The sequence below is a fragment of the Rhineura floridana genome, chromosome 3 (assembly GCF_030035675.1).
Source record: "Rhineura floridana isolate rRhiFlo1 chromosome 3, rRhiFlo1.hap2, whole genome shotgun sequence".
Lineage (NCBI taxonomy): Eukaryota > Metazoa > Chordata > Lepidosauria > Squamata > Rhineuridae > Rhineura > Rhineura floridana.
In genome coordinates, this window is record NC_084482.1 from 127,083,984 (window position 1) to 127,228,162 (window position 144,179).

At 43.5% G+C, this 144,179-nt stretch overlaps 5 protein-coding genes across 15 annotated transcripts in view; 2 read left to right on the forward strand and 3 right to left on the reverse strand.

The window, feature by feature from the left end:
* The first annotated feature begins 6,605 nt into the window (after positions 1-6,605).
* Positions 6,606-24,563, forward strand: APEH (acylaminoacyl-peptide hydrolase). Of its 2 annotated transcripts, none has more exons than XM_061617819.1 (22): positions 6,606-6,746; positions 7,014-7,143; positions 8,497-8,623; positions 9,632-9,722; positions 10,113-10,218; positions 10,509-10,669; positions 11,686-11,823; positions 12,284-12,375; positions 12,768-12,808; positions 12,897-13,018; positions 14,134-14,194; positions 15,541-15,638; positions 16,011-16,062; positions 17,307-17,395; positions 18,121-18,259; positions 18,418-18,501; positions 18,607-18,687; positions 19,169-19,257; positions 19,748-19,938; positions 23,465-23,567; positions 23,701-23,807; positions 24,024-24,563. In XM_061617819.1, the coding sequence occupies exons 1-22, from the start codon at positions 6,699-6,701 to the stop codon at positions 24,124-24,126; spliced, it is 2,253 nt and encodes a 750-aa protein (XP_061473803.1). In that variant the 5' UTR covers positions 6,606-6,698; the 3' UTR covers positions 24,127-24,563. The 2 variants fall into 2 exon arrangements, with proteins under 2 accessions (XP_061473803.1, XP_061473804.1); XM_061617820.1 differs by having other exon boundaries at positions 6,608-6,746; positions 10,113-10,188.
* Positions 24,564-46,210: 21,647 nt separating this feature from the next.
* On the forward strand, positions 46,211-104,201 carry LOC133380482 (acylamino-acid-releasing enzyme-like). 8 transcript variants are annotated; one of them, XR_009761451.1, is made up of 23 exons: positions 46,211-46,324; positions 46,477-46,606; positions 48,565-48,691; positions 49,383-49,470; positions 50,520-50,598; positions 55,207-55,346; positions 58,321-58,458; positions 61,504-61,595; positions 62,193-62,233; positions 63,246-63,367; positions 63,745-63,805; positions 64,118-64,212; positions 64,893-64,944; positions 66,169-66,257; positions 68,202-68,340; positions 72,302-72,388; positions 72,754-72,834; positions 77,692-77,780; positions 78,474-78,664; positions 78,982-79,084; positions 79,845-79,951; positions 87,400-87,519; positions 88,234-88,308. XR_009761451.1 is itself a non-coding variant. In XM_061617825.1 (22 exons), the coding sequence occupies exons 1-22, from the start codon at positions 46,292-46,294 to the stop codon at positions 101,018-101,020; spliced, it is 2,238 nt and encodes a 745-aa protein (XP_061473809.1). In that variant the 5' UTR covers positions 46,211-46,291; the 3' UTR covers positions 101,021-104,201. The 8 variants fall into 8 exon arrangements, 7 of the variants coding, with proteins under 7 accessions (XP_061473809.1, XP_061473810.1, XP_061473811.1 ...); XM_061617825.1 differs by lacking the exons at positions 87,400-87,519; positions 88,234-88,308 and adding an exon at positions 100,867-104,201; XM_061617826.1 differs by lacking the exons at positions 87,400-87,519; positions 88,234-88,308 and adding an exon at positions 100,867-104,201 and having other exon boundaries at positions 50,523-50,598.
* On the reverse strand, positions 87,948-88,859 carry LOC133380483 (taste receptor type 2 member 1-like). The gene has a single exon (XM_061617832.1). It carries the CDS (start codon positions 88,857-88,859, stop codon positions 87,948-87,950), a length of 912 nt encoding a protein of 303 aa, XP_061473816.1.
* Positions 104,202-119,074: 14,873 nt separating the features above from the next.
* LOC133378792 (taste receptor type 2 member 1-like) lies at positions 119,075-119,980 on the reverse strand. The gene has a single exon (XM_061613415.1). The coding sequence runs from the start codon at positions 119,978-119,980 to the stop codon at positions 119,075-119,077; it is 906 nt and encodes a 301-aa protein (XP_061469399.1).
* A 3,651-nt stretch (positions 119,981-123,631) lies between these two features.
* MST1 (macrophage stimulating 1) overlaps positions 123,632-144,179 on the reverse strand; it is an 80,494-nt gene continuing 59,946 nt past the window's right edge. For all 3 annotated transcript variants that reach the window (XM_061617835.1, XM_061617834.1, XM_061617833.1), the window contains exons 10-18: positions 143,664-143,766; positions 141,981-142,117; positions 140,555-140,590; positions 140,264-140,375; positions 139,726-139,803; positions 138,320-138,466; positions 134,823-134,929; positions 125,880-126,019; positions 123,632-125,421 (exon numbers count right to left, since the gene is read on the reverse strand). In XM_061617835.1, the coding sequence (XP_061473819.1) occupies positions 125,260-125,421; positions 125,880-126,019; positions 134,823-134,929; positions 138,320-138,466; positions 139,726-139,803; positions 140,264-140,375; positions 140,555-140,590; positions 141,981-142,117; positions 143,664-143,766 (1,022 nt within the window). In that variant the 3' untranslated portion in view covers positions 123,632-125,259. The remainder of the gene's footprint in view (positions 125,422-125,879; positions 126,020-134,822; positions 134,930-138,319; positions 138,467-139,725; positions 139,804-140,263; positions 140,376-140,554; positions 140,591-141,980; positions 142,118-143,663; positions 143,767-144,179) is intronic.

Here is a 144,179-nt window from a genome sequence, read left to right on the forward strand (position 1 = left end):
ATTGTTTTTAAAAAAGTACACTTGCAATTCAAAGCAGTGGTAGCCAACTCACTGAACTTCATTTAACTTCTGAAAAGATAAAATTGCTTGACTAAAGCAATTGGAAGTGGTAGGTAGTTGAACAACTCTCATAAAAACACAGGTTTTTCATGCCAAGTTCCTGGCAACCAGATGATTACAGAAACAGGCTTCAAGATTGGCTGCCTCTGTAACATCCCTCCCCCCCGCCAACCTACATAGAAAATATGAATCAAATTCATATTAAAAACAAACATGACATTTATTCAAGAAAGTAAGGAAGCAAACTGGGATGAGAAGAGAATAAGGAGAAGCAATGAAGTTGTACAGAAATAATAGTAAAATATATACTTTAATTGAGCATACTAATGGAACAACAACTTTGCTTAGTGTCACCCTTTTTCCACAGTACAACTTTGTCAACCCTAAAGATGCCCCATCTGATTTTTTCCCCTTTTTTGGCTTTTGCCTAGATATTGGAGGCATCTTGATTTGATTTAATATTTTACCCTATTCTTCTATCCATGGACACACAAAGCAACTTACAAAGTTAAGAGATACAATAGTCAGTAGAACAGGCATGGGGAACCATCATTCATATTCCCTGCTGAGGTGCTCTTCAGGAGGTTGGGGAGCGCATGTCATCAGTGGGTTTGTTTTGTTTGTTTGTTGCATTTGTATACCGCCCCATAGCCGAAGCTCTCTGGGCGGTTTACAACCATTAAAAACATTAAAAACAAATATGCTATTTTTTTCCTTTACATCTGCCGGTAAGAAAGTGGATGTGCTAGATCAGTACCTGGCTTTGGTAATGGACTGAATGAGAGCCAATAAACTGAAGCTCAATCTATAAAAGATTGAGGCACTCTTTGTGGGCAGTTCCTACACTGGATAGGACAGGTGGATTTCAATCTGTCCTCCTAAAGGACCAGGTGTGCAACTTTGGGTACTTCTTGCTGTTGCAAGAGGCCCAAGTGGCCTCAGTGGTGTGGAGTGCCTTCCACTAGCTTTGGCTGGTGAATCAACTTCAACCTTATCTGGATAGGGATAACCTAGATTCAGTTGTCTATGCTCTGGTATCCTCTAGGTTAGATTAATGCAATGTATTATACATGGGACTGCCTTTTAAGACAGTTCAGAAACTATAGCTAGTGCAGAATTCAGCTCTCAGATTGCTAACTGGGACCAGAAGGTCTAAGCATATTACACCGATTCTGGTCCACCTGCACTGTCTACCAATCAGTTTCTAGGCTCAAAGTGCTGGCTTTGACTTATAAAGCCATCATTGTTCGTTTTAGGCACCAGGCTGTTTATGTACCTAGGCTTTTGGTGGTTATGTAGCCTCTACTGTGGTGCTATCTTTCAGTGGGGTGGGATATGAGTTGTCTTTCTTACTGTATGGTTGGATGAGCATTTTAGGAATTTTGCAATGGGGATCAAAGCAGGCCACTTATCAAGTGAATTTTGGATTCAAGGAACATTTGACTATAGCTTAGTTGACTGGTACACCAACCCGATCTCTCACAATATCCTGCCTTCATCTGACCAGTAATAACAAACTCTGGCTAGCAGGCCTTTCTGTGCCCAGACAGAATAGAAGTTGACTAGTGGCTAATGGATAACCAATTGTTTTTGAAGTCAAAATATCTTTTACCAAAATGGACCACTGCAACACTCACCAACCCAAGTGTAGACACAAACAGTAAAGCAACCAGCTGGGTCAAAATCTCTGCTATACAAGCCAAGACATTTTTAAAAAGGTTATACAGCCTTAGCAGAGCTGAGCATTCCATGCAGTGCAGAAACAGTAGCAGGCTTGTGAAGATTCTCTCTTTTGCAGTTAGGGTAAAGTATCTGGAAAAACAAAGTCAAAAGAATGGGGCAGCATACACACCATATATTTAAAGCATATATAAAGTACATTCTCTTACCCCACCCCCTCAAGAATCCTGGAACTGTAGTTTATCCCACACACAGCTACAATTACCAGCACCCTTAATAGACTACAAGTCCCAGGATTCCTTGGGAGAAAATGTGCTTTAAATGTATGGTGCATACATAGCCTGGGTCAAGAGCCTGTGCCTGCACCTATGATTTGTAAGCATCAGAACACCAAATCCCACTCAGCTACAAGGCTTACTGGGTGACCCTGTTGCCATCTCTCAGTCACTCTAACCCATCTCTCATGACTGGTGTGATAACAAAGCAAGGGGGGCAGATATAACACTCTGGCCTCCTTGGAATAATGGTAGTGATTGACTGGTAGGTAGCTAGATTCTATTACCTACCAACAGCATTAATATTTTAAAATGGCTCAGAAGCCATAGACAATAGGGATGGACTTATTCTCTCTCCTCCTTGGAAGCTTCAGATGTAGAATTTTTCTACAGTACAGGGGAGAGCAAATTTCTCACTTGCCATTGAGCCCAGGTACGAACATTTCCAATGGAGTCACACACACCCCAGTTGCACTGCAAGCAACTACCTGCCTACAGGTGTCACAGGGCCACAGCTACTTTTAGCTATCCAGTAGTGCTTACTGAGAACAATTGAACTGGGACAAGGAAATGACATTACCCAGACTTAATCTCAAAAAGGAAGGAGTGGCTAGGCATGATACAGAGTAAGTGTTAAAGGAACTGGGACAAAAGAGCTGGTATTACGATCTCCAGAGAGTGAGAGACTGGAAGGGGAAACTAGAAAAATGAGTGCCAAGGATTAAAGTGATACCCCGCTCCCAAAGGATGGGGTAGAATCTTCCAGGAAAAAAGGAAGCTGCTTTCTATCATTAGGCCATTGGTTCATCAAGCTCAGTATTGTTGGCACTGACTGGTAGCAGCCTTCCAGAGTTTCAGACAAGAGTCAGCTACACACATAACAGGTGTAGGGGGAAAAGTTAAAGGAGAAATAACACAAATTAACAAGGAATAAATTAAACCCCCCAAAAGGAAGTAACCCACCTGGCTGGAGTATAACAAGACGCATGAGGAAGCTGTGCAACCCAGTAAAGCTGTCACCACCTCCTGAGACCAAAACATAACAGAAAGTCCCTTTTACCCTCCAAGATAGTCAAACATCCAGCTCTCTCCCACAGAAATGGCGGTGGGAAGTCCAATCCTGCCTCAAAGAATTAGACTTGCCATCACCATTTTACAGGGTTAGCACTGAAAAACTGGAACACAACTGTATCCAGTGAATAGAGCACAAGGTGCTAGGGTAGTAATTTAATTAGAATTATTCTTCCTGTAGCCTGGCATATTATACTTCAGGGCATTTCTCTCATGGAAACCAAAACAGCCGCAGACAGAAAGATACTAGAAAGGGAGCCATAATAACTACCAGCATTTTAAAGAACTATTTGAAATGCAAGTCTATTGTACAAAAGGGTGACTGGACTGCATTAGCTTTACACAGCAACATTGGGCTATGCTGCAAGCTTGTCATAGACTACTATCTGTGTTTTATTGTATCTAGATAATATTTTTGTCTCTAGATATTGTATCTTTTTCTGTCAGCTTGCCTTGAACTTTTTTGAAAAGTTTTGTATATAGACACAGATACCGTCAAGCTAACTTATTTTAAAAAACAAAAGATGGAATGCCAATTAAAAATAAATAAATAAGCCACTCTCTCAGCCAGTAAGAGTAGACTACACCACAGGGCTGTCCTAAAACCTTCTCCCTCAGCCTTAACTTGCAATATGGGGATAACACTGGATTACCTATAATAAGCCACTCTCCGTGAAGCCTCATTACAAGGGCCTTTCTCCATAGCACATTAAGTGTTTAAAATCTGACATTTTGTGGGCGAAGAAAAGACATTTAGAAAGAGGGACAGGCGCTTCTCGGTTAAGCTCTGTATTTGTTTCCCACGAGCAGCGACCAAAGTGGTCTTAAATGTAACACAGGAAGTCCCGTCTCCAGATAAAGGAATTATCAGACTTTCCATTTAGGAGCTTTCTCTACTTTGACGGGCAGGTCCAGAGCCAATGGTAACAGCCAGACTCAAAAGGCACAGCCCCACCCACCCTTGAGGTACCGAGCGGAAGGCTACGACATTTGGAACCGCCGGAATTGGCGCAGCAGCAAAGCAAGGAGATGGAATCACCGGTGAGGGATGAGGGGGGGGGGGTCCTCAGGTCCCCCCGGAGGAGAGGGTGGTGGACGGCGCCTGCGTTGATGGGAGGCGTGCTGAATAGTCCCCGCTATACGCTGTATGGCCCTTCCCACAATGCCCCGCTCAGGGTTTGGTGGGTGCGGTTCCTTGCGTCCCCTTGGCGGGGTTAAAAGTATGACCGGACTCCTTCTTCCCTCTCTCCTTCCCACCCACCCCCCCGCTAACTACCCGTGTATATTATTCCTGCAATGGGATGCCCGTCCCTGTCCAAAGTTACCAGCTTCCACTCTGTCCAGCAAACATTCAACAAGTGAAACTTCCCCAAATATGAGTAGGAAATGGTGGAAGCTTTGCCTCTTGGATGTGTTCCTGTTGTGGAAGTCTTGCGGGGAGGTGCCAACAACTTCTCAGTTCCATCTCTCCATTTACCAAAAAAAAGTTGATGCCTGTTAGAGTACTTCAACATCCCCACCCCCAAACACACACACAGTGTGGGAACCATCACAACTCCGAAATATTGTTTTTTTTAAAAAAGGTTTGGACCTGGAATTGCAAAACCACTGTAACAACTGAATATGGCACTAATTTAAGTTGCTACAAATGGAAACCCTTGAGGTTGAGGATAAGAAAGGATGGGTTATTTTGTTCCTTGTCCACTCCATTATTGGGATAAGGTACCTCAGCGTCCAATCTCTCCCCATTCCCCCATCATCTGGGAGATGAAGGAAGTGCTCAGCTCCCTTTATGTTATAAAGCAACTGTTGCTCAGAAGAGCATTGAACTCAAAAGTGTTGCACTGAAGGAGATCTGTTGCTTTAAAGCAGGAGTGGCTAACCTGTGGCTCTCAGGCTCTAGTCCAGACTCCCTTTGCTCTGGTCTGGGGGGGAGGGATTTAAATGGGGGGTGTCCCTCTGTCCACAGCATGGCATCAGCATCAGTCTGCCAGCCTGGAGCTCCCTGTTCTGCCTGCCTGCCAGGTGGGTGGAAGTGCCACCAGTAGGATTCCTGTCAGCAGCAGCCCACAGAAAGCCCCCAAATCGAGCATTGTGGGGACAGAGAGGGGCTGATCCAGTCCTAGATCCACAGGAATGGGAGTTAGCCTCACTGTTAATGGCATTGTGCCATTGCTGCACCAGCTCCAGGGTGGCACCCTGGCCAGTGTAAACAGTAGCCCCGCCACTCCGTTAAGCAGCACCTCTGCTCAGGGTGTGGACTGTGGTCTCAGTGATGTTGGACTCAATCTCCCATAATCTCTGGCTGTTGGGGTCTGAGAGGAGGTGGAGTCCAACAATATCTGGAAGGCCACAGGTTCCCCACGCTTGCTTTTAGAGGCAACCACAGAACAGAGAGGAAAACTAGGTGGGGAGACTTTTCTTGGACTCACTGCCCCCCACCCCCGTCCACCATGCTTCATCCCCACTGATGGCATGAAGGAACCATTCATGAGCAAGGAAGGCAAGGGGGGCTGTTCTTTCCTTCCCTCCTGCTACGTAGCTGCAAAGGCAAATGGTGCCTACATGAATGGGGAACTCCCCTCTCCTCTCCATGTGATCTTCACTCATAGATACCCTATTTTAGAAAAATACATGGTCTGAACTCACATGAGGCTAGCTCCCTGCTGAAGCTAAGCAGGGTCAGGTCTGGTCAGTACCTGGATGGGAGACCTCGTGGAAACCATATGTAAGCCGCCTTGGGTTTCTATGATGAAAAGAAAGGCAGGGTATAAATGTAATAAATTAAATAAATAAATAAACCTGGAGACAAAATGTTGGAACATGAGGTTATGAGGTTCAGTATTCCAGCTAGCTGTGTCTTGTTTCAGAATACTCCATTCCACCACCCCAAAACAGCTAGTCAGCATTCTATGCTCACTGAGTGTTCTCAGTCCTCATTAGACCATTTGGTTCCCTCCCCACTGGACAAGAGATTTTCCTAATTTTTTCTGTGTGTGAATCTGCAAACTTTTGGGGTTCTCCCATCCCTGCTGATGCCATATAAGGATCCACGCTCACTCCTGAACTTTGTAAATAAAGGGATTGATAACTTTTCTGATATTACTGCATGATGGTCTGGCCTGGCCTTCCAAAGCAGATAGTGTGCTGGATGCAGCTTTTGAAACTTTGTCCTTCCTCAGAGTGTATTTCCGTTGGTGCCAGGCATAGAGTGTCATTCATTAACTTGGGCTGGGTTAATAAATACCTTGGCAGTTTAAAGGGCACCTCTGCTGTTTAAAACCTGTAACTTTGTACAGAAGAAACTTCTTAGTTTCATCCCTTTCAAAAGCAAACTATCAAAACAGACATGAAATGCCCAACTCTGTCTTATTTTGGATTGTAAACTGGAGTTGAAACATAAAGAAGATTTGTGTCACCTTACAGACTAAGGACTCCAAAAGTTCCAAAAGAAAGGAGTTTTAAATAGTACAGGTGCTGTATCCGGGAGGGGGGGGGAAGAGACTGAAAAGGAAAACTGAGTAGAAGACAGAGAAGCATACACCCTATCTCATACGGCAGCCTCATTTGCTGGGAAGGAGGCAGTGAGCATCTCTTCTACGTACAGCAGTGATGCAGCCCTTTCCTTTGTTCACATGGTTACACCGGCTTTGGGAAAAAGTGAGGAGCAGCTGCTACAGCCATCTATCCTGCAGAAGGCACAAGGCCATGTCTGTTATGTCTCCAGCTAGCTGTGTGCTCTCTTTCCTCCAGCTCACCAAAAGGGCCCCATCTCACATGTTTCCTGCCTGCTGCTTGAGCTTCTAGCCTAGAAGCAGTTGTTTCCTGCCCTGAGCTAATTGCAAGCATGCTTGTGTTGCTTTTCCCTGGAGTCTGTCCCAACTAATTATGCCGCTGCTTTCTTTTCTCTTTTTCTTATAACTGCAGTTGCTGAATGATGCAGAGGAAGTAGCCGCTTTGTACCGTGAGCTTAGCCAGTTCCCATCTCTTTCCAGTGCCTGTATTGGGCCTGAGATAACAACTCAGTATGGTGGGAAATACTGCACCATTTACACAGGTAAACCATCTCCCTTATTCTGCTGACATCATTTGAGACCTGTATTGTTTTTAACAGTGTTGTAAGTCTCTTGGAGACCTTCGGGTAGCAAGCGACTAACAATTCAAATAAAATAATAAAACAATTTTTATTATTATCATTATTATTGCTCTGTAGAAATGAGATGTGTATTGTGGCCATGATTATATTTTTCCCCTACCTTGCTCTTGAACCATCACTCCTGTAGGCAAGGTAAACCAAGAAACTAGTTGTCAGCACCAGGCTTTCTCTAGCTTTGACTGGCGAGTTCCTGTGTTTCAATACCATCAATTTTTTACCTTTCTCGGATGATCACGAGGAATAAAGCCTAAAAGTAGTTGCTATTGGCAGTCCTGAGTGTGGACCAGGTATGGGATTGGTGGACCTTTAACTATAATACATACATACATACATACATACATATACTTCATAGGCCACCCTACAATCGAAGTTCTCTGGGCAGCTTACAGGGATTTTTAAAAAACCCTAAAATTAACAATAAAACAAAGTACAACCAGTGTGTACAGCCTTCAAGTCGATTCCGACTTATGGCGACCCTATGAATATGGCTTTCATGGTAAGTGGCATTCAGAGGTGGTTTACCATTGCCTTTCTGTGAGGCTGACTAGCAGTGACTGACCCAAGGTCACCCAGTAAGCTTCATGGCTGCATGGGGATTTGAACCCTGGGCTCCCAGGCCATAGTCCAACACTAACCACTATGCCACACTGGCTGCCTACAATACTATTATAAAACCAGAAATCACTTTAAAACAGAGGTCACTGGTGTGAAGGCACATGAGGTGAAGCTAAGGTCTGGTCAGTGCCTGGATGGGTGACTGTCTGGGTACCACATGTATAACACCTTTGATTCTGTGACGGAAGAAAGGTGGGATATAAATGTAAGGAAATATTCAGTAAATGAAACTTTGTAGCAACAAATCAGTTTGAAGCTGAGGACTGGGGAATAAGATCCACAGAAGTACAGTATAAAACCATAGCTTAAAATATGCCCAGGAAAATAGTTATTTGTCTGGTATTGGAAAAATATTAAAGTAGGTGACAGGTGAGCTTATGTAAAGGAGGGAGGCTCATCTTGTCTTCTCCTGGTTGGTCTTGCCTGCAGTGGGGAAGAGGAAGATAGGACAATGACTTCTGGTCTTTTCCAGTTTGTTGTTGTGGTTGTTTTGAGGTTTGGGTTTTTTTGTGCACGATGAAGGGAAGGTTGGTTCTCACTATGGGGTCCTGCTGGGAGGAAGGGCAGAATATCAGTCAAATAATAAATAAATAAACATGGCAGGCTAGACAGAAACTGAGTTCTTTCTCTCTGTTTCAGAGTGGTCCCAGCGAGATTTGGAAAGAGCTGAAAATGTGAAATTCTGCCGTCAATACCTCATCTTCCACGACAGCCAGTCCATTGTGTACTCAAGCCCCTCTGGCAGTTGCACTGAAATCAAGGGAGAGTAAGTCTCCATTTATTGTGTTTCACCATCCTTTCTGCAGAAATGCCAGACCAGTGCCAAAGCTGAATGTGGTCTCCTGAAGTCCCGGGGAATTCCCCCAGAGATCAGTGTAGCCTTGAGTCTCCAGTGTCAGTAGTAAGAGAAATTCCATTTTCTGCATCAAGGCAATCCAAATCCTGTATTGAGGTCAAATTGTCTTATTTTGAAAATATTGACATTCCATAATTTTGGTCCAAAGGGACCTCTAAGGCAGCTTATGGAAAATTAAAACTGTATAAAATCAGGAAAACAATTTTTAAGTGCAGTGCACCTTTATCTATCATATCCAGCAGCATCAGAAAAAAGGCTATAATAAAACGTAAATCTGTAAACCTCTGCAGCAGAAAATACTGCTTGTGCAGGTACTTCCAGAAAATCCAGATTTTCACTGCTGCTCAAAAGACAAGCAAGCAGGCCTTAGTTGGGAGGGTGCTCAATAGCTGTGGCACCAATCTTAAAAGGCCCTGTCTTCTTGTGCCTACCTGCCTCTCATCTCAAGGCAGGGGGACGTGGCTGTTGACTTGAGCATATGGGGAAATGTGTGGGATGTGGTGGTCCTTACATTACATTATATATATTTCCAAACATATACTTTATTATCAAATAACAATGGGGGTAACCCTCATAAACCACTCATCCCCTTCACTCTCTTGCTTGGTGTCCATCCAAAGCCCCTTGGGTAAGACTTCCTTGTGCGATGTATTTGCTGTCCCTTGCAGCTGCAGTAGCCCTACCTTGCTCTCAGAGCACAGGCTGTTCCTCCCAGAATAGGGCTGGGGAGAAACCAGGCCCAGCCAGCTTGGCTAGTGATCTGGTACGATGGGGAGTTGGGAGTTCAGCAACATCTGGAGGGCTGCATGTTCCTCATACCTGTCCTGGAAGGATGGTCACAGGCTGAGCTGCCTTTCCATCTCTCCTGGCACATGCCTTCATCTTTCCGTATGCTAACCACGTTGCTTTCCCTCTTAGGCTGCTCAGCCGGGACTCTCCTAGTGGAGCACAGAAAGCTGTACTGCGAAAGACTAATAACAGCAAAGGCGAGGAAAAACAGTTCCTTGAGGTATACCAGGTTGGAGGAAGGGATCCCTTCTAGACCAAAAGGACTTGCTCCTGTCTATCTAGCATTTTTGAAACATGTAATGTAGAGCCTTTAGAGATGATCAGCCCTTTCATTCCCAGAACAACATGGCTTTTTATTCTGCCCATTTTTTCAGCTGCACAATACTGATTCTCCAGCTGGTCACTGTTTACAACTGTGCCATCATCATGCTTCCAACTTAGGAGGCAGTTGTGCGGCAGCCTTTATTTGAGTGGCTTTTGTTTCTTTTCGGTGGAAGGGAAGGGATAAGCTCATGGCTCTGTCATGTGGCTTGGAATAGATCCAAGAAGATATTGGATACCTGAGCAAGGGGGCTCAGAGACTAAAGATTCAATGTCTCTGCTCCCACAGGTGTGGGAGAAGAACCGCAAGGTGAAGAGCATTGAGTTGACATCCCTGGAGAAGCACGGCCAAGTGTATGAGGATGGTGAGGCTTCCTGCAGCTCTCCTTCAGTTTGTAAGAGTCACGTGCATAGCCAGGCCCCCACACACCTCGTTTCCTTGGCACTTGTGGTGGTGATGGTGAGGTGTCCTTGAGTATTCCTAATAAGGAGAGTTCTTTTTGTCATGTTTGAAGAGAGGACTTGGGAAATCTAGACTATTATTGGGTGACTGAAAAATATGGGGGGTGATGGTTTTACGTAGGGCAGCAAGGATCAGTGGGATGCTCCTGGTCCTGGCATCTTTGGTTGAGAAGATCAGTCAGTGATGCACTTGAATCTATGGTTATGTTGTTCCCTCCCCCAGACCAATTTGGCTGCTTGGCTTGGTCACACTCAGAGACGCACCTTCTCTACGTGGCGGAGAAGAAGCGCCCCAAGGCTGAGTCGTTCTTTAAACCAAAAGCTCCAGAGCTGAGCAGTGAAGAGGAACTGACCAAGTCAGACAGACGAGATAAAGCCATTAAGGTAGGATGAGTTTCTGGTTTGCCTAGTGTCCTGCAAGCCAGTATTTCAATTTCTGTTCACTGATGTCATCATTTATTTGTATGCCATTTTTCCATGCTCAAAGCAGCTCACAACATCAAAAAGGTTTCATTAGAGAATTTGCTAACACAACACATTACAAAATTTTACAAAATTTTAATAATCATGTAAATGATAGCCTAATGAAAGCATTACATATTAGTAAATATACAATAAAATTAAACAATCCATAATTCATAATAAGGTCTAAGAATAAACATACAAGAACATAATCAAAAAAGGAAAAATAATATATTTCTAAAACCAAATCTTGATTCCAACAAAACCCTAAGCCATACCCATCCCAATGGTTTCTAGGCACCTTGAGCTGCACAAGCAGCATCTGTAGCTGGATTCACAGTGAGCGAACTTCCACACTTTTAGTGCATAGCAAGCAGAAAGGACAGGATGATTATCCTGAATATGGGACTTTTGAATATAGTTTTCAGTTTTATCATTCTCACAAACTGCTCTTGCCAGGCATGCTACTTAATAACCAAGTGCTTTGAATTCCAAGCATTGGATATCAGCCACTCCACTGACCCAGCCTGCATCCATGTTCATGGCAGATTTTTCTGCTGAAAGCCAGCCTTTTGCTGTTCATACAGCACATGACATTAGGCCCTAATGCATTTTCCCATTCCCACCATTTTGACCTATGAAAAATTGCCCTAATGTCATGGTTTGGAGGCCTCATTTATATTTGAAATGTGGTACAGCTGCTGCTTCCATCTCGAACGTTGGTTCTGAGAGAGCAGCTGCTTCCAAGGTGATACGCCTGCAGTGGAATGGCTGAATTTGTAAGCAAGCGTGTGTGCATACTTGCATTCTGTCTTGACTGATGCAAAGTTGAAAACCAGTGATGCAACTCCTGGCAGCCTGCCAGACAGCTGAGGATTCCTTTGCAAACACTCGGTGTGTCTCAGGGGGCCTCTGCATTCTCATTTCTCTTTTCCCAGGGAGAGCAGTTTGTGTTCTATGAAGACTGGGGGGAGTCCCTGGTGGCTAAAAGCATCCCTGTACTGTGTGTATTGGACATTGAGAGCAACAATGTGTCAGTTCTGGAGAGTGTGCCAGAGCACATCTCCCCTGGGCAGGTGAGTACAAGGCAACTAGGGAGATGGTTAGCACCCTGCAGCCCAATTATACTTGGATAAGGGTTTCCTTTTATTTTAAAATGTATTTATTTACAATACTTTTGCCTGCTTTATCACCCCAAGAAGCTCTCAAAGCAGCTTACAAAAAATTCTGACGAGTCTGGGAATTAGTTGGATTATTACAGACGTAGCACTTTGAACCTGTCTCCCCCTGCATGCTGGAGATGTTGTAAAATGCGAGGGTGGTATTCGGTGCTAGTAGACCCAACTGAAGGAAATATTTTATTTATTTATTTATTATTTGATTTCTATCCCGCCCTTCCTCCCAGCAGGAGCCCAGGGCGCCAATGACAGGTTCATTAATTTCAGTGGGTCTACTCTTAGTAGGACTTAGTTCTAATACAACCTCTTAGACTTAACTGCCTGTGCATGCTTGACTTTGCATTTCTTTTTCCCCTAGGCCTTCTGGACTCCTGGTGACACAGGGGTGGTGTTTACAGGATGGTGGCATGAGCCCTTCCGTCTAGGGTTGAGGCACTGCACCAATCGCAGGTAAGTTTCCTGCCAGAACCACTAATAATCCTAGTGGGCTTAACCCTCTATATTAGGAGAGGGATGGAGGATCAACTGATAGGGAAGTGTGCCTAGGGATATTAGATGCACTTGAAGGGAGGTATGATGGTGGTCCTGTGACTAAGAAGGAGCTGTGTGGCTTCCTGCAGATGAAGTAGGTTCCCAGATTAGACTTGGGCCCTCTTCCCTTCTAGGCCTTGCCCATTTTCTGTATGAGAACCACTCTGCTGCCTCATCAGGAAGAAGTTAGCTGGGCTAGTATTCCTGAGCTGAGAAGGCAGGTGCCTTTTCTTTTCTCTCCCCACCCCCCCACCTTGGCCAGTCTGCTCTCCCATGTAACCACCACTTCTGTTTTGTGCTTCTCCTTCCAGATCAGCTCTCTTCTATGTGGACCTGACAGGCGGCCGTTGTGGTGAGAGATGTGCTGCTGGTTTTTTGTTTCCCAATCATAGTCCTTCTCATAGTCCTCTCTTAATTCACTGTCTCCCTTCCTATTGTAGAGCTGTTATCAGATGACACCAAGGCCATTTGGTCTCCACGCTTGAGCCCAGACCAATGTCGCATCGTATACCTGGAGAACCAGGCTTCTGGGCCACACCAACAGTGCAGCCGTCTCTGCATGGTGAGTCCTGTGTTTGAGCCTTGGCTATTTGCATGACAGACCATTAGACTCTTGCTCTCTGTATAGGTGCAGGGAATACTTCTGAACTGGGCCCTGAGGCAGCAGGGACCCAGGTGCTGAGCTTTCATTTAAAAAAGTAAATCTCAGAAGAGTTATGAAGCAAAATGTGGAGGTATCAATCTAACCTACTGTTTTGTGAGAAATGAGCCTCCTCCTGCCTATCAGTGTTTTTAGCCAAGGGGTGAAGTCACAAATGTGAATGGCTAAGAATGTTATAGTAAAAATATTAGTCACACACAGATCAGGGAAGAGCAAATTACAGCTTCAAAATGGTTTGCATCTCATGAAAATTAAGTTATTTGCATAGTTTGGAACTGGACAGGAGGAACACAGAGTTGTTGCACGTTTAATCATTGTGTCAGGCAGAAATTCAACAGGTTAAGTCTTTTCTAGTATGGAAATACAACTGTGGCAAAAATTTCACTTGTTCACCTTCTGTCTGTCAGACAGTATGTGTGACCCCCACAGAAGAGAACGCCAATTTGCATACATGTGCATACGGCCAAAGCATATGCAAATTTATGCCCTCTTCTGCAAATGAGGCAGAAGGCCCAAACCCCATACAGAAAATCCTTGTGGAGGAGTCACTATTTTATTAAGCTGTTGGGGTTTTTCTGGGCTTTGACGTTGTGAATCTGATGTGTGAGAGATCAAAGCTCTGTGCGAGCCTGAGTTAATTCTCCCATGGTGTCAACTGCAATTGGGAATCCATATTTGCTGGCAGGGATTTTGAGGGTTGCTTCTTGAAGAACCTGGTCAGAAGAATTGAGGCAGAATTCTGTGACGAGAGCATAAAAAGAACTGGCATTGTCCAAGTAGAACCATCACGTTAGCTCTTCCTATGCTGCAAGTGATGCTTTGACACAGGCCTCCTGAATAATGAAGCGCTGCAGTGCCCCTTTCTCAGTAGCAGCATATGCTGAAAGAGACCACCTCAGCTCTAGGATTCTGAGGGGCATGTCTTGATGTTTAAAAAGACTTGTGGGGCAGGAAGATGTGCTGTGCCGCATCCTTTTCTGACTTCTTTTGATTTCTTCTCCTCCCCCCCCCCCCAGTATGACTGGTACACAAAGCTCACTTCTGTCGTGGTGGAGATTGTGCCTCGGCAGAGCCAAGGTAGGTATTATGACAGCACTGGTGCTCCCAGGATATTTAGTGGAGAAGTTTGGATAGGACTTGGAAGAGATCTGATGGAACCCTATGAATGTGCCAAGAATTCCTTATGCATCAACAAAGGCAAATATTATGATCACTGCATATTATGCATACTCGCATATCTTGTTCAAAATCCCCTACATTTATCATTGTAACTACAGGAGTGTGGACTATGAAATTCTTTAGTAGGACTTTGAGTGGTTTTGGGGAAACAAGGTAGTGTGAAGGAGAAGCTAAAGAAGGAGAATCTGAGGAAGAAGGGGAAAGCAATAAGCGTTGGGGAAATGTATTGAAGATTAACCACAGGCTGCTCATGGCTTCTTCTCAGTTAGGTTTTCTTGGGAAATATCCCTTGGAAGCAGCACCAGGATCTTTGTTTTTCTGAGGCTTGGAATCAGCTAGGGGTCCTATTGCTTGTGTAAGTGGTTTTCTGCAGGGTTTTTCTACCAATTCTTTCAGGATCTGAAAATCCACATCCTCTTTGTCATAAGAAAAGCAGGCTCGGATTGATCCTGCCTGTGGAATATTATTATTATTTTATTATTATTATTAAATTTATTTATATACCACATTTTCCACAAACGCACATGTGCTCAAAGTGGTTCATACAAATAGTCCAAATGCAATAGCACAACACATAATAAAAAGTATAATCACTACATTAAGAAAATATATATACATATACATATACATCAAAGCATAAATTAGCATAAAGCTCAACAACAAAGCCAAAGCAAAAATATTTAAAAACTAATCCCCAGGCTGATACAAAAATCTCTTCCATCACCCGAACCCCCATAGCTCAACCTAAAGGGCCAGAAAGTCTTCTGAAAGAAGCTGCGTTTGAAGGCTTCTAGGGCTGGAGGGTGGGGCAAGGCAGGTGGAAATAGCCTCCCCTGATGACAGACCAAGTCTGTCCCCTCCCTCCTCCAGACATTGAGTTATATCCAACAATATCAGGGGGGCCTGCTGCAAAGAAGGATTAGTTCACATATTTGTGAAGGGGAATGGTATCAGGGCTGACCCGACCATTAGGTAGAGTGAGGTGGGCCATCTCACGCAGCAGGTTTCTTTGGTACCATGAAAAGGCAGAAAATTGCCAATAACTTAATTTAGTTTATTTGTATTATTTTTACACCATTTGGATGTTTTGTCTTGGTTTCAGAATTTCATGGGCCATTTCTGAAGCAGCAGGGGGTGATGGAGCTTACCATGTGTACTCCACGGCCCAGTTCCCAGTGCACTCCTTGTGTCTTACTGCAGTGGGGCAGCTGCAGTTTCAGTGAACATGCTTTTATCTCTTATAGGTGAATTCACTGGAATCTATAGCACAGCGCTGTCTGAGCACTGCTGGGCAGCAGATAGCCAGAGGGTTGTGCTGGACACAATTCAGCGTAGCAGACAGGTAAGAATGGATTGCAGAATACCTTGAGCTTTAGCTTGAAGCTAGAGGTAGTTTGAGTAGGCTAATCACTATGGGCACCTCCAAACAAAGAATATCTTAGGTGTCAGGCACATTGAACGAGCACATCTGACATCTATAAGCAACGTGGGGATCTCTGACTGATCCAAATAACAAAACAGGATTATAGCACCATCAGAACATTTGGCTCATTCCAAATAGTGTTGTAGAGAAAGGATTGTCTTGAAAATCTGGTGGAGCCTTGCTCCTGTGTGTGTGCATATTGATTCATTGTGACGCCGCTTCTTGCATGAGAAGCTGCTGTCTGGAGCTGCAACCAAGAGTATATCTCTCCCATGCTCTCTTTTCCTCTAGGAGCTGATTGTGGTGGATACATCATCAGGCACTGTGTGTTCTCTCACCAAGGGTAAGTACCAACCATGGTGGCCTGGTCCTCCATAATTAGCTTCTTCTTTCCAGTAACACAAGTCTACATCGCATCCTGCTGCTGCTTAGCAGAGAAATCCCATGATGTAAGCTTTGACATAAGTCAGTGTGAGGGCTTACAAGGATTTTACAGAGCAGGAACAGAAATCGAGGCTACAAAAGGGGGGAAAGATACAACTTGATTGTACTGAATACAAAGCAAAGTTAATTGCCGCATTTTCAGCAAAGGAAGATGGCCCATCCTCTGAACTTCAGGAGAAGTGAGTCCTAAACTTTTTAGACCAGTTTAGCACAAGGCTTTGCCAATGGAACAGGCAGACTGCCTTTTGCAGTCTTTGTTCAGGGAATTCTTCAAACTTATCTTCAGTTAACACAACTGGAGCTAATTGTGTTTAATGTTATCACTTGCTTAGATTTTGATTTTTCTCCTCCGCCCTCCTCCAGACATTGAGTTATATCCAACAAATTCTGCTCATGCAATGGAACTTTCCTTTCCTCTCCTCCTCCCTCCCCCTCGCTCTAGATTACTCAAGTATTGAGTAGACCAAGCCAGTGGACTTCCACTTAGAAACCAGTCCATACCAAATTAATCAGTCAAGTCCCCTCTATTCTCAACTTGGAAGATTCTCTTTTCGTTTTATACCAAATACTTTGGATGCAACCCATTGTGTTGCATATTCCTTTTTGTTTGTTTGTTTTTTATTAACGGCAAGCATATACATAAAGCTGCACATAGATTCAGAGCAAAAGCTTTGCTCGTGTCAAGCCAGGTTTGCTCAGGCCTAAAGTTTTGCTCATGTCAGGACAGCTTGTCTGGCCCTGAGTTGTCAAATGCTAATGTACCAGGTCAGAAAAAAAGTGGTAAGTAATGTATGTTCAGCCTGAGCACGGAATACAGGGGGAAAGAGGGGCAGTGATGCTGCAGGGGTGAGACTGGGCTGGGACCATCAGGGACAAGCTTTTCCACCTGCCTTGCCCCCTCACCCCTGCTCTTAGTGATGTTTTTCTGGGGATTCTCCTTTACCAGGAAGATGAATGCTTTTGGTTTTTAGCTGCTGTTGCTAGGATTTTGTTGGCTAGAATTTTTGTAAATTGTATTGTTTTCACTTGTATTTTGTATTTGTGTTTTTCTATTTGTGTGTAAGCTGCCTTGGGGGCCTTTTTGGCCAAAAGGTGGCCTAGAAATATAACATAACATGGAACTTTGGTCTTTTACCTACCTAGGTTCCCATCCTGGAAGCTGGGCTTTGCTCACCGTTGACCGAGATCTGCTGGTGGCCAGATTTTCCACTCCAAACTGTCCTCCCATGCTAGTAAGTGCCCAATGGCTAGAGGTTTGGCAGAGGGACTTAGGTTTGACACCCCTCAGAACTGCTATTGCAGTCATTATAAAATAATAAGTTGTTTCTATCCCTATACATTTTACCTAGGGTTACCCAAATATTAAAATAAATCAAGCCAGTGGACTTAGGAACCAATCCATACCAAATTAATCAGTCAAGTCTCCTCTGTTCTCAACTTGGAAGATTCTGTTTTCATTTTGTGCCAAAAATTTGTTTGTGTGTGATTAAACAAATTTGTAGTCAGGATGCAGCATGCTGTTATATATGAGCTTAGTTTATTTTCTTTTGGTAATTCTGAGGAGGTGATGGGCATTGTGATGCCTACAACATGTGGTGTTTCCTCTGCTAAGGCATTTACAGCTAAAGCTTGAAACAGTAGAGGCTTTAGGGTCAAGGATTGTCAGTATGTGATGTTTAAGAGCAGAATACAAGAATACAGATATGAGATTGCGTGTGTACCCAAGTGTATTTGTCCTAAACATCTCTATCTTGTTAGCAATGTTGGTCTTTCTCCCCTCCATTTCCATTGGACTTGCCTCTTGTCTTCTTTTCAGACATCTGATATGTGCTGCTATTTAGAGTGATATGCTCTGTTCCTCAGATTCTAGATTACCTTCTCTAGCCAAGTCTCCTAAATGAGAGTGGTGGTGGATTCCTCTTTACTTCAGCTGAGTACATATTTCCTCTTGCTGTAGATGGTGGCCTTCCTACCTCCTTCTGGCAAGGAAGCTGAAGTGAACTGGGTGTGCCTGGAAGAAGCCAGCCCAATTCAAGAAATCACTTGGGATATCCGTACTCTGCAGCCTCCTCAAGAACAGGACAACCCCCAGTATGGTGAGTGCCTAGAGAGGAAAAATTGGGCAGATGTTGCCAGATGTCACTGGCTTTCATTCCCTGCTCTGAGCTGAGGAAGAATTTGAGCACTGGGGTTGTGATACACAGATTGTGTGTCAACTTTCACCTGGCCTACAAACGGTGGTCTTCCTTCACAGCGGGCCTCAATTTTGAATCCATCCTACTCCAGCCCACTCAGGTGCCAGTGAAGACCAAGTTTCCATTAGTGGTTTCACCTCATGGTAAGTGCTTTGTCTTCTTCCCTCCCCTCCTCCTCATTCAAGGCATGGTGTAATTCCTTTCACCATTCATCTCACCGTCACTCCCATCTTTCTTGTCCTTTGCAGGCGGGCCACATTCAGTGTTCACCAGCAGCTGGATGCTGTACCCAGCAGTGCTGTGTCGAATGGGGTTTGCTGTGCTGCTGGGTGAGTGATAGTCTGGGGCATTCCTAAGTCACCCAACGGGCTGCTGGGATCTTAGTATATCCTAGAACAGTATACCATAGTTAGGGGTGCTGAGTGTGGACTGTCACTGGATCCTCTCTCACACAGGTGGTAAATGAGTGGTAGTGCTGTTCAGATTGCTTGCTCTTCTTCCTGCCTAGTCTGTTGTTTCATTGGGGCATCCCAGCTGAGGGTGCAAGGGGAGTGAAACATGAGGAGGAATGGCACAAGAAGCATGCCCACTCCTCTGGAAAGTAGCAGTTGCACTTTGGGGGATAGGGACTGCTATGGGTGATAATAGGCTACTTTAGGTGGTAAGAGCTGGAGGTTCCTGCCATGGTGTCATCCTCCCATTAGAAGAGGCATCCCCATGCTTAGTAGTTGTGCAACTTCTTGGAGGACAGTGAGCTTGTGGCTGGCAAAGAACTGGCAGTCTCAATGAGCCTGTTTTTCCCTCCCTAAGTGAATTATCGAGGATCACTGGGCTTTGGCCAGGACAGTGTGGACTCTTTACCAGGGAATGTGGGCAGTCAGGATGTCAAGGACGTGCAGGTAAGAGGGGTCCAATCCTCCCTCCATCCCCAGTCGGAGACCGGGGGCAGGGGCAGATCTATGTATCTCTTCACTGAGTGGAGAAACAGGTACATAGCATGGTGGTTATGTTGGGAAGGAGATTCAGCCTAACCCCTGCCAAGGATGGTAAATCTTTATATTTCATGTACCTGCAGTTTTACCAGTTCAAATTATTGACAAGGCACATAGTACAATCCTTATGGGACTGTACCACTTTTGAAAATGTAATGTGCTTGTTTTGCATGTGCAGGGCCAGAGAGCTTTTAAGAAAGGGATGCATTCAAACATGTGATTTCCCCCCTCCCCCCGGCTACTTATTGAGGTGGTATAGTCCTATGAGGATTGTATCAGATATTCTGCTGACAGCCAATTCTCAGTCCAAATGTCCAGAGCTCTGATTAAGATGCTGCAACCCTGTTATTTTTTACCCCTTAGTATTGTTGCACACCACCTCTTCTCTTTTTTGCAGTTCTGTGTGGAAAGGGTGCTACAGGAAGAACTGATGGATGCACAGAGAGTAGCCTTGCTTGGTGGCTCCCATGGAGGCTTCCTATCCTGCCATCTCATTGGCCAATACCCTGGCATTTACAAGGCTTGCGTGGCCAGGAATCCTGTGGTCAATGTGGCCTCCATGGTTGGAAGCACTGACATCCCTGACTGGTGTGTACTCAAGGCACCCTGAACAGCTACACGCCCATGGCTACTGTAATGAGGACTTAAGAAGAGCCCTGCTGGATCAGACCAAAGGCCCATTTAGCCTAGCATCCTTTTCTCACAGTGGCCAACCAAATACCAATGGGAAGTGCGCAATAGCACTCTCCCCATTTGCAATTCCCAGCAAACTGGTATTTAGAGACATTACAGGCTTGTCCTACTCAGAGTAGACCCACAGAAATTAATAAACTTAAGTTAGTCATGTGCATTAACTTCAGTAGCCCTACTCTGGGTAGGGCTAGAATTGGATACAGCAGTGGAGGAAGAACATAGCCTTTGTGGTTAGTAGCCATTCATGACCTTATCCTCTGTGCATTTGCCTAATTGTCTTTTTAAAACGTTTTGAAGCCCCAAATGTTATAGTCTTCCCTCATGAGGGAGTTGTTCCAGCCCCACTATCATTTTGGTTGCCCTTTTATGAACCTTTTCTTTTACAGTATCTTTTTTGAGGGGAGGCAACAGTATTACAAGTGTGGTCTCACCATTGGTTTGAATAATGGCATGATGATATTGGCAGTTTATTTATTTTATTTATTATTTATTTTTAAAACTTATATACCGCCCGACTAGCAATAGCTCTCTGGGCGGTGAACATAGATACAATAAAATACAATATAGTACAAAAACATCAGTCTAAAATCAAATTTCACAATCTAAAAACAGCAAAGGCTAAAATCAAATTACGAACATTACAATCATTAACAAAAAATTAAAATGCCTCGGAGTAGAGAAAGGTTTTAACCTGGCGCCGAAAGGATGATAGTGTCGGCGTCAGGCGAACCTCCTCGGGGAGACTATTCCATAGTTCGGGGGCCACCACTGAGAAGGCCCTTGATCTTGTCACTGCCCTCCGGGCCTCCCTATGAGTCGGGACCCCGAGGAGGGCCTTTGTAGCAGACCGTAGTGTACGAGCCGGTTCATAGCGGGAGAGGCGTTCCGACAGATATCGAGGTCCCGCGCCGTATAAGGCTTTATAGGTTAATACCAACACTTTGAATTTGGCCCGGAAGCGTATTGGAAACCAGTGCAAGCGGTCCAAAGCAGGTGTTACATGGTCAGACCGCTTCGTTCTTGTTAGCAGTCTGGCCGCCGCATTTTGCACCAGCTGTAGCTTCCGAACCATCTTCAGAGGTAGCCCTACGTAGAGCGCATTAAAGTAATCCAAACGTGAGGTTACCAGAGCATGTACTACTGATGTAAGATCCTCCTTACTCAGGTAGGGACGTAGCTGGGCTACCAATCGAAGTTGGTAGAACGCATTCCGTGCCACCGAGGCTACATGAGCCTCAAGTGACAGGGAAGAGTCTAGAACGACTCCCAGACTACGAACCTGTTCCTTTAGGGGGAGTGTAACCCCATCCAGGACAGGATATGTATCCACCATCTGATTGGAAAAACCATCCACCAACAGCATCTCAGTCTTATCAGGATTGAGTCTCAGTTTGTTAGTTCTCATCCAGTCCATTGTCGCGTCCAGGCAATGGTTCAGCACATTGACCGCCTCACCTGAGGAAGATGAAAAGGAGAAGTAGAGCTGCGTGTCATCAGCGTACTGGTGACAACGCACTCCAAAACTCCTGATGACCGCACCCAACGGCTTCATATAGATGTTAAAAAGCATGGGAGACAAAACCGAACCCTGCGGGACCCCACATTGGAGTACCCACGGTGTCGAGCAATGTTCCCCAAGCACTATCTTCTGGAGTCGGCCTGCCAAGTAGGAGCGGAACCACTGCCACGCAGTGCCTCCAACTCCCAACTCCGCAAGCCTCTCCAGAAGGATACCATGGTCGATGGTATCAAAAGCCGCTGAGAGATGAAGGAGAATCAACAGAGTTACAGTCCCTCTGTCTCTCTCCCGACATAGATCATCAAACAGGGCGACCAAGGCCGTCTCAGTGCCGAAACCGGGCCTGAAACCCGATTGAAATGGATCTAGATAATCGGTTTCATCCAATAGCGCCTGGAGCTGGTCAGCAACCACTCGTTCCAAGATATTGCCGAGATATGGAACATTTGCCACTGGTCTGTAGCTGCTGAAATCCTCTGGGTCCAGGGAAGGCTTTTTCAGGAGTGGTCTCACTGCTGCCTCCTTCAGACAGCCAGGGACCACTCCCTCTTGCAAGGAGGCATTTATCACTTCCCTGGCCCAGCCAACTGTTCCCTCCTTGCCAGTTTTTATTAGCCAAGAGGGGCAAGGATCTAGTACCGAAGTGGTTGCACGTACCTGTCCAAGCACCTTGTCCACGTCCTCGAACTGAACCGACTGAAACTCATCCAACAAAACATGATAAGACTGTGCACCAGACACCTCACTAGGGTTAACTGCTATAAAATGAGAGTCTAGGTCCCGATGCATGCGTAAGATCTTATGCTGGAAGTGCTCAGCAAACTCATTGCAGCTGGCCACCGAAGTATCTACAGTGTCCTGAAGGCCTAGATGGAGTAGCCCTTGGACAACTCTAAAAAGCTCCGCTGGGCGGGAGAGAGATGCCTTAATAGTGGCAGCAAAATATTGTTTTTTCGCCGCCCTCACCGCTCCTATATACCGCTTGGTGAAAGCACAAACCAGCGTATAGTTGCATTCATCAGGAGTTCGTCTCCATCTCCGCTCAAGCTGCCTCCTATCTTGCTTCATCGCCCTCAACTCTGGAGTATACCAAGGAGCTGAATGAGCTCTGCAAAGGAGAGGGCGCGCAGGAGCAATCGTGTCGACAGCCCGGGCCATCTCCGCATTCCACAGATTAACCAGGGCTTCAACAGGAGCGCCAGCCCTATCAGCCGGAAAATCCCCCAGAGCCCTTTGAAAACCTTCAGGATTCATTAGTCTCCGGGGGCGGACCAATTTAATAGGTCCCCCACCCTTGCGGAGGGAAAAGGTCGCTGAAAGTCTAAACTTCAGCAAGCAGTGATCTGTCCATGACAAAGGGAGAGATGTAAAACTCCCCACATCCAGATCACTTGCATTTGCATTTGCATCAGTTGCATTTCCAATCCTTTTCCTAATTATCTCTAGCATGGAATTTGCTTTTTTCACAGCTGCCACATACTGGATCAGCATCTTCAGCGAGCTATCCACTACGACCCCAAGATCTTGTTCCTGCTCAGTCACTGCCAGTTCAGACCACATGAGTGTACATGTGAAATTTAAATATATTTGTTTCAGTGTGCATCACCTTACGCTTGCTTACATTGAATTGCATTTGCCTATTTACTGTCCATTAATCGACTTTGGAGATATCCTGTTGGAGATCCTTATAATCCCTTTTTTGTTTTAATCACCTTGAACAACTTAGTATCATCAGCAAACTTGAGTCTAAATCATGAATGAATAGATTAAAAAGCACTGGTCCCAATACTGATCCTTGGGTTACTCCACTTTTGACATTTCTCCACTTTCCATTTATTCCTTCCCTCTGCTTCCTGTTTCTTAACCTGTCCTTACTGATATTTGCTGTCCTACTTCTTCTAGGTGCCTGACCGAGGCTGGCTTGCCCTATGACCATGCTGCTCTCCCAGATCCCAGACATGGGACAGAGATGCTGCTTCGTTCGCCTATGCAGTATGTTGACAAGGTACAATATACACACACTCTCCCCTCCCATCTCCACATCCATTGGTCTGAGAATCCCCATGCTTTCGCTTTTTCAGTTTCCTGGCTTTGGTTTCCAACATCTACCTTGACAGCCTTGCACTTTTCCCCTTTAGGTTCAGACACCTGTTCTTTTAATGATAGGAGAGGAAGATAGACGTGTACCCCCCAAGCAAGGCTTGGAGTATTACCGTGCTCTCAAGGCCAGGGGCGTTGCCACCCGGTAAGCATATTAGGCATGTTTGGGAAGTAATGCAAAGGAACTGGTTGCACAAGGCTCTATGGGGCAAAGGGAGGATGGTCAAGAGACTAGAAATATATGGGATGGGACTGGGGCAGAGGGAGATAATTATGTGTGGGCAGAAGGTCTGGTAAGAGACGGTGGTATGGACAGTAATGGCATTATGGCTAATGTTTGTTTCTGTCTGTCTCTTTCTAGGATGCTGCTTTACTCAGGCAATAGCCATGCACTCTCTGGTGTGGAGGCTGAGGCAGATGGCTTCATGAATATTGCACTCTGGCTGATCCAGTACTTAAAATGATGACTACAAAAGCTGGCCTACGCCTTTTGTAACCTACTTCCATTTTAAGCAGTGCGACTAGCCAACAAAGATCCAAGTCACTTCAATTTCAAAAGCCACTGTAGATACTGGTTACTTTGGTACCTTCATTCATCATATCCAGAGCCTGAATAAGTACATGACAGTGACTCAGTACAAGAATAAGTGATATGTCCTCATTTGTGCCAGAAGTCACATTCATCACACACTTTACCAGATCTTGCACTCCTATTAATAGTTCCACCATAGTGAGTGGCTATTTGGAACTGTCCGGTGCTGGAGTCTTGAGAAATGGTCCTATTGAATGTTAATAGAATCTCTGTCTTTAGCCCTGGTCTTGGGGGACAGAACTGGAGCAGGTGAGCCACAAAGAGTCCATCTGCAAAAAGCAAATAAATAAAGCATGCTTGGTTGTCTAAGACTTCTCTCTCCTAACTTTTGAGTGGCTGGCTGGCATAGTGTATTACTTAGAGATTGTGAATGACTGGGGTTTGTCAGCTACTGAGATGCAAACTTCATTGAAGAATTGTGGATATTTTTGGAAAGAAAAAGATAGTGGGACTAGCAATTTTTAACTCGATAGAAAAAGTGATGATTCACAAAGGGATTTCTGGAATGTAATGCAGTCTTTTTAAAGATGGACACATAGTAACTATACCTTACTCTTCAGATCTCCTTCCATCCAGCCTGTAGCTACAGATGTCGCCAGGAATGAAACTGATCATAATACATATGAACCTCTTGTGCCATGTTGTCACAGAAGTAATTCCTGCTTGTCATTTTGTTGTATTTTTCCCTCTTGCATGTACTTTAGATATTGTTTTCTCTTACACATAAATTGACTCTGATACAATATCCTGGAAGCAGGCTCTACAGTTGGCCCATCACTTGAATAAAGTGGGAATGCAGGGACCCCTAACCCAAGCGGCTGGTGGTTTCTGTTAGAATAACCTACAGTCATCCCAACCTTCTTGCCACTTGCTATTTTCAGTGGTTTTCTCCAGTCCCTCAGCAGTTTTCTCCTGCTTGCTTCTGAAAAAAATGCAAGTAGTTTTTCTTTATTTGTCCACTTTTCAATTTGTCCACTTTCAATCCACTTCATTTTCCTCTTGCGCGGAATACTGACGCAAACACATTATTTATTGAATAAATAATTAGTGAGATAACAAATATGAAGCACTTTGAGCACCTGAAGTGTGTACTATAAATGCCAAGTAGTACTATGGAGAAATCTCAAATTGAGCAAGAGGGCATCTAATATCAGTGCACTTAGGTATATCATTAATTTCGCCATTCTTTTCTGGGGCTAATCCAGAAACATCCCATAAAAGTATTAACCTGTTTCCACAGTTCTGTTTCAGTAACATTAAGGTAAATCCCAATGTAGCATCATTTTTCAAGGAAGATTAGCTGCCTGTTGTTATTTCCATGCCTAGAACCACTTTGTCAGGGATGGGGCACCAGAGGCCTTCCTGATCATTGTTGGACTGCGGCTCCCATCAGCACCGTCATTCCAGCCGATAGACAGGGAGTTGTAGTCCAACAACACTGAGAGGGCCACAGAGTTGTTGGCAGGCTGGCTACGAGCCTATAAACCTGAGAGACACTCCACCCCAACACAGCCTATGTGGTTTTTAAAATGGCTTCATTTTGGTTCATTTGCAAAGAGGCTGTTCAAGACCTGGTGGAAAAAGTAGCTGAAAGAGTTACGTTTGTCATCTCATTTGAGACGATGTTGCAAGTCATATGCATAGGACATGGCCTTTGGCAATCCAATCAATGCAATCCCAAAACCAATGAGAAAAGTTTGGCCCTCAGGAAAAGAGCCCATTGTTCAAACCTGTATTTTACCAAGCTAGGTAAAAAGTTAATGCCACCACCTGTGGAAGTTAAAGAAGGACACCTGCCTGCAGGGCTGTGGAGTCGGTATGTCAAACCTTCAACTCCGACTCCTCTATTTTTCTACTGTCCGACTCCTTCATAAATGGCAAATGTATATTAATTTTTCTACTGTCTGACTCCGACTCTGACTCCTTCATAAATGGCAAATTTATATTAATGTATTAATATAAAATACTAATTTTATTTTGAACTCGGAGTCAGTACATTTCTTCCAACTCCACCCAAAATTGCTTCCAATTCCACAACTCTGACTCCACAGCCCTGCCTGCCTGATCCAATCAATTCTGCATTCTCCTGTGAAGCTTTTGTCCAGAAGGGTATAAAAACTGGACTTCTAGAGCCATTTTCTGTTCTGGGCTCTGGTTGCCCAGTTACCCTGCTAAATCGCTGTTCTGGGTTCTGGTTACCTACCTCCACTCTGCTGAATATCACTGTACCTGAAATTGCCGGCTGAATCACTTAGCCAGCCAGAACCCAGGGGTCTGACTCTCCCCTGCTTTTCCTTCACTATATCTGGACCCCTGCCTGGTGAAACAGAGGTCCCTACTTGCTGAAGCTTGTTTTAAAAGCCACTTTCAGGGATCCACTGCCTTTTCTGTTTCCCCCTGGACCTTTGCTAGCCAAAGCAGAGATCCAATAAGCCAATTCAGGCCCTGCCTGCCTGTATTTGGCTGTTTCCCTGCTTGACCCAGGAGTTTCAACGTGCTCCAGTTCTACTTCCAGATTGTCCATTAGGGCTGGGAAAGGTATATCTTGTGCTCTCTAGACTGTCTTCTGGAGATCCTTTGCCTACAAATGGTAGCCTCCACATCTGCCCCCTCTGCCTGTCTTTGTGTGTGTGACTGTGTTTCAAAAGCCATACTCTGGTCCTCCCTGCCCACCTGCAAATGACTGAGGCCTAGTCTGCAAAGGTGAGCCTAGAGAGAGACAGAGCAAGCTAGTATGCCTTCCTCAGTTGTGCTGAATTCAATCCCCCCACCCCATCTCCTCTTACACTGTGTGTGTGTGTGTGAGAGAGAGAGTTATGATTAGGTTCATTCATAACCATCATCCAGGTCTATGCTCCAACAGCAAAAGCAGAAGAGGAATTGGAAAGATTTTACACAGAAGTACAGAAAGAAATTGATCACAAACCAAAACAAGATGTGCTGATAATCATGCAAATGTATTGCAAAAGTAGGGAACAGAGAAGAACTAGAAATTGTGGGGAAATGGGGTTTAGGAAATAGAAATGAAGCAGGAGAAATACTTAATTGAATTCTATAGAGCCGATAATTTGTTCCTTTCAAACACATTTTTTGAGCAATCGGAAAGACAACTGTACATGTGGACGTCACTAGATAGTCAATATAGGAATCAAATTGATTATATAATTGGTAGAAGATGGAGAAATTCCATACTTCCTGCAAAAACAAAATCAGGAGCAGACTGCAGTACAGATCATGAACTGGTAATATTGAAAATCAGAGTAAAGCTAAAGAAGAAGAACAAAGCAATCATAATGCCAAAATACAATTTAAATAACATCCCGGAAGAATATAAAGATCAAATAAGGAATAGATTTGAGGGTTTAAACTTAGTTGACAAAGAACCAGAAGACCTATGGACTGAAGTCAGAAACATTATCACAGAAGAATGCAAAAAGGCAATACCTCTCGTTAAAAATAAAGACCTCAATGGATGACTGAAGAAACTCTTAAAATGGCTAAAAAGAGAAGGAAAGCAAAAGCAAAAGACAGAAACACAGATAGAAATCTAAATACAACAATACAGCAATTAGTACATAGGGACAAAGAGAACTATTACAATTGTTCCAGAGAGCCTTTGGGAGGGACTGAAGGTAATAATAATAATAATAAAACTTTATTTTTACCCCGCCCTTTTCCAATAGGACTCAGAGCGGCTTACAACTAAAAACAACATCATTAAAACATACAGAGTATATTATTAAAAAAGAATTAAACTATAAGGGAAAATTAAAAACTATAAGATAAAAGTTAAAACAGCGAACAATTTAAAATAATAAAATCATATAATATGATCACCAAGCCTATAAGACATTAATCCTGGTCGTTCTCTGTCCCAAATGCCCGCTGAAATAAAACAGTCTTTACTTGTCGCCGAAAAGACGGCAAGGAGGGAGCTGATCGTACTTCACTCGGGAGGGAGTTCCACAACCTAGGGGCGACCACCGAAAAGGTCCTATCTCGTGTCCGCGTCAAATGTGCTTGCGAAGGTGTAGGGAACACAAGAAGGGCCTCACCTAAAGATCTCAAATCCCGGGCAGGTTCATGTAGGGAGATACGATCTGTCAAATAGTCTGGACCTGAGCCATATAGGGCTTTGTAGGTCAAAACCAGCACTTTGAATTGTGACCGGAAACAAATTGGCAGCCAGTGGAGCTGTTGTAACAGAGGAGTTGTATGGTCCCTGTAACCAGCCCCAGTTAGTACTCTGGCTGCAGCTCTTTGTACCAATTTAAGTTTCCGAACAGTCTTCAAAGGCAGCCCCACGTAGAGCGCGTTACAATAGTCTAAGCGGGATGTAACCAAGGCATGCATCACCCTGGTCAGATCAGGCAGGTCCAGGAACGGGCGCAGCTGGCGCACCAGTTTTAATTGGGCAAATGTGCTCCTGGATACTGCAGCAATCTGGGCCTCCAAATTCAAAGCTGAGTCCAGGAGTACACCCAAACTGCGAACCTGAGACTTCAGGGGGAGTGCGACCCCATCCAGTACCAGTTGAACCCCTATTCCCTGATCTGCCCTCCGACTGACCAGGAGTACCTCTGTTTTGTCAGGATTTAATCTCAACTTGTTTACCCTCATCCAGTCCATCACTGATGCCAGACACTGGTTTAGGGTCTGTACGGCTTCCTTGGCTTCAGGTGGAAAAGAGAAATAGAGTTGAGTATCATCAGCATACTGATGGCACCGAACACCAAAACCCCGGACAACCTCTCCCAGCGGTTTCATGTAGATGTTAAATAACATGGGGGACAAAACAGAACCCTGAGGGACCCCATAGGTCAATGGCCAAGGGGTCAAGCAGGAGTCCCCCAGTACCACCTTCTGGGTTCGATCCTCCAGGAAGGATTGGAGCCACTGTAAAACAGTGCCCCCAAGTCCCATCTCGGCAAGGCGGCCCAGAAGGATACCATGATCGATGGTATCCAAAGCCGCTGAGAGGTCCAGTAGAACCAGCAGAGACACACTCCCCCCGTCCAGTTCTCTGCGTAGGTCATCCACCAAGGCAACCAAAGCCGTCTCTGTCCCATAGCCAGGTCTGAAACCAGATTGAAATGGATCTAGATAATCTGTATCATCCAGGAATCTCTGGAGTTGGGCGACCACCACACGTTCTATGATCTTGCTTAAAAATGGAACATTGGAGACTGGCCGGTAGTTGCCCAATAAAGAGGGATGAAGGGAGGGCTTTTTCAGCAGTGGTGTTATAACTGCCTCCTTTAAGCATGATGGAATTCTGCCTTGTTGTAGAGAGGCATTAACTATTCCCCTGATCCAATCGACCAGTCCCCCTCTGGTACTTCTAATGAGCCAGGAAGGGCAAGGGTCCAATACACACGTAGTGGCGCGCGCCACTCCAAGGATCTTGTCCACATCCTCGGGTAGAACAAGTTGAAAAGAATCCATTTTAATTGGACAAACAGGCGCCAAAGTTACATCCTCAGAGACTGTATCAATTTTAGCGTCCAAATCACAGCGAATCTGAGCAACTTTGTCCGCAAAGTGCCATGCAAATTCTTGACAGCAGACTGCTGAGTGGTCAGAATTACCTTCACGGGGGCTAGTAGTTAAAAGCCCCCTAACCACTCGAAATAGTTCCGCTGGACGCCTCCCAGCAGATGCAATGGAGGCCGAGAAGAAAGATTTCTTCTTAGCCTGTACTGCCTCGGAGTAGGCCTTCAAGTAGGCTCTAGCCCGAGATCGGTCAGATTCGCTCCGAGTTTTCCGCCAACGTTGCTCTAGTCCCCGTCTGACATGTTTCATCACCACCAGCTCCTTGGAGAACCATGGAGCTGGTTTGGCTCCACTCCGAAAGAGGGGACACTCGGGAGTGATTGTGTCCACCGCCCTGGTCATTTCTCTATTCCAAAGATCAACCAGGGCTTCGACAGGATCGCCTGCCAAGGCAACAGGGAAATCTCCAAGAGCCATCAGGAAGCCATCCAGATCCATCAGCCTCTTGGGACGGACCATTCTAATCGGTCCCCCACCCCTGCAGAGGCTCTGAGTCCCAGTGAGTCTAAACCCAACCAGGTAGTGATCTGTCCTTGACAACGGAACCACCGCAAGTTCTTCCACACCCAGATCACTGTCATCCCGACCAACACAGAAAACAAGGTCGAGGGTGTGACCAGCAATATGAGTGGGGCCAGATACTACTTGGGACAGACCCATGGTTGTCATGGAGGCCATGAAGTCCTGAGCCACTCCCAACAGAGCAGTCTCAGCATGGATATTGAAGTCACCCAGTACCACAAGCCGAGGGGACTCCAATACCAACCCCGAGACTACCCCGGCTAGCTCAGGTAGGGAGACAGTGGAGCAGCGGGGTGGACGGTACACCAACAGAATCCCTATTCTGTCCAGGCCACCTAACTTCAGGTATACACACTCGAAACCTGAGAACTGCGGGAGAGGACACCTGGTCAGGGGGATAGTATCACGATAGACCACTGCGACCCCACCTCCCCGTCCCCCAGGTCTCGGCTGGTGTTGTACTGAGAAACCAGGAGGACAAAGCTGGGAGAGATTAACCCCCCCAGGTTCATCCAACCAGGTTTCCGTGATACAAGCCAGGTCAGCATGCTCATTGAGGATCAAATCCTGAATGAGCATCGATTTTCCATTCACTGACCTAGCATTCACCAGCATCAGTTTTAACCCAGGGGCACTGTCACCAAGGGCATCCAGATTGTTTGAACGGGAAGACAGCTTGGGGGTTATCAACAGTTGGTTACACTTTACCCTCCCATGATAGCATGGCTGTCTCCCAACTTCATATCTTCCTCTGCCTTCAACAACATTAATGGCAACCCATTGGAATCCCTCCTTCACCCCGTGGATCCCTTCCTTTGCTATGTATAGCAAATCCTCGGACTGGGGAACTTTACGTCAAATTGTGGAATTCTTCACATTATCAAGGGAAGCAAGGGCGCCATCAATAGGGCCGATGGAAGTTGGGAGAGATCTGAGTTGGATTGAAGTATTCAACCGTGTACTGGAGGCATTAGGGGAAATGATGGGAGGGCTTTGCGAAGTAGGGCCACCGTAAGCCCTCATTTTGTCCTGGCTCCTAATGGGGGAACCTATAGTCTCCTGGAACTGTTCGAGATCGAGAAAGAAACTTCCCTTCACTGTATCATGGGCAGAAGAACCCAGAAAGTTCAGTGTAAGATGCTTATCAGCTACGGGGTTGATTTCCGCCTGGATAACCAACTTAGAGTCTTTGGTAGGTTGGAATAAAGTAAAGAGCCGAGATCTGAGGGAGTCCAGTCTCGAAATTATATTCTCTTGAGCTTGAACAGGTAGGTCCCCAAAAGACTCAAAAAGATCATTTTCTTCCACAACAAATGACTCATTTGCCAGTACTGTATTCAGCGGTTCTGAAAGATGTGGAACGAAAGTTGCAACTTGATCATACTCCGCGTTGATAGGGGCTTCTATCTCATTGTGGACAGATGCAGACCTCTCCTCGGGTAAGGCCACGACACATGGTGAAGATTTAACCTTGGGCTTGGGAGGAGATAGGTAGGCGTTCCTGTTAGGAAGCAGAGGCATAGGTGGGGCCACGTTAAAACTCTGTGAACCCCAATGTTGTTAAAATTCAGGACGCCTCTGCAAGCAAGCAGTTTCTTAGCTATTTCAGCCTCCTTGAAACATACCTTTACTCGGGACGTGGCACCGAAGTTGGGCAAATAATTTACATGTTCTAATTCCTCCACCAACAATTTTTTTATAGAAATGTTCCTCAAAAAATTGGTTAGGAGGAGTTTGCATTGCAACTGCGAGCTAAAACTTCTAGGTTTAGGGAGATTGGTTAGAATCAGAGGTCTGTTAGAGCCTGACACTGATTTTATGCCTTCTACGTTAAATTTTACCCTTGTAGTACCCTTTAGTACCACTCCCTATATATATGTATATATGTGTGTGTGTGTGTATATATATTGTATTTTATGTATTTTAATGTTTTGTGAATTTATTGTTTACAATTTTATTGTGTACGTGTTTGATTTTATTTTTGTAAGCCGCCCTGAGTGCCCTATTACAGGATAGAAGGGCAGGATAGAAATATTTTAAATAAATAAATAAATAGTTATTGTATAGGAATAGAAGAGGACAACAAAAAGGGTAGAACAAGAGCCCCATTCCAAAAGATTAGAGAAATGAAATGGAAATTTAAACCAAGAGTAGGGATGTTGAATATCAACCGGAATACACTGACTGACCAAGGTGAAATAAAAGGAAGATGGAAGCAATACACTGAAGAATTCTATAAACGAGATGCCCAGATGACAGATTCATTCACGGAGGAAGCATATGATGAAGAACCAGACATTTTAGAATGTGAGGTAAAAGCTGCTCTTAAAATACTTGGAAGAAACAAATCACCAGGAACAGATAGCATACCAATAGAGTTGCTACAAGTGATTTGAGACTGAGTCTGTCCAAATTTTAACAAAAATTTGTCAACAAATATGGAAAATAAAATAATGGGCCACAGACTGGAAGCGTTCAATATGCATCCCAATTGCAAAGAAAGGGGATCCCAGGGAATGCAATAATTATCGAACTATTGCCTTAATATTCCATGCAAGTAAAGTAATGTTCAAGATTCTACAACAAAGGCTCTTACCATATATGGAGCGAGAAATGCCAGATGTCCAAGCTGGATTTAGAAAGGGAAGAGGTACCAGAGATCATATCGCAAACACACATTGGATAATGGAGCTGACCAAGGAATTTCAGAAGAAAATACCCTGTGCTTTATGTGTGTGCGTATGAGTTGACTGCCTTCAACTCGATCCCGACTAATGGCGACCCTATGAATAGGGTTTTCATAGTAAGCAGTATTCAAAGGGGGTTTACCATTGCCTTCCTCTGAGGCTGAGAGGCAGTGACTGGCCCAAGGTCACCCAGTGAGCTTCATGGCTGTGTGGGGATTAGAACCCTGGTCTCCCAGGTCGTAGTCAACAGCAAAGCCTTTGACTGTGTAGATCATGAAAAACTATGGAATGCTTTAAAAGAAATGGGGGTGCTACACCATCTGATTGTCCTTGATGTGCAACCTATACTCTGTACAAGAGGCTACTGTAAGGCCAGAACAGAGAGAAATTGATTGGTTCCCAGTTGGAAAGGGTGTGAGGCAGGGGTGTATTTTATCACCCTATTTGTTTAATCTATATGCAGAACATATCATACGGAAAGAGGGATTGGACCAAGATATAGGAGGTGTGAAGAGTGGAGGGAGAAATATCAATAATTTAAGATATGCAGATGATACTATACTACTAGCAGAAACCAGTAATATTTGAAATGAATGCTGATGAAAATTAAAGAGGAAAGCACAAAAGCAGGACAGTGAAAAAAGTGGATAAGAGAAAAATCAACTCATTTGAAATGTAGTGTTGGAGGAGAGCTTTGCGCATACCATGAACTGTGAAAAAGACAAATAATAGGGTGTTAGAACAAATTAAACCAAAACTATCGCTAGAAGCTAAAATGATGAAACTGAGGTTATCATACTTTGGACACATAATGAGAAGGCATGATTCACTAGAAAAGACAATAATGCTGGGGAAAACAGAAGGGAGTAGAAAAAGAGGAAGGCCAAACAAGGGATGGATTGATTCCATAAAGGAAGTCACAGACCGGAATTTACAAGATCTGAACAGGGTGGTTTATAGCAGATGCTATTGGAGGTCGCTGATTTATATGGTCGCCATAACTTGTAATCGACTTGAACAACCACAAGGTTTATTTAGCTAATACCTTCACACATTTTGTTACTGAGCTATCCCCACTGATGTTAATAGATATGTATTGGTACTGAGCTATTCCCCATTGAAGTGTTAAATATATACATTTTGATTCTGTGTACGTATGTTTAATAAATATACCCATGTTTTAGGCCTGTGTGAATGTAAATTACTGGGTAAATCTGCCAAGACACACTATTGCCAATGTGTAAAGATCCTAATCAACAAGACTCCTAGAGTGTGTGAATGTGAAACAAGTGTCTAAAGAGGACTCTTGCTAATAGAGTGCTCATCCCTGCATTAGTTTTGTGTTTTGTGCTGGAGGGCAACTAACCAGGTTTTGAATTCCTGCTAAGCGGAAGATGGGACAGGATTAATCATTTGACAAAATTCCTCAGTAGTTTTGCCAATTTCTTTTCATTTCAAGGGCTTTAATCTGTACCTCTTACAGATTAAAATACGTTATTCTCATACTGTGTAAGGTTGGTTAGGTTGTCACTTTTCAAAGGCCTTAGGGCAGGGAACCAAGCAAGAATTTAACTTTAACCTCCTATATTCACAGTCACACTCGGCTCACACTGATTTTTCAGCAATGTTATGCTGAGTAATTCATTGCAGCCTTTGCCTCCTCTATGGAGTGTAATGAAAGTGTTGAAACAAATGAAATCTTGCCAGGACTGTTGCTGAAATCATCACCCTGGTCTTGTCACCTTCCTCTAATTCTGCGCCAGAATTCTAATTCCAAGGGATTGACTTCTGTGGAAAAAATGAGTTGAGGGGCTACACACTACAGTATTATGACTTGTTAAATTGAGTGCAGTTGTGGATGAGACAGTACAAACGTATGAGATATAAGTAACAAAGTTCCTTAACACAGAGTGACTTTAATACAAGATGGAGTGGGTCTATGCAGCTGGGTGTAAGTTTTTTTCTCAATAGCTGGTATTTAAATCCTTTCCGAATTACATTCTTAAGACCATCTCTATATTTTCCTTTTATCACATCCGGCCCTTCCTCCAAGCAGTTCAGGGCACCAAAAAAAATAAAACTCTGTTGTTGGGGGTTATTTTTATCTTGGGGGGGAAATTGTTGACACTGAGCTTCTCAGTCAGTTCTCAATTATAGGTATCCTGCAGAGCACGCTGGGGCACACAGCATTATGTGTGTATTAGTTTATTGCGTTACAGCCATAGGCCATTGCAATGGCATGCAGATAAAAGGTAAGACTTAAAACTAAACATAAAAGAGTACATGGTACACAAGATTTAGGGAGATACATGATGCATAAAATTTGGTATGTTACACAAGAGGCCGCAAGGCAAGCAGAAAGACTCTTTCCTGCTTTATCTCGGAACGGTTTTTGCATATGCGGCTCTCAGTTTCTTAGCCGCAAAGGCAAAGTTAGCTACGGCCAGTGTAATATAGCTAGTTGTGTCACCCAGAAGGATGTTAACTAATTCCCCGGGGTGCCCGCCCCCGTGAGAGTTTATAATTGAAGCTAAAATTTTTCTTCTGGGGTCATCATATAAAGGGCAGTGCAGCATATAATGAATGATGTCCTCAACTGCCCCACAGCCTAAAATACAAAGCCGCTGAGAGTGGGGTATCTTCTGGTATTGCCCTTCCAGGAACGCTGAGGGCATTGTTTGGAACCGAAGTTCCGTAAAAGCTTTCCGGAAGAGGGGGCGCGTGATTGTCTCAAAATATTGACAGAGAACATGGTTTGGCTTAGAGTCTGGGTACCATGGACAGAATGGGGAGGTAGCGATCGTGGCCCTGTCTTGGTTTGCATCCAGATCAAAAACTCGATTCCGGAGCGCAATGGGAGGGAGAGTTAGAAAATCCTCCCCGTTGAGTTCATATGCGGCCAAAAGGGCTTGGTAGCGTTGGCTCTCCAGTTTAAGCTGCTCCTGCCAACAGAGCCTGGCTATGGTGGCATCATCCCTTAAAAGGGTTTTGCGCCAGAATCTCAATGTGGCCAAGTCGGCTCTAGCCGACAAGGAGGGGAGGCCTAGCTCGGCTCTCACGTGGGCTGAGGGCACTCCAGGCGGAAGCCCGGTGATCTGCCTTGCTACAGAATTTTGAAGAAACTCGAGTTTCGACTTAACTGCCGAGCCCCAAAGTTCTACACCATAGAGAATCATTGGCAGTACTTTGGCTTGGTAGACTTTTAACATAGGTTTAACCAGTTGGCCCCCACGAGAGTAAAAATATCTGCGAATTTGGGCGCAGGTTCCGACACTTAGGAGTTTGGTTTCGTCAAAATGCTTCTTCCAATTGGCGTTGTGGCTAAAATGTAGGCCCAGATATTTAAAGGACCTAACTTGCTCTAGCCATTGTCCATTTATTTGCCATCTAGGGGTAGACTTCCTATTCTTCCCACACACCAAAATTTTGGTTTTAGAGTGGTTTTTGGTTTTAAACCAAAAATTTTGGTTTTTATCACAAGGGAATGTTCCTTGCAATAATCAGTCAGCCGCAATAATGCTCTTTTTATGCCGATTTCGGTTATGGACAGTAGCGCTAGGTCATCTGCATATAACAGGATGGAAATTTTCCTGGCGCCAACTGCAGGGGGAAAGTGGGCTGGGGAAGATAGGGTGGGAACTATCCCGTTCATATAAAAATTGAATAGAAAGGGGGCTAATACACATCCCTGTTTTACTCCCTTTCCCACGGGGATTGGATGGGAGAGAGCTCCACTAAGTCCCAGGCGTACTTGCAGATAGTTATCCTGGTGCAATGCCTTTATTAACCAAAGGAGCCTCTTATCCACATTTGTTTGGCCCAGCTTGGACCAAAGTAGGTCTCTATCTATTAAGTCGAAGGCCATTGAGAGATCCACAAAAGCGACATAAAGGGAATTTGATGGCGCCAATGCTGACTTCCTAATTAGGTGGTGTAAGATGTGCGCTTGATCTATTGTGCTTCGGGCGGCCGGTGAGGATCCTCCCCCGGGTAAGACACTTATCCAGCAGCTCGTGGAGCTAGTAGCAATTATATCTGAAATAATACCCGACATAACTTGGAATTTTGAATTTTGAGTCTCCTTTGCCAAGCTGATTTGCTGAGGTTCTTTATTACTCAAGACAGGTTAAAAGTAATAAAAGAGAGGCAGCAGAGCGAAGCCTCATATACTTGGACTAATTGCCGCCATTAACCTGACTAACTGCTGCAATTCACTGCTATAATCTATGCTGCAATCTATGCGAGAGTAATTAGAACGCCTTCTAATTTGAGTACAAAGCGGTGTGAGGCAAACATATCAACAGATAGATTGGAGTGAGGGGTGTAAGAACCCCAGTGCATTGACTGCAAGTAACGATTTAAAGGAAGATCTTTGCTAGTATAAATATAAGGAAGTGGGGAAGTGCTCAGTTATGGAGGACGGAACTGGATTAAAGGATCGACAAACAAAGATAACTAATTATTTTCCCCGTGCTCAAGAAATACCCTGTCCTTTTAGGACTACACAAATCTCTCAGTTAAAATACCCTACACGGGCAATGCCTCATGAATGGCCATTGGGAAAATCCTTCTTAGTAAATAAATATACAGAGAATGCTGCTAGAATATCAGTTACAAACTTAGAGGAGGAGCTCATAGATGCAGGCTTCAAATGTTCTTATGACCCTTTTAACTTATCTGACGATCTACCACCTTCGGAACCTGTCACTATTGACTCTTATCATGAGCCACTCAGTGGAAACTCCTCCATTTTCAACTCTCCTGGATCCCTTGAATTATGTTCGTCAGTATCTGCGGCACTTGATGATTCTAAACCAGCAGAACCTGACTGGCAACACATTATCTTTCAGGAACTGAGATTAATTAAATCCTTTATCACTGAAACTAACAACCTACTTACCACCCTGGTGAAATATAAGGGGTCTCTTACTGCATGTGATAATGTGGAGCAGTCATTGCCGCCCGTGGTGGATCCTGTCTCTTCACAGCAGCAGCCATCTGTAAAAGAAACAGATAAAAATAAAAAAAAGAAGAAGAAGAACAAACATCAGCAGCCCAAGGTCATTTCTGGTGGGAGAGGAAAGTTAAGGCAAACAAAGAATACAAAGAAATCTAAAAACTACAAAAACTCAGAAACCCCAGCACCGGCAAAAATGAACTTTAAACCTTTATTTAAACTGCTTGAACAACCAAGACCGGATCCCAAGCTAAGACAGCATGTTTTATCTAAACAAAACAATCATCAGACTGTACCCTCCACATACTTCATGGATAACTCTGCAAGCGAAACTACAATAACATCGGGGAACGAGAGCCTTACCTTAGAGCTCACTCAACTGGACAAAAAGACATGCTGTACCAAAACGTATTCCAGACCTTGGGAACTAGTTTTGCAACCTGATAAATTGGCAATAACGTACAACTCTAGGACTTTAAGAAGATGCCCCCCCTTTCCAAGTGTGCCCTTTCTGGACAATTATTTTGCTCGCTTTTTACACCCTGGACAACCCACTAACTATGTCAGATCTTTGATTAATGAATCTTCTAAATCTGGAGTGTGGCGTTTGATTGTGACATTCCATTCCTCGATAATAGCTAATCAGATATATCGTGTAAGAGAGGAGCTACACTATAGCGGCCTCTTAATACAACGTTATTACATTAACGCCTCTGCCCCAGTACCCTTATGGACTCACACAGGGAGATCAGTGAGTTCTTCCTCCGCAGAATCAGAGATAGATATGAACTATGCTTATTCTCAAGACAAGGAACGATCTCCTGTTGCACCACCTGTTTCGGCCCTATCGTTTTCGACCTTGCTGGGTGAATTGGAACCGGAAGAGATCCAACTTACTGCATTATGTTCTCAAATATCAGATCTGGAAAGAGACATGGTTATCCAAAGACTATATGGCCTGATACAACGTCTTACAACTACGAACCAACAAAAGGGCTCCATTGGGGACAAGTCTACTTCTTGCAATTCTGGGAGGACTACGCCCTCATATGTAGTACCCCGATCCCAGGTTGCAACTCGGAAAATGTGCCCATCTTCAGGGGCGGTATTTAATGACAATCTGGGCATTCTGAATCACATAGAAGAGTTACATTGACAGCCCCAGATTATATCACCCTTGCCAGCTGGGGACTCCAAGCCCATCCGTAAGTGTATTACCTCAGTGATGAATGACACTCCATTACACCTGCTGTCCTGGAATATAGCAGGATGGTCATCCAAACAAAATATTCCAGATTTTATTGATTTTTTAAATCATCAAGATGTAATTTGTTTACAGGAAACTTGGTGTATTAATGACCTAAACTTAGATGGTTTTAACTCTACAACTTTACCAGCTGTTAATCAAATAGACAAAACGAAAGGACGCCCTAAAGGAGGTCTGGCAATCCTCATCTCTACAGGGCTAAATGTACACTGTAACAGTATCCCAGCATGCCATAACTTAGCTATGGCAGTTCACTTGACGTTTGACAAACTAGCCTTTCTATTAGTAAACGTCTATATTCCCCCTGCCACTTCCAGAATAATTATGGATCAAATATGGGAAGAATTAGACCACTATATCACGGAGCTGGAGTCCCGATTCCCCAGAGCCTTGGTAATCATCATGGGTGATTTTAATGCTAGGATCGGCCAGGATAATGAGAGTCTCCTGTCCTCCAGATTATGGAGGGGGGAAACTAACTCTCATTTAGTTATGGACTAGAGAGAACCTCAAAAGATCATACTGTGAATTATCAGGGAATTTGTTTAACTCGTACTGTCGGTAGCCACAACCTTGTCATCTTAAATGGACTAAAGCCCCTTGATGCCTGTGCGGAATATACATACATTTCAAATAGAGGAAGCAGCGTGATCGATTATGCTATCACGTCCCCCCATCTCCTGAATTTAATTACAAAATTCTCGATTGGCAAGAGACTAGACAGCGACCACTTACCTATTACCCTTCTACTACAACCAAAGGTGAACTGTAGGTTAGTGGCAGAGTATAACCCGGTTATTAACCAAATGTATTTTAAATACAAACGGCCCATGTGGACCTCATTAGTTGCCGCCAAAATTGAGAAATTCATAGATTCTCCCCTGGCCAAGAATATACAAGAGTCTATTGAGAATTCTTCCAATCTTTCTCAAACTTTAATTATATTTGACTCCTTGGTTGAGACTCTCCAACCTTTGCTAATCCCGAATAAAGTGCCCAGCAGAGCAAATATTTACAATGGCCCACATAAATGGTTTGACCAAGATTGCCTAAATCTAAAAAGACAACTCAGAAGCATATATCTATGCTATCGCCATCAAAATGCTAAAATCTTGCCTGAGGCCTACTATAAAACCAAAAGGATCTATAAAGCCCTTATAGCTAATAAAAAGAGACAAGCATTACAGCTGGGATGGGAGTCCTTAAGACAGGCAGCCAAAGATAAAAATTCAAAAAAGTTTTGGTCACTAGTTAATGGCTCTATCAGACCCTTTAACCTTGCCACCTGTAACATCCTCCCAAGTGTTTGGGAACAACATTTCGCCGACTTCCAAATGGACTTTCATTATTTTCCTTTAAAGTCCCCTCCTGTAGCTGATCACGGATCCCTTCCCATCTGGCCGCCGGTCACACAGATAGAAATACTCGATTTGATTAAAAACTTAAAACTGGCTAAAGCTCCTGGTGGAGATAATCTCCCCCCTGAGCTTTTAAAAACACATCCAGATTGGTGGGCGCCTATTTTAGCAAATTTATTTACTTTGATTAATAACAAGGGTCACTTCCCACAGTCCTGGAAGGAAGCCATAATTGTGCCAATCTATAAGAAAGGTTCCAGGACCGACCCTGCCAGTTATAGACCAATCAGCTTACTTTCTGTGATTGGAAAGCTATATGCTAAATATTTAAAGAACAAATTGGCCAACTGGATGGAGGAAGAAAATGTCCTGGGTGCGGAACAGGCAGGCTTTAGGAGTGGTAGATCGGTTATGGACCATTGCCTCCTTCTTAATCACCTTGCGGAAAAATATAGCAATCACGTAGGGAGTGGTTTATACGTCGCTTTTATTGACCTGAAGGCTGCGTTTGACTCAATTCCACGGGATTTGCTGTGGGCAAAACTGGCTAAAACATCGATGGATAAAAGATTACTGTTTTTGATATATAAGTTACACCAGAACACTTCCCTCCGCGTTCGCTGCGGCCAAAATGGTGATCTCTCCAACTCAATCATCACATCAAAAGGGGTCAGACAAGGCTGTGTGTTGGCCCCGCTCCTTTTTAATCTTTTCCTTAATGATTTGGCCTCCAATTGTCTCTCTGCTGACCTTCACTCGCCTAAAATTAAAGGAAGTAGATGCCCCATCTTGCTTTATGCTGATGATGCAGCCTTGCTCTCCTTTTCAAAAGTTGGCCTAAAACGTTTGATTAGAATTTTTATGAAATATTGTTCAGAGAATGTATTAACAATCAACTTCTCCAAAACTAAAATTCTAGTCTTTGCAAAATCATCATTAACTCCGGAATGGAAAATCAATGGCCATGTAATTGAGCAAGTTAGAGCATATAAATATTTAGGCATCTTATTCCATTCTTCCCTTTCCTGGGTGCCTCACATCAGTGCGGCTGTTGCAACGGCCCGAACAGCGATGAAGAGCATTGTCCGATATTATTATAATAATGGGGGGCAATACATTCCAGCAGCATTACAGGTGTTCAGAGCTAAAATATTACCCCAACTTTTGTATGGTGTCCAGATTTGGATATATGCTTTCAACCCTAAAGTGGAGTCAGTGCTATCTATTTTTTTGCGTCGAATTTTTGGAGTCCAAAATTGTGTTCCTAACGCCGCCTTGAGAATGGAAGCGGGATCTTACTCAGTTGAATGCTTAGCATGGTTATTTTCCTTTAAGTTTTGGACCAAAATCATGTATGCATGCCCGACAGGTTATCTTTCATCTCTTGGGGAAGAAGGTCACCTATCCACTTGGATGAAATGCTTTTTGGACAAACTACCCTATTTAGGCCTTTCGATTGAATTTCTTTCTTCTATAGAGTTTAGTAAGGCCAGACAGATTATTAAGGATAGGCTTAAGGATATTGATAGACAATCCACAACACAGGCGGCAGCTAAAACATGTTCCCCTTCCCAGCATAATCTCGGTTTTCACTTTCCAAAATACGCCCCATACCTAGATGTCCTAACGAATCCTACTTTACCAAGGCTCGTTTCAACTGCCTGGAGTCTGCGCTCTTGGAGGGCAGATTCAAGGGCATGCCCTTAGCCCAACGTTTCTGTATATGCAGAAAAGGACACTTAGAAACACTTCACCATGTCCTGTTTGCCTGCCCACTTTATATTGAGGAAAGGGACTTATATATTGCACCCCTTATACAAAAACAATCCAATAGATCTCCAGAACAGTGGTTAACATGGCTTCTATCTGGCAAAAATAGCTCTTATTTGATTCCAGTCGCTAAGTTTTTTTATACAGCACAACGCAAACGTATGTTATCTAATCCTATATTGTAATGTCTATTGCTTTTTTATCTTGTATGTAACTGGCTGTAATTTTATTTTCTTGACGGGTCATTGACCGTAATAAACGTAACGAACTATTGTGCTTCTCCCTTCCCTGAAGCCAGCTTGTTCTTCGTGGATTACGTTATTGTGGGTGTCCCATGAGAGTAATTTATTTAATAGATAGCGGGCGTATAATTTAGATGTTATGTCGAGTAGGCTTATTGGCCTGTAGTTCCGGGGGTCAGTTGGATCACCCTTTTTGTATATCGGGACTACGATACTAGTGCGCCACCCTTTTGGGATGTTAGCAGTAAAATTAATTGCAGAAAAAAGGGTGGCTAAAATGGGGGTCCACCAGGAGGGATCTAATGTGAAGATCTCTGGGGGCAGCATATCCTCTCCCGGGGCCTTGCCTGTCCGGAGGGTTGCAATTAACTCTTCGATCTCAGAGCAGGTAACCGGGGGCCAAGTTGGAAGGGGGATGGGAGACGTATCTTCGAAAGGGCTGTAGGGAGGAGGAGTGAGGGTCTCGAAGATGGCGTGGAAATGCGCCACCCAGACTTCTGGAAGAATGGGGGGGATATTTACACACGAATTTTGACAGAGCCCCTCGTGGATTATCTTCCAGAAGTTTATGTCATTATTTTGAAGAAGGGCTAAGCCAAGGGCACGCCAGTTGTTGGCGATGAAGGCTTGTTTCTTGTCCCTGAGCAGCTCTTTATATTGTTTTTTAATTAATATCAGGGACTCTATTGGGTTGCGTTTTACCTGTCTAATTTGGGCCTGGATTTCTTTTTTCTTCGTTCTGCACTCGGCGTCAAACCATGTCCTAGGATTGGCTGACTTTTTTTTTTTTGCCTTGGGTGGTTACAAAGGTCTTTAAATCTACTGTGATCTGGTCATATATTCCAAAAATGGTCTGTGCGCTGGCCGTGGCTGCCAGGCGCATATCTAGCATGTGCTGCGACCGCAGGTATTGGACTACGTTAGACCCAATTGTAATTGACCACTTAAGACGGGTTCGGCCAATAAGAGAGCCCACTTGGGAATTTGGGGACATATGTGGGGACGGATAGGTGTTGTTATTAAGGGCTAGCCTCAGCGGGAAGTGATCGCTATCTGCTCTAGGGTCAACTGAGAATTCCTTGACCAATGGGGCCAAGGATGGAGATCCCAGGACATAGTCCATGACACTCGCCCCTTTGTCGGTGACGTAGGTATAGAAGCCCCTTGAGACATCAAGCGCTGAGCCATTCAGGCACAGCAATTGGAAATTTACTAACCAGTGCGCTTGTGCTTGCCCCATCCTATTTGCAATTTTGTCCCAGGATTTCCTCACTGGGTGAGTACTAGGGGGCCAATAGGGGGTACCAGGATCCAGGGCAGAAATGCCCATTCTAGCGTTGAAATCTCCGCAGATGAGTAGCTGGTATTGGGGATATTGGCTTAGCAGGCCTTCAATGTAATTTTCCATTTCCAGCCACATGGGGGCTGCACGACAATAGGGTTGAGGAGGAAAATAAACATTGAGGCAAATAATGGTGGGTAACCCAGGGAGAGAAAGAATTAGTGGCAAACAGATATCTGGGGGTGTGCCGGGCAGCGTGGCTATGCGGCTGTCCATGGTTGTAATAACCATGGTTGCTAGGCTGCCACTCCCTCGGCCTCTGGCACAGGTCTTTTTAGCTGGTTTTTCCCATACCTTGTAACCCTGTAGGGTAAGAGTGAAAGAGTCCAGGAGCCAAGTCTCTTGTAAACAGATAATTTCAAAGTGGTGGAGGTAATCTATAAACTCCTGATCGTTCATCTTATTCCTCCAGCCGTCTATGTTCCATGAAAGTAAATTCACTGTACTTCACTGTGCTTCAGCGCTGAGTAAGGGGGGACTCAAATTGACAGGCGACAGTGTCGAGCATGGCCATGGGGAGATGGTGTTTATTTCAGGTGTTATAGTACTCACATTAGAGATGACCCGGGTGGCCGGGAATAGCGAGCTTGGCTGGTGTAACATTACCTAGTTTGACTTATTCGGAGAGCCTAATTCCTCTGGCTCTAGGTAGCACATTTCGAGCCAAGTAGGGTCTCTCGGTTTCACTGAGGCTGCTTTGCAAGAGGTACATCTATCTATTTCCTCCATGCCACCCATTGCTGGGTGATTTTTGGCCTGAAGCCAAGGTTGTGATGTTGGAGAAAATAGGTTGTCTGGATGTGGTGGTGGCATTTCAGTTTGCCCCTCTAGATTTGTGTTTGAAGGTAAAGGAGAGTTCAGCGGGCTTGTGTCTGGTTGGACCTCTGCTAAGCATTCTATCAGCTGGCATAGTCTATTGATGGTAGATGCCCGCTCTGGGTTTGACAGGTTCCTGAACAAGTCCAGCAATTGCATTTCTTCTATCTCAAGTTCCTGTGGTGAAGATGGTTTCTCTTTTGCAGGAGTAGAAGGCGGAGAAGTTTAAAGGACTTTTGTGGTTTTTAGGTCTCTGGTCTGGATAGACTTGCTGTTTGGTGGGCGATTGAGGAACATCTCTGAGGTGGTGCAGGCTTGACTAAAATGCTCAGGATAGTAAAATAGCGGCGTAGGAGGGGCTACATTAATGAAGTAACGCTGTACCACTATGCCACGGAGTCTTAACTTCATCCTTTCTTGATAGATCTGTTTGGAAATGGACGGAGATTGAAATGTGACTATAAGGTACCAGCGATTTAGGGTGGAAGATAAATTGGTCATATGCTTGATATAGTTCACACGGTATGGAGCAGATAAGGCCGTGCTGAGGCAAGTGTCCAGGTGCGATATGCTTGGAAAACAGGGCCAATATCCAGGTGCCCAGGGAAGGCACGTAACCGCAAGCTTTTCTGGGCACTGCTTGAGTTTCCACGCAGTTGGTTTGCGTAAGCTTGTAGAGGCTGTTGAAGCAAAAGGGGATTACACTCTGCACAGGCGATGGAGACAAAGAGGTGTCCCCAAAAGGAGATTTTCCATGGGCGTAGGGAGGGGTTTTAATCCCTTCCACCTAGGTTGGGTCCCTTTTTGATATCGCATTTTTATGAGCTTTGACACAGGGCTTGTCCAAATCTCTATTGGAGCTTGTTACCTTGTGCACAAGCCGGACAAGAACTGCTGCCTTATTCTGTCCTATCTCCAGCTTGCCTTAAAAACCAACACGGACTGAAGTTTATATTACCGTGGGCGGCACCCCCTCCCTTCCCCCTCCTTTCCCCTTTGAACTGCACAATTTACGGCGGTTGTTGTTGACTAAATGACTCCTAAAATCTCGAATTTGCAATTAAGGAATAACATCACTTGGCACAAACCTTAAATTCCTTCCTTGGAAGGAAAGGCTTATTGCCACGGAGGCGAGCAAACCCCTCCTAAAAGCAATATAAAGCAACCCAAACACCAACAGCCAGTTTCATATACAGGAGGCTACTTTGCTTTGTGAGCTTCAAGTTGTTTAAAGCCCAGTAAATGGTATATACAAGGAAGAAATGCCAGGAGCTTGGTATATCCCTTGGGGAGGGGGAATCCTCGCCAGCAAGCAAACAGGCAAAAATTACTCGGTATCCTTCCAGCCTTCAAAGAAGGACTTGCAGAAAAAATAGGAAGAAAGCAATACAAAGCCTCGCCACTCCCCTTCCCGCCCAGCCGGGCCAACCGCTGTAGGCGGTTTCAAGCCCGTGTGCTATAGGGAGGGACCCCTGCCGGGACTAGCGTCTCCTGCTGCTTGCTACCAGCTGCTTCGGACAATCATGGCTTACAGGCCGGAACGTGCAAAAGAGGCGGTGGGGCTAGTGAGGGGGTTCCTTTGGGACGGGGTAGATGAGGAGGGGGAAGAATTTGGGGTGGTAAGAAGTGGGAAACTAGGAAAGAGTCCCTCCCTGGGTGTGTTGTCGCTTTTGTCACAGCCATGAAAGACGTTTCTGCTGTCTTCTAGCTGCCAGGCGACTTCGGTCCTATCGGTGACCTGTACCAGGAGCTGAGCCAATTTCCTTCGGTAGTTTATGCCAGTGTAGGAGTTGGATTTGCTGCTTTTGGCGGTGCCGAGTGCCTGCCTCTCTACACGGGTGAGCCAATTGCAAGGCTGGTCTTTGCTCTCCCGATCCCCACTTCAAAATAACGTGTTGTGTGGGCAAATAACCACCAGAGGTTGGGCTGAGTGATGAGTGGCGTGCAGTTTCCCGTCCCGGCCTGCTTTCTGCATGCTTCATCACGGCCTTTTTGAGAAACGCACGTATGGACTTGAAGTACTTAACATTTTGTTAAGTGACTTCAGGCCACGCAGTCTAAACGAATAAACCTAATGATTAGCAGTGTAGCTGTGCAGCAACATTTCTAGTACACTTTAATATGCTGAAGAATAAGTGAGGCTCCCACTTTGATAACTAACTTAAGTAAATGCTAAGGGAGAACGGTTTGGTTTAGTTTTTTGGTGGAGGGAGAATCAGAGGTGCAAATTTGGTATGTGTGGGGATTATAATGTTTGTGTGTGGTGTTGGAATCTGATTTTAAATAACAAGAGAGCAAGAAAAAGGCCATACTAATCTTTGCTGTTAGTCAGCTATTTTAAAAGCAAATATTTACATGCAGTCTTCCCTGCTTTGTGCATCCCCAGAGGCTGAATTTCAGACCAGGTAGTGCTGGTTAAACATGGGGCTCTAACAGCCTCCCATCTGAACTGTGCCATAGACACTTGATGACCGAAGACAGCCAGTGCTGTGTACCTCTTATCTGCTGCTGAGAAAAAATATTGGATTGTCCTCCCTGTCCCTTGCCTGTTCCATAACTGGGATTATAGATGTCATTGAGGCATGTTGCCTTTTAACAACCTGCATCTTTTGGGACCTGGTGTTAGTGGAGGAGATGGCCCAGTCTTGCATAAACTCACACGTCTATTATAATCATATGCACTGCAAATAGCTGACTTGACTGTGTTAAAATAACACTATCCCAACCCAAACATCTCAGCTTTGCTGTTAGTTCCAAGCTAAAAGATGCTGTGTAATTTATAAAAAGAAAAACAATTATCACATATGCTGAAAGCAAAAAAATGTGGCTGCCCCCTGTGTATAATGACAGGTTAAGAGCCAAATATTAAACAAAAGTATGGATGGAGTCTCCATGGCCAGAAAAAATAACATGATATCAGGCCTTGCACCATTTCATGCAAACTGGCCAGTTTAAAAAACAACAACAAAACCCTGAAGGTTAGAAAATACACATTATGGGGGAAAGGGCTATCGGCTCCAGAAGACGGCATTGAATCCAGTCCAGGGTGTCCAATGCCAGAATCATGAAGGTTGTTTGATGCTCTCTTTAGGCTGCAAACATACTTGGGTGTAAGTCTCACTGAACTTAATATGACTTTTTTGTAAGTAGATATGTAAGTTAAATCCCACTGCAGTTAATGGGACAGTTAGGATAAGCAGACTGCAAAATTAGCCCAGAATCTTAGCCTAATTTGTATCTAATGTTGGAGTATGTTTTCCAGCTATTTATTTTGGCTTCTAGAATGTCAAATGTCTGTTACTCAGTTTTTAAAACATCAAGGCTATCCTGAATTTCAAGCATGAAAGGAAAATAGATGTATAACATGTGACCACTAAACAGTGATGAGGAAATATACCTCTTGAAATTAAGGTTTCCAAAAGTCTCTAGTGAGATGTCTTATTCTTCAGTTTCAGTTGTGATAAGCCACATTCCCCCTAAATGTCTTCAAACTCAACTGTGATCTCTCACATTAACTCTAGCATAACAGTTTTTGTGCCAATTAACCTTTATTCCCAGATTAGGTGCTCTTTCCTCCTGTAGCTCTACAGTTGGGCTCCGTTTCTGGACTCAACTTATTCATGATGTCCTGGAGTAGAATCAATGTCTTCTGTCTTGCTGGCTTTCTGGACTTTGTGCTTTCCACAGTTTTCCATATAAAGCAGTATCAATCCTTTCAGAGACAATAGTATTATGCTGTGGGGTGGGAAGATTCCCAGGCTCAGAAACCCAGTTTTACCTTCCGCCTTTCTTGCAGAGTGGTGCCAGCCTGACCTGGGGCGCCATCAGAAGCTGCAGTTCAGTCGCCAATATATCCTGCACCATGATGGCACAGCAGTTGTCCCAGTTACTCCTGTTGGCGTTCCAGTTGAGATCCGAGACCAGTACGTAGAACATCCAGTTCAAGCCAGGCTTGGATTGAGACAACCTGGCACAAGATAGGATAGAAACCAAAATAAGGATAATCTGTTTTTCTTAAGTTTTGAGACACATGAGAATGGGCTGTGTTCAAAGCATGTACTATCCCAATTACTGTCAACTATAATTGGCATCAGTTCACAAAGGTCACATGCAAAGAACTTTCCCATGCGTGCAACGTGAAATTCTTCAACTGGAGGGATGGGGGATCATAGGACTGCATATGTACCAAAGATATTCAGTCTTTCATGAACTATAACTCCTTTTCATGTAGAAGGGTTTTCACTAAAGCAGGTGGAAAGGAATGGGCTTTTCCAGATGACTTCTTTATTGAGTATTTATCCTGGTTTGCTTGTACAAAATTTACAGGGATGTTAGATTGTATCCAGTCTTTATCCAGTTTACAGGGCAGTTAAACAATAATGAACATTCATCCTGATTTGCTTGAAAAGTGTTTTCCGTGTCTTCTTCTTTTTTAAAGTGGATTTGTTGTGCTAAGGCAACAGAGCAATTTAATCCACTTTAATTGTGCAAACCTAAAGTTCCAGTATGCACTTGAATCATTCCTGCAAGATACCTACAGCTTGGGGGGGGGGCTTTGCTAACAGTGCTCTCAGAGCTGGCTCTGCCGCTCATGCTATCTCCTCCTATCCACAGACTGCTGATCAGAATGTCACCTACTGGGATGCGCAAGGCTGTTCTCACCCATCACTTGGAAATGGGGCAGAAACAAGAAGTGCTGGAGGTAAAATACTGTGCAATCACAGCTACTATTTAGGCAATGCCCTGCTATCCCTATAGAGCAAGGATAGTGCTGCAAACACTTATGAAATTCTTTTATGTTGGGTGTGGGGAACCTTTGGCCCTCAAGATGTTGCTGAACTACAGCTTCCTTCTTCCCTGGCCATTGGCCATGCTTGCTGTGGGAGTTGTTGCTCAGCAGCAGCTGGTGGACCAAAGGTTCCCTACACCTGCTCTAAGTAGATAGAGCAGGAATAGTGTTGCTGCACCTGGGCTTGCTCATTTTGTAGCACTATACTTTTAAGATGATTTACATCCATTCACATATTTTCTGTATCATAATTTTTTATAAAAAAATAAGTTTAATATTGGGATTTTTTTGTTTTTATATTTTAGACTGGGTGGCTGTTTTATTGCTGGTTCATTTCGCACTGTGGGTGTAGAAATTAACTTGTATTTTACAATTTTGGATTGCTGCTGCTCTTATTTTTTATCATATAAGCTGCCTTGAAAATGTTATACTCAGAAAGGCAGCCTATAAATATTTTAAATAAAAACAAATAGGCAAAGCTGGTTACTACAGATCTCACGATATAATGGAAGAACTTAATAATCGTCTTTAACACAAAAGTCTGAAATTGAGACACAGGTGAGGATGAAGAAAAAATGCGGTACTCTGTGTGCAGCATCTAAGGTAATCTAGGACATCTGCCTATGTGGAGGATGCCTGGACAGGCCCAAAGTGGAGGACTATAGGCACAAGCCCTTCAGAATGGTTTTACTGAACAGATAACTCTGTGCTGGGCCCCAGCAGGAATTGTAATTGTTTTAGTAGGGACTTGGGATTCTTCTACTGACCAAGATCCAAGTAGCTTCTTACAATCTGGGGTCACCATCCCTCACCTTTGAACATCTTCATCTCTCCTATATTTTTTCATTCCTAGCAGTGGAACCAGGAAGGAGAGCATATGCAGGGCTTGAGGGAATGTAGCAGGCCTATTGATTATTACATCTGTGGGTGGTGGTTGCCTTTTACTGATTTCTGTATCCCAGCAGGTCTGGAGCAACAGTGGGAGGGTAAGAAGCATCAATCTCACAGCACTGGATAAGCATGGCAGAGTATACACAGATGGTAAGGGCAGCAGAAGTGGGCTTGGCTGTATGCTGCTACTCTGCAGGCAAAGCAAGAGATGCTCTTTCTGTCCTGTGTACTCTGCTCTCTGCCAGCACAGCACTTGTTTGTGCTTCTTCCTATTAACATTCTCTTCCTAATCCCAAAACAGAGTTACCTCTGTTATTCTATGCTCTGTACTTTCCTCTTCATTTCTCTTTCAAGCCTTTGCAGGTGGTATTTGTGAAAGTCCTTCCTGGGTATCACTGCAACTTGGAGTTCCAGGAGCACCCCAAGATTTCAGATATTAATGACAAGGCTAGGCTGGACTGCTGTGATGAGCATCACGCCTATCTATGCCCCTAGGTCACAGAGCTCTCCTGCTGCTGCTGCTAACTTAGAACAATAACCCTGCTGATTATAATTATTCCAGGCTATTATCCTTTGTTCAGTGGAAGTTACACTACTTGAGAGTAAGTCCCATTGAACAAATTACTGAGTAAACAAGCATAGGTTCGCACTGTCAGTCTTGTCTGGATTTAGTCTGTTAGCTTGTAGGTAACCTGTCCTCTATTATAGCAAGATGTTAAGTAATAGGCTGAGACTGGATACAAATCAGAGAGACAACTGTTTGTTATCAACAGGCTTGATACAACTACTACCATTCTTTCCTGTGACCTTGTGCAGTGGTATCATCTGTCTTGGAGGGAATACAGAGTTGGCTCAGGAGACATGGTAGGGAAGGTCCCATAGAAGCAATAAGCAGTTGCCCATTATCACCCTTTGAGACTTCCCCATTTCAAATGAGCAGCAGAACCATTCAGAAGTAGTCCCATGAATCATCATGAGGCCTATGCTTGTATCACCAGCACCTTACAATCAACAATATTGGAGTTTTTTAAGGATCAATAAGGTGCAATTTTCCCTGTTGCTCTCTCATGACCACAAAATTGTCATTCATTGTAATATTTAAAAAGGCATACTATCATACCTGGGCAAGGTCCTGGAACGAGTGGTTGCCAACCAGCTCCAGACATTCTTGGATGAGACCAATTATCTGGATCCATTTCAGTCGGGATTCAGGCCTGGTTTTGGTACGGAGACAGCCTTGGTCGCCCTGTATGATGACCTTTGTCGGGAGAAAGACGGGGAGTGTGACTCTGCTGATTCTCCTTGATCTCTCAGTGGCTTTTGATACCATCGACCATGGTATCCTTCTGGGGAGACTCGCTGATTTGGGAGTTGGCGGCACTGCTTGGCAGTGGTTCTGCTGCTACTTGGCAGGCCGTCTCCAGAGGGTAGTGCTGGGGGAGCATTGCTCGACATCCTGGGCCCTCCAGTATGGAGTTCCGCAGGGGTCAGTTCTGTCCCCCATGCTTTTTAATATCTACATGAAGCCACTGGGTGCGGTCATCAGAAGTTTTGGAGTGCGTTGCCATCAGTATGCTGATGACACGCAGTTCTACTTCTCTTTTTCATCTTTTTCAGGTGAGGCTGTCAATGTGCTGAACCAATGCCTGGCTGCGACAATGGACTGGATGAGAGCTAACAAACTGAGGCTCAATCCAGACAAGACTGAGATGCTGTTAGTGGGTGGTTCTCCTGACCGGATGGTGAATGTTCGCCCTGTTCTGGATGGGGTTGCACTCCCCCTGAAGGAGCAGGATCGTAGCTTGGGAGTTCTTTTAGAACCATCCCTGTCACTCGAGGCACAAGTAGCCTCGGTGGCACGGAGTGCTTTTTATCAACTTCGGATGGTGGCCCAGCTACGTCCCTATCTGGACAGAGAGAACCTCGCTTCAGTTGTTCATGCTCTGGTAACCTCTAAATTAGATTACTGCAATGCGCTCTACGTGGGGCTGCCTTTGAAGATGGTTCGGAAACTGCAGCTCGTGCAAAATGCAGCGGCCAGATTGATAACAGGGACCCGGCGGTCCGAACATATAACACCGATTCTGGCCCGTTTGCATTGGCTGCCTATATGTTTCCGGGCCCAGTTCAAAGTGCTGGTGTTAACCTATAAAGCCTTATACGGTTCGGGACCACAATACCTGATGGAACGCCTCTCCCGATATGAACCTACCCGTACACTACGCTCAACATCGAAGACCCTCCTCCGGGTGCCTACTCATAGGGAAGCTTGGAGGGTATCAAGAAAAAGGGCCTTTTCAGTGGTGGTCCCCGAATTATGGAACAATCTTCCTGATGAGGTACGCTTGGTGCCAACATTATTATCTTTTCGGTGCCAGGTCAAAACTCTCCTCTTCTCCCAGGCATTTTAGTATGTGTTACAATTGTTTTTTAACTTTTTTAAGAATTTAAAAATTTTAAAGTTGTTTTAAATTGTCTAAATTATGTGGTTTATTGTATTTGATGTATGACTGTTGTGAACCGCCCAGAGAGCTTCAGCTATGGGGCGGTATATAAATTTAATAAAATAAATAAAAATAAATAAATATGTGTAAAAGACATAATACCGTGTAAGAAGAGGCCCTAAATCAGGGAGGCCACAATAGAACCTGAGAGATGGTTGCTTCCATGTAAGCCCCTTTAGCACTGCTCTTCTGTAATTAGCTGAAACTAGAATCAAAACTGTGGTTGTACATGGCACTTATAGTGCTAATAATATACCTCATAACAATCTGTAATGCCTGTCAATATGGGCAAGATCCTAATACATATATTATTTATTATTTGATTTATATCCTGCCCTTCCAGTAGGAGCCCAGGGCGGCAGGATATTTTCATCAAAGTAAGTCAGTGACAGTCCTGCTGTTCCCTACTAATAGTCCTTCGTTACTTGTTTCCTCCTTGCTTCTGCGCCAGTGCAGTAATAAGGAATAAAATAAATGATTGAGCAAATGCTCAGGCTACGAGAAGGAAATGCATCCCCACCACCACTTGGGCAGGAAACAGGTACAATTAAAGAGCCAATTCATTATTCCTATAGTTTATGTAACCAAAACAACTAAATAAAGGGCTAGTATTTGAAAAACAAAAGCACTTTAAAAGAAAGAGAAAATGTCTGATAAAGAGCCAGTTGCAGGGAGAAGCCTCAATAGCACTTTGTTAGTCAATCCTGAAGATGCTAGCTCTGCAATTATGTTTTCAGTTTTAAAAGTCACAAATGATATAAAAAACGGGAGGCAGAAGAAAATGGAATGCAGTGATATGACAGCAGCACTGTTTGGGCTCTTTATTAAATAAATAGACCAACTTTGTCTATTCTTGAGAAAACATCTACTTCCTAACTGTTAGAACAGTATGACAATGGAACCAATTACCTAGGGAGGTGGTGGGCTGTCCAAAACTGGAGGCATTCAAGAGGCAGCTGGAAAGCCACCTGTTGGGTATACTTTAAGTTGGATTCCTGCTTTGAGTAGGGAATGGGACTTGATGGCCTTATCCAACTCAACTATTCTATGATTCTGTGATCTGGTGTGGAAACAATCTGACTGATAGAGTGGTTGTTCTGTCAGGAAATCACCTCCAGTACCAGAGACACATTACTTATTGGTCAGAGTCTGCACTGGATTCCTTCCATGAGCAAATATATAATTTTATGAATCGCTTCCATTTTGCCCCTTCCCCTGATGGATGTTCCACAGACTACCAGCAAGAGCTGTCTGGTCAAATACTGGCACAGACTCATCATCCAGTCAAGTCTGTGTGAAGCACATAGTATGAATGGGGCCTGTTGGCTGTTCCTTGGTGATGAAGATGTTCTGCACATGCTCAGAGACACATTTCTCTCTAGTCAGCTTGCAAGTGCAAACATAAAACTACCGCATACTGGGGAAATTGGGTTCCATGTTTTGAGTTCTACCTAAAATAGATTTTTAGGGCTGATACCTATGATTCTCAGCTAAAAGCAAACACTGGAGCTGATTGTTTCTACCAGGAGTAAAGAAAAAGTTACCTGTCAGCATAAACTGGAATATATGCTATATTTCTGGAAAGGGAGCAACCTATGTGGCAGACTGTATCTCAGAATATGAATTGCTGTATCTGGAAGAGGTGCTAGGCCTGGCAAAGTGTCTTGGTTTAACAGGATAGATATTAATTTACTGACACACTCACACAATTCTGGCTGTGAAACAGTCTGAGGCAGAATTCTACTGAGACCACATTCAAGTTTAAATAGCACAATTTAAGACCCTCTCTAAAACACAGTCTACACTACTTGACATTTCACTGTCTATGCTACTGCTTAGCTTGTTGGTCTTTAGTTAGTAAATCCTGAGCTCTTTATATCTTAAATATGAAACTTCCACACCAGTGTGGAGCTTGCTTTCTGGGCAGAACGAATGCGTGTAACCCCACAAGTGCAGCAGGGTTATCTTAGGCTGGTAATTGCATGCTATTTAGTAACTTGTGACTGCCTTCATTAATCCTCAACAGAGCACAGTCATTTCTTAATAACAGGAGAGCCTGCTGTCTCATCTTCAGAAGCCTTAATTCCCCCTCAATGCCTATGGGAAATAGATCAGTCATTCAAACAATTACCCACAGTGGTGTGGTCAGCGTTGTGAGCTACTTCTCTTTCCCCACTTGCATTCTGATTTGGTGAGATTGGTCAGCCTAAGGAGGGTCATTACCTATTTTCCCATCTGTTCTTCTGCCACCCAGGGCAGTTTGGGTGTTTTGCCTGGTCCAGCTCAGAAACACAGATACTATATGTTGCGGAAAGAAGACACCCCAAAAGGCAGCCACTTTTCTCTCAAGACAGCCCCCCACAAGAAGGAGAGAAACCAGTTGAAGCAAGAAAGGTATCCACTTTTTATTATTTAGTACTAATATTTGGCATTATTTGGCATGTGTACTGTGCCACATTCTTTACCATCTTTATCCTGGACCAATCGTAAAGGAAGGCTGGCCAGAACAACATATTCTACTACATTTCTCAGAATGACATTTGTTTTTCATTAAATGAATAAGGAGTTATAAGGAGTGAGCAACCACTTCTGTGAAGTCTAGTGATACTTGATTGTTAACATTGTATTTCTGTTTGCTGGGTGGGGGAAAATTTCTTAACTTTAGCTGGTTATTTTAATGATGGTTATGGTTAGGGTGTTGGAGGGAGATGGGTATGATTACTGGGAACTGGTATGATAGCTTATAATCACTATGGTGTTACATTTTTTATTTTTCTGTTATATCAAATACTATTGTCTGTTTTGTAAATCACCTTGTGGCTGTAAGGCAATGAATAAGTAAAATAAGTAATAATGATACTCTGCAAAATAATATTTTTAGATCATTTAAGTTCCCATTCACCAGGGCAAATTCAGTGCATGGACACTAGCAAAGGTCTAAGAGCCAATTTCCAAGCAACACCATATTGTGCTATTGTTTCCTCAGTACAGCTGTAAAGTACAAAGTCAGCACATACCATCCTAAAGATATAATGAATAGAGAGGGGCCTGTGACTTTCATATAGGAACAGTTGGAAGATATGGACCTGTTTGCCCCAAGGTATTCAGTACTTAGAAAAGAGTCAGACTGAGCGCTGCAACTTGAGTACCAGATAGGTGGTCTGTAGTAGGAAATGGATTCTGGGTGCTCAGAGGCTCTCATTATTCTGCCAAAAAAGTTCAGCTCTTCTACTGAAAATGGATTCTAGTGCAATATTCCCTCACCATAGTAACCCAGAAAGGCAGAATCTTCCCTGTACTGTACACAGTGTACAGTGCACTGTACCCAGAACCTGGTGTGAGTTAATTGAATCATTTGGGAACTGTGATCATAGTGCCATCATATTCAACGTATATAAGTGGACAATTCGCCACAAGAAAGCCCAAAATAGTCATATTTGACTTTAGAAGAGGAAACTTCCTAAAATTGAGAAGATAGGTAGAAAGGAAGTTGAAAGGGAAAATGAGAAGGGTCAAATCTCTCCAGATTGCACAGGGATTGTTAAAAACCAGAATAATAGGAGCTCAGATAGAAAGTATACCACAGATCAGGAAAGGTACCACCACAGCCAAGATTATGCCAGCATGGTTGACAAGCAGAATCAAGAAAGCAGAGGCAAGAAGACTTCCTTCAAAAACTGGAAGCCTTGTCCAAATGAGAACAAAAAGGAACACAAACTTTGGCAAAAGAAATGCAGACAATAAGTGATGCAAAAAAAATGTCAAGAATCACATCACTAAAAACACTGAAGGCCAACAATAAAAAATAGATCAATAAAGGTGTCAACCCAGTGTGCAGCATCTGTGAGAAAGGCAAATTCCATGTAAAGGATAATCTGAAATAGGATTGAAAATAAAACTGCCAATATGATCTCCACCATGCCCCTTCTATGATGAGCTTCCGCCGGGCCATGAAGACCTGGCTCTTCAGGCAGGCTTTTGGGGTGGGTTAGGTTTTTACTGTTATGGTTTTAAATTTTAACGTTTTAATGTATTGTTTTTTATCTTGTACGTCGCCCAGAGTGGCTGGACAACCAGCCAGATGGGCGACTAATAAATTTAATAAATAAATAAATAAATAACTATCATAATGCCGTTACAGAAATCTATGCTGTAACTACAGCTGAAGTAGAGCATACATTTCTAGTTGTCTCACCTCAAAAAGGATATTATAGAGCTGGAAAATGGTCAGAAAAGGGCAGACAAAATGATAATGGGGTGGAACAACTCCCCTATGAGGAAAAGTTGTATTTGGGGCTTTTTATTTTAGAAAAAACATAAATAAGAGGAAGGATGGCAGTGGTGTATAAGATTATGCATGGTGTAGAGATAGTAAACAGGGAGAAGTTTTTTTTACCTCTGTCATAATACTAGAACCCAGGGCCATCCAATGAAGCTGAATGTTGGAAGATTGAGAACAAACGAAAGAAAATACTTCACACAGGACATATTCACACAAGATGCAGGGATGGCCACCAATTTAGTGGCGTTAAAAACAGATTAGACAAATTCATGGAGGATGAAGGCTATCAGTGGCTATGAGACATGATTACCATTTTCTACCTGCACTGTTGGAGGCACTATCACAAGTTAGGAGAGTGCTGTTGCACTCTCAGGTCCTGCATGCAGGCTTCCCATCAGCATCTGTTTGGCCACTGTGGGAACAGGGTGCTGGGCTAGATTGGCCTTTGCTCTGATCCAGCACAACTTTTCTTATATCCTTATGTATTCTGGATGCAGAAATGGCTGTTTCAACCCTCTGGCCCCTCTCTTTCTAGGTATGCTAAAGAGCATAATAGAGCCTCTTTCAGGACAAATTCACATTGAATTTCTCCATGTGGTTGCAGGCAAATGCAAGCCTAGGGAGAATCATGCAGAAATAATTCGGTGCCTGTGTTTTGTGTGAGCGATCAAGAGCTTAAAGATTAGTTTATGACTTTTAAACTACAGGTAGAGGCATGTTTATGGAAGCACGTCATTAGGCCCCACTTACCTTAGCCTACTGGCAGATTGTCTGTGGCAAATCCTGAAGAGTGGAGAAAGCCTGCACATGATGTTGAGGCCTACATTTGTTTGTTTGTTTGTTTGTTTGTTTGTTTGTTTATTGTATTTATATACTGCCCCATAGCTGAAGCTCTCTGGGCGGTTTACAATAACTAAAAACATTAAAAACAAATACACAATTTAAAAATGCATCTTTTAAAAACAATTTAAAACACAATTTAAAATACATGCTAAAATGCCTGGGAGAAGAGGAAAGTCTCATGGAAAACTGCAGATATTCACATCAGTATTCTTCACACTACTTTTCCCTCTGCTTTTGTCCTAGGATGAGCAGTTTTTATACTATGACAATTGGGGAGAGGCGCTAAGTGATAAGAGCTTCCCTGTTTTGTGTGTGCTGAACATTGAAACCAGTAAAGTTTCAGTGCTAGAGGGCATCCCAGAACACATCTCCCCTGGGCAGGTTAGTACAATGCAACATGGGAAGTTAATGGGACACTACTCAAGCCTGGACAGATCACAAGCTTTTCAAAATAATGAAGCAGGATTGAAATAGATTGGGGGGAGAAAGTCCCTGACTTAGATGTACTCGTATTTATTTTTATGTCTTGCAGAAGCATACATGAAGGAGCATATTGGGGCTCCTGGGTCCTAGAGTTGGTTTTGGGGTCTCAAGACTCCATTTCTCTTGATGGTTTTTGCACCTTTTGCAAGAACAAAGTGTCTCTCTGTGATCCTTAAGCCCCTGAATCCAGTTTCAGTGCTGAACTGAACAAGGGAGTCAGACAAAATCCTTCTGTATCCTCGAAACTGGTGCTGTGGGTATTCAGAGCCCACTTTGCCTCTACCCAGATAGAGGAAAGATTTCCACCCAGTTTCAAAATTAGGCAAACCACCTCCAAACTCATCCTGTTGCCAACTGCATTGCCTGTTGTAGTAGATAATCTGTTTGGGACAACATGCTGTCACATTAGCTCCCCACTAAAATGTGAAAGTTCATGAACTTCCGGGAAGGGTGACTTAGCCTGTGCCTGCTTTTGAGACGGGCTCCTGCCTCAAAAGAAGCTTATTCAGATATATCAGTCAGTTTTTTCTTTTTTTTTGACTGATTAAACTTCTCCCGGGTAGGGAGAAACGAAGAGATTAACCTCAAAGCCTATTTTTGTTGGGACGACCAGATCTCATTAATTTATGGGACGAGGTCCAGCCGACGAAGGTGGGACGGATTTTCAACAGCAAGCTCTATCTGTTAAAGCGAACGTTCATCTTATCTTCTAAGAGAGAACGCATTAACAGGCAAGCACCCTTCTTTCTATATTTTTCTTTTACTTGACTTAAATTGTTGCTGTTTAAAAGAGATTTGCCAGATTGATCGGTTTTTGACATCTCACTGGGGAGCCGTAACTTCTCTCTGCTACGCACTAATTAATAGCTTATCTCTGTTTTTGTTGCAAAAAGCTGTCCTGGATTTGCATTCTAAAGATACACACAGAAGAGGGATTTCTATTCCAGATTTTTATTTTGAAAAATATTATACTGTTTTGAGACTACTCTCTTTTTGGTCTATTTTATTTTGACGAATCTGTTTCTTGACGATTGCCATTAATTGTTTCGATCCTGGGAACTGCATTTTGTTTACTTAACTATTGGAGAGATAAGGCTGTCTGCTCTGTTTATACTGTGATGTCACCAAGTTTGGAGTATTAACCCAATTGTTGCTGAAATAAGAAGTGGTTTTCCTATATTTTTCTTTTAAAATGGCAATTAAGAAAGTGGCTGAGAATCTGGAAATAACTATGTTTCAGAAAATAATGGATGAGATTGAGATAACGAAAATTGAATTGAGTAAAATGAAGCAGGAGATTAAAGATATAAGGGTCCCTGTGAGAGAGGTGACCCTGGAAGGGGTCCCTGTGAGAGAGGAGACCCCGGAGATTGGAACAGGGGTCCCTGTGAGAGAGGAGACCCTGGAGACTGGAATAGGGGTCCCTGTGAGAGAGGAGATCCCGGAGATTGGAACAAACGTGGAACAGGAACAAGATTTGGAGTCTATGGACTTTAGAAATAAAATCTATTGTTTGGAACTCAATGTTATCTCTGAAGAAATTAATGAAGATTCTAGAGATAAAGTTATCAATGGCATGGATTATCTTCTGGACTGGAATGATGTGATGGAGCCCAATATAGAGAAAATCTATGGAATTAACTGCAGCCATGTGACAATGGAAAAACTTTTAAGAGATGACCCAGTGTATTTTGAAAAAAAGAACAGAGATATGATTTTACAGCAGTATTTCAGCAACCTATTCAGAATGGATGGCAAGAAAATATTTGGGATAGAGGTAATTCCCATCAGACTCTTACTATATGACTATGGCTTTGACAGCAAGATTATTATGGAATACTGATAATGGAAGATTGGATATTGAAATTACTGGACTTAACAAGACTACTGAAGATGGAAGATGGAAAATGGAACTAATAGAGATAATAGAACAATGGCTACTGAAATTACTGAACCTAACAGATTCTGATGTGATGGATTAATTGAAATGTTTATTTTGACTATGGTTATGACAATAAGATTATCATAATTAGTAATGAGATGGATTAATCGATATGCTTATCTGGAAAAAAAAATTGATAGATATATTTCTTAAAGAATTGAAATCTCTCTTTGACTTTTTGTGGAAAGAATAAAGTAATGTTTATGAGATTTGATGATTAAGTAAGATAACTACTGGAGGAAAGTGATTTTATAATATGACTTAAGAGACAGGATTGCTATATATTATAGACTTATAACTGATTTGATCTTTGACAAATGGGAAGTCAATATTTTACTCTTTATTTTTTATTTTTGTTTTTTTTTCTCTTTTTTTCTTTTTGTTTAACTATTTTTGATTTTGTTTTTTGTCTTTGAATGTTTTATGATTTTGTCTTGTATGTTTTATGAAAATTTGAATAAAAATTATTGAAAAAAAAAAATAAAATGTGAAAGTTCATGTTCTCTCTGTTTACTGCAAACAGCATCTTTGCAAGGGATTTGTGGAGCCGGGGGGAGCCATGCACACTGCTAAATTACTAAAGGTAGCAAGTCGCTATTTAAATCCATTGGTGCTGGAATAAAGGGGCTTATTCATTCATTAATATCAACTCGAGTACTAGAGGCTGGAGAGCATCAGAAGCCTGCTGGAGAAAATGCTACTCTCTCAGTTCCATCTCCTGACCCTTCATCAGCTGCAGAAGCAGACACATATATCCTATGCATTTTGCTTACAAATATTTCTCATCATGAAGTAGTCTATAATCCAGCCCTTGGGGAATTCCTGGCTTACATGGCCTTGAAGATTGCAACAGGTATCAATAAAGGGCTTTGATGAAGAATTTGATCATCTGCTGTGACATTGTGTGCATCATATGGGGAGACAATGGAGACCTAGCGTAGCCCATCATACAGTACACCCAGATGCAGCTGGCTTATACTTTGCTTTGCTTCCCTGGCCAGGCCCTGTGGTCCCCAGATGACAAGGGTATCGTGTTTGTGGGCTGGTGGCACGAGCCCTTCAGACTAGGTTTGAATGCTTGCTCCAACAGAAGGTAAGAAAGGTCTCATTGGCCCTTAAATGTGAAAGAACATACTATTCTTGTATAGTATCCTACTCTCCAATTGGCTATGCCTGAAGCTATTGTTTCAGGGACACTTCTGAAGGCAAATTTTAGCTCAGTTTGGAGAAAAAGGTGAAGACGGGAAAACCATGTCCTCAACAATAAAGAGTTCTCAATCAATGAGCTCGGTTATCATTTCTGAAATGATCATCATAGGTTTGGAAGAAGCCCAGTGGGTTATTTATTAGTACAGCTCCATCCCTGCCCTTCTTAAGACAGATAACCCATGCCTAAATTATTCCTGATGGGGGCCAGCCCACATTTTCCTTAAAAACCTCTAAGGAAAGACATTCCACGGCTTCTCTAAGTTTGTTCCATGGAAGACAAATAACCCTGATGATTTTCCTAATCAATGTAGGATGAAGGGAAGGCTTCCAGATTCTTGGTTTCACTATCTTTTAAGTGCAGAATAGGAAAATTTGATCCTACACTACAGTGACTAACATAACTTAATTCATCATGGGGTTGGTGGTAAAAAACCATGTTCCCTGTTGGAGACTTCTCACCATTCCCTTGCCCCTCCCATAGGTCAGCCCTATTTCTCTTGGATCCCTCTGGAAGTAGCTGTGGTAAGTCATCTTGGACTAGGCAGCTTCTCTCTTGTCCTACCGAGCAATGCCATTCCTTTCAGAATTTCTCAGGGAGTGAGGTGTATCTGTGGCTTCTCACTCACATGAAGCCCAGAGTGGATTTCCTGACCCTGACACAAAAGGTTTTGCACAATTAGTTAGGACTATTGCATTGGAAATGAGAGCCAGTGTGCTGTAGTGGTTAAGGTATTGGACTACAACCTGGGAGACCAGGGTTCAAATCCCCACGTAGCCATGAAGCTCACTGGGTGACCTTGGGCCAGTCACTGCCTCTCAGCCTCATGAAAACCCTATTCATGGGGTTGCCACAAGTTGGAATTGACTTGAAGGCAGTACATTTACATTTTATTGCATTTGAACACATGTGAGATTATTTGCCTGTAAATTGCACAAATGAGAGCATTTCAGCAGATACAACTTTTCCTGTCTTAGTACTGCAAAGAAAGAACAGTGACTACCAAATTTACCACCTGTGCATATGTGAAAGCCACAAGAGTCTGTGGGATTCTGCAGCCTAGCAAGGCTCAGTTCTGATCTTAGTTTTCCCATACTTCTCTTTTGGAAAGGAGCTAGAAAATGTCCAGAGACATGTCTTTCTAATATCTCAATAGTCAGCTACAAGTCTAAGTCAGTTAGCTTGCAAAGATCTTAGACCTTCTCTACAGATCACTTGCTTCAGATTTACAGTATTTGGCATCCCAAAGATGTGTATAGCTTCTTCAATCATCGTATTACTCCTTTCCAATATGTTTTCTATTGTCAAAATATGAATTAAAATGTGTTGTCAGAAGAAGCCCTGGAAGTATCCCTGCAGGGGTTTTCAGAAGATAAATTCAGATGACCCGACCATTCATGTTCTGATAATTTCATCACCTGAGAACTTTTGGCCAATTGCTTTTATGAGATTAAAAGGCTCTCATGATCTTTACATCTGTCACGCCACTTAGACTGGACTCTGTTCCCTGACACTGCATTATGTATATGGTTGCAGAGCTACTATCCTCAGATTCCCAGGCTATCTCCTCTCCCAGGCTCAGCCCTGACAGAACTCACCTGGTATACCTGGAGGGTCCAGTATTTGGTCCTCATCGCCAGTGCCTGAAGCTACAGATGGCAAGTGTGACACTCCTCATAAATAGCTGCTCTGAAGTGTGGAGACTATGGGGGAAGGGCGGGTCATAATAGCAAAGGAACTGTGGAGTCTGAAATAAGTATACAGGGGGGGAAGCATTTGGAGTGTAGAAAAGCTGAATTTGCCGTGATCCTATTGTTCAAGGTAAAAGGTTAAAATGATACAATTGTTATATGCATCTATTACTGCAAAATTAAAACATTTGTTTAGAATTTAGCATTTCTTGAAAGGGTCTGGAAGAGAGATTCGCTTGGAATCCACTACTGAAAAGATGTAGAGCAACTGTTATCTGTGGGATTGAGGTGAAGGAGTAGTGTGAAGATTGCTGCTACATCTTATCTTCTCTCCTGTCTTCTAGCTCAGTTGGCAAACAAAGCTCACATCTACAGTGGTGGATATAGTCAGGACTGCCACAACTGGTAAGTCCCAATTCTAGAGACAGAGTATACAAAATAGGGTTACTTTTTCCGATCACCCTGCCTCTTCAGTTTCCACACTTCTGCCTCTTGGCTCCTGCTACCACATAAAAAAAGCGCAAACATTTGCTTTTGTTACCTGAAAATGGGGTGCCTTTGGGTCAGACATATACACCATATTCTCACATATGGTATCTTTTTTATGCTACATGTTTTATTCTGTTCTCCAACAGTTCACCCAAAACTCCTGACTTTGTCCACTTTTTACTTCAGCTTTCTCAGAAGTCTCCACAAACTCTGTTTTCTTCCTTTAAGGTTTTTTCGGGATTTACTCAGGGGCACTGCCTCTGCATTGCTGGGCTGGTGACAACCATAGAGTCCTGCTTAGCACTCCTCAGAGGAGTAGAAAGGTATGTTGAGACCAGCAAGGAAGGCCTTGGACGTGAATTTAATGGGCCAAAAAAAGTCTACAAATCTCTTATCACCTTCCACCAACCCTGAAAATTTGCAATATCATGAAGAAAAGCCAAAGAAAAGAGTATAGGCAAGATGTTTAGGTTCATGTGGTGTGAATTTGCAACAATTGGTCTTTGAGAAAATGTGTGTATGTATTTACTTCTCACATTTGTATTCCACCGATAGACTCACTGTTACTAGATTCACAAGAACCCCCATGAAGAAGGTTAGGTTGAAATATTGTTGTGACCTGCTCACTGAGCTTTATAGCTAAACAAGGATTTGAACCTGGATTCTCCATGTCCTGATAAATGTTCTGATAAAGTACATTTGTCACTCAGCTATACGCTTCAGAAATGTGAGAACCAAGGTTTATTTACAGCTAGGGAAGGTTATGTGTACTGAACCTGAAATGGCTTATATGGTGTGGGTTTAAAGAGAATCCATTGAAATTATAGAGGAGGAAACTGACTGAGAGGCTGGGTGGCATGCAGGAGGTCTGAAGACAACAACGGGCTAACTTGCCCCGCTGCCATGGATAGGCAGGGGCATGTGATCTAACTTTGGACTAATTTGGTCTTGTAGCTGAGCAACCACTTTTCCAGTCCTCATCTTCCTTTATCATCTCTTGCAGGAGCTGCTTGTTGTGGATACCAAATTGGGGAGTGTTAAGTGTATTACAGCAGGTACAATCAAATCTTAGTTTGTAGGATACAGGCACTATATTGTTTTTGCTCAGATCTGTTCCAAAGACCAGACACAGTAATTGGAAGGTCTCCCATATCTAATACGTCTTACCATTTCAGAGATCTCCTGGAAAAAGCTGAGACTAGAATGGCCACAACGTAGCTTCTTGCTACATTTTCAACAAGAGGCAACCAGCCTACTGCTTATCCATGCTAGATCTAGTTCCCTTGCCTTATGAGTCTCCTTCTAAGGCAAATGAAGCTAGAAACTTGGTACTGTACCAGTAATATTCACTATGCATATAGAGATGTGAAGACCTGGAAAATTTGGGGGATTTTTTTGGGGGAGGGGGGTATGGAAAAAACACGGGTGGGTCTGATTTTTCAGGGTTGTTTTTCTGGGTCTTCACATCTCTATATGCACACAGTTGCTACAATATGTGCATGCTCCTCCAGGCCTAGCCTGTCCTGTACCTTATATCACTCCTTGCTAGGATCAGTAGGCCTCTTGAGTAGCTGCTGCTTGCTTACTTTTTGCTTCTTGAACAGATTAATCAGCTTTTTGTTACAATACATTTGTAACTTGTAACCCTGTTGTATGGAGTCCTGATAGTTTTCCTTGGGATTATGATCGCCATATGGGATCCCATTGAGATCAAATTGGAATGTGTGCATGATATACATAAATAAAAAGATCTGTCAGAGCCGCCTTTGCTGTTCAGAAATGGAAGGGGTTAGAGTCCTTTGCCTATGCTTCAGCTCCCAGCAGACTTGGTCAATGGGTGGCATTAACACTGTTGGCTTTTCAGCACTTGCTCCATTCAGAATACAGTTGCTGTTAAATGTTAGTAGCTGACCAGGCTGATCCCTTCTCCGCAATATTACTTGAGCATGCAACTGCTCATCTAGCCTTAAAATAAAACCAGCTCTCCCCTTCCCCTGCAACAGCCCCTCTTCCCTTTGTGAATATTTGCATTTTAGACTCTGCCCTCCCTCTTCAGGAAAAGAGCACACATCCACCCTATTATTTCCTCCCCCCCCCAATAAGCAGTGTGGCAGAACCAGGATATCTTCCCTCAAAGCCAGGTGCTCTCTTCCTCTCCCTTTCCTCCCAATGTCCATCTGTGGAACCTTCATGTAGGTTGGATGTTGCACATTTGATTTATTGGGTCACTGACCCATCCCAGATAACTCCTAAGCAGTATTCTCTATACCCCATTCTAGGTACACCAGAAGGTAGCTGGACTCTTTTGGGAATTCAACAGGATTTGCTGGTAATGAGCTGTTCATCTCCCAATTGCCCTCCAAGCCTGGTAAGGTCAAGTTGTGGGTTGCTTCAGCCTTCCGTCTCCCCACCCTTTTTTTCCCTGAGGGACTTTGATAAAATCAGCAGATGCCAGGAGGGAGCTTTCTTGAAGCACTCTTTTTCATAATGCATGTGTGTGTGATCTTCCTACATTAAATTTTTATTGGCCAAAAATAAATTTGATTTTTTTGTTTAGTATGACTATTCCTTTGTTTACAACACCAAGGATGGGATTCTGTGGCTCTCCAGATGTTGTTGGGCTCCATACTGCATCGCCCCAGGCAGCGTTGCCAATGGTCAGGGGTGATGGGAGTTGTAGTTGAACACTATCTGGAAAGTCATAGGTTCCCTATCCCTAGTTTTCGCTGACCTGGTTCACACATGTTGTTAAGTCATAGTTTGTTTATCCAAACTATACAGTGTGAAGCCATGGTTTGTTGTTGGCTTATGAACAGTGGCTTGTTTTATTTGTGGTCTGGTGCTCTGTCCAAATCCCACAGCCTTGCGTAGCCGTGGTTTATTTGGCCACCATACTCCACATGCTCACCAAGCTGCAGAGGAATGGGGCAAGAGTAGCTGCAAAACAAAACAAACTTATACAAGCTGTGGCTCATTTGCTTATATGTGAGATTACATGTGATTTGTTGAACCAAACTGTGGTTAAAACAATTCCTGACTTAGCACTGCATGTGAACACAGCCACTATGTATAGCAGTACTGAGACAGTCGACAATGTCACCTAGGCAATGTCTTCAGAAAGAAATCTCAGCCCAAATCTGGGGCCCATGAACCTTGTCCTTAGAATAAAAGATCATCCAAGACATGCCTCAGTCCAGACATTATGTCAAACCATGTGTAAGACTGTTGTCAAGTGACTTCAGGCCTCAGGCCTCTCTGGCTTCGTCATTGCCAAGTATGAACACTGGTGGACTGGAAATTGGCTGGCATGGGGATGGGACAGGGATGGGAGAGTTGACCCCACCCTTATTGGCAGATACAGGCCCAGACCAAACATCCAGATGGGAAACAGCATCCATATAATTGGGAAGCTCCACAGCTGATGGAGGCCAGCAGCTAGAAGCCTTTGTTTCCACTGAGGAAGAAAGCTAAACAAAAGAGAAGAGAAAAATGTTCCTGACTCGAGACAACAAAGTCAAGCAGAGACTGAATGATGGAACTCCATAGGTCTGTAGAGGGAGAGAATAAGAGAGAAAGTAAACTTTCGGACTGTATAAGAATAGACTAAACAAAGTGGCTAAACAATAATATTTGATATTTAAGTTCCTGATGATGAGAAGAGGCTGGGACTTCCTATAACAGCCTCATCAGGTCTCTTCTAAAACCCTGAAGCAGACTTGGGACTCTGAAGAAACCTAGGCTGCTATAGGCTGCCAAACCCTCTTAAAGGGGAAGTAAACTGTAACACTTTGGTGTTATAGTGAAGGCCCCATACTGTGGTTAGTATATCCAGATGATAGGCAAACCATGGTTTTGAGCTGCTTGTCTGATTTAGTCTCTCTTTTGCTCAGCATTCAGATTCACAAATTCATAAGTTTACTCATTTCTCCATGGAGCTGCTGCCTCTTAAGGTAGAGCAACACCTATAATTGTAGTTTATAACTTATAGTACAAACGGTGGTTGGCAAACCAGCTTCAAACCGTGGTTATTGATATATTGGTTTGGCAGCTCTTGTCACAAACACTGTTGTGTTCAAACATAAAAACCATGATTGAACTTAAAAACCATGATTTGGCATGTCATTTAAATACAGCCTTAGAGAAACAAACCATTACACAAGTTCCCTCATGGTTTGTAACAGACACAGACTCTACCAAAAATAAATCTTCAAGGACAAAGCTAGTGCTGCAGTGTTGAGAGAATTTGTAAGAATGTGAAACACGCTGTGTGGTTCTTCCAGTTAAGTAACAGATTATTATACCTGCTTTGCAGGTGGTGGGTGTGCTTCCCCCTGCAGGGAGTGAGCTGGAACTGCAGTGGACAAGTGTCGAGAAAGCCTCTGTACTGCCAGATACGGAATGGAAAACCCTCACAGTGCATCCTACTGTGACTGTGGAGGGCAACCATGATGGTAAGGGGGCAAGAATGTGAAGCCTCAAGGCACATCACTCACCCAGTTGGCTGGAATGTACTGTATATGAAGCAGTTATTGTTATGTGCCTTCAAGCGGATTACAACTTATGGCGACCCTATGTATCGGTGACCTCCAATAGCATCTGTTATAAACCACCTTGTTCAGATCTTGTAAGTTCGTGCAGCTTCCTTTATGGAATCAATCCGTCTCTTGTTTGGTCTTCCTCTTTTTCTACCCCCTTCTGTTTTCCCTAGCGTTATTGTCTTTTCTAGTGAATCATGTCTTCGCATTATGTGTCCAAAGTATGATAACCTCAGTTTCATCATTTTAGCTTCTAATGATAGTTTTGGTTTAATCTGTTCTAACACCCAATTATTTGTCTTTTTCACAGTCCATGGTATGCGCAAAGCTCTCCTCCAACCCCACATTTCAAATGAGTTGATTTTTCTCTTATTCGCTTTTTTCACTGTCCAACTTTCACATCCATACATAGAGATCAGGAATACCATGGTCTGAATGATCCTGACTTTAGTGTTCAGTGATACATCTTTGCATTTGAAGACCTTTTCTAGTTCTCTCATAGCTGCCCTCCCCAGTCCTAGCCTTCTTCTGATTTCTTGACTATTGTCTCCATCTTGGTTAATGACTGTGCTGAGGTATTGATAATCCTTGACAAGTTCAATGTCCTCATTGTCCACTTTAAAGTTACATAAATCTTCTGTTGTCAGCTGTAGTCCTGCTTTTGTGCTTTCCTCTTTAACTTTCAATAGCATTTGTTTCAAATCATTACTGGTTTCTGCTAGTAGTATGGTATCTCCATATCTTAAATTATTGATATTTCTCCCTCCAGTTTTCAAACCTACTTCATCTTGGTCCAATCCCGCTTTCAGTATGATATGTTCTGCATATAGATTAAACAAATAGGGTAATAAAATACACCCCTGTCTCACACCCTTTCCGATTGGAAATCAGTCAGTTTCTCCTATTCTGTCCTTACAGTAGTCTCTTGTCCAGAGTATAAGTTGCTCATGATAATCAGATGCTGTGGCACCCCCATTTCTTTTAAAGCATTCCATAATTTTTCATGATCTACGCAACCAAAGGTTTTGCTGTAACCTATAAAGCACAGGGTGATTTTCTTCTGATAATGATCTGTTCCATTATCCAACATATGTTTGTGGTATAATCTCGTACCTCTTCCTTTTCTAAATCCAGCTTGGACATCTGGCATTTCTCGCTCCATATATGGTAAGAGCCTTGGTTGTACAATCTTGAGCATTACTTTACTTGCATGGGATATTAAGGCAATAGTCTGATTAATTACTGCATTCCCTGGGATCCCCTTTCTTTGGAATTGGGATATATATTGAACACTTCCAGCCTGTGGCCATTGTTTAGTTTTCCATATTTGTTAACAAATTTTTCTCAAAATTTGGACAGATTCAGTCTCAGTAGCAACTCTGTTGGTATGCCATCTGTTCCTGGTGATTTGTTTCTTCCAGTTATTTTAAGAGCAGCTATCACCTCATATTCTAAAATTTCCCTTTCATTTTTCTGATCTTTTGGAATAGGGCTCTTGTTCTACCCTTTTTGTTGTCCTCTTCTATTTCTGTACAATAATTATTGTACTAGTTCTCTTTGTCCCTATGTACTAGTTGTTGTATGGTTGCATTTAGCGTTCTGACCATGTTTCTATCTCCGTTTGCTTTTGCTTTCCTTCTTTCTTTAACCGTTTTAAGAGTTTTGTCAGTCATCCGTTGAGGTCTTTCTTTCTACTTAGAGGTATTGTCTTTTTGCATTCTTCCCTAATAATGTCTCTGACTTCACTCCATAGTTCTTCTGATTCTCTGTCAACTAAGTTTACAGCCTCAAATCTGTTCCTTATTTGATTTTTATATTCTTCTGGGATGTTACTTAAATTGTATTTTGGCATTATGATTGCTTTGTTGTTCCTCTTTAGCTTTACTCTGATTTTTGATATGACCAGTTCATGATCTGTACCGCAGTCTGCTCCTGGTCTTGTTTTCGCAGAAAGTATGGAACTTCTCCATCTTCTGCTACCAATTTTATAATCCGTTTGATTCCTATATTACCATTTGGTGATATCCATGTGTACAGTCATCTTTTTAGTTGCTCAAAAAATGTGCTTGCAAGAAACAAATTACTGGTTTCACAGAATTCAATAAGTCTTTCTCCTGCTTCATTTCTATCTCCTAAGCCCCATTTCCCCACAATTTCTAGTTCTTCTCTGTTCTGTACTTTTGCATTCCAGTCCCCCATGATTATCAGCACATCTTGTTTTGGTATGTGATCAATTTCTTCCTGTAGTTCTGCATAAAATCTCTTCAATTCCTCTTCTTCTGTGTTTGCTGTTGGAGCATAGACTTAGATGATGGTTATATTAATGGGTTTCCTGTTTCATTGATATCACTTGCTCAGACCTTGCGTTATAGCTCTTAATTGCTTTTGCTACATCATTTCTCACTATTAAAGCAACCCTGTTTCTTAATTTTTCATTTCCTGCATAAAATATTTTGTAGTTGCCTGATTGAAAATGTCCCATTCCCGTCCATTTTAATTCACTCACGACAAGTATTGTAATGTTGATACATTCCATTTCTTGCTTGACAATTTCTAACTTTTCCTGGTTCATGCTTCTCACATTCCATGTTCCTATTGTGTACAACATACAACTCTAGACTCTCCTTTTGCATCTGTGCACATCATCCTCTGGGCTTCCTTTCAGCGTCATTAGTCACAGTGCTACTCGTACTTGTCCATTGTTCTACCCCAGTAGCTCGCTAAGTGCCATCTGACCTGAGGGTCTTATCTTTGAGTACTATCTCGTGTTGCCGTTAAGCAGTTATCTCGTGTTAAGCAGTTAGCTTGTCCTAAATGGGGCTAGACTTGGCTGTATGGCATAGTTCAAATTGTGGGGGAACAGCCTGTCTTATGAGGATCGTGAGGGCTGCTACATAGGGAAGCTGCATTCTTTATTCATTCATCTGACGAAAGATGAATCTGAGCTTCACAAAGAAATGGGGGATAGATTCATCACCTTGCCCTGACTGCTAGAACAACCCGAATAGAAATAAATAGGATGGAAGAGCTAAGAATTTGGTTGCCTGGATTTTTCGCCCAGAGCCTCACTATAATGTTTGAGCTGCAGAGCACAAATGGTAAGGACCTAGCATTGCACTGAAAGGAGAAAGAGTGGTGTATGTAGCATCTCCCATATCTGAATTTCAGGTGGGACAGGTTAGAAGGCTGTATAGTCTTACTGGTACTGCTTTGGCTGTTATGAAATAGAGTGGCTTTGAGGCAGTTGTTGGTTTATTTGTAACCAGCTCCCATTTCTTCAACCATCACATTTGGACTGATGTAGCAACAAGTAAAATGCATCAGCCACCTTCAGCAGAGATATAGGGCATAATTAAAGAGAAACGGGTTTTTGGTGTAGTATTGTTAGATTATTTTATTGGGGAGCAAGAGTTGGGATTTGAATTTTCTTGCTCCAGAGCAAAATATCTTGGACTGGCCCTGCTAAACATAAGAGAAAATCTTAAGGCTTTCCTTTGAACTTGGGACTCCGAGCAGGATTAGGTGGCAGACTATGCAAGAGGAAAGGGATGCTGGCAATGGGAGGATAAGGCTATCGATGGTTACTAGCCATGATGGCTTGATCTTCCAACATAGTCAGAGGCAGTATGCTTCTGGAAACCAGTTGTCAGAAACCGCAGAAGGGGAGAGTGGTCTTGTACTCAGGTTCTGCTTGCAGGCTTCCGTTGGGCATCTGGTTGACCACTGCATGAAAAGGAACAGGATGCTAGACTACATGGGCCACTGGCCTGATCCAGCAGGCTCTTTTGTTCTTATGATGTCTGTATAGCCCCCAGGATAGTGAAGCTTGAAGGCTGATGCTCAACAGCTAATAGCTAACTTGTGCCCTTTCTTGCAGCTGGTCAGGCATTTGAAGCCCTCTTGCTGAGTCCTCAAGAGAGCAAACGAGGAGAAAATATCTTTCCTCTTGTTGTTTCTCCACATGGTAAGTCACAACAGCCCTTCCCTGTTGCCTGAATGAGCTCTTATCTGTCCTGGTAGCTAGTTCCATTATTCCTCGGATCTTTCCCATTTTTTGTTCAAACTCTATCAACAGTAACTACAATCCCATTTTTCCTTATGGGAACATGAATCTTCTGATTGGCTTCTGAAATCTGAATAGGAAAAAATGTGTAGGCAAGGTGTTTCCAATCTTTGACCTGTTTTCTTCTTGCCTAAACTTGGACTTTTCAGCTGCTGTTTGGGAAGGGGATATATGATAGAACTGTGGTGCCTTGGTTACTCTGAGCTCTTTCCCAGAATCTGGAGATGCCCTGGGACTTTCCTTTAAAGTTGTTGTTCTGTTTCCAGGTGGCCCACATGCAGTCTTTGATGCTTGTTGGTGTCCAAAAATGGCATGTCTCTGCCAGTTGGGATTTGCTGTGCTCATGGGTAAATATCACAAGAACTCTATGCCCCCCCACACACACTCTTGCTACTCATGAGGGCTTAGTGAGAAAGTCAGTGCATGCGTTTTACTGTTTGTGCAATAGTCCTGTGTACAGTTGTGTAATGGATGGAAGTCTTGCTGCAGAAGAATAGCCATGTGACTCCCTGAGGAGGGTCCCGAGATTTCCAGTTCCCCTTCAGCCTCCCCCCTCCCCCTGAAAAAAATAATAAGCCAGGAAGTTATTCCCAACTCTGCAGAGTTGGATTCAGCTAGCCTTTTTTCTTATCTGATTCATTCTTCTGCTTGAGAAATGCCTCAACATCTTGACAAAAAGAGGGTGAGATTGCAGAAGGGGAAACTTAGCAAGAGAATCCCTATCAAATGGCTCAGAAGAAGGGTGTGTGTGTGTGAAGACCATGGAGCCTAATTTGACCTAAAACTAATGACTTAGAGAGGCAGAGTGTTCCACACCTTGCCACCTAGTGTGAAGATCCTTCCCTCCCCAGAAGCCCCACCACTTCCCCATTGTCTTTTTCCTGGCAGACTCACCCACATAGCCTCACATTGGGTTATCATCAGTCTCCTCTAGCCCAGGCAGGAAATCTCTCTTGTTAATTTGCATGCTGCTCCTCCTATCCCTCTCAGCGTCTCCTCAGTTTCGTTTTCCTGCCAGCCCAAGCAGACATCTCTCTGCTTCTCTGTCTTTTGTTTCTGGCTTATTAGTAGGCTTTAGTTGGGTTTTTTTCCCCTCAGGCGTTTCTCTTCTCTCTATTCACACTTTATTCCCTTTGTTTCACTTAAACAATCAAACCAACAACAACCTATTAGGCTTTGTTGGTTTTTCTTGTCAGGAGTATTTTCTCTCTTTAGCCCTTTACTGCAAAAAACAAACCAAAACTGTCTCCAGAAATCCAGCCTTTACCAACCCCAAACCTGGACCCAGCCAGTCCCAGCAGGGGAACAATCTCTGGTGCCATGACCCAGGAGGTTGAGGCAGGCTGCAGGAATTCAATCAGGTCTGGCAGCAGAGCACCTCATATGCATGGGTACCACACACTGTGACCCAGGGGCTCAAGTGGGAATTCTCCTCCCTCCCACGCCATCACTGCTATCACACACCTGTCCCCGAGGATCAGACCGAGGCTCACAACAGGACTCGACACATAGAACAGCTCCTATCAGCGGGGGTGAAAGGGCCAGTTCCCGAGGGAGAGAAGGGGAAGAGGCTTTACTCCCACCTGTCTGTGGTCCCCAAAAATGGGGGCACCAGGGCAGTTTTAAACCTTTGAGGACTCAGTCAATATGTTCTGTGCCAGACATTTGGGGTGGAAATGTTAAAGTCCATCACGGAGTAATGGCAGTTCTGAGACTTCATTGCTTCCATAGACCTCACGGAGGCTTCTTTACGGGCCCTAATTTTTCCAGACCATCATAAATTTCTCTGCTTTGCTTATGTGCATAGACAATTTCAGTTCAAGGCCCTTGGGCTTGCTTCACCACCTTGAGTTTTCACCAAGCCCATGATAGCACTGGTGACAAACTCAGGCAACATCATATACACCAGATGACCTTTTCATCAGGTCCCCATCACTACTTCAGGCATAAAGTGATATTCCACATACGCTGCTCTGGTCTGAGGAGTCATGGATTCCTCATCAATGCTGGTGAGAGTCATTGGGTTCACCTAGGAGCCTGGATAGACACCTCCACAGGGATTATTAACCCTGCACCAGACACATCACCAAGATCCACGCCTCAGTCCAGTCTCCCATAGTACACAGATTTGCAGACCTGATGAACCTACAACATGTGCCTGGCCTCTTGATACCTTGTATGGTCGTAATTCCGTGGGCCACAGCTCATACCAGACATACAGTGGCTCCTGCTTCCCCACTGGGTTGCAATTGCAGCCAAACTACACACATTGATCTTGCTGCCTGCAGCTCTCAGACAATCTTCCCAGTGGTCATTGCCTCTCTGACACCTTCTGAATGGAGTTCCATGCCTTTTCCCCCCAGCGAATTCTGGTCATAACATAAATAGGTTGGAGTTCAGGGCTGTTTCCCTTGCCCTCCAACACTTTAAGCACATACTCCTTCACAAGCACATATTAGACGTCACCGACAACATTTCAACCAAATGTCATTTCAACAAATAAGGATTCAGACCTCACCCAGCTAGCAGGGCATCATAACATGAGCAGAACCCTATTGGGCCTCTCTGACAGCTCAAACACATCAGAGGGGAGCTGAAAGTAACAACAGACTTCCTCAGCAGACATAAGATTCACCCGGGGGGAATGCGGTCTCAGCAAAAGAGCATTCAAACTGTCTCAAGTCTGTCGGGGGTATCCAGTCCTCCATTACTTTGCATCTTATCTCAAGACCCTCGCTCTTAAGGCACCAGATTTCACGGGTAGAAGAGACGAATGCTCTCACCACTCGGTGGCCTCATGAGTTCCCCTTTGCCTTTCCTCCGGCTCTGGTCCTTGTGAAGGTGCTCCATGAGCTCACCCTAGAACAGTTGGAGAACGTTCTGGGTCCTACATCTAGCATTATCTCCTCCACTACCATACCATCTCTCTACAGATCTTCTCACACAGCGTCCCAACACTCATCCAGATTTCGGAGGGCTCCACCCAGCTGCATGGAGACTGACCAGCAGATTCTCTGCTACGTGAACAGCCATACTCACTAAACAGGCATCCAGACGGGCTTTCACTGACAGGATTTATGAGGCACTGTGGAAAGCCGTTTTTCAGTTAGTGCAAAAGGAAGGAGACAACATGTCCTTTAAGAAGCTAGTGCTTCCAGTCACTTCGTCTTTTCAAGGATGGCTTTGACCAAGAGCTTAAGCTGAGTTCCTTGAAGTGTCAGGTAATGGCTCTGTCATCAGTTTGCTCTAGGCCTGGATGAGTGGCGCTCTCACGCCAGCCACATGTTAAACATGTTTTAAGAGCGGCAACTCTACGTTCTACACCCATGATTCACAGGTTTTCTTCATGGAACCTACACAAGGGGCTCAACGCCCTTACTAAATCTCATTTTGCACCATTGGCCTATGTCACTATGACTCCTATCTTTTAAAGTAGCAGTTTTGGTGGCTCTTATCGCAGCCAGCTGAGGAGCAGAACTCAGTGTCTGTCCGTCCCGGCTGATCTCTGCATTTTTTTGTACAGACAAAGCAGTATTCAGGACAGACGCACCTTATATTCCTAAAACCAATTCTACCTTTCTGAGGTCTGAAGAACTGATCCTCCCTTTCTGTTCCCCGAGCCATCACTTTCATTGGAAAGTTATGGCACAAAGTTGGATTTGAGGTGTGCACTTAAGATTTCCATTCAGTGCACAAAGACATTTAAGTTGACCACTTGATCAGTGCCTCTGTGGCATTAGCTTATGAATCCCAACTGCTTCGGGCTTCTGGTCACATTACAGTTCATTCCACCAGGCAGCAGCACCTTCTGCAGCTTTAGCCATCACCACCAGCATTGCAGAAATCTGCAGTACGCTGGAGATGACCATCGACATTCACTAGACACACTATAAAGTGGGCACTTAAGCTTCTTCTAAAGCGGCCTTTGGCTGTAGTGTCCTTCAATCAATACTACCTTCATAGGGAGCGGACCTGCAAGTTCCCACCCAAAACGGACTTCAGCTCTGGTAGGTCCCAGTGTGAGGCTATGTGGGGGAATCTGCCAGGAAAATGGAACATTGGTCACTTGCCGTGAAGGGCCTTTTTCTGGCAGACGAAGCCCACGTAGCCGCGCCTTACCCTGCACTCATCCGCTCACTTGGTCAACACATAGGTTCTTCCTATTACATTACATGTTCCGCTGTTCTGTTTTTTGGGGGGCACTGCCTGGTTCTGTGTTAATGTTTTTCTAAGGTTTTACTACATAGGTCCACAGGCTCTTAGGGCTGGGCCAGAAGGGAAACTGAGGAGATGCTGAGAGGGATAGGAGGAGGAGCATGCAAATTAACAAGAGAGATTTCCTGCCTGGGCTAGAGGAGACTGATGGTAACCCAATTTGAGGCTATGTGGGCTTCGTCTGCCAGAAAAAGACCCTTCACAGTAAGTGAGCAACGTTCCAATCTGCGCTTTTCCTGGTTTGAAGCCCATTTTCTAGCTGGGTAACAGAATTCACTCCACATATGCTCCTGGGTCACCAGGCTGGATCTTTTTCTGTCCCTTTTCTGAATAACTTCCCTTCAGTGTGTTAGCTTGAGATTCAAAGAATAGACAGATTTACTACTACTGTAGACTAAAGCTCACATTTTGTTCATTGGATCTGGAATCAACTATGAACTTGAGTGCTCTCAGCTGCCCTATTGCTTCTGCAGCCTGTTTTGTAAAATCAGGAATTTGTAAACCAGGATCAGGTTGTGGTTTGCAATCTGATTTTTAGGCAGCACTTAAACCAGTTTCCTGGTCCAGATATTGTGGGAAACTGATTTAAAAAACCAAGAAATACCTTCTCAAGCCGAGTGCACATAAGGAGGTGATATGGGGGGAATGCCAAAGCTTATAGCTTGTTCTCAATCAAACAAATCCATTTTATCGCATCAGCAACATTATGTCTGAACTGAGCCTACATTGCAATATACAGTTATTATGCCAGAAGAAATCAAAAGCAGCACATCTTCCTGTGCATGGCTTGTAACAGTTTCATATTCAGACACGAGTGCTCCTTGCATGGCAGGTTCCCTACGCCATTTGGTTCAGTGATGGAGCAACGGGATGGAGAGGTTCTGCTGGCAGCCACTTGCTGCCAAACAAACTTCAGGGGAGTGGGAAAGTTCTGGAAGTCTCTTGAGGCCACACCTGTTCACTCTTTTGCTTTGCCTTTTTCTGAGCAGTGAATTACAGAGGCTCCCTGGGCTTTGGGCAGGCCAGCATCGAATCTCTGATTTCCCATGTGGGAGTGCAAGATGTAGAAGATACTCAGGTCAGTCCCTTTTCTTTTCCCATTCTGAGCAAGAAAACTGAGATCGGGCCAAGTTTTGATAATAAGAGAACAAAGGGTGATACCACACTGAGTATCAGATTGACTTGTTTATAGTAGCAGGAAGCCCACCGCCCCTTTACATGGAAAGGCCATTGTCACAGATCTGGCTATAGCAAGCACAAGATGTTTTTAGTGTTTCATGGTTCGTTTGCTGCCTTGGGCTCTTTATGGGAGGAAGGGTGGGATATAAAATTAATAAATAAACAAGCAAACAAATAAATCTGGAATATACTATGAGTCCTGGCCATGCAAAAACTGTTGGCTCCACCCATTCCCTTTTTGCCTTTCATCAAAGCTCCTTGTGCAAAGCCATACCTTCCAGCTTGATGGATGGTACAGATCTTGTTGGTTGAGTGTGACCAATGTTTTTTGAACAGCAGAACCTGTACCTTGATTCCAAGAGCACTAATAGGACATCTCTGTATGCAGAGAACTGTCAACATCTCTCTGCCAGCATGTCTCTGCCAGCATCCCTCAAGAAAATGTTATCTGTGTTGTACAGTCAGTTGCTGTTTGCTGAGCTGTTTCGGATGAGATATTGGAAAGATCCTGTTGCTTAGAGCTTTTTGAACAGAGTTCTGAGCAGCAATCTCTTCAAACACACCTGCCTTCATTTTAGTTCTGCTTTGACAGCTGGCAGTGGAATTGGCACTGCAGATGGAGCCCCTGGACCCAGATAGAATCGCCTTGCTGGGAGGCTCTCATGGTGGCTTTGTCTGTTGCCATCTGATTGGCCGGTACCCAGAGATGTACAAAGCCTGTGCAGTCAGGAGCCCTGTCATCAACATGGCCACTCTGCTGGGAACCTCTGACATCCCTGACTGGTAAGGAACTTACCCGCTTCAGTCCTTCTGCCTCACCTAATCCAAGAGCCAGCCCAACCTGCCTCCAGGGCTTTTTACCCATCATAAACCATTTTCACTCACCCATTTCTCTACCATGCTACCTGTCCCCTTCCTGTGTCAGCTCATGAGTTGATTCATTCAGGTTGCATTCATTTTCTTCCTTTCGCTTTGACCCACCCCACCCCACCCCTCCACAGTTGCTACTCTCAGAGCGATCTGAAAAGAGTTTTTGTTTGGCTCCTTGGTGGAGCTCAAGAATTAGGGCATGAGACTAATAGACTACATTATTTCCACAGGCGATATGCAGTTCTAGGTCTGCCATACTGTTTTGAAAGAATTCCCACTAAGGAAGATCTGGCTGCCATGCTGCTTTGTTCCCCCATAATTCATGCTGCAAAGGTAAGAGCCACTAAATGCAACTGTTGGTTGGTTGCAGCTCGTGCACCTCTAACAGATGGTGCAGGACTATGTGCAGGACTGTGTGTGTTCCTCCAATTCAGCACCACTAGTGTCCTAGTGTCTAATTTACCACTGGGGTGAAGAATTCAGGATCCTGAGAATCTCCACATTCATTTTAAACATAGAAAGTTTCTAGCCCTTATTGCGGTAGACACACTCAACTGAGTGACAAAAATGCTTCCTGATATCTCAGCAGCCAGAAGAAATGCTGAATAGGATTTCTGGTGTATACTAGTGTATGTGTGTAATCTCATTGTCCTTACTGGCAATAGGAAGGCCCTTGATCAATCCTATTAATAGCAGAAGCCAAATAGGCAGCTATGTACCACTAGCTTAATTTGCATGGATTAATTTGCATGGATATAGTTACAGGATTCTAATTTTCTTGGCACAGCATTTTTCTTTTTACTTTAATGAAAACTATAAACAAATTTGTGTACTTGGCTCTAAGTGAGAAGCAGGATCTCATTATTATTATTATTATTATACCACCTTCCTCCAAGGAGCTCAAAGTGGTGTACATGTTTTCCCCCTCTCCATTTTATCCTCACAACAACCCTGTGAGGTAGGTTAGGCTGAGAGGTAGAGACTTGACCAAGGTCACCTGGTGAGCTTCATGGCCAAATGGGGATTTGAACCCTGGTCTCCCAGGTCCCAGTCCAACTCTCTGACCACTATACCACACTCCCTTTTCCTACAGGTGCGTACACCATTACTGATATGTGTGGGTGCCAAGGACCGGCGAGTGTCTCCGTACCAAGCTATGGAATATTATCGTGTTCTGCGAGCCAGAGAGATCCCTGTGAAGTGAGTCCTAATCCTTTGTTGACCCAAATATGTGGAAGACAATCTTGACATTCTTGCTTCAGTAGAATCCAGCAGCTAAACCATTCTCTCTTCCAAAATGTTTAGAAACTATCAATGTTTATACAGCCCAAATCTGTAGCAAAACTAATCTGAATCTGAGTGCTTGTACTGTTTGGGATAGGGGGTTGCCTGTGCAATCTCTCTGTTTCTCAAACATGCTAGCACTCTTCTTCCAAGGTTTCTCATTGTATATGCATAACTACTCTGGTTTGTCCTCTGCATTCTTCCTTACGTTTGGCCAAGGCCTTCTCTTCACCATGGAGAACGAGTGTCCTGTGGATATTAGAGATTAAGTTTCTGTATATTTGGCTACACCTTGGATTGCCATCATGGTACCTGTGGGTGCAATGGTGTGCTTGATGACTTCCCCTGGTGCCTGTGAAGCGTCTGGGCCCTTCTCCTGCTCCCTGCCCTCTTCATCATGAGATGTTGAGGGTGATTACCTTTTTCCCTCTGGGAAAGGGCATAGAATTGAAGGGGGAATCTGGAAGAGCAGCGTTTCCCGCTTTCTCTTTCAACTTTATATGATTTTTAAGACTTAGATTGGTAAGTAGAACCAAGAGAATTGGAGGAAAAGGATACTATGGGGGGGAATGAAGCAATCAGGAGGGCAGCAGAGAGGAGAAGTGGGGTGCTGCAGGAGTCAGAGAGAGAATGGAATGCCAGAGAGGGAGGCATCATTCATTCATTCATTGGTGATCACTCGTGGCCGAGTAAGATTGTCTTCCAAGATAAGTTCTTTGACGGTGGGTCCCTAAGTGACTGTGGAGGCCAATTCTGGATCCACACAGCCTCCCACAGTGAGGACGTAGGTTTCGGGAAGGATATAAATGTAATAAATAAATCCAGAAAAATGGATCCTCCTGAAATAGCATGATTTAACCATAAGCCCCACCACCAAATCACATAAGTCTGCATTGTCTAAACCATACAAATCACAGATCTGGAGCTTTCCTTGCTGCCATGGTACGAAACCATGGATCTAAGGCACAGTTCAAAGTTCATGATAATCCCTGCTTGGATCAATTTATTTTTTTTATGTTATTTTATTTTAATTGTTTTTGGCAAGCACCAGTTATGTTGATTTTTACTGTGCAGTGTACCAATATAAGCTTTAATTTGATGGTGGATTTTTAGGGACCCCATGTAAAATCATGCAAATTCCAGATGATCAGTTTTAATTCTACTGGATCTGATTTTCACCCAGATCCCATGGAAAAGCAAATTGTGTGTTTGTGTGTGCTTCTGTTGTGAGGCGGAGTGACTTGATGAAGGTGAGAAAAGAGACACACCGGGGTGTGTGTTGCCCATGACATTCTCTCATAATTCCAAATGCATCCACAGGCCCCGAAAGGTTGATGGCTCCTGGGCTATGCTGGCCTTGCCCCTTTTTACTCACTGGCTCCTGACCAAATGAGATTTCTTATTGGAGGAAGCAGCAAGCTATCCAGTAGATGGTGCTGGTGTATCATCTCCCATTTCAGTCAAAGAAAAAAAATAGCTTTTTCAGCATTATGCTAACCATACCACCCCTATTGTTAATTTGATTTCACTCATTTAAGCAATTACACACAATTTTAAGATCACCTCTTTAAGACGACTCTTTAAGATCATGTTTGTATATCTGTGTGGCATATTCCTTTTAAAAATGAAATATCCATATCCATATATGACAGATCTTAAGTTAGACAACTATACATCAGGAAAGATCATCTTCAGCATCTAACTGGCATGAGAAAAGAGGCTAAATGGCCAGGTACAAGACAACCAGTTAGTGCTAGAGGTACACAGTGGAGCAGTTCCACTGTAAACAGCAGTGTTTAGGTTCCACTGCTTAGGAACATTTATTAACAGACAAAAGGAAGTTTATGGTATATTGTTAAAGAAAAAGTTCTGTACTTAAGTAAAGATGGGATTGAGAGAAGGAAAGGAAGGATAAGAGAACATTTCAGTGTTACTTTCCTACTTGATAGCTCTGTGATAAAGAAGTGTTGGTCATCAATAAAAATATAATTGGGGGGAGAATAACGTGGGTGGAACCACATTTTTAGAATTTGTACTATTTTTACTAACCTATACAAAAAACTCAATGTACAACTAAATGAATTAATCTCATATGGTTATATAAGATCATGATATGCAAAATACTGGGGAGAAAGACTCAAGTGCCAACCATGGCAGAGTGGGAATTGAAAATGAATGAATATGAAGTAATGGCAAAATTTGCAAATTATTTAAGGGTGTACAAAGAGAAGCAAATTAACAGATTTGTTCAGAATTGGAAAATATTTGTTACTGGAAAAATAAGGCACATACATCAGGACATTACATTTTTATTTTATGCACTGTGAAGAAATGGAAATTACAAAGAAATATTTTCTAAGTATGGGTGTGCTGTAGCATTAAAGTGTTGCATAGCATTGTTGTATTTTGTTAAAATTGATTCCTAAGTAAATTCTAGTGTCAATTCTAAATGGAAGTTGTAATGTAATAGGAGACACCACATTTCATTTTTTCCATTGACACTATTACACCTGCTAAGTATAACAATAACAGAATATTTCCTGGGCCCCTAAGCTGCATATTTTCAAGCCTTGCAGGTTCTTCCTGAGGCATGGATATTCAGAAAAAACCGTGGCGCAGAGTGGTAAGCGGTGGTAACGCAGCCGAAGCTCTGCTCACAGCCGGAGTTTGATTCCAACAGAAGGAGGAAGTCGAATCTCCGGTAAAAGGGGTCGAGGTCCATTCAGCCTTCCTTCCATCCATGGTCGGTAAAATGAGTACCCAGCATATGCTGGGGGGGTAAAGAAAGGTCGGGGAAGGAACTGGCAATCCCACCCCATATATACTGTCTGCCTAGTAAACATTGCAACACGTCACCCTAAGAGTCGGAAACGACTCGCACTATAAGTGCGGGGACACCTTCACCTTTTTAATTGAGTTTTATTTTATAACAAAATAACCAAAGAGAAACAGAGTGCAAAGGGTGGTACAAGAGCTACCCCCTTGTTAAATACAGTCAGAATCTATAGGTACCAGAAATAGAATACATGGTCCTCAGGTAATACAACTAGTACAAAAGGCCCTCCATATCATATCATCTTGCAGAACAAAATTGTTCCTTCGTACCAAGCCAGGTAGATAATGGAAAACCCGCAAACCCCTTTCACAAGTTAGCAAACTCGTATGAGCTCTGTCCCAGATAATTGCGTAAATGCCTTGGGCTTCTACTTCTTTGCACTTCAGATGCAATATACAAAGGGGAGCATACATATAGGAGAAGTACAGGCTGTATGCCACATCTAAGCTGTGCACATCTTCTCATGTGTAGATTCTCTTTTCACAAGATGATTTTTTAAAATGTTTTTACATGCTTAATAGAGGATTGTCAGGACTCAAGCCCATGGAAGTTCCTGAATGTGAAGCCTGAGGGGTACCAGGCTTAATCTTAAATCCTGTCCCCCTTGCAAACAGATCCTAAAGATAGTACTTCCTAAAAGGTGATCAGATTTGGATTAGGTTGATTCTCCAGTGGCAACTCCTGAGAATGTTGACATAATGTGTTAATTTTCATTGAAATTACAATGTGAAATGCTGTTGCTCAAATGTCGCAGACCCTTACAGTATATAGCATGAAGTGTAGTATAATTAGTGGTAAGTGACATGACTTACCCCAGTCCCTGCTCAATCATACCAGCTATTCAAAACAGTAAACAACAGCAAAGGCTGAGCATGCTTATATCTATTATGTGTGGATAGGATTATAATGATGTGTCACATGCAGGAGTATCCCCATTGTGGCTGAAATGAGGTTGGAACATGATAGAACAGAAGTGTAGGCAGAGGAGGGGGGCTATTACAAGAGGTAGCAGGGACAGGCTAGGGAAGAGCTGCTAGTCAGAAGAGAGACAGGTTAAGGGTAGAGTAGGTTGGGATAGCCTTCACTAAAAAAATATTTAAAGTCCAAAGCAATACATAGACAGTGTAAACACTCAAGTCTGTTTCTTCTTTTCATATGTGTCCGTTGCAATGTCTGTGTTTCAGAAACAATTTGTAGATGTTATAATAACTTAGCCTGAAAGTCCACCATTATGAACTTGCATTACCCACAGTTTGTAAACTTGGAAGCAATGTTGTTATGTATGAATCAATTTGAAGACAGGTTTTAGGTTGTCATAGCACAGCATTTTAAACTAAGTAGTCAAAATTCATGGGTCAGTTGAATGCTGCACTTAAGGAAAATAAATAAAGTCCGCCAATACCAGCTAGAAAATAGCTCTCTTTAATGTGGATGAACCACTGAAGGCCAAACTAATTGTGAGGTTTCTCATAGTTAGTCCTGGCATGCTTGTTTCTTAAACAATAAATAGCTGGTGCAGATGGTGTGAGGAAGGCTGTACTTGATTGGGACTGAGCGGAGGAGGGGACTTTAATGCTTTGTCCCAACCATGGGCCCGATTGGAATTGCAGTCTGAATAGCAGACATGAGGTGTGATTCTGATTGGGAACTGTGAGGTACAAAGGATCACATTTGCAATGTTGGCTGTTGTAGCGCTCTGGGTTTGTATATAAATATTCTGAAATGCATAGAAAGAAAGAGACAATGAGATGACCTGAGATCCTACAAGAAGCCAGGGCATCAGCTGCAATATGCTCAGCTTGCACCAGAGGAAGAGGGACTGGGTGCTGTTCACTATCTTGATGCAATAAAACACTCAGAAACAGTCAGTGAGCCAAAATTGGGATAATACAACAAAGGTTGCAAATAGATAGAGCATTTGCCACATTAAATGGTTGCTGAAGTCACGCCTTAAGTGATAGTAAGTGGAAACTGCAGTCAGTAAAACTGTTGCACAGAACATACCCAGGGATAAAAGAAGTTGTTCATAGCCGTGAGGATCCTATATTTAGTTCATTGAGTTATTAACACTGCAACTATAAAGCCATTGGAGATGAGCCCACTGAGGCCCAAGTTAGTTAAAATCACCAGAACAGCAATGATTTGGTAGAAGGCATATCTCCTGATTCTTGCAGGCTGCTGTACAGGTTGACTTTCACTGACCAAAGTAGTGGAGCTGAAATGGAGAGTGCAGGCATGCTTTTTAAAGCATTGGGAGCTATGCAAATAAACTATGGATCAAACTATGTAAATTAATGGGCCTCTCATACTACACATTTCTCTAAAGCCTCTATCTGGGTTGGTTGTGTTGATGCAGATTGTATAGAAGGACATCCTGTCACAGAACTTTGTGTAAATCAGGGATGATGCTCCATTTCGGTGGCTCTGTGAATAAGAAAGTTTGCCATGGACTATCCTTTTAGTGGCCCAGATTTTGCTCCATAAGTAGAGCATAGCAGGAGCTAGAAATACTCCCTGTTGAAACAAGGAAGAACCACCTCAAGAAATGTGATCTGAAAGATGCCAGCTGGTTTGCTTACCCTCAGACACTTCTAGTTTTGGTGCTCAGAACTCTGTAGACAACTTTTTTTATTTATACAGTAGGGCCCCGCTTACTGGCGCTTCGCTTACCGGCATTCCACTAATGTGGCGGCTTTCATTCCCCGTTTTAAAGCCGATTTTGCGGCATTTTCACATCATTTTCACGCAACGCACCCCATTATACTCAATGGGGTTCCACTTTATGGCGATTTCCACTTTACGGCGGGGGTCCAGAACGGAACCTGCCATATAAGCGGGGCCCGCCTGTACCCAGATTATAAGCAAATGTTATTTCTATGACAGTAAGCCATCTCATGCCTCAAACCAAAAGCTTTATGCAGTTTACCTTCCTTATTGCTAGCTGCTCAGCACTCCCTGAGAACATTGTTTCTTCTTTAAGAAGAGATGCACAATTGTAGGAAACAAGATAAAAACCAGCACATGGCAATCGTGACAGGAGAGTTAGCTCAGAGATCCATCTCAACATGCCTTTTTACTTTCTTTAGTTTTACCTGGAATATTTCTTCTTATTCAGAGCACTGCGTACTTGAACTGGGCAAGCATAACTGTTGGTGGCCAGTCCTCAGATGTGTTACTGAACATCTGCTGGTGCTTGAATTAACTTTAGCCCAGGATTGGCCCACAGGGCACTCATAATGTAAAGCAGGCTTTTAATATTGTCGAGCACTTTCATTTCTTCTCTTTAGTTTATTCAAAGGAACTCAATGGGTATGTCATTCTGAGTAAAAAAATAATTAAAAAAAAGATACGGGTGTTCAAGGTTGCTGTCCAAGCAAAAGATCTTAGAATTTTGAAGTATGAGTTAGCAGCCACTTACAGTCCAACCCTATGTTTGCTTGGCATTTAATCCTACTATGCTCGGTGGGCTTATTCCTAGGTAAGCGTGCACAGAAATCTAGACCTATATAAACCTACCAGTTAATTGTTTCTTTAGCGAAGGAATGGAAAACCTATAGCCTTCAGTTGTTGGTGAACTAGAACCCCCATCAGTCCCAACCAGCATGGCTAGCGATCAGGGATGATGGGAGTTGTAGTTTGGCAGCATCTGGATGGCTGCAGGTTTCTCTCTCTCTCTCTCTCTCTCACACACACACACACACTCTCACTCTCTCTCACACACACACAAACACTTTAGTGTCTTAAGAAGCAGTCAGGTTTGTGTACAACTGTTTACCGAAAAAAAAATACAAATATATGTCTGTGAAAAAGCACAGTGATAACTGTATACATTCTTTATTTGCATCCCTGTGATTGCTGCCAAAGATTAAATAGGCTTAAGATGACAGTACCTTTATTTAGATTCCTGAAAAGTCTATTTTTTGCATTACCTCTGTACTTCAGTTACCCCTCAGGATCTGGATAACAACTTTCATCCAGGGCAGGAGAAAATGCAAACTAACATTGAAGAGTTTGTGTTCTGAGCACAGTACTGAGGGAGAAACATTTAATGTGAAACAACATAGAAACAAAATATGAAAAGAATTGATCTTGCAGGAAAGTCAGTGCAGTAAAACCATATGCATGTTTATTCAGATGTAAACCTACTATGGTCATTGATGTTTCCTTCTGGGTAAATGGGCGTAAGATTGCAGCCTCTGAGTGTGGTTTTTGTTTGAATTCATTTCCAGAGAGTAATGAAGAGGCTGAATCTCCTGTATATGAAAACTGACTTTTCAGGGTTTTTTGCATGAGACAGTAAACATTACACTCCAAGATCAAACCAAGTTATAAAATGAACATTAATCTACCAAAAAAAAAGAAATACTTTTGGTTTGCAAACTGGGCAACCTAAATTGGACAGCCTCAGTATTTATATGTTTGGCCACCCTGAAGAGACAGTTAATTTGACCAATAATGTCTTGCTTGCTTACAAGAACTAACAAATCCCAATATAAATAATATCAAAATGTTTATTTACATCTAACAGCGGACACTGAATAAAGTGGCTCTGTAGCTTGAAGCGGCAGTACAGAAATATAAATAGCAAGTTGTTACAAGTTACATATTCCACGGAAACCCATGTTGCCTTGGACAATAAGCCTAAACAGTATCCTTTTTATGTTATTGTTGGATGAGCCCTTCTGGGGTTCTTGCTTCTTGTTCTTGCTTTTGTTTTTAATCCCTGATGTATTTTAAATGCTATTAGATTTTTTAAAAAATTATAAGTCCCTTTGAGATAAAAAAAAGTACTATGCTGCCCTAGGCATAAATTTAATTTATATTAAATTACAAATGTAATAAATAAAATGAAATATTTTTTTAAATTAAAGTAATAAAATAAAATATTAAATACCATGCAAGAATTAAATATAATTAATAATTATAATAATAGGTAGAGATAGGCAGAGAGATTCCCTTATATGGAGTGGGTGGTGGGCACTAAAGAACTGGGCAGAGTTGCAATGGTTTTTAAAAATCCAGACATGACATGGCAAACTATGTGATAAATGTCACATCTTGTGTGGCCCTGAGAAGTTAAGGCTTTGTTCTTGGAAGCATCCGAGTAGCTGTCTGCTTCAGCTTGGGGTTAACCAGCACCAGGATGATAGCCTGGGCAGGGGAGTACATCATCATCACAGCTGAACACACTAACAAAGCAAATTTCTTTTGGATTTTTTCAAAATCTGCAGTTACAATCAAGGTGTGTGCAACATAAAAAGAAATGTAAAGGATGAGTAGGGAGAGCACTGTCCCAGCTGCCTTGATATGAGCTTCTGTTTGGAGGCTCCAAAGATTAGGTTCTTTACCTGACATCTTGCAGACATGCCTACAGAGTGAGGCTACAACCACAACGGAGCTAATTAAAACCACAAGAAGGGAGCATCCAGAACCAGTGATTAAAAAGAAGACTTTAAAAGAACTGGCAAGATCTGGCTGTGTCTTTCCTTGGGTCACATTTGTATTGTTGACTGCTGTGTTGCTCTGGCGTTGAATATGCTTATTCTGCATTGCAAAGAAGGAAAGTACCAACGAGAAGACTTGAGATCCCACAAGAAGCCAGGGCACCAACTTCGATATCCTCAGCTTGCACCAGAGGAAGAGGGACTGGGTGCTGTTCACTATCTTGATGCAGTAGAAGACACAGAGCCAGGCAGTGAGCCAAAATCGGGAGAATATGACAAAGGTTGCAAAGAGGTAAAGAAATTGCAACATTAAATGGTTGCCAAAGTCATCCACTAAGAAGTAATTAATGAGAAATGCAGTCAACAAAACTGTGACACAGACATTAGACATACCCAGGGACAGAAGTTGTTCACTAGTAGCGAGGGTCCTGCTTTTAGCCCATTCAGTGACTATCACTGCAACTATAAAGCCATTGGAGATGAAGCCACCAAGGGCCAAGTCAACTACAGCTACCAAAAAGGCAGTGATTTGGGGAGATGGCATGCCTCTTGATTCCTGTTGTATAGGTAAATTTTCACCGACAAAGTTGTTGAACTGAGGTGGAAAGTACAGTAAGATAGGAGATCTGTGGCATATGTTTTAATGCATTGGGAACTATGCAAACTAATGTGATTAATTCACTATTCATTTCCATAACTGCTATCTGGGCCAGTGATGTTGATACAGACTACAAAGAAGTGTACTTTGTATAAATCAGGGATAGATCAGGTACTCCATTTTGTTGGCTTTGGTTGTCATAGACAACTGCTTTAGATAGCCCAGATTTTACACTGCAAGTTAAGAATGGCAAGAGCTGGAAATATTGCTGTTGGAATAAGGAAGAAACTACCTCAAGAAAAAGGATCTGAAAGATGCCAGCTGTCTTGCTTTCTCTAGACTCCCTTAGTGTTTGTTCTCAGGACTTTGTAGGCAACTCTTTTATCTGTTCCCAGATTATACTGGGAAACATACAGAATAGAAATCCCAGCATCCTTAACAAATTTCCAGGGTTATTGTGGGGAAATTGCGTGCTTTAAAAGTGCTTTAAATGTATGGTATGGATGTGACCATAGAGAAAAGAAAACAGAGGCACAGAGTTCCTAATACACTGTATGGAGTTATGACGAGTCTTGGGACTTGTCCACATCTGAGCTGGATTTCACTTTGAATCCATGTTTTCTACATTCCAATTTGACTTCATTAATTCATTAATAAAAGTGTGCTGGATCAGACCAATAGCCCATCATCCAGCAACCTGTTCTCACAGTGGCCAACCAAATGCTTATGGGAAGCCCAAAAGAAGGACCTGTGCCCAATAGCACTCTTCCCACTTGGGATTCTCAGCAACTGGCATTCAGAGGCAGATAGCTTCTGACAGTGGAGGTAGAACATTGCCATGGTGGCTAGTAGCCATTGATAGCCTTGCTTCCATGAATTTGTCTAATCCTCTTTTAAAGCCATCCAGCTTGGTAACCATCATTACTGCTTGTGACAATGAATTCCATTGTTTAACTGCGCTGTCATTGTGTGAAGAAGTGCTTTCTTTTATCTGCCCCAAATCCTCCTACACTCAGTTTCATTGGATATTCCCAAGTTCTAGTGTCATGAGAGAAGAAGAAGAAAAATATTTCTATCCATTTCTCTATACCATGCATAGTTTTATACACCTCTACTTGCCTTTTCTCTAAATGAGAAAGCCACAGATGTTGTAACTGTTCCTCACAGGGGAGTTGCTCCATCCCCTTGATGTTTTTAGTTGCCCTTTTCTGAATCTGTGTGTTGTCTTCTGTATGAAGTTTCAGAGTCAATATTGTAATTTAGAACAGATAGTTTATTATTAAGCAAGCACACATAAAAGCACAGCCACAATCAACTGAACTTAATTTTCTCTAACTGACAAACTAACTGAACTGACTTGCTCAGTGGACTTCCAGTAAAGCTGAATGCTGGAAGAATCAGGACAGATAAAACAAAGTACTTCTTCACACAGCACATAGTGAAGCTATGGAACTCGCTCCCCAGGGAGGCAGTGATGGCCACCAACTTGGAGGGCTTTAAAGATGATTAGAAATTCATGGAGGATAAGAGTATCAAAGGCTACTCGCCACAATGGCTGTGCCCTGCCTCCACAGTCGGAGGCAGTATGCTTCTGAATACCAATTGCTGGAAACGGCAGGAGGGGAGTGTGCTCTTGTGCTCAGGTCCTGCTCGCAGGTTTTCTACAGGTATCTGGTTGGCCACTGTGAGAACAGGCTGGTAGACGGGTCTGATCCAGCAGGCTGTTCTTATGTATGTAGGCTCTTAAGATCCCATTCATCTTCAAGATACAGTGATATATATTACATCTTCTCACACACAGCCAATATTTTTAAAAAAGGTATTATAGCATATTAAGTTAGCTACTTAAACAATTATTTCATGTATCATAATCAATTAAACATTTTGGTGGTACTCTGTTGAATGTGGAATATCTTAACTCAGATTCTTGTCTTTCCATTGTACCTTGTTGCTCCAATCTGTTTCTCAATACCAAAGATAGATCTTTTCAGTCCAGTAGTCCTAACTCCTTAAAGAAATAGGTGGTGACACCAGTTTATTTATTTATTACATTTATATCCTGCCCTTCCTTCCAGCAGGAGCCCAGGGTGGCAAACAAAAGCACTAAAAACACTTTAACACATCATAAAAACAGACCTTAAAATATATTAAAACAAAACAACCATTAAAAATATATTTTAAAAAATCTTTAAAAACATTTTTAAAAGCTCAAAGAAGGTTTAAAAGCTTATTAAAAAGCAATTCCAACACAGACACAGACTGGGAGAAGATCTCTACCTAAAAGGCTTGTTGAAAGGGGACCTCAGTAGGCACCTAAAAGATAACAGAGATTGCTCCTGTCTAATATTTAAGGGGAAGGAATTCCAGTGGGTAGGTGCCACTACACTAAAGGTCCGTTTCCTATGTTGTACAGAATGGACCTCCTGATAAGATGGTATCTGCTGGAGGCCCTCACCCACAGAGGGCAGTGATCGACTGGGTATATAAGGGATAAGACGGTCTTTCAGGTATCCTGGTACGAAGCTGTATAAGGCTTTGTACACCAAAACTAGAACCTTGAACTAATAGGTAGACAGTGCAATTCTTTCAGCAGTGGACCAACCTCAAGGGTCGAGAGAACACGTTGCTGACCGCATCATTGCAAGCACCTTGTTCACATCATCAGGCCGCATCAACTGAAACCTTTTCCAAGAAGTTGCAGCAGATGTTGCACTGAACATCTCACAGTAGATGTGGATGAGGCATCAAGATTGCTATGGAGGCGAGCAACTTTACCCTCAAGGTGCCTTGCAAACAATTCACAGTGGGCCTTCGAAGGGTCTAAAACTCCATTTTCTGGAGTTGTGTCTTTGATTTCTTCTGTAAGCAATCCCATTATCACAGAATGTGATGCTACTTGCTTTGTTACTGTTGCTTCCTTACTCCAACATTTTTCGTTACACAGTCTCACTCCATCATTTTCATGCAATGTTGGTAACACCTTTGCCCCCCATCATAGTAGTTTCTTCTAACATGCTCACTTAAACCTCTTATTCATTTGATCATGACGTCCCATATCATCAACTATTGACAACTAAATATGAAAGACTCCTACTGAACAGCAACTCTGCAGAAGAAAATGTAAAGAGGCTGCCATGAAATTGAATAAAGCTAAGCAAACATCAATATTTGTTTCTTTAGCCTTAAATAATATTTGTTTAATAATTTTGACACTATTCTCTATCAACTCATTCATCTGATGATATCCTGGACTAGATGTTTCATATCTAAATTCACAATGAAAAGCATTATTATTATTCCTTACCACCAATGAATTCACCCATCTCTTGAGTGCTCAGCCTTAGCTATAATATCTAGCTGAATCAATCTGTCTAACTCATTCTTCAGAGTGAACTGTAAAGAAAATCGTTCTCTTCTGAGGCGTGTTTCACATGATAGTTTGGTACTCATAACTCTATTTTGTAAATCTTAGATAGTTTCCCTGTGCCTTTAAAAAGTTGGAAATTCTCAATTTTCTGACCATGCACAGAACTCACAGCAAATCCATCCAGGTTTCTAATCCCAAAATTGAAACCCCATTTCCAGGTACCGTATGAAAATTCACATTAAAAGTTTGTTTCCCACACAAACTTGCAACCAACAACATCCATTGAGTTCAATAGAGTTTCCTGTGTATGATTGCAAAATAACAGAATGTTGCATGTTTTCTAGACCACGCTTTAACAGCCAAACACTGTTTCAGTAGTAATATTTTTGTGTGCCCCAGTATCCAATAAAAATGTCAGAACCATTTATCTGTAAATTGTAGTCTAGTCCAGTCTAGCTTAGATTTTGACTTTTCTATGACCTTTCCTCCTCTAGCTCCTGTAGCAAACCTTGCAGCTGTTCTTCCAGATGATCTTAGCAAAACCCCATCTCCCTGCAAGCATACCACATCATCCACATTATTCACTAGTTGAGCCACTTTACCTGCAAATTTCTGCTTAATAATAATAATAAAAAAATTTAATTTCTGTGTCGCCTATCTGGCCTATGGCCACTCTAGGCGACGTACAACAGTTAAAACACAGCATAATAAAATACAATAGTACAATATAAAAACAGTATAAAACAATACAGCATACAATACAGTAGGAGGCAATTCAATCTAGTAATTAACCCTCCCCGGAAATCCCAAAGGCCTGTTGAAAGAGCCAGGTCTTTAAGGCTTTACGAAATGTATTTAGGGAAGAGGTGTGCCGTAGATCTTGTGGGAGGGAGTTCCAGAGGATGGGGGCCGCCACTGAGAATGCACTCTCTCTAGTACCCGCCAATCTGGCTGTTTTTGTTGGCGGGATTGAGAGAAGACCCTGTGTGGCTGATCTTGTCGGGTGGCATAATTGGTGGCGTTGCAGGTGCTCCGTAAGATAAACTGGGCCGAGACCGTATAGGGATTTAAAGGTTAATACCAACACCTTGAATTGGGGCCGGAAAACAACTGGAAGCCAGTGTAGATCGAACAACACTGGTGTGATGTGATCCCGGCGGCGACTGTTCGTAAGTAGTCGAGCCGCCGCATTTTGTATAAGTTGTAGTTTCCGGACCGTTTTCAAGGGTAACCCCACGTAGAGCGCATTACCGTAATCCAAACGAGAGGTGACCAGGGCATGTACTACCATTGGGAGCTGATGAACAGGAAGGTAGGGTTGCAGCCTTCGTATGAGGTGTAGTTGATACCAGGCTGCCCGGCTCACTGCCGAAATCTGAGCCTCCATGGACAGCCTGGAATCAAGTACAACCCCAAGGCTGCGGACCTGGTCCTTCAGGGGTAAACTCACCCCATTGAACTTCAAGTCAACTTCTCCCAACCTTCCTTTGTCCCCCACCAGCAGCACCTCGGTCTTATCAGGGTTCAGTTTCAGCTTGTTCCTTCCCATCCATCCACTCACGGATTCCAGGCACTTGGACAAGGTCTCCACAGCCGACTCTGGTGAAGATTTAAACGATAGAGCTGAGTGTCATCTGCATATTGATGACATTGCAGCTCAAATTTCCTAATGATTGCCCCCAGTGGCTTCATATAGATGTTAAATAGCATGGGAGAGAGGATAGAACCCTGTAGCACACCACAATTGAGAGGCCAAGGGTCTGAAACCTCCTCCCCCAATGCTACCTGTTGAAACCTATCGGAGAGGAAGGAATGGAACCACTGCAATACAGTACCTCCAATTCCCAATCCCTCCAGGCGATGTAAAAGGATACTGTGGTCGACAGTATCAAAAGCCGCTGAGAGATCGAGGAGGACAAGAAAGGAGAATTCTCCCCTATCTAATGCCCTCCTCAAACCATCTACCAGAGCGACCAAGGCTGTTTCAGTTCCGTGACCAGTCCTGAAACCCGATTGGTATGGATCCAAGTAATCCGTTTCATCCAAGTGTGCCGACAACTGGTTGGCCACCACTCGCTCAATGACCTTGCCCAAAAATGGTAGATTCGAAATTGGGCAGAAGTTATTAAAAACTTGGGGATCCAAGGAGGGCTTCTTCAGAATGGGCTTTACAATTGCCTCCTTGAAAGCTGATGGCATCACACCCTCTTCCAAGGATGCGTTTACCACCGCTTTGATCCCCTCGCCCAGTTTCTCTCTGCAGCTCATAAGGAGCCATGATGGGCAAGGATCAGTCAGACAAGTGGTAGGCTTCACAGTTGTAAGCACCTTGTCCACATCCTCAGAAGGGAGAAGCTGGAACCGATCCCAACTTACCGGTATGCAACTGGCCAACTCTGGTTCATCTACTGTATCCACGGCGCATGGAATCAAGCTCCATAAGTGTTCGATTTTATCAGCAAAGTGCTTTGCTAATATGTCACAGGAGGCCTTTGACTGTTCCAAGGGTTCCTGAGCAACTGGACCGACCAGGCTTCGGACCACCTGGAACAGCCTCCTGGGACAGCACTCCGCGGACGCAATAGAGGCAGTAAAGAAAACCTTCTTTTCTGCCTTTATTGCCACCTGGTAGGCAGCTACTGCTGCTCTAACCTGTGTCCGGACATCTTCGGAGCGGGATTTCCGCCACCGGCGTTCTAGTCGTCTCACCTCCTGTCTCAGACTACGCAACCGCGGTGTATACCATGGTGCCAGCTGAGTTCTATTCAGGGGGAGAGGACGTTTCGGAGCCACCCAGTCTAATGCCCTGGTGATACCATCATTCCACTCCTTCACCAGGGTTTCAACTGGGCGACCTTCAGCAGGTTCCAATTCCCCAAGCGCAGTCAGGAATCCATCCGGATCCATCAGGCGCCTGGGGCGGACCATTCTAATAGGTCCAGTGCCCCTGCGGAGGGGGCATGGTATCGAGAAGTTCATGCTTACCAGGTAGTGATCTGACCATGACACAGGGGTGGAATAAACCACTCCCAACTTCAGACCTCTTCTCTCCTCTCCCAGGACAAACACAAGGTCAAGAGTATGACCGGCTACATGGGTGGGCCCAATATTACTAAGGTGCAGTTCCCAGGAAGCCATGGTTTCCAGGAAATCCCGAGGGGCTCCAGTGAGAGCGGCCTCGGCATGTACGTTGAAGTCACCCAGCACTAACAATTCTGGGAACAATGCTCGTACAGCCGAGACCTTACAAGTGATGTTGTCCTTTACAGAGAAAACATGTTGCTCCATAGGCTGGACAACTTCTTGAAACATACATTCCACCACACTGTCTACAGAGAGATCCAGGCGACTGAAACTTCTTTTTAATGACTGCATGATCTTTATATTTGCCGTTCTTTTCCACAACCACTTCTACCTTTGATTCCTCCATCACTCTGAAGTGCTGCTTCTTGACACAACTGCATAGCTCTGTCCAATGTTAAGTTAGGTTCCTCCAACAAACATCTTCACAATTCAGGATTCTTTATGCCCAGCACAATCTGATCTCTTATTAAATAATCCCTAAGCTATCTAAAATTGCACATCAAACTAATTGCTCTTAAATCTGAGGGACATTCCAAAAGTTTCTCCATCTTGCTGATATATTGACCTTAATTTATATTGTTATGGGTTTGGGGTTGAGATGGATGATTTCTATGAATCCCCTTCCAGCCTCTGATTTGGAACCCTGCACCTGGGGGTGAAGATCCCACTCCACTGGTCAGATGAGTCCCCTTTTGTTAATCTAATACAGTGGCCAGGTGAGTTAATGGGTCTGTCAAGTGCCAGGGAGATCCTATTGTTATTAAAACTCTTCAGGAGAGCCCCCCCCCTCCTGAGGCCAAGGAGAGGCTTGTGTTTTGAGTTGGGTCCAAGGAAAGGTTGGGAACTGGAGGCAGGCAGAGAGACTGGCTCTCTGTGCCATAGCTTCAGGGTGCCTCCTGTAAGCGTAATGGAAAAGGCAAGATCTATTGGACTGTTGATGCTTTGAACCCTTCCATCTTAAGTTCAGGTTGGAATGTGTGTAAATTAATACATCATTTCATAAAGACACCACAGTCTCTGCTGACCTTCTTTCCAAGGAAACCAAACCCCTGGTAAGCGCAAGGACCCCTGGAAATCTCTCATCGCTCTGAGATTGGAGTGGTGCGCAAACTGGTGTTAGCAGTGGGATTGAGTTTCCTGGAAGAAGCATTGGGAACAAGGTCTGTCTGAGTTAAAATGGAGGGAGAAACAGCAACCCTCCTGGAACAGATAAAATTGATGCAGCAGGATCAGCAGGAAAGGCAACAAGAGCGTCAGGAGGACCAACAGCAAAGGCAGTGAGAGTGCCAGGAGCACTGGCAACGAATGGGGGAGATAATGGAAAGCCTCTTTGGAGAGAAAAAGGAGACCCCATGTGAGGAAGTGAGAGCCATGCCTGATCAGCCAGTACAAGGGGTCGAGAGTGACCCGGAAGTTCAGCTGCAGAGCACTCAGACTGAGGTGGCTAAAGAGATCCTGAAAGTGGATGGGCAGCTGGAAGGTTTGGACTGTGAGAAGCTGCAGTCAGTAGCGGAGGAGGAAGAAGAGACCTTGATTGTTCAGGAGCCTGCCAGGGGGAAAGACACCAGAAAGCTGGAAGTAAAGCCCCAAGAGTTGAAGGAGGACAGGCTGGAAAATGAAGAGGAAGATGCTTGGAAGAAAATGGAGTACAAGCTGGAGAAGAGGTGGTTCTCATAGATTCTCTGCTCCTTGTGTGCCTGCTGTTGAAGAAGTAGTGCAGGAGGAAGAAAAGGCCTTGGAGAAAGGTGAACTACAGGCTGGAGAAGAGCAGCTGTCGATAGATTTCTTAACCCCATATGTGCCAGCTGTGGAAGAGAAAGTGCAGGAGGAAAGGTTGGAGTGAGAGGAGCCTGGAGAAATGACTGTGCAAGTTAAAGTGCAGGATGAACAATTTTGTATCAATTTGGCATTCCTAAACCTTTGTTAGGAACGTGAGAAAATGCAGGTGTTTTAGCAAGCAGTTTTAACAACCATAGCAGATGTGTTAATCGCCATAGACCCTGGAGAAGCCCTGCTATCCTTTTGTGGAAGCAGAGAAACCAAAAAGTTTCTTCTGAAGGAAACCAGTGCTGGTCATGTGCTGCATGCTCTGTGGTGCTAGTTGTTATTGATGGAAGTTTTGTTGTTGCTATTACGTTATAATTTTTTTAAGAACGTTTGAAGTATATCTTTGACTCAAGGGACGCATACAGTCCAATCCTACTATATTCAGTGAGCTTACTTTAAGGTTAGCGTGCATAGGATTGCAAAGGTGTCAAATTATAATAGGTTCTTGTTTCTTTAGTATCTTTAAAAAGCACACAGAATTGTTTGTTGCTCTTTTACAGAACAGGAAATGCAAATATGTGCCTTTAATCTAGCACAATGGTAACTGAATCCATTCTCCATTTGCATTGCTGAAATTGCAGCTGAGGATCAAATAGGCACAGGACAGTACCTTATATTAAATTAGTGAAAAGTCTAATTTTTACATTGCCTCCCTCCTGTGTTGACAGAAGACATTTGTTCTGCAACCAAAGAGTAACAAAAACTAATGGGAGTCGAACAACATCTGCAGGACCACAAGTTAGCCACCCTTGGTTTAGAGCATGAACATCAGCAGTATGGTAGTGGGGTTGTTTAGATACATATTGCGATAATAAAAGTTAGCATTTTCTGTACAATAGATATGTTGCTGAACCTTCTGCTATTTGTGTTCTATTTGAGGAGGACAATTAAGGAATTGTTTCCAAACAATTTTTAAAGGGATGCAGCCTTAGAGTTTTGTGTTTAGGACCCTTCACTCTCTTGACCTATTATTGCAGGAACAGGAAACCTGTGTCCCCCCATATGCTGCTGGACTAAAATCACTTCTTTCCTGGCTGTTGGCCATGCTGGCTGGGCTGATGTAGTTGAAGCCCAACAGCATCTGGGAGGGATGTAGGTTCTCCATCCCCACACTATTGGATCTGATACATCTTTTGGAAATTGCCACAATACAGCTTAGCTTGCTAACAGGTGTACACGTTGAAGTGATGTGTGTCACTGCTGAAGTTCGTGGGGTTCTAGATGTTAGAGGTGGGGACTTCCTATTAACCCTAGGTTGCTATGTCACACACAGTTCAACATTATGCTGGATGGAAATCCCCATCCTTTAGATAATGCAATCAATAATAAGACCTCATAGCATTATATATCAGGGATGGAAAACCTCCATTCCTCATAGACACTATTGGGCTCCAAGTCACATCAGTCCCAGGTAGCATAGCCAATGGTCAGGGATTATGCAAGATGTAATCCAGCAACATGTGGAGGCCCATTGACTGCCTATCCCTGATTATATATTCAATGAAATGGACAGCTCTAAGAAAAACAGCAACAAACAATTCTGTGTGCTTACAGTGTAAGTGGCTGGACAGGCAGTATACAGAGGTATACTGACTCCAAGAGAGGTAAATGGGCCTCAGATCCTTAATACTCTCTGCGGGAGCATAAAGAAATAGCAGGCATACATAACATCTGAGGAGCTGTTGCTCAATACTTCCACACATGCACTGGTGGAGAAGCACCCTCCTGAGATATGTATCTTTATTTTGTGGCCTCCAAATCTCTTTAGAGAAAAAAGGGATTTAGGATGAGAGTGATAGCAGAGATTGAAACATTACCAAGAATGCAATAGCACTGTATGATAAAAAAACTCATCTACTTTAGTAATAATTTCAGACTCCATCAAGTAGCAGTCAGCCAGTTGGTTCTAGGAGCCAACAGACTGCACATGAAAATGACAGCCTGCTTGGGGGTCACCAGCCCAGACCCCCAGGTGCCATGGCACCACAAAGGCCTTCAGTGGTGCCCCTAGTAGGGGCTCCATACACTGAGCTTTTTTTTTTTTAAGCAAATCTCTAGCCTCCTAGAAAGATGGTTGTGAAGCAATGCATGCAGGTACCCTTTTAAGAAATGAATGTGAAATGAGCCAGCTTAGCAGTGCTTTTAGCTAATGAGTGAAGAACTTTGATTAATGTTAGTTTTTTGGACACTAGGCAATAGGAATCTCAGGGGTCCTAAAGAGCTGCTGTGTTCACCTCACCTGTAGTGCATCTTTCCTGCCTCTGTCTTTTTGTCTAGTCCTTAGAATCTCTGTAGCTTACCCTTGCTGTTTCCCTAGCAACCAGATGTGTCCTTCCTGTAGTGGATTCGTCTGAGATTAGGTGTGGTCCCTAGAAGTTTCTTTCTGCAAATACCACAACACAGTAAGAGTAGGTGCATGTTAAATAATCCCCCTGCCCCCCCCAAAAGGCTTAGGCCTGTTTCCTGCTGTGGAGGAGCAGAAGACCAGGCACTCATTAAGAATTCATTGTCTAGTTAACTTAAAGTATGATGGTATACATGTCTACTCAGAAGTAAGTATCTTTGTGTTTAACAGTGCTTACTCCCAGGTAAACGAGCACAGGATGGCAGCCTAGGCTTTGGGGTTGAGGGTTGGCATTGAGAAAAACAGGATTTTTTAACAGCTGTATGGCTAAGTCTTTTTTACTATAGAATTACAATTATCAAGAAAGCTTCACCATGACTACTCTCTAATTTTGTGTTATGCCATGCCCCCCATGGCAGCCATTTTGTGACTGACACCCACAGCACTTTCAAAATATGGAATGTACCCACTGGTGCAAAAAGGTTGGTGACCCCTGGCCTACTCATTCTGTCCATCTGCAGGAGGCTGAGACTGTTTCTTTACATGTGAAGACTTCATTTAGCTATTCTGTTGAATAGTCATTAAATAGTCTTGTCCTACGTAAATACATAACCCCCCCCAACTCTCAGAGGGAGAGCAAAGGGCTTAGAGAGTGGAGAAGGTCAGGGTAAAACCTCAAGGGTGAGATGAGGCTGTCGTGGAGGCAGGCCCAGTGTCCTTACACATAAAGAAATGGGCTAATGGAGTTCATAGAAGGGAAAAGAGGTACATACTTGGCTTAAAATGAAATTGAAACAGTTCAGTAGTTCTCTTTCTTAGCAGAGCATATATTTTGCAAAGTGGAATGAGAATTAACCCGCCCACCTTCCCCTCATAGACTAGCTGAATAAAAACAACAGAGCAGTCTTCTTTGGTAAAAAGTATTAAGAGTGATTACTCACAACTTTTCATACGTTCAGGAAACATAGGATCTAGCTTGCAGAGAAAAGATAGAGGTAGTACATTTAGTCCATGCTAGGGAACATCTGGCAGAGAAGCTTGTAGAGGCTTCTCTCTCCTGTGGCTTAATGGAGAATTACGCTAATAAGAGAACAACATCCTTTATACAAGAAGAGGAAGAGAAGAAAGGAAAATAACACCTATCAATAGAAAGGTACATCACAGTAAACAAGCATAGAGGTGTCCCCAAATTCTGGCTAGAAGGGACAGCTCCCTATTAAAAGCATGCAAGCTTGCTTATCCCAACAGAACATGGGCGTCTTTGTTTAGGACAGTAACAAAATAGTCCACAGGAACTTGTCTAACATAATTTCTGGCTGTTCCCTTTGCAGGCTACTATGGTATCCAGAAGAGAATCATGCTATAAGTGGAGTAGAGGCTGGAGCAGCAGTCTTTTTGAACTGTGCACAGTGGATGATACATCACCTTTCTAAGGAATCCGCAGATGCTGAAAGTCAGCAGGCAGCTAAAACATCAGAGGTCTAAAATGCTGAGAAGCAACCAGTCTGTGGAGATACATCACTTGCTGCATGAAGATTACCAGATAGAATAGATCCTAATTTTATATCCCTGACAGGACTCTCTTTTTCCTCAGCATGTTCTTGGTTCTAAAAGATGGAGCTGTGCTGCTGGTACTTAGAAAGCTGCCTTATACTGAGTCAGACCATTGGTTCATTCAGCTCAGTGTTGTATTTACTGACTGACAGCAGCTCTCCAGGGTTTCAGACTGGAGACATTTCCAGCCCTAGCTGGTGATACTATGAATTGAGCCTGAGACCTTCTGCGTGCAAGGCTATGATGCAGGTCCTTTTGGGAAGATCTAGAGCACACAGTACAACTGTGTAATTGAACTTTATCCTGGTGGCAAAGCTGACTTCTAAGAATTTGTATTGCATCTTGTAACTTCTGCCATAGGGCTCTGCTGGGCACTGTCTTCAGCCAAGGCAATTTGAATAGTCTTTTGGTTTGTTTATTTACAGGATACCAGATTTTGGAATAACAGGTTCGGGATCGGGGAGGAGGGGTTGCTGTGGTCTATAGGAGCTCCATCTCCCTCTGCAAGCACCCTGTCCATGTGACCACTGGTCTGGAGTGTTTGCACCTTGTGTTGGGTCAGCGGGACAGACTGGGGATTCTGTTGGTGTACTGCCCACCCCGCTGCCCAACAGACTTCCTAGCTGAGCTGACGGAGGTGGTCTTGGGTGTACTGTTGAGATCCCCCAGACTGTTTGTTCTGGGGGATGTCAACATCCATGCCGAGGCCACCTTATCCGAGGCGGCTCAGGATTTCATGGTCTCCATGACAACCATGCGACTGTCCCAATATGCCATTGGCCCAACACATGTAGCAGGGCATACTCCAGACATGGAGATGGTGGTCTGAATGTGGGGGGCCTTACATCAGTCCCTCTGTCATGGACAGATCACTGCTTGCTGAAGTTTAGACCTACAGCGGCTTTTCCCCTCTGCAAGGGTGGGGGACCTATTAAGTTGGTCCTCCCCCAGAGACTAATGGATCCGGATGGTTTCCAAAGGGCTCTGGGGAGTTTTCCGGCTGATAGGGCTGGCACTCCTGTTGAAACCCTGGTTGAACTGTGGAATACAGAAATGACCTGGGCAGTTGACATGATTTCTCCATGGTATACCCCAGAGCTGAGAGCAATGAAACAATATAGGAGACAGCTTGAGTGCAGATGGAGACGAACTCCTGGTGGATGCAATTACACATGGTAAGTGCCTATGATAAGCTGTATTTAGGGGCAGTGAGGGCAGCAAAAAAACAATATTTTGCGGCCACTATCAAATCATTAATCTGCCGCGCAGCGGAGCTCTTCAGAGTTGTCCGGGGGCTATTACACGCTGGCCCCAAGGACATGGTAGAACCATCTGAGGTCCACTATAATGAATTTGCTAGGCACTTCCAGGGTAAAATCTTTAGCATCCACCAGGACTTAGACTCCAGTGTTATAGCAGGTGAATCAAGCAGGGTATCCAGAGCACAGCCTTGTCCCGATTTCTTGAATGAGTTTCAGTTGATACAGCTTGAGGACATTGACAAGGTGCTTGGACAGGTTCGTGCAAGCACTTCTGTGCTTGATCCTTGCCCTTCTTGGCTAATAAAAGCTAGCAGGGATGGAACATCCGGCTGGGCCAGGAAAGTGATTAATGCCTCTCTGCAAGATGGGGGTGGTCCCTAGCTGCCTGAAAGAGGCGTTAGTGAGACCACTCCTGAAGAGAACCCTCCCTGGACCCAGAAAATCTTAATAACTATAGGCTGGTAGCAAATGTTCCATTCCTGGGCAAGGTCCTTGAACGAGTGGTGGCAGGACAGCTCCAGACACTCTTGGATGAGACCGATTATCTGGATCCATTTCAGTCGGGTTTCAGGCCTGGTTTTGGCACGGAAACAGCCTTGGTCACCTTGTGTGATGACCTCTGTCAGGAGAGAGTCAGGGGGAGTATGACTGTGTTGATTCTCCTTGATCTCTCAGCGGTTTTCGATACCATCGAACATGGTATCCTTCTGGGAAGACTGGCTGAGTTGGGAGTGGGAGGGACTGCATGGCAGTGGTTTTGCTCCTGCTTGGCAGGTTGCCTCCAGAAAGTGGTGCTTGGGGAACATTGCTCGGCACCCTGGACTCTCCAGTATGGGGTTCCGCAGGGGTCAGTTCTGTCCCCCATGCTGTTCAACATCTACATGAAACCGTTGGATGCGGTCATCCAGAGCTTTGGAGTGCGTTGCTATCAGTAAGCTGATGACATGCAGCTCTATTTCTCCTTTTCATCTTCTTCAGGTGAGGCTGTCAATGTGCTAAACCAGTGCCAGGCTGTGACAATGGACTGGATGAGGGCTGAGGCTCAATCCAGACAAGACTGAGATGCTGCTAGTGGGTGGTTCTTCTGACTAGATGGTGGATGTCCAACCTGTCCTGGATGGGGTTGCACTCCCCCTGAATAAGCAGGTTCGTAGCTTGGGGGTTCTTCTAGAACCATCTCTGTCACTTGAGGCTCAGGTAGCCTTGGTGGCAAGGAGTGCCTTCTACCAACTTCAGTTGGTGGCCCAGCTACGCCCCTATCTGGACAGGGATAACCTGGCTTCAGTTGTCCATGCTCTGGTAACCTCCAAGCTAGATTACTGCAATGCACTCTACGTGAGGCTGCCTTTGAAGACAGTTTAGAAACTGCAGCTTGTGCAAAATGCAGCGGCCAGATTGGTAACAGGGACCAGAAGGTTCGAACATATAAAACAGATTCTGGCCCGCTTGCATTGGCTGCCTGTATGTTTCCGAGCTTGATTCAGGGTGCTGGTTTCAACTTATAAAGCCTTACATGGCTTGGGACCACAATACCTGATGGAACGCCTCTCCCGACACGAACCCATCCATACACTACGTTCAAGATCAAAGGCCCTCCTCTGGGTGCCTACTCTGAGGGAAGCTGGGAGGCTAGCAACAAGGGAGAGGGCCTTCTCAGTGGTGGCCCCCAAATTATGGAATGATTTTCCTGATGAGGTGCGCCTGGCACCAACACTGTTATTTTTTTGGTGTGAGGTCAAGACTTTCCTCTTCTCCCAGGCATTTTAGTATGTGTTTTTAAATTGCTTTTTAAAAATGTGTTTTCAAATTTGTATATTTGTTTTTAATGTTTTTAATTGTTGTAAACCTCCCAGAGAGCTTCGGCTATGAGGCAGTATACAAATGCAATAAATAAATAAATAATAAAAACTAAATTTGGCTCTTGCCGTTTTTTCATGTTATATTTTTACTTAAGAAAAAAAATCAAAGTACAGCTAAGGGAATTAATGTTTTATATGATTATAGCTGCAAGACTGGTGTACAAAATATAATAATGAAATATTTAGGAATATGCAGTAATAAAGCTTATGTGCTATGTAAGAGTGAAAGAAGGGAAGTAAAAATTAACAGATTTCTTCAGGCTTGGAAAATGTTTGATTGTAATAAGGCGCGTATTTCAGAAGGTAACAAGGTTTTTATTTGACAAGTTGCAACAAGTAATAAGAACAGCAAAGAATCTTGTGGCAACTTAACGCCTGACAAATCTATGCATCCCGTTTTGCAACTACATATATACATATTTAGGTGTGGAGATTGTAAAAAGTGAAGTAAGAGGGAAATGAAGTGAAGAAATGTAGACAGTGATAATTATTTATTTAACAGTGATCATTCAGAAAAGACTTTTCTTAATATTCTGGCAGTGATAAGCACATATAATATGCTAAGAATCCTTTGTCTCAGTTCAGTTCACAAGTGATAGTACTGAAACTCCTTGATGTGTTGCAATTTAGTGGTTTCACATTGCAGTATCCCTCTGAAGTTCCTTTTCTCTGGGATGGCTACTTTAAGGTGACTTACAGAGTGTCATGGAAGGTTAAGATGTTCCACCACTGGCTTTTGAATATTGTAGTTTCTGAGGCCAGCTTTGTATCTATTTAATCTTTTGCTTACAGAGTGGCCTGCTTGTCCTATGTAGAATGCAGAAGGGCATTGCTGGCAGATGATAGTATATATCACATTGGAAGGTAAGCCAGTGAATGAACCCTTGATGTTGTGGACGACATTCTTAGGTCCTGTAATAGTGTTGCCAGAGTAAATACGTGGACAGAGCAGGGTTCTGTTTCTGCCACAGTTGATGGTCCCTGTGTCTGTATCTCTGTTATGTTTGTTAGGATTGAACTTAAACCCCCAGTGCCAGTAAAATCTATAAGTTCACTTGCCTTACCTAAACCAGCTTGAGCATCATGGGAAGTAGAACCAAAGTGGCCTTTATTTGACTTTTGATATAAAATGTCGGTTTATTTCCTGGTGACCTGACCCTTACCTACATTCCAGTGGCTCGAATAATAAAAGCCGGTTTGAGCTGGAAACTTCACTATTATGTGTTTCTCATATCACATCCATGCCTATGACCTTGTTTATTGTTATAAATGTGCCTTGCATAGAAATGTTATAAGTTGTTCCGCTGCCCCACAGATCTTGACTTGTGAAACCCTTTGATATGCAAGCATAGTAATTTTCATGTCTGTCTCCTACTCATGGGGCGCCCGGTTGCAGCCGGCCACCCCTTTTCTCTTCTCTTTATCGGTTCATGCAAAGTGCTTATCTCAAGGACATGCGAAGTATGCAGACATAGAGTCTGAGAGATAGTCTTGATGTTTCCACTTTAATCCTTCCCCCTGTACCCCTTTACCTCCTTGCATATACCCCAAAGCTATAATGTTTAGCATTTGCTTCTTTTGTATTTTATGACGTGAGCCCGATATTGTAAACTTCGGGGTAAGCCTATATAAACCCTAGAACACCAATAAACGAGGTTCCCATGCTGGCCTGCTTCGGCTTGTAAGTATTGGGTCCCCTTTGCAAAGGTTTTTGTCTCGTGTTACTTGATCTCTGATAGTGGGTTCATTTGCACTCAACTCCGCACTCTTCCCGGGTGTAATAAGCGAGTTGGGGTTGACAGGGCGACTTGCGTGTTGGGTTTGGACCTAACAATTGGGGGCTCGTCCGGGATCCCTTGTGCGGACCCCCTTTTTGCCATTGCACCCCTTAATTTGATAACAGGCGCCACGAGAGAATTTTCTTGGTTATCAATAAAAGCGGGCGGCTTTGACACTTTGGGGATAAAGCACAGTTGAGGAAAACCCGCTATCAGACATCATGGGAAATAAAGGGAGTGTGCCGGTAAAGGACAGCCCTTTGGGAATAATGTGTATGCTGTGGCAAGAGGAGGACTTGCCTGTGCGTAAGAGAGGCCTGAAAAAGAGAAAGATGATTGAGCTCTGTGCGGTAGCGAGACCGCGGGTAACTGCAGTATTGGCACCGGGTGAACGGTAGCCAAAGAGTGGCTCCTTTAAACCCGTTCCTTTAAGAGGAGTAGGGGAGCGGATTGAGGTAAAACATTCAGATTAATTGCATTTCTGGCTCCTATGGCAGATGGGAGTGCAGAGATTGCAGGGTTTTTACAATGCTGAAAGACAGATCTTTGACCGGTGAAGCCCCCCCTCCAAGTTATTTTTCTGAGGATGACTCAAATAGAAGAATGATTTTAAGTCGTTCTATTATGCTTTCCGCGCCAGCGTCGCCTTCCAGCCCCGAAGGCGGGGCTCCTCGGCCGGCGCGGAAACAAGTCTCTTCCGATTCAAGTGCTGAGACGGAAGAGAAGGATCCAGGAGAGGGGCCCTCAGGGGGGAACGGTCACGCGCTTGCGAAAAAGGAGAAAAAGAGAAACGGTTATTGACTAAGGAAACGCCATTGATTGTGCGAGACCAGCCGTACCTGGACGCCCAGGGACGGGTCAAACTCCTAGGTGTGTAAGGCTTGTGTTTTCCCGGGAAGTAAGAACGTAAGAATGGTAATAGGAAGGATTTGCATAAAAGAAATGTGTATGAGTTGGGTACCCAAGTGTCGGGAGGATGAGCTGGGCTCCTGGGGGGTTGTCAGAAGAGGATTCAAATGGCTGGCAGAGGGAGGAGGGAGGAACTTACCCTCTGTGGAGCGAAGCCGAAACAGAGGACATGCCAGAGATAGGGTTGCCTAGCAATGGGGAGCCTGAGAGCCTTGAAGTTTTAGAATCCCCCCCAGACATTCCCAGGCCCTCCCTTCTCCGCAGCTCAGAGCAAGAGGGAGGGCTGATCACAGCAGAAAGGCGGAGAGATGGTTTACCCTCAGCTCCTCCTTTATCACCCATAGGGGAATCGGACACTTCAGAAGAGGAGGAGGTGATGCCTCCCCCCTCACCACGCACACGCAGACGGTTGAAAAGACAGGAGAGAAGGGGGGAAGGCGGGCAGTACCTGAGGGGGAGTTAAGGAGGAGCGAAAGATTGCACGCCCGTTTAGCCCCTTCTTAAAGAACAGGCGGGAAGCAGCCCCTTGCTCTGTCAACTTTCTCCCAATGTCGCAGGACCTGTATCCCTGTATTGCTTCATGAGAAAGCGCAGTCTTTGTTGGACATTAATAAAACACGAATTAACTACAACCTCTGGTCTGGTTCCTGAGTCGCATCCTGGGCCTGACAGCTTGACAGAGCCACCTAAATCACCCTCAACGCTCTCTTCACTTGACTGGGACAAGATGTCAAAGGGAGCAGCGGGGGGGACGAACCCCACTTCTGAGACGGAAGAAGTGAAACTCTTGAGGACTAAGGTAGCTGAATTGCAGATGGATGTCCAAGCCCTGCTAGCAGCAGTCAAGGCGCTGAAGACGGGTAATCAAACCTTGAAGGCCACGATAGACCAGATGCAAACAGCCCCTCCAGCTGCCGCAGTAAAGGTTCCCATTGGATTGCCCCCAAAATACGCGGGACAAAGTGATCAGTTGGCAACTTTCGTGGCTCAATGTGAGTTATATCTGGATGTCAGGCACATGGAGTTTCCAGACGATGGGGCTAAAGTGGCCTTCGTGATTAGCCTCCTGGAGGGAGAAGCTGCAAAATGGGTGACTCCGTATCTCGTGAGAAAAGATACTGTCTTAAGAAGGTACAGAGGATTTATACAGGAGATGACCGAGATGTTCCAAGACCCGCAAAGAGCTGAAACAGTAGCGCGGCAACTAGGCGCTCTGAAGCAAGCTAAAGGGACTGTTTCCGAGTACACTAACGCTTTTAAAATTCTGTCCCAGGAAACTGGTTACAATGACGCCGCCCTGATGTTTATGTACCGGAGTGGATTAAATGCTGAAATCCTGGATGAGTTGGCCAGGACCTCCCCCCCCGCTGACCTACCAGGGCTCATCCGGCTATGCCTACAGATAGATCACCGGATGGAAGGAAGGCGCCTGGAAAGGAAGCAGGAGGTCCCGAGATACTCAGCCTCGGCATCTCGCAGCAAGACCCTTCCCTCTGCAGGAATGGCAGGTAATGCAGCTGAGGGACAGGGAGGGACTAGGCCAAGACTGTCGGAAGAAGAAAAGGAAAGACGCCGCCGAGAACATTTATGCTTTTATTGTTCAAAGCCGGGCCACGTGGCCAGAGACTGTGGACTAAAAGGGGGGAAAGCTGAGCTGTCGGGAAACTAGAACACCCAGTCCACGTGCAGCCCGGTGGACTGGGGGCAGCGTTGTATAAAGGCCCCCCAACGATCCAACCTCCCTCAAAGGGTGTGTTGGTCTTGCCTATTCGGATTACAACTTCCAGAGGAGTGGTGTTTAATTCCACTGCCTTAATTGACAGTGGAGCCTCCACAAATTTTATTGATGTAAAGTTAGTCAAGCGTCATGGAATTTCCCGGTGGAAACTGAACGCTCCCCTAGCTGTGGAGACTATCGATGGGAGACCCCTGAAGTCAGGAGGGGTGACACAAGCCACGGAGGAAGTGAAACTTCAAATCCCCGGGCACGAAGAGTTCATTTCACTATACGTGTCAGATCTCTCGAACTTTGAGGTGATTCTGGGAATGCCCTGGCTAGCAAAGCATGAACCCACAATAAGTTGGAAGGAGGCGGTGGTGTGGTTCACCTCACAGTATTGCCAGGAGAACTGTCAACCTGAAGGAATCAAGAACACCCTAGCGGGAGCAGTGCAAAAGATCGAGCAAGTGACCCTGCCGCCAAAGTATGAAGAATTCAAAGATGTGTTTGATGAAAAGGAGGCAGAGACTTTACCCCCCCACCACCCTTACGACTGTGTGATTGATCTAGTGCCAGGAGCCAGCATTCCATCAGGGAGAATCTACTCTCTCACAGAGATTGAGAGGGAGGCCCTGAAGGAATTCCTGGATAAAAACCTGAGACGAGGATTCATACGCCCCTCACAATCCCCTGCTGGAGCGCCACTATTGTTTGTGAAAAAGAAGGGGGGGAACTCAGACCCTGTAACGACTATCGCGCATTGAACCAGATCACCATCCCCAACAGCTACTCGCTGCCCCTGATCTCAGAGTTGTTGGACCGACTGCGCTCTGCAAAAATCTTCACGAAGTTGGATTTGAGAGGAGCGTACAATCTGATCAGGATGAAGCAGGGAGATGAATGGAAAACAGGGTTCTTGACCGCTTACGGACAGTATGAATACCTGGTCATGCCGTTCGGACTTTGTGGAAGTCCAGGAATTTTTCAAAAATTCATGAACGACGTGTTTAGAGACTTGTTGGACACATATGTAATCTGTTACTTAGATGATATCCTGGTGTTCTCAAAGAACCAGGAAGACCACGACCAGCATGTGAAGACGGTGTTGCAGAGACTGAGAGAAAATCACCTGTATGCTAAATTAGAGAAATGTGGATTTGACCTCAAGTCTCTAGACTTCCTTGGATATCGAATCTCAGCGGAAGGCGTGGAGATGGACCCAGGGAAAGTAAGCTGTATATTGGACTGGGGCCAACCCGTCACCAAAAAGGATGTACAACGGTTTTTGGGGTTTGCCAATTATTACAGAAAGTTCATTCCAGGGTTTTCCAAATTGACAGCTCCTCTGACTGACTGTTTAAGGGGAAAGAAGAAGTTTCAATGGACAGAGAATGCCACCCAGGCCTTTGAGGAGCTGAAGAGAAGGTTCGCTTCCGAGCCCATTCTGCACTTTGCTGACCCGACCCGCCCTTTCATCGTGGAAGCAGATGCTTCAGATTTTGCTATCAGGGGGGGTCCTTCTGCAATTAGACCAAGAAGGAAAGGAGCTGCACCCCTGTGCGTACTTCTCTCGGAAGTTAAAGCCTGCAGAGAAGAATTACACAGTTTGGGAGAAGGAGCTGCTGGCCATCAAGGACTCTTTTGAAAACTGGAGACAATACCTAGAGGGGGGCCCTCATCAGATCGAAGTGCGCTCCGACCACAAGAACCTGGAAAGCCTCCAAACTGCCAGAAAGCTGAACCAGAGACAAATAAGATGGTCCCAGTTCTTCACCAGGTTTAACTTCAAGATCACTTACCAAGCCCAAGCCAAAAACCAGAGAGCTGATGCCTTATCCAGCCAGCCACAGTACAAAGAAAGTGAATCCGAGGACCAGCCTCAGTACGTGATCCCGCCAGAGAAATTAATGTTGGGATCATGCCAGTCTTCGTGGGAAGAGGAACTCAAAAAGGCACAACAAGAAGATGCAGACGTACTAAAATATGGGCAGGAGACGGGACAAAGTCAAGACTCAGAAGTAACCTTTCACTGGAGGAATGGACTATTATGGTTCAAAACAGCCAGATATGTGCCAGAAGGAGAATTAAGGCTCAGAATCCTACGCCAGTGCCATGATTCCATCACAGCGGGACACTTCGGGATTTACAAGACCATTCAGAACGTGGCCAAGGACTTCTGGTGGCCTAAAATGCGTAGGGATATTGAAAGCTATGTAAAGTCCTGTTCTGTCTGTCTGCGGACAAAAACACAAACAGGAAAACCAGCAGGACTGTTACAACCGCTACCTGTCCCACATGAACCCTGGAAGGATCTCTCCATGGATTTTATAACTGATCTACCCAAATCCCAAGGAATGACAGCCGTTTTAGTCGTGGCAGATCTACTCACCAAAATGGCGCATTTCCTCCCTTGTGCAGGGGCCTTAGAGGCTAAGGAAACGGCCAAGTTATTCATCAAAGAAGTCTACCGACTGCATGGGTTGCCAAACAGTGTAGTCTCAGACTGAGGAACTCAGTTCACAGCCAAATTTTGGAGAGCAATGTGGAAACAGTTGCAGATGGAATTAAAACTCTCCTCCGCCCATCACCCCCAGACAGATGGGCAAACGGAATGCTTGAACGCCGTTTTGGAAAGATATTTAAGAAGTTATGTGTCCTATCAACAGACTGACTGGGTATCATATTTGCATTTTGCAGAGTTCGCCTACAACAATTCTCTACACTCCAGCACTCAACAAACCCCATTCTTCGCGAATTATGGATTCCATCCTAAAGTCTTTCCAAGCAGCTCAGAAGGAATGCTGGTACCGGCAGCTGAGGACTTCCTAAAAGAATTGCAAGCGGCGCAACAAACACTGAAACAGCAGTTAAACGAAGCCAAAACAGAGTACAAGCGAGTTGCTGACCTGAACAGGAAGGAGGGCCCCCCCCTTCAACCAGGAGACCAGGTATGGCTGTCCACCCGTTTCCTCCAGATGCCGGGCAAATGTAGAAAATTACAAGACAAAAGGGTGGGTCCTTTTGAAATAGAAACTCAAATTAATCCCGTGGCGTACCGGCTGAAGCTACCTGACACGTTTAAAATACATCCTGTGTTTCATCGATCCCTCTTGACGAAAGCTGCCCCTCCCAGTGAGCTGCGGCCGGAGGAGCCTCCTGGGTCCCCACTCCTGATAAATGAGCAGCTTGAGTTTGAAGTTGAGGAAATCTTGGATTCCAGGATCAGACGCCACAAGCTGCAGTATTTGATTCACTGGAAGGGCTATGGAGTGGCTGACAGATCATGGGAAAATGCAGATGATGTGCATGCTCCAGAGTTAGTAAAACTTTTCCATCAACGTTTTCCTCACCGCCCCAAGCCAGACAGGGGGAGGGGGGCACAGCTTGAGAAGGGGGATGGTGTCGGGAGGATGAGCTGGGCTCCTGGGGGGTTGTCAGAAGAGGATTCAAATGGCTGGCAGAGGGAGGAGGGAGGAACTTACCCTCTGTGGAGCGAAGCCGAAACAGAGGACATGCCAGAGATAGGGTCGCCTAGCAACGGGGAGCCTGAGAGCCTTGAAGTTTTAGAATCCCCCCCAGACATTCCCAGGCCCTCCCTTCTCCGCAGCTCAGAGCAAGAGGGAGGGCTGATCACAGCAGAAAGGCGGAGAGATGGTTTACCCTCAGCTCCTTCTTTATCACCCATAGGGGAATCGGACACTTCAGAAGAGGAGGAGGTGATGCCTCCCCCCTCACCACGCACACGCAGATGGTTGAAAAGACAGGAGAGAAGGGGGGGAAGGCGGGCAGTACCTGAGGGGGAGTTAAGGAGGAGCGAAAGGTTGCGCACCCGTTTAGCCCCTTCTTAAAGAACAGGCGGGAAGCAGCCCCTTGCTCTGTCAACTTTCTCCCAATGTCGCAGGACCTGTATCCCTGTATTGCTTCATGAGAAAGCGCAGTCTTTGTTGGACATTACTCTAATAAAACACGAATTAACTACAACCTCTGGTCTGGTTCCTGAGTCGCATCCTGGGCCTGACACCAAGTGAGAGGGTGTATGCGTATAGCTTTTTTTGAGTTTATGTATGAACGTTTTTCTGTGGGTTTGCTTTCAAGGGAACTTTCTTTCCATTACTGTCGTTCATAAATCATGCTGATTTTACCTTTTCCTCTTTTAACTGCTTGGATCAGCTGCGCTGCCCACCTGTTCTCTTAGTAGTTCTTAGCATTTTTTTTTTTAAAGAAAGTATAGGATTTGAACTAAGCGATTCCTTTTAGAATGTCAGGGTTTCTTTTTCTTTTGTTCCTGTACTGGGTTAACTCCTTCTTCCCTTCCTCCTTATTTGATATGAATTTAGATTACTAAGGGTTTTTTTTGTGTTTGTCTGTCTTGCTTGCTACAAATTACTTGTGTGCATCTTCCTTCCTGATGTAATGTTTTATATCCTCCTTATCTCAGTCCTTGCCATTGAGGAACATTTTATTTCTTTGGAGCTCCCTTCCTTTTCAAGTTTCTTAAAATTGTTTTCTCCAGTCTGTTTAAACAGTGGGATGATTGTTTTTTCTGCAGCAGTTTTATGCTTTAAGTCTAACGTGATCCCTATGGTTTACTATGTTTTATATAAAGACGGATTGGCTGTGTTTTCCTAATTATTGTGCTGTCTGTTATGTGATTGTAACTCATTAAATATAATTTCTTATTTCAGCCCTTGCCGTTTGACATTAATCCCAATAGCAGATGTTCACAGAGGGGGGGATATTTGTCTAGAATAAGTTTTGCTTTTCATTATTTGTCAGTTATTTCTTATCTTGTAAATGTTACGTTTCTTTTGACGTGGTTCTGTTTTTTGTTTGTTTGTTTGTTTTGTTACTGCATGTTGAGCCAGAATTACAGAAAAGGGAAAGAGATTGGTTCCCCCCCCCTTGTTCTCTAGATCTAGCACAAATGTATTAAGCATACATCTTGAAATCAGGAGAAGATACTAGAGTTCCTTTTGTTTAGATTAGACCTGAACCTTTGGCTGTTGCTTGTAGATAAAAGCCTGGCACAGTTAGTTTTTCTGTCAGGGCCAAAGGGGCAAAAATAACAAAATTACTTTTGAAACTACTCTACCCATTTACCTGTATATAAAGGGAGGCAATTGTAAGTGCCAACTAAATTTGTATGTAGTGCCTTGTGGGTAGAAATGTTTTCCTCCCCCCATACACTTTGACAGGGAAAAGATACCCATGAATTGGAAAGGTTGTAAGTAAAATGAAGGATTCTAGGAAATAAGTTATTTTGATGGTAGAGGAAGGATAGTTTGAGAAATATTTATTGATGGTAATAAGAAAAGGGGAAAATGACAGGAAAAGGGAAAAATGACAGGAAATAACAAAATGTATGTGGGGGGTTTTTCTCTCTCTTCTTCATCATTGTTGCTAGATTGTGGATTAGAACCTATACCTGTTTAAACTTTTGAACTTGGGTAAAATATATATATATATATTTGGAAGTCAACAACAAAACTTCTTGAAGGTTCTTTCTTCCATAAGGAAAATAAAACCTCTTCTTGAGGTACTCGATCCCAGGTAATTGTTTTAAATTTGTCTGTGAAATGTATGATTTGCCCATTTCCTAGATAGGCAAAACTGAGGCCACCTTGCTGTTTAAACCTAATGTGATGCCCTCTTGTGACTAGGTAAATTCATTATCAAAAGGGGACCAAAATCACAGTAATTGTCTACCTCATATTAGAATTCACATTGGGAATCAATATTACTTTGCTTCCAAAACAGAAACTCATCCCCAGTTGCTCTTTGACTGAAGATGGACCAGGACTTTCAACAGGAAAATGCTTTCCTCATTGTCATACCTTGTGCATATAAATCACACTATTACTAATGAACTTTTTTCTTTTAAAATGATGTTCACAATTCTAACGCATGTTAGTGCATTTATTCCTTGACAGGCACTTAGAGCAACTGCTCTACATACAGGATGAGCACCATTGGAACTCCCTGCTGATTTGGAACAGAACTTAATCTATTTGTGCCACTAACATCTCTTTGTTTTGCATTCATAGCAAGAGGTATAAATCCTTTTTCTCTGCTTTCCGTGGCTACTTTTCATGAGCAAGGCTCTACATAGCCAGAGGATGGGGAAACTCAGAAGTTTAGAATATGTTGTACTGTTGTGTGTTTTGTCTGTCTGTTGCAAAAACAATATTTTGGTTTTGTCCACTTTGATCAGAAGTCTCATCTGTGGCCATGGATGTTTTATTTTTATATTTTCTTTCCTGCACTGAAGTGTTTTCTCCCCAAGGAACATTTTCCTTTTGCGTGTGTATCACAGAAGATTTTTATTTTGAGACATTTTGGACTCGATCTTTGAATTGCTCCAGGACCAGAACACGATACTCGGGGGGAGGGGGGGGAATGAAGATTCTTTCATTATTCCAGTTTCTCTGCCTAGCATCAGCAAAAGACACACATGTTCAGTGGAAGCTGTAACTGAACATGAACAGGAACAGGATGAACTTTGTGCAAGCCATCCCACAGTGTGTTTATTTGTTTTATTTACTTGTTTTCTTTGTAATATTTCCATGTAATATTGAATGTAACTGTTTATGCATTGTCCTTTAAGAATGTGTTGTTGTTATTGTTTTCTCTTCATAATTTATATGTTATGGCTGTTTTGTTCTTTAGATGTTTTTACTTTTCAAATCCTTCTGAGTGATTCTGTAATAGGGGTTTACTGAATTTGGCTACTTCAGATGTGAGGTTCATCAATGTGAAGTTTTGACCCATTTGTTTACTTTCTCACTCTGTCATTACAATGGCTAGGAATAGGTAACAATTAATGTGAATGGATGTCAACACCATAAGAATCTAGGAAGATGATAGTTTGGAATTCCATCAAGATTGCTTTTCTCTCAAAATGATTAATGTATCTTATGGCTTTTTCATGCTAAGAAATGAATTAAGTTCAACTATTGTATATTCTGGACATGGGTGCATGTGCCTTAGAACATTTTGTGATTATGATGTTATTGATAAGTACTATACACAACCTATGCTAATATTTCAATAGATGCCTTTGTGGTATTAAGGAAATGGTAGGATGTGATTTTCCATTTAAAGTCCCTGTATGGATCATCCAGAGAATATTAGTCAATCCAGATTTGTTTCAACACCTCAAACCCATCACATTAGGTTATGACCTAGCTGATCTTCAGACACTACTTTCTCATCCTATGTACAGAAACAATTAGAAGCAGTTAAACAAAGGGGGGAGCAAGTACACTCTAGATAGCACATGATTGCCATACAGTCATTTATATTATAGATAAGCACTCACAGATATAGTAACATGGATGTATTTGGAATTCCCTGTTTGGCTGGGATAAGGATGCCAAAGAAGGTTTAACCCTTATAATGCACCCCATTGTGGTGATTTTGAATTCTGATCTTTGTCTAATTAGCCCTTGTAATGTGTATCCATCTCATATGGCACAGTCACACCCTGGAAGTCAGTATTGGAGCCAGGGGGCAGAACGGTGCTTGCTAATATGTGAAAGGTCATCTGTGTACATCTGCCTTTCACATAAAAGGAGGGAGTGGTACGGCTTGGCTAACCCCGTTTTGGTTCAAGTGGAATCTAGGAGGTGCAAAAGCCAAGAGCTATAACTTCCACCCCAACTCACACATACCCCCACGGCTGGTAATGCGTTCCAGAGGTTTTGTGCATAGAAAAACAAGGGCAGAGTTAAACGCTGTCGCATAAATGTTATCTTAATCCTTGGCGGATACACCCCCATCCACAGGGAATCCCATTGCTCGTTAGAAATAGCATTAGTTTTCCTTTTTTCTTGACTAGAAGCACACATATCGGAAAATATACAGACATAGGGGGTCTTCTTATATTGAGACCCCCCCACTGGCCTGGACTTTACAGGAGACAGGGACAACCAAAACAAGGAACACACACTTCACCACATGGATAAGTGGGAGTCCCCTTTGTTACTTAAGGAGTACAGTCTCCTTTGCTTCCTGCTACAGCTTAAAGGAGGTAGAGGAGGGCTTGGTGATAAGCGGTTTAGTAAGAGGTGAGGTCTGTGTGACCAATACATGTGATATACCCACTTGAAAATGGCAATTGGACTTTGAAGAATGGGACATAAAACAGTGGGTAAGGTAATATTACTGTTGAGATGGTAGCATTTGTTGCATTTGATTTTCCTTTGGTCACTGACTTGTTCTTTTCCTATTGGGCTTAACGGGTCGCCAAATGCCTGCTGGCCCTTGGTGGCTCTGTGAATTTTGGTCTAGCTGGCAGAAGATATTGTTTTATGTGATTATAGTAATCATTTTTTTTATTATTATTATTACTGGATGTTGTTACTTGCAATGTATTTCTAAAGTTATTCAGTTAATGTCTATAGGTCTCTGAGTTTAGTTTTAGGGACCAAAACCAAACAAACGGGCCATTCTAGTAGTATCAAAAGGTCCAGTCATACTTGACAGTTCCTTGGTCGATGTACTGAAAAGGGAGTTGAGCAGACTGACGCAAGATTGTGTTTTATGTTGTAATAGTTATAGTATTATTATTAATAGCTGTTTGTTGCTGTATACAATGCATCCCAAATTTAATCCAGCTTGCTTCCGCCTGCCTGCATAGGCTGATTTCTTCATTTTCCCGAAAGCCTCAATCTGCTATTCCAAATTTGATGCAATTGGCCTCAGTCTGTATAAACAAGCTCACACTGTCATTTTTCCGAAAACCGCAACCAACTTACATGGAAATGGCTTTGAGACCGATTTGGCAACCTAAGCAAGGTAATACAGCTACCTGAGAGACTAGTTAGTCTCTCAGGGCTGAAAGGGGGGACTGTTAGGATTGAACTTAAACCCCCAGTGCCAGTAAAATTTATAAGTTCACTTGCCTTACCTAAACCAGCTTGAGCATCATGGGAAGTAGAACCAAAGTGGCCTTTATTTGACTTTTGATATAAAATGTCGGTTTATTTCCTGGTGACCTGACCCTTACCTACATTCCAGTGGCTCGAATAATAAAAGCCGGTTTGAGCTGGAAACTTCACTATTATGTGTTTCTCATATCACATCCATGCCTATGACCTTGTTTATTGTTATAAATGTGCCTTGCATAGAAATGTTATAAGTTGTTCCGCTGCCCCACAGATCTTGACTTGTGAAACCCTTTGATATGCAAGCATAGTAATTTTCATGTCTGTCTCCTACTCATGGGGCGCCCGGTTGCAGCCGGCCATCCCTTTACTCTTCTCTTTATCGGTTCATGCAAAGTGCTTATCTCAAGGACATGCGAAGTATGCAGACATAGAGTCTGAGAGATAGTCTTGATGTTTCCACTTTAATCCTTCCCCCTGTACCCCTTTACCTCCTTGCATATACCCCAAAGCTATAATGTTTAGCATTTGCTTCTTTTGTATTTTATGACGTGAGCCCAATATTGTAAACTTCGGGGTAAGCCTATATAAACCCTAGAACACCAATAAACGAGGTTCCCATGCTGGCCTGCTTCGGTTTGTAAGTATTGGGTCCCCTTTGCAAAGGTTTTTGTCTCGTGTTACTTGATCTCTGATAGTGGGTTCATTTGCACTCAACTCCGCACTCTTCCCGGGTGTAATAAGCGAGTTGGGGTTGACAGGGCGACTTGCGTGTTGGGTTTGGACCTAACATGTTGTAGCTCACCAGAAACTGAAATCTAGGGATATCTGTAAAGAAGAACAAAGCTGCCACCCACCTACACGGCCTGTGAGAAGGAAGTGCCATTTTCCAGAATGGGATATAGATAATTGATGATAGGTGTGAGTGATTTCAGCTGGGAACTGTAAGTGACAAGAAGTGGTATTTTGTTATTTTATATTCTAGGTCTTTCTGTCTTGTAGCAGATTATTTCTTGGAAGCTGTCTGGCTTTGTTCATCAAATTTTCCCCTTCCTTGTGTGGGTACTAAAGTTTGAGGAATGTCTGGTGTAAATTCTTAAGTTGTGAGTCCTTGTCCGATGAGTCTGAAGAGATATGGGGTGCTTGATTTTGAACAATTAAGTAGCTGGCACTGGAGGGCAGGAGGCAATGTTGGATTGGGACTGTGGCAAGGGGGAAGGGGGTCTTTAACCATTCCCCCCTCAATTGGAATGGCATTGGGAGGAAAGTGTCCACATGGCCAACAGGAGCTTTCCTCCTAATTTGGGGGGGGGAGATGATTCTGATTGGAAACATATAGGAGGGCAAAGGGTTAGAGTTCCCCATTCCTTCCACGCCTTAGTCCCAACCTAGTTTTGGCCCCCAGAGCTGGCTATATTTAAAAATAAAAATAATTCTTTTTATTGATATTTTTCAGTTTAGGAATAACAAGCATGTGTTTAACAGCACAACACAACACATTCAAAACAAAAACCAGGAACTTAAGCACACAATTTCCGGTGTGACCTAGAATGGAAGTAGCCCTAAGAATGGTTAAGTCTTTGCTCTTGGAAGCATCCGGGCAGCTGCCTGCTTAAGCTTGGGATTAACCAACATCAGGATGGCAGCCTGAGCAGGGGAGTACATCAGCAACACTGCTATACACACTGAATAAGCAAATATATTTTGTTCAACGTATACGTCGGTTATAAGCAAGGTCTGTACCACATAAAAAATAATGGAAAGGATCAGGAGGAAGAGCACTGCCCCAGCTGCCTTGATGTGAGCTTCTGTTTGGAGGCTCCTCAGATTGGATTCTGCACTTGTCAGGTGGGAGACATGTCTACAGAGTGAGGCTACAACCTTAATGGAGCAACATAAAACCAGAAGAAAGGGACAGCCAGTGCCAGTAATTAAAAAGAAGATTTTGAAATAACTCGCATATTCAGTCCGTCCTTCGGTCATGTTTGTAGTGTTGTTTGTTCTGTTGCTCTGGGTTTGTGTATGAAGACTCTGCATTGCAAAAATGGTAACTAGCAACGAGAAGACTTGAGATCCCACAAGGAGCCAGGGCACCAGCTGCGATATCCTCAGCTTGCACCAAAGGAAGAGGGACTGGGTGCTGTTCACTATCTTGATGCAATAGAAGACACAGAGCCAGGCAGTGAGCCAGAACCGGGAGAATACAGCAAAGATGGCAAAGACATAAAGCTTTCCTGACTTTAAGTAGTTATTGACATCAGGTGGCGAGTAGTAACAAACGGACAGTGCAGTTAGAAAACCTGTGAAGCAGATATTAGACATACCCTGGGACAGAAGAAGTTGTTCACTAGCAGCAAGACTCCTGCATTTAGCCCATTCCATGACTGTCACTGCAACTATAAAGCCATTGGAGATGAGCCCACCGAGGGCAAAGTCAGTTACTGCCACCAGAAAGGCAATGATTTTGGGAGAAAGCATATCTCCTGATTCTTGCAGACTGGCATACAAGTAGACCTTCACTGACCAAAGTTGTTGAGCTGGGAGTCCAGGTGAGGCAGAGAATCTGCATCATCCTTTTTAATGCCCTGGGAACTATGCAAATGAACTATGCATCAAACTATGTAAATTAATGGGACTTTTGGGCTGCCTGTTTCTCTAAGGCTTCTCTCTGGGATAGTGGGGTTTATAATATTTAAAGAAGGGCATCCTGTTGCACAACTTTGAATAAATTGGGACTACTGCTCTGTTTTGGTGGTTTTGTGCAAAAGAAGTTTGCCATAGACAAACTTATTAATGGTGCAAATTTTATTCTGTAGGTAAAGAATAGCAGGAGCTAGAAATACTCCCTAATGAAACAAGGGAGAACCACCTCAAGAAATGTGATCTGAAATATATGAACTGGCTTGCTTACATAGTGTGCATAAAATGTATGTATTTGTGAAAATAACATGCGAAAATGCATTAAATGAAGATAAATTGCTTGCAGAAATGTGCACATTAGTCAAAACTGGCGACAAAAATGTGCTTACTCAGAGACATAACCTCCTGAAGTGCTAAAGAATTTTCATGAGGATTTTTCTTTAAAAAATTGCAAATTGCTGCAGAAATGTGGAGAACTGAATATATGATTGGAAAAATGAGAAACCGAGACAACTGAAATTCACGAATCTTTCCATCATTAATGTCTGCTGCTGCTTAAATCAGCTCCAACTCTGGACAAGAAACTGAACGGGAGTTGATTTAAGCTGCACACAAACTTTTGTTCAGGTGGTATTTGACCCCTGCTAGGCTGAATCAAATATACCCAACAAGCAACAATTAATGTTGGAGGTGTAGGAATACACATGCATATATAATTCACATTTTCTGGTCATGTCCTAAAATAAAATCTTTTTGGGCAAAAGTTTGATCTGAAATAGAAAATATTATGAATTATACATTCATAATCCTCTAACAGTTTTTTTAGGCTATATAGAACATCAGTTTTTAAAGGACGATAGGGAGATGATGGTTTACTTGCTTACAGTGGCCAGGCTTACACCTATTTCACAATGGAAGAAGATAACCTTCCCCTTCATTAGATAATTGGATAGTAAAGTTGTGGGAGCATATTTCAATGGTGAAATTGATGAACTTGTTCCGAACCAGAGAGGGGCAACAAATAGATAACTATTTTATGGAGACACAGGCTCCTCATGTGATGTACTGGGCTAATAACGTTCATTTTGTATGACTTATTTTTGTAGAATCTTTAGTTTCTATATTTTTCTTTGTAAAACAAAAATTTACAATAAAACAAATCATCTCCAGCTCTGTACTGACCCACAGTATATTCACAATGTGGAAGACATTTTTAATATTGTCAAATGTTTTTGTTCTGTTCTGTTTAGTTTCCTCAAAAGACCTCATTGCCTGTCACATTCACAGTAAGATTTTTGACTTTGTTCAAAAAGCTGTTGCCATACCAAAGAGCTTACCTTTTGAAGTCTGTCTTTGAGACAACAGACACAGCCCAAATCCTAGGAATCTTTGGGATTTAATCCTACCGTATTCAGTCGGTTTATTCTAAGGTAAGTGCATATAGGATTGCAGCTTTATCGATTGCAGTTTTATCTGTCAAATTATTATAGTTTTTTGTTTATTTAGTGTGTTAAAAACACACGGATTTGTTTGCTGCTGTTTTACAGAACAGGAAATGCAAATATGTGCCTTCAATCTAGGCACAGTGGTAACTATATCCATTCTTAATTTGCATTGCTGTAATTGCAGCTGAGGATCCAATAGGCATAGGACAGCACCTTTTATCAGATTCCTGAAACCTCGAATTCTTGCATTGCCTCTGTGCTTCAGTTGCCCTGGGATATGGTTAACAGCCTTCGTAAATAACATGTAAAATGCAAACTAACGTGTAATAAGTATGTTGTGCTTTGAGTGCACAGGAAATGAGATCACCCACAATGTTGAATTTGATGCAGAAGAAAAGAGTAACAAAAGCTGATTGGAGTTGGTGTCCAACAACATCTGCAGGTGGTAGCACTTGTCAGGGCAGGGTGGGGTGACATTGGTTACCTGGCTGCCCAATGCCAGGGCCCCTGCCTATTACCAAGAGGGGAAGGGGCAAAGTAGCAGGGAGGTTCTCTGCTGTGGCTGCAGATGTGCCACACTGACCTTCTCACCACTTCCCTTCTCCCTCTCAGCAACAGGCAGCGACTCTGGCAACGGGAAGCCAGATAAGCAATGCTGCCTGCCAACCATTACTGTCTGCAGGACATCAGGGTACTTCAGAAGAGCTGCTGCTGAATACTTTCACAAACACGGGTGGAAAGGCCCCCTCCTGAGATACGAATTTCTTATTTGTGCCCCTCAACGTTTCCTTAGAGAAAAAAGTTGACTGCTAAGAATTTGTATTACATCTTATAACTTCTGGCATATGGTTCTGCTGGGCCTTTTCTTCAGCCAAGGGAGTTTGAAAAGCCTTTTGGGTGCTATTTATTTATTTAAAGGTTACCACTGCACTAAGAAAATACCCATGGCAACACAGCACTGATGTCTTTTCCACAAGGAAATTCACCAGTAAGTCGCCACATTTTCTATTCCTCAGTACTTTAATGTGGAGCTGTAACTGTGCAAACAGGACCTTGTGCTAATGATGTGCCAAAGCCAGTCACACTGGCTCTTGGGAAGAATAGACTTGGTGTCTTCCAAATAAACATATGCTACTTATTTGACCCTCCCTTGGCATGTCACTGTCCACTATCTTCCTCTTTCGTGAAGTCAGCAGGTATCACAGCGTATATGTAGATATACACGGCATCATCATAATCATATATACTAATAGACATCTTATTGGCTGAGCGCCAGACCTTATGTAGCCATCAGCACCATCTACTTACAAGAGGGAAGATATCAGTAGGCTATGGGCACCCCTATGTTTGTAGAAGTACAAAAAAAAAGTAAGAAACAATCCTGGCATGGGGAACCCCCAACACAGCCCATGGAGGGCTGGGCAGAAGCACTGTGGAATGCAAAGTTACTCACAATGTCAAAGATAATGCTCAATAAATTAGACACACCTAGGCTGAGCTTGAGTTGTTCTCTGGAGGACAACCTCCCTTTTTGAGTCCATTTGGCGAAAATTACCTTTACTATAAATTCATTGAAAGTGGCCAAGCCACTTTCAAACAAAAACGCAGAAGAAAATATGGTTTTCCAGCCTTCACACAGACTCCTGTCCTGTATAAGTAGACTGCACCCTTCCAAAGCAGTGGAGTGGAGGTAAGAAGAACTTTGGCTTCTTATTTTAAATATATTATAAACAGAGCAAAAAACCATGCAAATTCATGGAGCTCTCTGGTTACTCGTTTCCATATCCTTGACAATGGCTCGGTGTATTTATCCTAGAATACAGCAATGCTACATGAATCAGGTAGCCAACCCTCAGATTAATATCTGCCAAAAAAAATTATTCAGAGGGACCTTATAGATGGCTACTCAAATGTAAGTCCCATTGATTTCAACAGCATGTGATTCCAGGCCAGTGGATATAGGATAGCAGCCACAATGTAAGAAGTGGATCTGGGGAAATGGTGGACTATACTAATGCTGTCAAGTAGAGATGGAACATGCAGGTAAAAATATTGGAATGTTTTAATGTTAGGAACTGAACATAAAGCCATACGAATGAGCAGTGTTGTCCAGTTATATTTCCGTAAGAATTCTTGCTAGAGCAATGTCACTGTAGTGACCATGTGAATGGAGCTGCATTGCCAGCTTTTTAATTTTTTTCCTGTATGCAATGTTGAGTTTAAGGTTAGAAGTTGTATGATATTGTGTGAAGGGAGGCTATTTTTGCCCATAACTGCCAACAACAAATGTGAAAAGACCATGGTGCAACTCCTGTACATTGAAATGCTAGAAGGGGGGCACGCAAATCAGGATTTTTTTAATGTCATGAATATGTGCATCGAATGGCTCATATGCATAGCTTAATAAGCAGCATTATTAACAAGGTAAGTGGGATGTATAATGAAAGAAATTAGATAAGGCCATGTGTACACTGACTGTTAATTCACTTCAGTTTTGCTGTGCTGATGGTCCATCTGCCATAGAGCATATTTTAATCTGCTCTAGCATTGCTCCCAGTTTTCACTCAAATAATATTAGAAACCGGTCTGCCTACTATTCAAAGCCTCTCTCGAGCTTTGGCTTGGCAACTAATAATAGATGCTAATGAATGGACAGCAGATTCCCCCATGGCTGTTTGGATGGTCTGCTCTCACTTACCTCACTGCATGGGAGGAGGCAGACTTTTCTCCTGAACAGAGAGCCATTGAGCCTACATTTTGATAACACAATATTTTCTATCTAAAACGTATTATTTGTTTGCTATTATGTACAGCAGGCTCCCCCCACTGGTGCCCTCCAGCTGTTTTGGACTGCAACTCCTATCAGCCCTGACTATTGGCCATGCTGGCCGAGGCTTATGGAGGCTGGAGTGCAACAGGTTGGGGAAGGAAACTGCAAAATATGCATCTATGACACAGCACAGTGGAAACTGCATCCATTTCCCATGTGTGTACCTGTTGCTGCAGTTGAAGAGAAATAAAATACGTTAAGAAAGAGGCTTTAATTCAAAATGAGGAATCTAGGGATCAAGGCTGCCTAAACAGGTTCTGCCCTCTGGCTCAGAAGCCTTGCTCCTTAAACCCAGATGTGGGATGGGGCAGTTGTTGTAGTTACTCATCAGTCAAAGTTGCCTGTATCTGTTCACAAGTACGTTTCTTTCTTGCTTCACAAATCTCAAGGTCACTTCTTGGCATTGGTTGCCAGGTCTGAGCCCTGGTGATAATCATATACTATTCTTAAATCCTATTTTTCATTTGGAAAAGTAGGTGGCTCAGTGGGCTCCAGTAGTGTAGTGGCAAATTCAGAAATGCAGGATCCCTTCATAATAGTCACAGCCACACACCTTCTAAGCTTATACAACCTTCAAAGATTGTAGGATTTTTTGGCAAGGCTTGAATATTGCTTTTGGCTTCTCTAGCACCATCACCATTTGACTATTCTTTCACACTGACAGAAATATTGCTTGATGCACAGCCTAACTTGAAAAATGTCCTCCCATTTGGTAACATTGTTACTTATTAGAGGAGCTGGCATCCCAAGGCTGGGCAGCCGTTGCTTGATGGTGGGTAGGGCTATTCTTGGTGTCTTTGGAGAAGGAAGGAGGACTTCAGGATGCACTGGCTCCAACAAGCTCAGCTCAGCTTCATCACTTTGTTGATCCAGTCTACGTAGAGGGAGACGCGGATGAAGGTAGCAGGCTTCTCTTTGTGTGCACATACACGGTTCGGGGTGATCACACCTTCTAACACCCAGCAGTCATGCGTCAAGCAAGCCAAAGGGCCTCCAAAGTCACCCTGCAGGAGTGGAGTGGAGAACATAAGAACATAAGAAGAGCCTGCTGGATCAGGCCAGTGGCCCATCTAGTCCAGCATCCTGTTCTCACAGTGGCCAACCAGGTGTCTGGGGGAGCCCGCAAGCAGGACCCGAGTGCAAGAGACGGACTGTCAGTTCCAAGAAAAGCACATCCCCAGTGCCTGAAGAGCAGAGCAACACTGTCAGGGATGGAACACAGGATGTTTTTTTCTTATTCCTAGAATTTACTTAAATGTGTATGTCTTCCCTGTCATGAGTTCCTTTATTTGCAGATTCCCACCTGCAGTTCTTCTCTCAGAGGACTGTTTCCTGATGCTCATCCTGGTCTTTCTAGGCTTTTCCTCTCCCTCTCTCTATTCCCTCTGTGCAGGTGCCTCTTTCCCTCCAAGTCCTCCTCTGGCTTCTTGTGAACAATCCCCCTGATTCCGGCCTTGCTCACCTCACAGGCCCCCACACCTACTCGCAGGGGTGCTGTACACAATTCACTCTCCTTCACACGGCCTCGAAGGGCGACATTGCATTCTTGGTTGCTCATGACTGGCAGCTTGGCCACATTGAGGACGTTTTCATTACCAGTGCCTGTGTGGGGAGCAGAAGCAGAAGCTTAGGGTTACATGATTAGGAGGGGAGTCACCATGAGGGCAAGAGCACCACCCCCTGAAACTTTATTTATGGCACCCCAGCCTGGAAGAATGTATGCTGATGGGCGGGGGAGTGTGGAAGGAAACTAATTGGCTGCCACATGGGGTGAGAGCCAAAGATAACATTGGATGTGAGACTCCTCTGGGTAAGAGGTAGGCTAGGAGAGTCTGCACTACCCCAGGTGAGAGATGGGCTGCGCCTCCTGGATGTTTGAAGAGTAAGTCTCAGATCAAGAGGTTTATCATCTGGAACATGGTAGTGTTTTGTACAGAGCTTGGAAGATTACTTTAAAAAAGTAATAAATTACAGTTACAACTATATGGCACAAAAAATAGTAATTACTGTTACAATTGCTCTGAAAGTAACTGATTACTTTTCCTCAAAAGTAATCACTACAATTACATTTCAATTACTTTTTTAAAAAAACACCTGCAAGATGCTGGCCTTGGCTGCTGCACATCTAAGTAGCCTAAAACAATATTAAAAATAAACACACACATACAGACGGAGTAGAATAATTGTTTTTATCCATAAGATAGCAATGGTGGTCTCTCAGCTGGTAAGGGAGGTGGGGAGGGAGGCTGAGGCCACAACTCAGATCTTTACATATCAAACCAAGTGCAACCCCTGCTCCACTCAGGCAGCAAGCATAATCTCTCTCACTTAACCACCTCCCGAACCCTGCCCTGCCACCAACTAAGGGACACTCACCCAAGCAAACATTTTCCCCTGAGATGCAAAAAAGTTAAAATACTGCAAATGCAGCACAGTAGCCAGAGAGGGTGGTGGAGGCCACTTTGTGTGCCAAATGCAAACACAGTATTCACATACATACACACACACACTGTCATCTTTCACCTCCGCAGTTCTTTATCTCCATTCTGCTGCCGCCTACTTCTCCTCCTTTATCCATATTCTTGCCCTCCGGCTCCTTTTTCCCTTCACTCCATTCTTCACCACCACCATCCATTTTGTTAAACAATTGTTTTCTCCACTCCACCCCGTCTCACTCTCCACCTCCTCCCTCTTCCTCTCCTACCCACCCAGGGCTGGTTCTAAAGGGCTGCCAGGTGGGCAATGGCCTGAGAGCCCCTGGAGCTACAGGGGCCCCCTCAGCCACCCCTCCGCTCCCCTTCTGCGATCCACGGCCCCCCACGCCCCCCCACCTACCCATCCTGTCTTTTACCATTGCCCTTAACAAAGATGGCATCTGCGGTTTCACTAAGGTACTGAAGTCGCTGCCGCCATCTTAGTTGATGGCAGAGATGCGCACATGTAGAACGCACGCATGCCATCAACAAAGATGGCGGTGAAGACGTCATCCCCTTAGGGAAACCGCGGCCGCCATCTTCATTAAGGGCAATGGTAAAAGACAAGAGACAGGTAGGTGGGGGAATATGGGAGGGCTGCGTGCGTGCATGCGCATGCATGCACACGCCGGGGGCCAGGGCAAGCTGATGCCCAAGGGCCCCGGCATGCCTGGAGCCGTTCCTGTACCCACCCACAGAGCATGAGGGAAGAGCGACACTGCACAGAAGCCCAGTTTCGGGCACATGATTTTCATCCACGAATCAGAGGAGCAGAAGACTTCCCCTGCTTCCCCCCCCCAAGTAATGCCCAAAAGTAATGCTGGAAACATTACAATTACTCCACAAAAGTAATAAAAGTACTCCTACTTCTATTACAATCAAAATGTAAAGGAATTACCCACTCATTCCTCAAAAAAGTAATGAATTACAAGTACAGGCATACCCCACTATACGGACCTTCACTTTACGGACACTTGCGAGTACGGACATATTACCAGTAGCAGTGCACCATTCCCCTGTTTACGTAAGCTCGCTTCGCAAGAACGGACACTTAACGGCATGACACCATCGCCCAATCAGTTTGTCTTCAAACACGTTTCGCTTTGCATCTCTTTGATTTTGTGAGTGATTAACTTTACTATTTTCATTTGAGATAAGGCTGTCAAGTACTGTTTATTTACATTAACGTGATTAGCTCTGTGATTAGCCTGGGCCTAAGTGAATACTACGTTGTTGTGATTAAACTAGAAAACAATTTAATACAGATCTGCAGCCTTTTGCAAGAAGTTTTCCTGTCCACCCCACTTCCCATTTTGGCTGTTTAGTATTGGTGGAAGTTCATGGGATTTGTTTTTTGTTTTTAAAGAACATTTCTGTTGAGAGAGAGATTATGCAAACTTCTAAGGATTACAGTATATCAAGCCCTCTGCATTCCTCTGGATAATTTCATTTGCCAAAAAGTTTGTTCTATTATTTTATTTGGTATTGTAAATTTAGCCATCTTGGTTTTCTTTGGAAGGAAAGGCAGGATACAAATCTGTTCATAATAAATAAATAAATAAACATCCACAAGAGTTTTTGGCAAGGCTTGGAAATAAATATTAACGATGTAACCTATAAATGCTGGAGCAAATTGGAAGAAGTTGCATTAGACTTGTTTCTTGGAGATCAGATCAGTTAAGCCAAGGGCAGCTAGATGAATTGTGAGCGCACTGCTGCCCAACCTCTTCCATGTCATCAGCTGCTCACTGAGACACAATCCTAACAGCCTACCTTACTTGCCTGATATAAGGCTTGCTGGCCACAGTATCTTAATCAGTCCTACCAATTCAGACCATCAACCCAGCTGTAAAAGCCAGCCTAGTGTCGCTTCTGTTGACAGTCTGACCTATTTTCAGTCATCTTTGGGAAGACCAACTTGTGTCAGCACAAAGCTTAGGTTGGCAGTATAGTAGTACATAATGGCAGATAAAAAGAAAAGTCGTAAACCTATTACCTTAGATATGAAGCTTAAAATGATTAAACTGTATGATGAAGGTGTTTCTCAAGCTGAGATAGGCTGAAGGCTAGGCTTCACTCAGAGTACAGTTAACACGGTCATGAAGAGTAAAGAAAAAATTATTGCAGAAGTTATGAGTGCTACGCCAGTTAACACAACAATTAGAAAAAGGGATAGCATTGTTGCAGACATGGAGAGACTCTTAATAGTTTGGATAGAAAATCAGACTACACCCAAGTTCCTGTAAACCAGGCAATTATTCAAAATAAAGCCTTAAGCCTATTCAATGACCTGAAGGCTAAGAAAGGTGAGGCAGTGAAGGATGCCAAATTTGTTGCAAGCCGTGGATGGTTTGATAGGTTCAAGAAGAGGTCTAACCTTCATAACATCAAAGTGCTAGGAGAGGCAGCTGCTGCAGATACTGAGGCTGCAGAAAGCTATCCAGGAGACCTTGCCAAAATTATTGAAGACGGAGGCTACTCCAGGGATCAAATTTTTAATGTGGATGAGACTGGGCTGTTCTGGAAAAAGATGCCTGCAAGAACCTTCATCGCAAGAGAGGAGAAAACAATGCCAGGCTACAAGGCAGCTAAAGATAGAATAACCCTTCTGTTATGTGGCAATGCTTCTGGTACCTTAAAGCTAAAGCCCATGCTAATTTATCGTTGGCAAAACCCTAGAGCTTTGAACAACTACGTTAAAACTAGACTTCCAATGCATTGGAGATCTAATAGAAAATCATGGGTGACTGCAGCCCTTTTCGAATAATGGTTTGACACCTGCTTTGTACCAGAGGTGAAAGCCTATTGCAAGGACAACAATATCCCTTTCAAAATTTTGCTCCTTGTAGACAATGCTCCTGGCCACCCTCGAACATTAGATGAGCTGAACCCTAACATTCGAGTGGAATTCCTACCACCAAATACCACCTCACTACTGCAGCCCATGGATCAATGTGTCATAGCCACCTTCAAGTTGAACTACTTAAAAAGAACATTCAGTAAGTGTATTGCAGCAATAGACAATGAAGACGGAACAGGGCAAGAAGTCCTAAGAACATAAGAACATAAGAAGAGCCTGCTGGATCAGGCCAGTGGCCCATCTAGTCCAGCATCCTGTTCTCACAGTGGCCAACCAGGTGCCTGGGGGAAGCCCGCAAGCAAGACCCGAGTGCAAGAACACTCTCCCCTCCCAAGGCTTCCGGCAACTGGTTTTCAGAAGCATGCTGCCTCTGACTAGGGTGGCAGAGCACAGCCATCATAGCTAGTAGCCATTGATAGCCCTGTCCTCCATGAATTTGTCTAATCTTCTTTTAAAGCCATCCAAGCTGGTGGCCATTACTGCATCTTGTGAGAGCAAATTCCATAGTTTGACTATGCGCTGAGTAAAGAAGTACTTCCTTTTGTCTGTCCTGAATCTTCCAACATTCAGCTTCTTTGAATGTCCCCGAGTTCTTGTATTATGAGAGAGGGAGAAGAACTTTTCTCTATCCACTTTCTCAATGCCATACATAATTTTATACACTTCTATCATGTCTCCTCTGACCCGCCTTTTCTCTAAACTAAAAAGCCCCAAATTCTGCAACCTTTCCTCGTAAGGGAGTCGCTCCATCCCCTTGATCATTCTGGTTGCCCTAAAGAAATTCTGGAAAAGCTACAACATCTTGGATTGCATCAAAACTATAAGAGATGCTTGGAATTACATAAAGGAAACAACAATGAAAGTGGCCGGGAAAAAATTATGCCCACAGTTAGTTGATGATTTCGAAGGCTTTGAAGATCCTGTAGCTAATGTTACTGAAAAAATTGTAGAGATGGCAAGGCAGTTAGAGCTGGAAGTGGAGCCAGAAGATGTTGCTGAGCTTATGGCGTCCCATACTGAGCCCCTCAGCAATGAAGATCTGGAACTTGAAGAGGAGAGAGAAGAAGAAAATGTGCGTGAAGAGGATGAGACCATCGAACAGCCTGAAGGCCTAACTTCAAAAATTCTCTTGGAAGCTTTCCGTCATCTTGATAACGCCATGGCTCTTTCTGAAAAACATGATAGGGACTTTGAAAGAAGTTCCAAAGTCAATGCTATCATTTCAGGGGGTTATGCCTGTTACAAAGAAATCTACAGGGAAAAGAAAAGAGCTACGGTTCAAACCTCCTTAGACACCTACTTTCACAAAAGGCCAGCAGCACCCAGTCAATCTCCCAGACCATCAACATCCACTGAAAGTCCATCTCTAGCTTCGACATCAGCCCCAAGCCCTACTCCTACAATTATTGCTACTTCAAGTAGTCCATCCAAATCGCCAGCAAGAAAGCGTCTAGCCCTTGATGACTCGACTTACAAAATAGAAGATATGCCCTCTCCTTCATCCTTCCTACAATAAATTTTCCTTCATCCATTTCACATCTGCCGGCCGACATTAAAGGTAAGCTAACCCTTTTTCTTATTTCTGTTTATTTTAGTTATAGTTATTTACATCAGTTATGCCCATATATGACAATTGCAGTGCATCAATACAGTGAAAAAAAAGGTGGTGCTTCACTTTAAGTACATTTTCAGTTTACATACTCGCTCTGGACCCATTGCGTACGTTAATGCGGGGTATGCTTGTAGTTGGTTACTTGTAACTAATTACTTCCAAGCTCTGGTTTTGTATACAACTTTTTTGTTTTGGTATTAGGCAGTTGTCTCTCTCCTGTTTAGTTTTAAGCTTTTAACCTAATTTTAACATTTGTATTATTTTATACAATGTTGTAGGGATTGTGTTTACTTACTGATGATATGATTATTTCTAGTGGTTTCTAATACATTTTTAGAGCTGTTATACTTACTGTTCATTTCATATGCTATGGGCACAATTTTGTGGGAATGTGGCATACAAATAAACGGGGTAGTGGAGATCTCTGCCATAGCTGGGCCATGTTGTGTGAGGCAGGGCCAGATGGCGGGGGGAAAGTGTGCATAAAACCTTTTTATTCAACTGGAGAACAAAAGTGCAAGCGCCAAGACTAGGTGTGACAGGAAAGAAAGAAAGTGAGAACTGATGGAATCAGAAAGAGCTTCCGGTTAATTGGGAGAGTGAGTACCTGCCAGGCCACAAGTCCGGGAGGGGGATGCTTCTGGATACAGCTTGTGTCACTGAAGGCCCAGGTAGTCTCGGTGGCTAGAAGTACCTTTCATCAGCTGCACAATTACTGTAGAAGTGTCCCTGGACTGAGAGAGGTTGACCACAGTAGTTCAGGCATTGGTGACTTCATGACTGGATTACAGCAAAGCACTCTACGTGGGGCTTTCCTTGCACTTGATCGGAAAGCTGCAGTTAGTGCAGAATGCTGCAGCCAGATTGTTGATGGGAGTGACTGTGATGTCCCTGTATATATATGACTGTAAATATGGTAAGTGTGGGTTTATTAGAGTGTATATGGTAAGTGGACTGAGTGAGAGGGGGAGTACATGGGCTGGAATGCTGGAGAATGTTGTATTATGATTGGCTGAGCGTTTGAGTGTCTGAAGGTATAAATGAGAGGATGATAGTTGGTTGAGAGTTCTGTTGGTGGGAGTTCTGAGGGAGGCTGTTGGTTGGTTTTGTGGGTTGGATTGGATTAGGCTGGTAGTGAGGCAGGTTATTGACGTCTAGTAACACAAAGAGTAATGCATCTGATGAAACCATATGCTTGTTAAACTATACCTTTAAGTAATCTTGTTATTCCTGTGTATATAAATAAATATTTCTTGGTTTACCTAACGCCTGATCCTTGGCTGGGTTTACACAGACCAGAAGGGTGGGCAGGGCATATACCAAGGTTGGGAAACTGTATCAATGGTGGCAGTGGTGAAGAGATAGTGTAACATCATCAGGTATCCAGAGCAACCCAGGGCTGTATGTTTTATAGGCACAAAGATACAGGGGGGTTGTGGCCTGCAAGTGCACCCAGACACAAAGTAGCAATAAGCCAGGAGGAGACTAAGGCACAGTCTCAAGGCAATATTGTTTTACAGGGAGTGACTGGTGGTGCTGCCTAGCAGTGGGATCTTGAGAGATCTTTGCTAGAGCCGGTGCGAGAACTGTTTAAAGACCAGAATCCTGAGATGGGACCGTGACAACGCAGTAGCCACAGGCGGGATCCTAGCAGGTGGTGGCCTGAGGTGGGATCCTGACAGAAAGGGTCCTGACAGTGACACCCTGCCAGCATATAACACCTCTGCTCAGAGATTTGCACTGGTTGCCCATTTGTTATCAAGCCAAGTTCAAGATGTTACTATTTGTATATAAAGCCCTTAATAGTTTGGGACCAGTCTACTTGTAGGACCACCTTACCTCATATGTGCCCACTTGAGCACTTTGATCTGTGGAACAGGCACTGTTACAGGTATCACATAATACTCATTCTGCACTTGCAAGATCTTTTTTTAGTGTGGCAACACCTATTCTTTGGAACTCCCTGCTTATTGACATCAGACAGGTGCCTTCACTGTATTCCGTTCAGTGCCTGGTTAAAACTTTTTTATTTAGGCAAGCCTATCCAGACACATAAATGTTGGTGTGTTTTAATCTTTTTAGTCTGTTCTGTTTTAATTGTTTTAAAAATGTTTTAATTACTTGTTTTTAATTGTTTTATTGATAATTTTTAATGTTTTTTGAAAACCACTTAATGTTTTTACAATCATGTGTTATACTAATTTTGTTAAATAAAAATAAATGCCGCTTTTGATCTTGCAAATGGACTATCACCCACACTGGTTTCTATGCCAGAGTGGGAAGACTTACACCAGGAGCTTCCATCTGAAGTTACACCTTTCGGACTATGCAGGTGAGAAGCCCTATTATTGAAACTCAGTTGCCTCTACCTTATTGTTTAGTTTTTATTGTTTAGCCCTTTGATGTTCTGATGTTTTATATGTTTTTGCTTTGTACGTCGCTCAGAGTGGCTGGGTAACTAATAAATCGAATAAATAAATAAATACATACATAAATAAGCCTGTTCATATTACAAAGTGTTGGGTGTGGGATTGTCTTTCAAAATGGTCCGGAAACTGCAGATGGTCCAAAACAGGGCTAACTGGACTGAGGAATCCGGTCATATTCCTCCAGAACTTTATCAACTGCACTAGTGCTCAGTCCATTTCCAGGCCCAATTCAAAGTGCCAGTTTTAACCTTTAAAGCCCTTAATGGCTTAGGACCAGGTTACCGGAAATAATTGCCTTCTCCCACATTTGCTTACTCTGACCTTGAGATCTTCTTCAGAGGCTCCAAGTACTCTGCCAAGTAAAGTGAGATGGCTGACTTCCAAGGCGAAGGTCTTCTCAGTGGTGGCACAGTGTTTTTTGTTTTTTCTTTTGAGGGACAGTGGTAGTGAATTGCCCTTCCCAAAGAGACTCCCCTGATGCCTTTGTTATGGTCATTTCAGCACCAAGTGAAGCTGTTTGTTTTTAATTTCCAAGCCTTTTTTTAAAATTGAGATTTTAGTGTTCTGAACCACTATTTATATGTTGTGTACCTTAGTTATCTGCTTCTATTACCATTTTAATATTGTTATGCTGCAAAGTTATTTTATAATATTGTATTTATAGATAGATAGATAGATAGATAGATAGATAGATAGATAGATAGATAGATAGATAGATAGATAGATAGATAGATAGATAGATAGAAGATAGATAGATAGAAGATAGATAGATAGAAGATAGATAGATAGAAGATAGATAGATAGAAGATAGATAGATAGAAGATAGATAGATAGAAGATAGATAGAAGATAGATAGATAGATGATAGATAGATAGATGATAGATAGATAGATAGATAGATAGATACTAGCATTTTATGTTGTAAGCCACCCAGCAAACAATTATATTAGATTGCCTTATATAGCTACAGTAAATAAATAAATAATCCGACCACCAATCATTTCCTAAATATCCTTTTTCCTGGACTGTACCTCTGGTGTCACCCCATCCTGCAATCTCACAATCTGTGTTTACAGGCACAATGTAATGCTCAGGCGGAAGACAGATCAGTGCCACACGCTGGTTCAGAGTTGCTGGCCTGCAGAGAAAAAGAAAGGCTATAAAACCACTAACATTCAAATCAGGGAGCCAAGGCCATGTGCAGGGTCAGCACCAAAGGGCCCCTGCAGCCCAGAGGGGCCCCTGAAGGGCCCCTCATTAGGGTGTGAGAGTAGCACTCCCCTTCTACAATCTGCGGCAGGGTCTCTGCTGTGGATCGCAGGGATGGAGCTTCCAGGCCGCCTACCCGTTTGCTCTCTCCACCTACCTCTCTCCTGTCTTCTACTGCTGCATGTGCTGTTGCCGCAGGGCTGCCATCAACCAAGATGGTGGCAAAAGCTTCTTTAAGGGGCTGATGCCCCTACTGCCATCTTGGTTGATGGCAGACATGTGCGCATACATAGCGTACCACGCATGTGTGCCATCAACCAAGATGGCGGGGAGATGCATCAGCCCCTTAGAGAAGCCTCCGCCACCATCTTGGTTGATGGGAGCCGTGAGTACGCAGCACACGCAACAGCAGAAGACAGGAGAGACATAGGTGGAACAGGCAGGAGCCGCGCATCTAGGGCAGGCTGGTGCCCAAGGGCTACAAATTGCTGCAAATTGCTAACTGTCCCAATGTCATGCCCATGGCCAGCTGGTTTTATGCAGCTGCCATCCACCCAGGATTTATATTTTTACATGCCACTGCTAAGGATGGATCCATTAGCTGGTGCTGCTTCTAAAGCATTCTGTCAACCTAACAGGCAGTATCGATTTGAGTCTGTCTTTGTCCTCTATTAGCTGCTTTTACCAGTCTGATTTTTCCTGCTCTCCTATAATATTGATATTTCATTTCAGAATATTGATATTTTGAAAGAAAATACCGATGGTTTGAAAAAACTCCTGCTTGGAGTTTGGTAACATGTGCCTCTGAGCATATGGTGAGCGGTGGCAACACCTGCAATCAGCCCAAATAATAGAAAGAAGACATGCTGTGCTGATCTTGTTTTAGCAGGGAGGAAGCAACATTATTAAGACAGTTGATATAGTTCAGATGGTCATTTAAAGTCTGATTTACTTTGCAATTTTAGTGGTTTCCTATAGGAAATCATTTTCTTTTGCTTTTATTTCTATGAATATGTGAAGTACAGCAACACTTTGCAAAATTTACACTAAAAAAACCTCCAAACATAATTGTGGAATAATGGCATTGACTTCTGCAGAATAGTCTCCAGCAGACCTCAGAAGTGTCTCAATTTGCACAAGATAAAACAGTGGGAGGTGAAATATATTCTAGCAAAATTCTAGGTGTGCTGTATGTTTTTAATTGACTATGCCCACCTTTCCTTAAGTGGAGTAGTTTAATTATAGCAGGCTGAAAACATGCATCTTGGGCAGGCCAAGTTTGTTTTTTCCAACAGCTACAGTCATTGCTTAAGTAGCAAGATATTGTAATCAGTCTGATTTTACATCAAACTGCAGTTTCAGATTTTACTGTTAATGCACCCAAAATAGAAATAGAACATAACCTCCAATCTGAAACACAAAAGGCTGTCTTCACCGTCATATGACATTGACCAATAAAAAGACTTTGAAATTAATGAAAATAAATTTGACATGGATTTCTAGGAGAAATAATGAGGGAAATAACATTTTCTAGTTTAGATTCTCTGTAGAAACAGTAGTAACACAGGAAAGAAGCAGAGTAAGAAGAACATCAACAAACATACAAAAATATAATTCTCCATCTTTAGAGATGGCAGGTGTTGCCACCACTCACCATATGCTCAGAGGCACATGTTACAAAATCCTTCCAAGCTACACAGCAAGTGGATTGGAGTGTGAAAGACCAACCCAAATGGTGTTGGCATTTTGACCAATTTGTAGGGCAGTACAATATCTCAGAGAGGAGGTCAGGTCTCCTGCTCCCCTGGTGCATTCACTATAGCTGCCCAATTTCCCTGCTTTTTAAAGTTTGATAGAAATATCTGTGGGCTATAGGTACATTCTTAAACCGCAAGGGTTTTTTTGCCTATTAGTGAATTATAATCCTATTTCCCTGGAACTCACCAGGAAAGAAGAATCTCAGAATTTGGCTTTCAGGAGAACATCACTCCTGTAAGGTCCAGGGAAGGGAGGTACCAATGAGGCAGAGAGAAAGCAACATCCTCAAAAGCTTAAACTACTGCCAAGTTGAGCCATGGGCTAGATATCCTGTCCCAACTGCTAGACATTTTGATTTAAACCACCACACTTTACCCTCTCTGTCTGCCTACTCCCTCTTGTAGCAGGTCACTGCCCTCACAGACTGTTCGCCTGCAGAGCATAGTTCTCCTGAGAATGAACTGCTGGTGTGGAATTCTAGTTCAAGACAATGGTGCCCCAACCTCCAAGATGATATAAGGCATTCCACATGGTACATCTAAGTTATTGCTCCAGATGGGCCATCATTTAGCGTTAAGAACCCAGGCCAAGAGGCAAATCAAACAAAAATGCAACAAAATATCTGAGGCATCCAGGAGCCTACCATAGTAATAGTATGTGTTTATATATATCTTTTGATTAAATAATAATAATAAAATTTCCAAATATTTATATTGTTTTCTTTTAAACATCATTCCCTTCCCAAGCCTAGAAGGTCTTGTAGCATCCAACTGGACTCTCCATGTCAGGAAGGGAGGACTTCTCAAGAACCAGGGTACAGATCAGATATTCCAAATGTGAAAGTGCAATTGGTAATTAGGATCCATACGCAGGAAGGCTTTGTTTTCTACATCTTCGGCCAGAGGTGGGGAACCTCAGGCCTGGGGAACAAATGCAGCCTTCCAGACCTCTCTGTCTGGCCTTTGAATTCACCTCACTGGCCCTGCATCATATCCCTTGAGTGTTTTGGCCTGACTAGAATGTGTCCTCGAACTCTGATAATGCCTCTAGTTTGTCTGGATGGAGGATAGAGAGGGGTGTGGGAAGGGATGGACTCCTCTGTTTTTTTATATTTTGTTTTTAAGTGTGGCCCCCTGGTGGTCGTTAACGATCCGATTCCTTTTTCCTTTTATATCTTTTCATTTTTACGACCTCTAATATTTTTTCTTTACAGAGAATTATCAATATTATAATCACTATTTATTCATGAGTCTCCACTGGTATTGATCTTTATTCTGAACTCTAATTATTACCTGTTTACATTCTTTTTCAAGTGCGTTGCAGAGCCAATTAAGGCAGATAATCAAGTCAGTGTCTTCCCCCTTGCTAATTACAATCAACACCTCATTTCCCCCTGCTGCTTTCTGTCTGTCAGTTGCAATCAACACTTCATTGACATCAATGAACTGAATGAACCATCAATGGACTGAAAAAAGTTCTTTACCCCATCTTAGGATGCAAAACTTAGAAGTCATTTTCATTCTGTTGGAGATACAGCGTCCATCTCCAAAAGGCCACTCACCTTTCCAGTTTCAGCATCACCAGATGAGACGCAGTGGGGCCACATACAATCTTAGCAATGGGGATGGCCTGTTTGTCAGGGTCGTTAGGACCAGGGTTCTTAAAGAGGGTTCCAAGCCAGACTTTATAACCAGATAAGTCAGCGTCACTGCCAACAAGAGGAACACACAGTTAGCACTGGGCTCCCAGGATTCAATGGCAGCTTCCCCAATAGATCTGCCTTACAAGCACATTATGATTGCACAAAGGAGAGGGCCTTTTTAGTGGTGGTACCCCAAGTTTGGAGCATCCCCCACAGAAAGCCATGACTGGCATCAACATTGCACCTTTACAGCACCAGGTTAACATGTTCTTGTCTGACCAGACATTTTACATTTGTCAACAATTTACTTTTTAGTTTTAGCTGTGGCGGCTGCTCCCAACACCAACAGAATTCACATTAAAGCATTTTAAAAAAATAAGAGTTTGCAGCTGTCCTGGCCCTTGAAAGTGAACTTTCTCCTGTTCCAGGTAGGGCCCAGATCCCCGAGCCCAAGTGCTCACAGCTGCCCTCCGACATAAACTGCCATCAGCAGCAGCAGCAGAAGCCTGGGGAGCAGCAGCTGAGCGAGCCCGAGGACATGGGGAGGAAGACAACACTGAACCAGCAAACAGCTTCACTGTAATAAATGCTTGTCGCCCTTCTGCCTCTCAAGAACTCCCCCCCCCCGCTAAGATCACCTCCTCTTTCTTGGTGGTGTTGATAATGATAATGTTGTTTCTATTTAATTTAATTTTTGTATATTGTATTGTTTATATTGTATATTATGGTATTTTTATACCTGTGTTTATTTTTCTTGTAAGCTGCCTTGAGGGCCTTTGGCCGAAAGGCGGGGTATAAATAAAATGTAATAATAATAAAAATAATAATAACTTGAACTGGATATACATTTGCTGAATGCAGCTCTGATACAGGAACTAAAGTTGCTGTTGACTTAGCCCATCAAATGAATTGAGCTAGCCCAGCCTCCCCAAACCTGGTGCCCGCTAGATATTTTGTACTACTACTGCCATCAGCCCTAGCCAGCATATTTGATGGGAGCTGTAGTCAAAAACATCCAGACGGCATCAGGTTGAGGATGGCTAAGCTAGGCTGTAGCGGCACAGGGCTGCTTCTTTATATGGCATTTTCCCCCCTTTGCAGAGGTTATTTACATCTAGGATAAATGACTTACCAGCAGTCAATTTTTCAGCAAAGAAATCCCACTCCAGTGGCAGTTAATTACTACAGCTACCAGCTTCCCATGGGCACAGCAGTATCAGAAATAAGGCTCTGGCACAAAACAATTTTATTGAGTTTCCCAAGGGACTCCAGAAGGAAATATCGGAGGAGAGCAGCCCCAAATAAAAGGCAAATAAAATGCTTACCAGGAGGAGAAACATTGGCGTGCACTAATGACCCACTGCTCTTTCACCAGCGATCCTCCACAGAAATGGACTCCTTCCCTGAAAGCCAGAAAAATGGGTCAGATACGATGACATTGGAGAGACAGTAAACTATTTCATTGAGACACCATGTCAACTCCTCCAACACTGCTGCATTCTCACCCAGTGTTCCTGTATTTCATACCCTGATATTCATCATCCCTTCCTGTGCCTGGCATCTGTGTTTTCAATTCACTTCTTTTGGACTGGCAGGACCAAACATTTATCATATAAAAGCTGTTTGTCAGCCATCTGCTGAGAATTTTGAGTGATGAAGATGACAGATAAAAGGAAGCAGGTGGTGTCACAGGGCTGGCATGTTCCCTTTACAGATTGGGACTACTGAGGGGGTTCTTCTTCTATCAGCATCTACTCTTGCAGGCCAGATTCTCTTGGATATCTTTCCCATATCAGCTGTGTCCATACCACACCATTCAGCCCTTATGGAAGGCCCTCACCGGCATCCCTACACTCCTCTCACCGATTACGGATGCTGACCGTCCAAGGCGAGTTCCCAGGGCGCCCTCCGATAATACGAGCCCGGACTTGCTGTCGCTCGTCCCTCCTGCCACAGTGGTCAAAGACCACATTATCTGCAACCAGGAGTTTAGAGAAAAGTCAGGCACAATGTCCTCAGGAAGCTGCCGTTTAACAACAAAGCAACAGGTGTTCATTTCCAAAGCTTATTGGCAGGGTCAAGTTCCCCAGCCCAGCGCGCTCCCTCAACATCAAAACTGCCTCTGTCACAGAACATCATGTGCAGGAGACTTACCCGGGTTCAGCAGGATAGATGGCTTCTTGTCACCAGCTGAAGAAAGAAAACATAGGCCTGGTTCACCCATGCAGAACACACCACTTGATTTCTCAACAGCTGATTACTAAGTATTTCAGGGATGGTGAAGCTATGGACTAGACTTGGCCAGTCAAGCCACTACAAGTGACCTGCCAGCCCCCAGCAAAAGCCCATCTCAGCTCAGTGCAGCAATGAGGCAATTTGAACCTACACACGCACAGACACACACATATATGCAGGCACATCCCACTGTCTCTGTGTCTCTCTCACACACACAGACAGACAGAGGCACACCCCACACTCACCCCACTGCAGTGTTGGGCTGAAAGAAGAGGAAAACCTCTCCGCTCAGCTCAATGTTGCGATGGGATGATTTGTCCATTGCAGCAGGGTTTATTCTAAGCATTATTTCCTGGTGCACAAGCAGCCAGCACACTGCCCGCCCCCAAACTAGTCAAGTAATCTGTCCCATAATATACTATTAGCAGGGCTTTTTGTGTGACAGTACACACCAGTACAAAGTACTTGCACCTCTTTTTTGCTGCCTATGCCAGCCATTTTGTGCTGGCACCAACAGTACTTTTATCAATATATGAATACTGGCACCTCATTTTTTTTTACCAAAAAAACACTGACTAGTGTTATAAGGTTATGAAAATTTGAAAGGAACCAGTATTTATCTTCATTTTCTGTTTATTTTTATATTTTCTCATCTATTACTTTTTTAGAAACTACCTAGCTTCTTATTAAATCCCATATGCTCAACTGCACAAATACTTATTTCACACTGCACATTTTTTTTAACACTACACAAAATGTTTCTAGCTTCACATCAGAATAAACCATGCATTGCAGCACTGAGCTACAGTTAACATTTAAGATGCTGTAACTGAGAAATTGCCCCACCATAATGCTGAGCAGAGAAGAGTGGTTTAGCCCTCTCCTCTCAGCCCAGCAATGGGGTGATTTGCATCTCTGTTGCAGTGCTAAGCATTAGTCTATGTAAGTGTGTGTGTTTGTGAGTGTGTGAGAGAGAGAGAGAGAGAGAGAAAGCTATGTGCCTATGCACTGCATATATGTGTATGACAGCGTGTGTGATGTGTAGCTGCATGTGTGTATGCAAGTTTGTATATGCAGGGTTTGCATCTCAAAACGCTCATGAAGGTTCTTGTGTTGCAAAGAAACATAGAAACTAAGGGAGCAGGCAGAACAGGCAAGATAAGCTTCACTCCCCTTAGCCAGCAACCATCCAAACGGGGCACAAAAGGCCTTGGGAGGGACACAAGCTGCCCACTATGGGTAGAATGGTCAGGGAGTGACCGGGACAGGGTGGGCCCTGCACTGGGAGGGGCAATGTGCTCACTGTGACCATGGTCTTTATTTCACCATTGTCTCAGATACTCACCACATGGCTCAACGGCACAGTAATCAAACTGAGTGTTCTGATCCATGGTGTAGCACCAGGGCCCATGGCTGTCATTGTCAGGGTTGCGGCAATAATTCTCTTCAAGGCGCACAGTAGGGAACATGGTAGGGAAGACCCTAAGAGGAAGAAAGGACAAGTATCCCTTCAGCACGTCACCACTTGACGACCTCTCATTTCCTACCTCCTTATATTTCCCTATGCGGAAGAAGTCTTTGTCACTCAATAGATATGCCAATGTTAAATATTTGTTGTGGATGATTTGGACATTTGGAAGACTCTCCATTGAGCAGGTACTCAAATGGCAATATTTTTGTTGCTGGAAAAATGCATTTCTTTTCCCACAGCTAGTGATTCTTTTGTACTGCCTCAAATGCAATTTCACAAGAAAAGTAACATAATGACACAGGGGGAAAGGGGGGGTAATTTTTCTGTTTTATTTTCTTCTTTAGGGAGCCAGTGTGGTGTAGTGGTTCAGGTGTTGGACTACGACCTGGGAGACCAGGGTTCGGCTCCCCACACAGCCATGAAGCTCACTGGGTGACCTTGGGCCAGTCACTGCCTCTTAGCCTCAGAGGAAGGCAGTGGTAAACCCACTCTGAATACCGCTTACCATGAAAATCCTAATCATAGGGTTGTCATAAGTCAGAAGCGACTTGAAGGCAGTCCATTTAATTTTTTAGAGGCTACAAACTGCCAAGCAATGCCACTGAAATGTGGGAGTATCCACTCAGGTAGTGATTTATACTTCAATGAAGTAAAAAACATTGGTAAGGCTAGCACCTCCCAACCCAATGTCCCATTTTTTGTTTTACTTTTTTAAAAAAATTAGTTCTTTGTAGGCTGTGTGCTTCCCTCTCCAGTGCTAGTACACAACTGATTGATTGACTGAGTTTATTTATATGCTGCCTTTCCACAGTGAGCTGTGCCCAAATCAGCTTACAATAAGCATTCAAATGATTGAGGTAGGAGAGTCAGTTTACAAAACAACAATAAATTCAAACAGGGCAAACACAATTTAGCAAACATAGAATAAATTCAATATTACAAAAGAAAATAATCTAGACTTAAATACTTAAGTACAAAATGAAAAGAAAGCTAACAGACAATGAAGTTTCAGGTGCTGGTCTTGTTGCACTTCAAGGAGACTCAGCAGCTTGGCTTAAATATAGTTTGGAGGGGAGGGATTCTCTCACCAGGCTAACTGACTTGCAGCTGCCTTCCTCATCTCCACCCTCCACAATATTTCCACAAACATACGATGCTATCTCCTCTGCAGCAAGACAATCCATCCTTCCCCACTGCTGTTACATAGGGATCTAGTACAGTGCTGATTGCCTTGGTTCTGTACCAATACAATGCCGGCAAGTTCAGGTGACTAACCTGAAATATTTTTTAAAAAACCCTCTCCCTCAAAAGAAAAAACAAAAACAAAAAACACAGCACACATTATTGCAGCTATGGTATCTCCTCACCGCCTCTTTCTTGAGGGAATGTCCAGGCCTTAAGGCTTTTGGGGAGGAATTTGGTAGCTAGACCTACAAAGCCTAGGCGAAGTGGGTCTTTTACTTCAGGGCCCTGCCAATTAACTTCAGAACTCTTGCGGATGGGGGGGGGTTAATCAGGATCACAGCCCCACTGACAGACAAGCCATCACATACTCACTGTGGTTTGTGAGGTGACTGCTCCTTCCACTCCTGACAAGTGATTCCCTTCCGGGTCTTACTAACAGTACCTTGATATTCTTCTCCATTTCCACGGTAACAGTCTGTGGGGAACAAAAGACCCAACAGAGTGCAACTGCCTACTGTACATTTCAACATCCTCTCTGACACACTTAGCCATAAGTACATAAGAGCCTGCTGGATCAGGCCAAGGGCCCATCTAATCCAGCATCCTGTTCTCAGAGTGGCCAACCAGATATGGTATGCCTGTGGGAAGCCGGGAAGCAATCCCAGATTTTTAACCACTCTGGACATTATGGTTTCATCAGCAAACTTGGCTACCTCACTGACCTAACTCTAGATCCTTTATGAACAAGTTAAAAAGCACAGGTCCCAGTACTAATCCATGAGGGACTCCACTTTCTATATCCCTCCACTGGGAGAACTGCCCATTTATTCCTACTCTCTTCTTTCTGTTTTTTAACCTCATCCGCAAGAGGACCTCTCCTCTTATTCT

Coding starts and splice junctions, on each gene's coding strand:
- APEH (XM_061617819.1), top strand. CDS start 6,699: ATGCAGCCCTTTCCTTTGTTCACATGGTTACACCGGCTTTGGGAAAAA. Junction 9,723..10,112: donor AGGAAAAACAGTTCCTTGAG/GTATACCAGGTT, acceptor CTGCTCCCACAG/GTGTGGGAGAAGAACCGCAA. Junction 10,670..11,685: donor GACGAGATAAAGCCATTAAG/GTAGGATGAGTT, acceptor CTCTTTTCCCAG/GGAGAGCAGTTTGTGTTCTA.
- LOC133380483 (XM_061617832.1), bottom strand. CDS start 88,859: ATGCCATCTCCCCAAATCACTGCCTTTTTGGTAGCTGTAGTTGACTTG.
- LOC133378792 (XM_061613415.1), bottom strand. CDS start 119,980: ATGCTTTCTCCCAAAATCATTGCCTTTCTGGTGGCAGTAACTGACTTT.
- LOC133380482 (XM_061617825.1), top strand. CDS start 46,292: ATGGCTTACAGGCCGGAACGTGCAAAAGAGGCG. Junction 49,471..50,519: donor AGAAACAAGAAGTGCTGGAG/GTAAAATACTGT, acceptor TCTGTATCCCAG/CAGGTCTGGAGCAACAGTGG. Junction 50,599..55,206: donor TGGCAGAGTATACACAGATG/GTAAGGGCAGCA, acceptor TCTGCCACCCAG/GGCAGTTTGGGTGTTTTGCC.